This window comes from Canis aureus, chromosome 1, assembly GCF_053574225.1.
Source record: "Canis aureus isolate CA01 chromosome 1, VMU_Caureus_v.1.0, whole genome shotgun sequence".
In the NCBI taxonomy this organism is placed as follows: domain Eukaryota; kingdom Metazoa; phylum Chordata; class Mammalia; order Carnivora; family Canidae; genus Canis; species Canis aureus.
Genome location: NC_135611.1, coordinates 11,830,989 through 11,975,167, shown reverse-complemented (window position 1 = coordinate 11,975,167; position 144,179 = coordinate 11,830,989). Strand labels below are relative to the sequence as shown.

The window sequence follows — 144,179 nt, the reverse complement described above, 5'->3', positions numbered from 1 at the left end:
ACTAGATGAAAAAATAATTTAAAATAGTTTATGTAAATCATTAAAAATAAATGTATGTTGTGCATAAGTATACACATATTACACACAGAGACACACCTGCAGGGGGACCAGAAATACATCCTATTAATTATGTTTTCCTCTGCCTGGGAATTATGCATAATTTTTCCTCTTCATGCTCTTCTATATTTTCTAAAAATAATTCTATAAATTGAAGATTGCATGTTTGTTGCTTATCTAATAAGATGGCATATAATTTTAAAATTTATCTTACTTGTATCTCATAAATTCAGCAATAAATGTGTTAGTGTGATTATTCCTAGTTCTGATGTTTAAAAAAATAGTTAACTACTCCTTGCTTAGTGCTCCCAATGCACACAGACCTGTGTACTTTATTGTTACTTCAAAGATACATAGCACAGAAAAGTTTTAAATAATTTCCTATTCTTTCTGAGATTTCTAATCTTATTTTTGCATCTTTCACAATGTGTTCAGAAATGGATTTTAAGAAAAAGAATAACACTATCCATATTGTATTTCTCATATAAGAGGAAATGATGAGCAATCCATACATTGATTTTTGTATGGGAGGTCTTCAAAGACTGCTGTGCCTCATTATCCTTTGAGAGTTATAATTTTCCTTGGAGCTTTTATTCTGACAGAAAGATACATGAAAATTGAATTTTTATGTTAATGTTGCACTTCTGAAATGTAAATACCTTGATCTGCAAAAGTTTTGTGGATTCAAATTTTTTAAAAATCTCCTTTCGGTAAGAACTTTTGTGAATGAAAGGAAAAAACGCATTGATTAGCAAATAAAAATAATCAGCATCTAGAAATCAGAAGGGTCATTATTTGTTCATATTAGAATAATGACCTCGTTAGTATTCTGCATTTCACGTCGGGGGGATTGGCAGCTCTGGAAAACTGCAGAATGACAGGTGGTAATTCTGACTTTACAAGGAGTGGAAAACAGGTAAACATTCTACTTTTATTTTATTTTTAAAGATTTTATTTATTTATTCATGAGAGACACACAGAGAAAGGTAGAGACAAGCAGAGAGAGAAGCAGGCTCTCTGCAGGGAGCCCGATGCAGGACTTGATCCCTGGACCCCATGTTCATGACCCGAGCCAAAGGCAGACACTCAACCACTGAGCTACCCAGACATCACAACTTTCTACTTTTAAATCATAAGTCATGAGAATATAACTGCAGTATTAAATTTATTATAGAACCAATTTAGTTACATATGACCCTGGACTGAGTTTTGTTCAAAATATTTTCCTTGCTTGGCTTCTATGATCCTGTTTTCTCCTTATTTTTCTGGCATTTCCTTTATAAACTCCTCTTAGAAAGGGAGTCCATCATGGGGTAGGAGAAAGAGAGGAATTATCCCAAGCCATGTCAGGATAAAATTAAACTATGTCCTATAAACTATTCTAGGATAAGCCTTATCACAATTTAAATAGCACGACTAAGACTAGACTAGATTCCGATATTAGACTAGCTTCCAACAGTGCAATGGAATTAAACATCTAATACTGGAGTAATTCCCCTTGTTCACATTTCCCTAGATAGCTTTTTACATTTGATTATGATCACATGCAATATCTGTATTACACTTCTCTGTTGCTGTGATTGTCTCCCTGTAGACATGCATTCTTTGAAGCTGGGGTTGTGAAATATTCATTGTCACATTTGCATTGCTTAGCTATGTGCACATACAATGAATGGTGGCTTTAAACTGACTTCCTACTGTGTACCCATTTAGTGAACATTGAACTCTTACTATATAAGTATTATCTTCCCACTGGTCAGCAGTATTACTCTGTAATTTAGAAAAACTGCTTAAAAAGTATGTTTTTTTGTTTTTGTTTTTTTATTGTATTTACAATTCTTAAGTGAATGCTTAGGGGATATCATAACAAATAGAGGTGTAACCAGCTAGTCCACATGGCAACTTCCCATTTCAACAGGACCAAATTCGACTTTTATTGTAAATGTAATACGCTTCTAGGTTGACTTCTGGCTTTTACGCCAGTTCTAGGAAGCTGTAAAGAGTATCACTCTCATCCTTTCAACAACAAAAACAACAGCCAAACAATCTTAAAATTTACAGTTTTTCTTGAACCTATCAGACACCTGGAGTCAAAGAGTACCAACTAATCAAAAGTTTAAGGACAGATAAAGGCATGAGATTTTGCTTAACTGGCTATGCCAAATGCTGCCAGACATGTGTTAGGAGATTTATCTAACTTTTTCAATGGATTTGTACAGGATAAAGTGTTTGTTAACCAGAGAATAGAGAACCTTTAGTGACAGAAAATACTAGGGAAATTTATACTCATTCATAGGCTTTTTTCTACCAATGCCAGCAAGTACTCACAAAAGTCATTGATAAGAATCCTCAGGAAAGATTTTTCATGGTACAGGGCTGGGGGATGAAGTGCAGCCACAGTAAGAAATGCAACCTGTTCTCTACATCTTTCCTGCTAGTTCTCCTATGTAGAAAAAGGCTTACACTTTTGGAGAAATGGCAAAATATAGTGTCACACCTAAGCAACTAGTCAAAACCCATTTTAACTGGAAAAAAGAAAAACAGAAAAAGCCTCTTTTCACGAGGGAGAACAAGAATACAAGTGGGACACAAACATACACTTAAGGACTCACTCAGTTAAGCATCTGCCTTTGACTCAGGTCATGATCCCAGGGTCCTGGGATCGAGCCCCTGTGTTGAGCTCCCTGCTCAGTGGAGAGCCTGCTTCTCCCCTTTCCTCCCCACTCATGCTATCTCTTGCTATCTCTGTCCCTATCTCTCTCTCTCCCTCTCATCTATGTCAAATAAATAAATAAAATCTTAAAGGAAAAAAAATAAGGAGATAAAAGCATACACTTGAGTTTGGGCTAAAGCACTGAGAAGATCACACCCCAAAGATCCAAAAACACACTGATTATCTATGAATAAAGCTTAATCAGAATAACCTAGAAGTTGCCCTATCTTGTCCCTTATCATCAAGCTAAACTATACCAGGTTGTAAATTATAGCTTGTTCTTAAGGGAAGGCAGAGAACATGGAGACATACTCTCTCTGAGAGTCAGTATAAGAGAAGATCTAAAGATGGTGATAAACATTGAGAAAAACTCAGGCAAAATAGTTTTCAAACTAAGCATAAGATAACATTAAAGGTAAAGACAATATGAAACATATAGTGTACCAAAACTAACTATAACAATACCTATTCTTACACACAGAACACCTATTTTAACTCAATGATTCACCTTAACGTTCTGATAGAAGGAAAAGCATGACAATTTCTAGGCTATCATATGAAGGCCATGTCCACTATGTCCTAAGAAGATGTTTAGCATTCTGTAAAAGGTAAGCCATAGGGGGGAAAAAAAAAAAGCAAGAAACAACAACACATGGTAGAGGCAAAATAATCCAAAGAACCAGATTCAGATATGAGACACTTATTTTAAAAAATCAAACAGAGGGGCACCTGGATGGCTCATTCAGTCAAGCATCTGCTTTCAGCTCAGGTCATGATCCCAGGGTCCTGGGATTGAGCCCATGTGAGGCTCCATGCTCAGTTGGGAGTCTGTTTCTCTTCCCCCCTGCCCCTACATACTATTTCTCTTTCTCTCACTCTCAAATAAATAATTAAAATCTTAAAAAGCAAAAAAGGGAAAGAAGAACCAAGCAGAAAATGTAAAATAACTATGATTAATATGGTAAAAGCTCTGTCTTAAAAGGTAGACAATATACAAGGTCAAATGAATAATTCTAGATGAGAGATTGAAACTACAAGGGAAAAATGACCATGCCTGAAATGAAAATTAAAAAGAAAATATTTTAAAGGGCACCTGGGTGGGGGGCAGTGCTTAGTCAGTTAAGCATCTGCCTTTAGCTCAGGTCATGATCTCAGGGTCCTGATATCAAGCCCCACATTAGCTCCCTGCTCAGTGGGGGGTGGGAGAGCAGCTTCTCCCTCTCCCTCTGCTGCTCCCCCTTTTGTGCTATCAAATAAATAAAATATTAAAAATCATATCTTAAAAAAGCATTTAGCAAGATAATTAATGGACTGAGGAAAGAATAAGTGAATATGACAGGAGGGTAACAAAATTACTCCAAGCAAAGATTAAAGAGATCAATGAATTGAGAAAAAAAATTCAAGAGATTCCAGACATGATCAAATAGTCTAACAAATGTGTAATCAGACCCTAAAAAGAATAGGGAGACAAAGAATAGGGAAATAGTTTAAAAAAAAAAAGGCAGATATCAAGTTAATTCCCAAATTAATGACAGACATCAAACCACAGATCCCCAAAACTCAGAGTAAATGAAGAATAAACACAAAAACAAAGAAAACAAAACCCTACCCCACTACCCACACACTTAAGCAGAAGGTATTCAAAATGCTAAACATCAAAGACAAAGAAAAAACTTGAAGTCTCAGTTAAAGACAAACGGAGGAAGAAATGTAAGATCTACAGCTGACATCATCATAAACAATGCACAAAAAATAACAACAACAACAAAAACCAGAAAATTGTCCTCTTTAAAGTGATAAAAGAAAATCCTGTTAGCCCAGAATTTTATTCAAAGTATAAATATAATTTAAAAAGGAAATACAGGGGATCCTGGGTGGCTCAGTGGTTTAGCACCTGCCTTCGGTCCAGGGTGATCTTAGGTGGCTCAGTGGTTTAGCACCTGCCTTCGGGCCAGGGTGTGATTCTGGGGTCCCAGGATCGAGTCCTATGTTGACCTCCCTACATGGAGTCTGCTTCTCCCTCTGCCTGTGTCTCTGCCTCTCTCTCTCTGTGTCTTTCATGAATAAATTAATTAATTAAAAAAAAAGGAAAGACAAAGAATGACTTCTGTAATGAAAACAGAGAATTAATTACAAGCAGACTTGCATCACAAGAAATATTGAAGGAAGTTTTTCAAATAGTAGAAATGTGATAAGAGAAAAATGTAAATATATACAAATAAATCAAGATTTCTGGAAAAATCAATAAATGAAGATAAATACAAAATTCTGTATTTTGTATTTAATTATTTCTTTAGGTTAAATCTAAAAGATAAGTAACTTAATTATAAAGAGACATATACTGTGTGTTCATAGAATATATAAAATTAAAAAAATATGACACAAGAGTACAAAAAATAGGAGATTTCAAGTATATAATTTTAAAGTCCTTATACTATATGAGAAGTAAAATTATATCATTTGGAGATCATTTCTGATTAAAAATGCATAGTGTAGGCCCAAGGTCAAACATAAAAAAATAATCCCAAATTAGGCATAACAAAATGCAAAAAAAATTTTTAAAATACATGGAATAAAAAATGTCAAGATGATAGATTTTAACCACATATCATTATCTTAATTATAGATGTTCTAAATACATTGTTCATTGATAGAGATTATTAAATAGGGTCAAACAAGTAAGACCCAATTATACTTTGACTATGAAACCCTTTTTAAATATGAAGAAACAGGGATCCCTGGGTGCCGCAGTGGTTTAGCGCCTGCCTTTGGCCCAGGGCACGATCCTGGAGACCCGGAATCAAATCCCACGTCGGGCTCCCGGTGCATGGAGCCTGCTTCTCCCTCTGCCTGTGTCTCTGCCTCTCTCTCTCTCTGTGTGGCTATCATAAAAAAAAAAAAAAAAAAAAAAAAAAAAAAAAATTTAAATATGAAGAAACATAGAGTGTAAAAGCAAAAAGATGGGGAAAGGTATATCAGGCTAATATTTAACAAAAGAATGCTGATGTAGCAATATTTAAACTAGAAAAAGGGTATTTCAGAACAAAAAATATATACAAAAATATAAAAAGTATTATATAATGATTAAAGAGGTCAATTCTCCAAGCTAAAATACAACTAATAACAGCTTAAAAAACACGGTCAAGAAATACACAAATCCATAATTATTTTCGAGAACTTCAATATTCCTCTATCAGTAACAGAAAACATAGGCAGAAAAGAATATAAAGAATCTATAAACATTGTTCACCTGTGTGATTTAACTACATTTTTCAGTGACTTAGCCTGCCAACAGAAGAATATACATTTGTTTCCAACATACACATGGCATTCACAAAATTGATTACATTTTAACCCATAAAATTTTAAAATTTTTAAGAACTAAAATTGTATGTCAATGAGTATAATGAAATTGAAAATAAATAATAAAAATTATTTAAAAGTTCCCAATTAGTTAGAAATTAAACACTTCCAAATCACCCATGGTTCAAAGCAGCACCCCAAAAGGAAATTTAAAACAATTTGGAATAAATGAAAATAAAATACATTATATCAAGATTATGACTTACACTTATGAAACGGGGTGGGGGAGGCGGGGAGAAGACAAATAAAATCCAAAATAAGCAGAAGATACAAAGATGGCAATAAAGTAATTAAATTAAAAACAGAAAAAAAAGAAAATTAATGAAAGTAAATTTTTCTTGTTCTTTGAAAAATTTAAAATGTGAATTAAATTCTACCCAAATTAAAGAAGAAAAAAAGAGAAGAAATGAATTTCAATTTTGGGAAGTTAACATGAATATTTTTTTAAAGATTTATTTATTTATATATATATATATATATATATATATATATATATATAGAGAGAGAGAGAGAGAGAGAGAGAGAGAGAGAGAGGCAGAGACACAGGCAGAGGGAGAAGCAGGCTCCATGCCGGGAGCCCGACACGGGACTTGATCCCGGGTCTCCAGGATCACATCCCAGGCTGAAGTCAGGTGGTAAACCATTGAGCCACCCAGGGATCCCTAACATGAATATTTAAATGGTGGCAAGAGAATACTGTAGGTAAACAGTCCATAAATTGAAAAACTTAAATGATATGCACTGATTTTTTTGAAAGACACAACCGAAACTCAACTCAAAAAAGAAATGCAACATCTAGTTTTATAATCTATTAAGAAAATTGAATTTGTAGTTAAAAAAAAAGTGTCTTCAAGGAAAACTTCAGGCCCTAATAATTTCATAGATGAATTACATCAAATATTTAAAGAAAAAATAATCCTAATTTTTAAAATGTCTACCAGAAAACTTAAAAGAAGAAGCAATTCCCAACTCATTTTATGAGGCTAGCTTTGTCCTAACTAATCAGAAAATGTATTACCAAAAAAACGTCAACTCAACCAAAATCTCCCTCCTGGTAAATCAAGTCTTTACTGGATAGTTGATGCACAAATTTGAATGGAAAGTAAAAGTATCTAGAATAGCTAAAATCAGAAAAAGAAGAACAAGATTAGAGAACCTTTGACACTTAATTTTAAGATCTACTATAAACTAGAGTTATCAAGTCAGTGTGATGTTGATTTAAGTATAGACATATAAGCCAATGAAACAGAATAGAGATTCTAGATACAGATCAAAACAAATTTAGACAACTGCTATCCAAAACACATTCTTAATAGAACTAAAAGACAAGCAAATAATCTGTAGAAGATATTTGTAAATTGCACACCTAATAAAATATTTGGTTCCTAAATATATGAAGAGTTAATTAAAATCAATAATTAGAAAACAAGCAAGTCAATAAAAAATGGAGAAAACTTTTAGATGAATATTTTGCCAAAGAAAATATATGATAGCAAATAAGCCCATGAAAATCTGCCCATCATTATTCATTGAAGAAATACAAATTGATAGCAAAATGAGGTATCATTATACCTATTAGAACAGCTTAGAAGGAAAACTGAAAATTGAAAAACCAAGTGTTGACAAAGATTTGTAACAAATATAATTCCCATGATTTGTTGGTAGGAATAAGTAGCACAGCATCTATGGCATTCTTTAAAATTTCCTTCCCTACTTATTTCTATATTTATCAGCTTGTGCAGGTTACCTATGATATGAAAAGTAATATATTGTATTTCTTCAAATTATAGCTTTCTGAATAAATTCTGCTGAAACTTGAGTTCCTGGGTTAGTTTCAAGCCTTGGGAAGTTAATTTACAGCTACATAGAAAGTGAGAGAACTCAGATTTACCTAACTCTGGAATTGTGTGTTTTCATTTCAAGAGAAAATGAAGCCAGTGGATCTTAGAGACATTTCTAGGTCATAAAAGCCTAAACAATGACAAAGGGACTTATCTGGCCCTTGGTGAGATGTATTTACATTTTAAAAGGTCAAAGTTAGAATCCAAGGGATCCCTTCCATTCTGTTTCCAAAGAACAAAAGTTTCTATCACTCCTTTTAGAGAAGGAAGGAGAAGCAACCCCACACCCCTCCCCCAGCAATACAAGCAGAAAAAAAAAAAAAAAAAAAAAAAAACACATCTACTTCCTGGTCTAAGGCACTGTGTTCACATAAGATTTTTCTTTATTGAGATATAATTGACATAATACATTGTGTAACTTTAAAGTGCACAATGTGTTGATTTGACACACACACTGCAATATGATTACCACTGGAACATTAGCTAACACCTCTAACATGCCACATAAGTGTTTCTTTTTTGTGGTGAAAACAATTAAGATCTCGTCTCATAGCAACTCAGCAGTTTTGAATACAGTATTGTTGTCTTTAATCATTATTCTGTGCTTTAGATGTCTAGACTTTTGCATCTAGTGATTGCATGCATAGGAGAGCTGGCCTTACTTTTATCACATCACCCCAGGAGTAGCAATTGGGGAATTATTTGCTTTTGAAGTGAATAGTGACAGTCTCTCTGATCCAGAACACCTGTGTTTACATCCATGCTAAAATCAATAAAGACAAATACTAAAAACACAACTATACGTCATCCTAATCTGGCCCCAATACTTGGCTCACTCCAAAAAGAAAAGAGACTATTTGGAAGCATAGTAGAAGGCAACAGAGCTGCTGAAGGATGCCTAGGTGGCTCACCTCTGACTCTTGGTGTCGCCTCTGGTGACTATCTCAGGGTCCTGAGATCCAGCCCCCAGTAGGGCTCTGTGCTCAGCAAGGTGTCTACTTCAAGATTCCTTCTCTCCTTCTGCCCCTATGCCCTACCCCCCCCCCCATTAAAGATAAATAAATCTTAAAACAAAACAAAACAGAGCAGCTGAAACCTAGGAAACTATCCCAATCCAAGAGTGTGGTAGGAGAGGGATGGAGAGGAGCCCCTAGGAGTTGATAGAGTAGTGCAGTTGCCACTCCCAAAGCTAAGATGTCCATGGCTTCTCTGTGTGGCTCTTTAATTAATCAGTGTATATTATGTATAAATATCTGTAATATGACTGGATTATGGATACTTTCAGTGGCATACATATACATTTCTGCCTCTTAGCATGAGAGAAGAATGGAACTTAAAATTGTAACAATATATACGATACTTATTATGCTTCTCTCTTTCCCCTTTTCAGATTGGGGAGAATTTAATCAGCTGAATTTAGTGTGCTTGTAGTCTAATAGGTTAATCTCTGTAATGAAGGGCCATTGAGGTTCAACCAGACAAGACAGAGGAACTCTTCTAATAAAGAAAAATTGAGGTCTTTGACCTCAATTTTTGCATTTAGACCTTTTTAACATACTATCCAACATAATATTTTAACCTCTGGTTTTAAAACTGGAAGATTGAAATTATAATTCTGACCCTACTAAGTTAGGATAAAGGTTCTTGATCTGGCTGAGTGCTATCTTCCAAAATGAGCAAATTGACAGAAAAGGGTAAAGTTATTAACTGATTAAAATGAGGGCTATTTTAAATAATCTCATGAAAGATTGTCCTTACAATGGCAAATTTCTCAGTCTATTATAATTGCCAAATTATTAGAGCAGAATAGCATAAGAAGGATTATGTTAAATCAGTGTTTTAGGTTTGTATTCGTTGTGTTAGTTATCTTCTTTTTTTGTCTACTCTAGTAAATAAAAAAATAGCATCTAACTTCATCATTTTGCTATATTCAAAACCAGCTGAACATCAAAAACATAGTATATAGTTTATTACTATAGTATTCAAAGTAGGGGAAACCACCAAACACTACCCATCACTAACAACATGTGAGAGCTACTGTAGTCCCTGTTTTCTTTAAATGCTGTTCTGTGGCAAATTGAACTCCAATAAAAAGATATTAAGAAAAAAAAAAGATTAAATGAGATCTGAAAAAAAATGCTGTTCTGTGCGTTTTTTTTTTTTTTTTTTTAAGATTTTATTGATTTGAAAGAGAGAGAGAGAGAGAGAGATCATGAGCAGGAGGGCCAGAGGGAAAGAGAGAGAGAGAATCTCAAGCAGACTCCACACTGAATGTGGAGCTTGATTCAGGGCTCAGTCCCAGGACCCTGAGATCATGACCTGAACCCAAACCAAGAATTGGATGCTTAACTCACTGCACCACCCAGGTGCCCCAAATGCTGTTCTGTTTCATAATACATTTGAGAAAAACCTAATTTTCATCCTTAGGATATGCAAAGTGATAACAGTATGACATCTTAGCCAGTCTCTTATCTCTCTCTAAAATCTTAACGCTGTTACACACCCAGTCCCCTAGACCTCTAGGTGACATTTATAAAATAACTATAATTTTATATACCTATTTCATTCCTGACAATACATATATCACTTGATTGATTTCTATGTGAATATCGCTCAGAAGCCTTATTTAGACCATATAGTGTTAAGCTACATCTTTAATATTAATGGTAAGTAAAAGATAAGGAAAACTTATTATTCCAACTAAAGGACATTGTGGAAAGTGTAAAATTATGGAGACGGTAAAATGATCAGAGGTTGACAGCAGTTTGGAAGTAGGAGAATTAAACAGAGCACAGAGGATTTGGGGGCAGTGAAATTACTCTGTATCATATAATAATGATGGATACATGTTATTATGCATGTGTCCATACCATAGATAGTATAACACCAATGTAATCTGTGGACTTTGGAGATATGATGTGTCAATATAGGCTCATCAATTATCAAAAGTGTACCTCTCACTGGGAAATGTTGATTGTGGGGTAAGTCTGCATGCATGGGGGTAGGGCCTATGGAGAAATCTCTGTCTTTTGCTCTCAATTTTGACATGAACCTTAAACTGTTCTTACAAATAGTCTCAATAAAAATAAAAGATGAGGAAAATAAACCATAGTAAGGCAGCCACCTAGAAAGCAAAATAAAGAAAAGGAAATCAGGCTAATGAGAATAAGGGGACCAGTGCTTTGACTTGACCCATATCCTTTCTTTGTACTAGAGATTAAGTGTAGAATTTTTACCCAATAAAACTTTGTGAGCACTTATTTCTCATGATACCATTCTTACTCTCCCCTTGAAATACCTTAGATAAGGGGAAGAATTCATTCCTTCTCAACTACATACTTTTGATGGCCTCTAGGAGAAAGCATCCTATGAGTTGGGGCCCAATTATTCTTAAAAAAGTTACTCTGTGCCATAAGGTCTTGTTGGTTACAGCTTCGTGATAGAGCTTTAAGTCCAGAATTGTGTTGTCACCAGTTTTGGTTTTCTTTTTTGGCATTCCTTGGCTATTCAGGGTTTTTTCTTGTTCCATATAAATTTTAGGATTATTTGTTCCAACTCTGTGAAATAGCTGATGGAATTGTGATGGGATTGCATTGAATGTCTAGATTGCTCTGAGTACCATAGGCATTTTAACAATATTGGTTCTTCCAATCCATGAGAATGGAATGTTTTTCCATTTCTTTATGTCTTTCTAATTTCTTACATGAGTGCCCTATGGTTTTCTGAGTACAGATTTTTGCCTCTTTGATTAGGTTTAGCATAACCAAAGGTATCTTTTGGTTTTTGGTGTAATTACAATTGGGATTGACTGCTTAATTTCACTTTCTTCCATTGTTAGTGTATAGAAACGCAACTGATTTCTGTGCATTGTTTTTTATATCCTGCCACTTTGTTGAAGTCCTGTATAAGTTCTAGCAATTTTGGGATGGGATTTTTTGCGTTTTCCATATAGAATATCATGTTATCTGCAAAAAGTAAGAGCTTGAAATCTTTTTTGCCTACTCAGATGTGTTTTATTTCTTTTTGTTGTCTGATTGCTAAGGCTAGGACTTCTAGAACTATGTTGAACATCAGTGGTGAGAGTGGAAATCTCTCCTATGTTCCTGATCTTAGGGGAAAAGCTTTCATTTTTTCCCCATTGAGAATGATATTTGTTGTGCCCTTTCATTTTTGGCTTTTATGATATTGAGGTATATTCCCTCTATCTCTACTGTGAAGAGTTTTAATCAAGAAAGGATGCTTGTACTTTGTCAAATGCTTTTTCTGCAGCTATTGAGAGGATCATATGGTTCTTGTCCTTTCCTTTTTTAATGTATCATATTGCATTGATTGATTAGCAGATGTTGAACCACCCTTACAGCCCAGGAATAAATTCTACTCGGTCATGGTTAGTAATCCTTTTAATGTACTATTTGATCCTATTGGCTAGTATTACAGTGAGAATTTTTGCATTCATGTTCATCAAGGATGAACATATAATTCTTCTTTTTGGTTGGTCTTTATCTGGTTTTGGGATCAAGTAATGCTGGCCTCATAGAAAGAGTTTGGAAGTTTTCCTTCCGTTTCTATTTTTTGTAACAGCTTCAGAAGAATAAGTATTAATTCTTCTTTAAATGTTTGGTAGAATTCCCCTGAGACATCCGGCCCTGGACTCCTGTTTGTTGGGAGATTTTTTTTTTTAATTTTTATTTATTTATGATAGTCACAGAGAGAGAGAGAGAGAGAGAGAGGCAGAGACATAGGCAGAGGGAGAATCAGGCTCCAGGTACCGGGAGCCCGACGTGGGATTCGATCCCGGGTCTCCAGGATCGCGCCCTGGGCCAAAGGCAGGCGCCAAACTGCTGCGCCACCCAGGGATCCCTGTTGGGAGATTTTTGATTACTGATTAAATTTCCTTGCTGGTTATGTGTATGTTCAGGTTTTCTATTTCTTCCTGCTTCAGCTTTGGTAGTTTATACATCCCTAGGAATGCATCTATTTCTTCTATATTGCCTAATACGTTGGCATATAGTTGCTCCTAATATGTTCATAAAATAATTTGTATTTTCTTGATGTTAGTTGTAATCTCTCTTCTTTCATGATTTTATTTATTTGGGTCCTTTCCTTGTTCTTTTTGGCAAGTCTGGCCAGGGGTTTATCAATTTTATTAATTTTTTCAAAGAACCAGCTCTTAGTTTCATTGATCTGTTCTACTGTTCTTTTGGTTTCTATTTCATTGATTTCTGTTGTAATCATTATTATTTCTCTTCTCCTGCTAGATTTAGGCATTATTTGTTGTTATTTCTCCAACTTCTTTAGGTGTAAGGTTAGGTTGTATATTTGAGAACTTTCTTATTTCTTGGGAAAGGTTTGTATTGCTATAAACTTCCCTCCTATGACCACCTTTGTTGCATCCCAAACATTTTGAACAGTATTGAGAGAGAGAGAGAGAGAGAGAAAGAGAGAGGGGGAAAGAGAGAGAGGCAGAGACATAGATATAGAGAGAAGCAGGCTGCATGTAGGAAGCCTGATGTGGGACTCGATCCCGGGACCCCAGGATCATATCCTGGGCTGAAGGCAGGCACTGAACTGCTGAGCCACCCAGGAGTCCCAGTGGACAGTTGTGTTTTCATTTTCATTTGTTTCCATGAATTTTTAAAAATTCTTCTTTAATATTCTGGTTGACTAATTCATTCTATTTATTGTAGGATGCTGTTTACTCTCCATGCTTTTGAATTCTTTCCAAATTTCCTCTTGTGATTGAGTTCTAGTTTCAAAGCATTGTGGTCCAAAAATATGTAGGGAATGATCCCAATCTTTTGGTACCAGTCAAGGCCTGATTTGTGACCCAGTATGTGATCTATTCTGGCATGAAACAGACACAGAGATCAATGGAGAAGAATAGAGAACTCAGAAATGGAACCTCAGCTTTGTGCTTAATGAATCTTTGACATAGCAAGAAAGAATATCTAATGGAAAAAAGTGTCTTCAACAAATGGTGTTGGGAAAATTAGACATCCACTGAAACTGGACCATTTCCTCACACCATACACAAAAATAGACTCAAAATGGATGAAAGACTTAAATGTGAGACTGGAATCCATCAAAATCCTAGAGGAGAACAGAAGCAGCAACCTCTTCAACTTTGGCTGCAGCAACATCTTACTAGACACATCTCTGAAGGCAAGGGAAACAAAGGCAAAAATGTAGTGGGACTTTATCAAGATAAGAAGCTTTTGCAAAGCTAAGGAAATAGTTGGCAAAACCAAAAGACAACCGACAGAATGGGAGAAGGTATTTGCAAATGTCTTATCAGAAAAGGGCTAGTGATCTATAAAGAACTTAACAAACTCAACACCCAAAGAACAAATAATCCTATCAAGAAATGGGCAGAAGACATGCACAGACTTTTCTTCAAGGACACATAAATGACAAATCATGAAAAAATGCTCTACATCACTTGTCGTCGGGGAAATGCAGATCAAAACCGCAATGAGATACCATTTCACACTAGTCAGAATGATTAAAATGAACAAGTCAGGAAACAACAGACGTGGTGAGAATAAAAAGAAAGGGGGCCCCTTGTCCAATGTTGGTGGGATTATAAACTGGTATGGCCACCCTAGAAAACAGTATGGAGGTTCCTCAAAAAGTCGAAAATAGAGCTACCCTATGACCTAGCAATTGCACTACTAGATAATTACCCTCAAAATATAAATGTAGTGGTCTGAAGGGGCACTTGCACTCCATGATTGTAGCAGCAATGTCCACAACAGCCAGACTATAGAAAGAGCCCAGACGTCCATCAATAGATGGATGGATAAAGAGGATGTGGTGTGTTTGTGCATATGTGTAATGTATAATACATATATAATATCATCCTACTTAGCCATCAAAAGAAATATAATCTTGCCCCTTGCAATAATGTGGACAGAACCAGAGGATACTATGCTAAGCAAAATAAGTCAATTAGAGAAAGACAATTATATGATCTTACTCATATGTGGAATTTAAGAAACAATGATAGCAAATTTACCATCTATTATTTCATTCTGTTCTATATTAATCTAGAGAAGTTTCTGAACCTATCATAGTAGAGAAATCTAGAATTCTAACTGCTCAGAGTTGACAGCAAAGTATTGACCTACCAAGGAAACTTCGTGTCTCTTATTTTAAATATAGTGTGGTATAAATTATTATTTGCTTTTATTTATTAACATTAGAATATGAAAATAATAAAAGTAAACCTTAAATAATTATATACCATGCCATTCTATAAGCTGGTAATGAAAAAGGAAGTTATAGTTTGGAGCTTGGCTTTGGATTTAAAGTGCAAAGAGGAACTAGAAATCATTGTAATGCCCAAAGGTCTATGTCACTATCAGTTATACAGTTTACATGATTTCATGTTACTATTATCTGAAATCTCTCCTGAATCTTCACCATTATTATATAACATGTTGGTTATATACTGTTTCATAAACAATGAATCCAAATAATTTGGCTAAAAATAATATACTTCAAAATTCTGAGGGTTTACTGGGTTAAATTAGGTAATTCTTGTCTGATAATTTCCCTGATGCTGCAGACAGATGGCAGATGGAACTGGAGTTATCTTAAGATTCAAAGTGACTTTTTCCCCTCACATGACTTGCACCTCAGCCAAAATGGTTGAAATATCTTGGAGCTGGCTAAATATTCCTTTCTCTTTATGTGGTTTCCATTTGTACCTAGTGTACACAGACTTCTTATCTGATAATTGGCTTTCTAGCATGTGTTTCAAAATATTCAGATGGAAGCTACAAAGCATCTTATTATGGATGAAACTTAGTACACTGCCTTCATTGTATCATACTGATCAAAATCTAGTTGAAGAGATAGTATAAATGTAAGGGGAGGAGCTATGAATGAATGTAGATACCGGGAAGTAAGATTCATCAGGGTCCATCGATGGAGATTAGCAAACACATGTGCTTCAACTATTATGCTGATATATGGAAAGTTTAAAAAGATAGGTACCATTTTAGAACGTGAAGATTTATCCATGAATAACCCTATTCCACCATCCTTCTTAATTCCACATGTCAAGGTGAAAAAAAAAAAAAAAAAAAGTACCTTGGTCACAAAGGCAAATTTTGGAAGGAATTTACTAATAACTAATTCTTAGCATAAAAAATAAATTAATGAAACAAAATAAGAACCTATATCTTGTGCGTTATCCTGGATAGATTACCATAAATTATTTTTTGAAAATTCATATGCAAGACTAAATGAAAATGTCTTATTGAAATGGTGAAGTTTTATATGTATTACTCATGAACCATAAATGATACTTTAGGTAGTCTATTTCATCCTAGCAAAATGCAAAGAACGTAGTAAATATTAAATCTTTCTTCATAAAATATTAATAATGAATGAGCATAAATGAATGTATATCAATTTTGAATTCTATCTATATCATCCAATGTGATGTTGAGGTACCAATTAATTTGTGTTTTATGTCACCAATAGTTTTATCTGGGAAATATGATTGCATTTATAAGTGAAAGAAAAGGCAAATAACTTCGGGACTTGTTTATAACTTTTTTTTCTGATTTAGCAAATAACACATACTATCTATGAATGTTTTTGTCCTCCCTTGGTAAAAATTCTCTATCCTGATGCTTATATTGCGGTGATATTGCATCACATTATTGTTTAGTATCTATTGAAATCTAATTGTAGTTTCAAATCCATGGTGAATACAGAATATAACTTTTTATCCTGGTGTGTTTATAATCTAAAAGATTTTTCTGATCTGCTTAGGTATTCAATATTGTAGAAGTGGAGCAAAATTCTGCAAGCATTCAAAATAATTGTTGCAAAATATAAACAACAGCTAGCACTTATCCCAACAACAAGATAGCCTCTTTGCTAAGTCTACAAACTCAAAAGGATAGGGAAAAATCCTATAGAACCAATGATCAGTTGAAAGATTGAAGTCAATATTCATTGGGCACTTGTCTGGCTCCTTTGGGAGAGCTTGTAACTCTTAAAAGCCAATATTTCTTAAGTGTGTTTCTGTTTGTGAGAGAGAGGGAGTGTTTGTGTATGTGTGTGTGCTTTCATTTTGGAATGCAAATTGCAAGGGTATGTACAGACAAGAAATGAATTTTCATGGTTTATCCTTTGCACTTAGGCACGTCAGTTTGATTGCAGAAGTAGTAAACACAGCTCAGTTTTGTGAAAGAACTTTAGTATAGATACGTAATGAGTAATGCATTTGAAAGTGTTCAATAAAAATAACTAGTAAGAAGCTCCTAATAGGGGCACCTGGGTGGCTCAGTTAAGCATCTGCCTTCATCTCGGTTCATGATCTCAGGGTTCTGGGACTGAGCTCTGCATTGAGGTCTCTGCTTGGTGGAGAGTCTAGTTTTCCCTCTCCCTCATGCTTGCTTCTTTGCTCTCTCTCTCAAATAAATAAAATCTCTTTTTTTAAAAAAGAGAGGCTCCTAATATAGCTATATGATCTCTTATATTTTCTGAAGATGTGCAAAACTGATAGTACTTTATTTTAGTCAAATGGACTTGTAGATTTCTTTGGATAAATGATGTCTCTTATGAATTATTTTTAAAGATAGGACTATTCAGATTTTGTATTTCTTCTTGAATTCATATTTATAAGATTTCTCAACTTCTCCACTTTCCTAAGTCATTAAGTTTTCTTACATAGTTGATCAAATATTTTATTTTTAATGCGTCTAGGATATATATTAATATGTCTTTCACATAATATGTTAAAAGTTTGTGTTTTCCTTTTACTTAATTTGTTCTAGTTTTTTTAAGTCATCTTTATTAATCCTTTTTAAAGGATAGACTTTTTGGCTTTAACTCTCTTTATTGTTTGTTTTCTATTTCAGTAACGTAGTCTTATCTTTTAATGTTGCTTTTCTACTCCCCTAGGGTTAATTTTCTCTTATATCTTAAGGGGAAAATTTCATATGTATTTATTTTTAACTGTGTTATTTTTCTAATATGATAATTCAAAATTAAATGTCATAATAACTATAGTTCTTAAACTCTATTATGTACCAGAAAATTGCTAAGAGAGTGTTCTCACCACACACATATAACTATATCAGATAATGATGTTAATTTGGACATGATACTCATTTCACAAAGTACATGTATATTAAATCATCACATTGCACACCTTAAATATATAAATTTTTGTTAACTATACCTCAATATAGCGGGGGGGGGGGATTCTCAATAAATCCTATTTGATCCAAAAATCAAAAACACAAAAAATTAAATATTTTCCTATAAACTCCACCTTAGCTCTATTTTGAAATACTTTCTAATTTCTTTTTTAACTCATTGGTTACGTGGAATGCATTAATTATTAAACATTTGGAGGCTTTAAATATTTATTTATTTATTTTTATTGGAGTTCAATTTGCCAAAATATAGCATAACACCCAGTGCTAATCCTGCCAAGTGCTCCCCTCAGTGCCTGTCACCCAGTCACCCCAACCCCCTGACCACCTCCCCCTCCACTACCCCTTGTTTCTTTCCCAGAGTTAGGAATCTCTCATGTTCTATCTCCCTCACAGATATTTCCCACTCATTTTCTCTCCTTTCCCCTTATTTCACTTTCACTATCTTTATATTCCCCAAATGAATGAGACCATGTAATGTTTGTCCTTCTTTGATTGACTTTGCTCAACATAATACCCTCCAGTTCCATCCATGTCAGAGCAAATGGTGGGTATTTGTGGGTATTTATCGTTTCTAATGGCTGAGTAATATCCATTGTATACATAAACCACATCTTCTTTATCATCTATCGATCACCGAGGCTCCTTCAACAGTTTGGCTATTGTGGACATTACTGCTATAAACATTGAGGTGCAGCTGTCCTGCTGTTTCACTGCATCTGTATCTTTGGGGTAAATCCCCAGCAGTGCAATTGCTGTGTGTGGGGCAGTTCTATTTTTACTCTTTGAGGAACCTCCACACAGTTTTCCAGAGTGGCTGTACCAGTTTACATTCCCACCAACAGTTCAAGAGGGTTCCCCTTTCTCCACATCCTCTCCAACATTTTTTGTTTCCCGTCTTGTTAATTTTCACCATTTTCATTGGTGTGAGGTGGGATCTCATGGTGGTTTTGATTTGTATTTCCCTGATGGCACGTGATGAGGAGCATTTTCTCATGTGCTTGTTGGCCATGTGTATGTCTTCTTTGGTGAAATTTCTGTTCGTATCTTTTGCTCATTTAATGATTGGATTGTTTGTTTCTTTGCTGTTGAGTTTAGTAAGTTCTTTATAGATCTTGGATACTAGCCCTTTATCTGACAGGTCATTTGCAAATATCTTCTCCCATTCTGCAGGTTGTCTTTTGGTTTTGTTGACTGTTTCTTTTGCTGTGCAGAAGCTTCTTATCTGGATTAAGTCCCAATAATTCATTTTTGCTTTTCTTTCCCTTGCCTTCATGGATATATCTTGGAAGAAGTTGCTGTGGCCAAGTTCAAAAAGGGTGTTGTCTGTGTTCTCCTCTAGGATTTGGATGGATTCTTGTCTCACATTTAGATCTTTCATCCATTTTGAGTTTATCTTTGTGTATGGTGTAAGAGAGTGGTCTAGTTTCATTCTTCTGCACGTGGCTCTCCAGTTTTCCCAGCACCATTTATTGAAGAGAGTGTCATTTTTTCCAGTGGATAATCTTTCCTTTTTTGTGAAATATTAGTTGACCATAGAGTTGAGGGCCCATTTCTGGGTTCTCTATTCTGTTCCATTGATCTATGTGTCTGTTTTTGTGCCAGTACCACACTGTCTTGATGACCACGCTTTGTAGTATAACCTGATATCTGGCATTGTGATGCCCCCCAGCTCTGGTTTTCTTTTTTAATATTCCCCTGGCTATTCAGGGTCTTTTCTGATTCTACACAAATCTTAAAATAATTTTTTCCAACTCTCTGAAGAAAGTTCATGGGATTTTGATAGAGATTGCATTAAATGTGTAAATTGCCCTGGGTAGCATTGACATTTTCACAATATTAATTATTCTAATCCATGAGCATGGAATATTTTTCCATTTCTTACTGTTTTCCTCAATTTCTTTCAGAAGCATTCTGTAGTGTTTAGGGTATAGATCCTTTACCTCTTTGGTTAGGATTATTCCGAGGTATCTTACGCTTCTGGGTGCAATTGTAAATGGGATTGACTCCTTAATTTCTCTTTCTTCAGTCTCCTTGTTGGTGTATAGAAATGTCACTGATTTCTGGGCATTGATTTTGTATCCTGCCACACTGCCAAATTGCTGTATGAGTTCTAGCGATCTTGGGGTGGAGTCTTTTGGGTTTTCCAGGTACAGTATCATGTCATCAGTGAAGAGGGAGAGTTTGACTTCTTTGCAAATTTGAATGCATTTTATTTCTTTTTGTTGCCTGATTGCTGAGGCTAGGACTTCTAGTACTATGTTGAATAGCCGTGGTGAGAGTGGACATCCCTGTCATATTCTTGATCTTAGTAGAAAGGCTCCCAGTGTTTTCCCATTGAGAATGATATTGGCTGTGGGCTTTTCGTAGATGGCTTTTAAGATGTTGAGGAATGTTCCTTCTATCCCTACACTCTGAAGAGTTTTGATCAGGAATGGATGCTGTATTTTGTCAAATGCTTTCTCTGCATCTATTGAGAGGATCATATGGTTCTTGTTTTTTCTCTTGTTGATATGATCTATCACATTGATTGCTTTATGAGTATTGAATCAGCCTTGTGTCCCGGGGATAAATCCCATTGCTCATGGTGAATAATCTTCTTAATTTACTATTGGATCCTATTGACTAGTATCTTGTTGAGAATTTTTGCATCTTGTTCATCAGGGATATTGGTCTATAATTCTCCTTTTTGGTGGGGTCTTTGTCTGGTTTTGGAATTAAGGTGATGCTGGCCTCATAGAACAAGTTTGGAAGTATTCCATCCCTCTCTATCTTTCAGAACAGCTTTAGTAGAATAGGTATTGTTTCTTCTTCAAACATTTGATAGAATTCCCCTGGGAAGCCACCTGGCCCTGGACTTTTGTGTCTTGGGAGGTTTTTGATGACTGATTCAATTTCCTCCCTGGTTATCAGCCTGTTCAGGTTTTCTATTTCTTCCTGTTCCAGTTTTGGTAGTTTTTGGTTTTCCAGAAATGCATCCATTTCTTCTAGATTGCCTAATTTACTGGCATATAGCTGCTCATAATATGTTTTTATAATTGTTTGTATTTCCTTGGTATTGGTCATGATCTCTCCCTTTTCATTTGTGATTTTATTAATTTGAGTCTTTTTTGTTTTGTTTTGCTTTATTTGTTTAAGATTTTATTTATTTATTCACAAAAGAGAGAGAGATAGAGGCAGAGACACAGGCAGAGGGAGAAGCAGGCTCCATGCAGGGAGCCGGATGTAGGACTCGATCCTGGGACTCCAGGATCACACCCTGGCTGAAGGTGGCACTAAACTGCTGAGCCACCTGGGCTGCCCTTCTCTTTTGTTTTTAGTAAGGATGGCTAATGATTTATCTACCTTATTAATTCTTTCAAAGAACCAACTCCTGGTTTTGTTGATCTGTCCCATAGTTCTTTTCTCTATTTCATTGAGTTCTGCTAGAATCTTTAATAACTCTCTTCTTCTGCTGGGTGTAGGGTTTATTTGCTGTTCTTTCTCTGGTTCCCTTAGTTGCAAGGTTAGCTTTTGTTTGAGTTTTTTCCAGTTTCTGAGGGATGCTTGTATTTCCCTCTCAGGACTGCTTTTGCTGTATCCCAAAGATTTTGAAAGGCTCTATCTTCATTCTCTTTAGTTTCTATGAATCTTTTTAATTCTTCTCTAATTTCCTGGTTGACCCATTCATCTTTTAGTAGGATACTCTTTAACCACCACGTGTTTGAGTTTTTTCAAATTTCTTCTTGTGATTGAGTTCTAGTTTCAAAATATTATGGTCTGAAAATATGCAGGGGACAATCCCAATCTTTTGATATTCGTTAAAACCTGATTTCCTGATTTGTGACTCAGTATGTGGTCTATTCTGGAGAAAGTTCCATGTGCACTTGAGAAGAATGTGTATTCAATTGCATTTGGATGTAAAGTTCTGTAAATATCTGTGAAATCCATCTGATCCAGTGTATCATTTAAAGCTCTTGTTTCTTTGGAGATGTTGTGCTTAGGATGTCTGTCATTTACAGAAAGCACCATGTTGAAGTCTCCCAGTATAAGTGTATTATCTAAGTATGTCTTTACTTTGGTTATTAATTGATTGATATACTTGGAAGCTCCCATATTCGGGGCATAAATATTCATGATTGTTAGGTCCTCTTGTTGGATAGATCCTTTAAGTATGATAGAGCATCCCTCTTCATCTCCTACTACAGTCTTTGGGATAAACTTTAACTTATCTGATATGAGGATTGCTACCTCTGTTTTCTTTTGAGGACGATTTGAATGGTAAATGGTCCTCCAACGTTTTATTTTCAGGCTGTAGATGTCCTTAGGTCTAAAATGAGTCTTTTGTATACAGAAAATAGATGGGTCTTGCTTTTTTATCCAGTCTGAAACCTTGCACCTTTTGGTGGGATCATTAAGCCCATTCATGTTCAGAGTTACTATTGAAAGATATGAATTTAGTGTCATCATGATACCTATTCAGTCCCTGTTTTTGTGGATTGTTTCTTTGGACTTCCTCTTTCCTTTACAGAGTCTGCCTTAATATTTTTGCAGAGCTGGTTTGGTGGTCACATGTTCTTTCAGTTTCTGCTTATCTTGGAAGCTCTTTATCTCTCCTTCTATTCTGAATGAGAGGGTTACTGGATAGAGTATTCTTGGCTGCAGGTTTTTCTCATTTAGGACCCTGAATATATCCTGCCAGCCCTTTCTGGCCTGCCAGGTCTCTGTGAGGAGGTCTGCTGTTAACCTAATACTTCTCCCCATAAAGTTTAGGGATATCTTGTCTTTTGGTGCTTTAAGTATCTTCTGTTTATCTTTGGAATTTGGAAGTTTCACTATTAATTTCGGGGTGTTGAACAGTTTTTATTGATTTTAGGAGGCGGATATCTCCATCTCCTGGATCTGAATGCTTGTTTCCCTCCCCAAGTTAGGGATGTTCTCAGCTATGATTTGTTCAAATATACTTTCTGGTCCTCTGTCCCTTTTGGCGCCCTCTGGAACCCCAATTAAACATAGATTTTTCCTTCTGAGGCTGTCATTTATTTCCCTTAGCCTTTCCTCAAGATCTTTTAATTGTTTTTCTTTTTTCCTCAGCTTCCTTCCTTGCCATCAACTTGTCTTCTATGTCACTCACTCTTTCTTCTATTTTATTAACGCTTGTCATTAGGACCTCCAGTTTGGATTGCATCTATTTCAATTGATTTTTAATTTTGGCCTGATTAGATCTACATTCTGCAGTTATGAAGTCTCTTGAATCCTTCATGCTTTTTTCCAGAGCCACCAGCAGCTTTATAATTGTGCTTCTGAATTGGCTTTCTGACATTGAATTGTAATCCAAATTCTGTAACTCTGTGGGAGAGAGGACTATTTCTGATTCTTTCCTTTGTGGTGTGTTCTTTCTAGTCATTTTGCCCAGTGCAGAATGGGTAAAAAGTAGTTGTACTGGAAAAAGGAAGAAAAAAAAAGAAAGAAAAAGGGGAAAACAAAGTACAAAAAACAAACAAACAAAAAAACAAGTAGGGGTCCCCTCTGGTTCTATATACTGTAAGTCCCTTGACTTCCTCTGGAGCTTTCCAGCACTGCTCAGTCAAGAACTTGGTCTTCCCCTGTCCTTCCAGCTGGTCTTCTGTGGGAGGGACCTGCTGTGCTGATTCTCACTTCCCCTGCCGAGTGCATGGCTCAGTGGGAGCTGTTTGTCCTGTGTGGTCCCCGTTCCCTAGTGCCCCCGTCCATCCCAGGTACAAGGTGACACAAGGAGGGACAACCAGATGGTGGCATCCAGCTCTCCAGCCCTGGCCTGAACTCCGGCAGTAACTACCGCAGCTCCCTGTCCGCACCGGCCTGGATGCTCGGGGTCGGGGGGAGCTGATCTGCGCAGTTGTGGTGCCCGGCGGCAGGAGCATCCTTGCTGTCTTGGGTCCTCCCGGCATCTGCCTGGGGGCTCGGATTCTGGGCTGTGTCCCAGGAACAAAAAAACTCCTGAGACGAAGTCCCAGGTGCCTTGGGCTCTGGGGCCTGCGCTGCTGGAGTTGTGCTCCCAGGCGGTGCAGCCCCCTCCACGCGGAGCCGCTGCCCAAGCTGCTCCCGGGCTGCTGGGCAGGCGCCCCAGCCCTTTACCTTGCTCCACGCGGGTGTGTGGCGGCTCTCCCCCGGGGTGCACCTCCTCTGTTAGTGACCCCGGGAACCTGGGGGTCCCACTGCCCCTCCTGGGATCCTGCCCCAGCTCCTTGCCAGCTCCTTTCCATCCCGGAAGATTGGTAAAGTTCCTGCTTCTCCGGGCCTGGGCTTTCCAGTCCTGGAGGCTCCTGCCACCCCGCTTAGCCCAGCTAGTCCCAGGGGGGCCCTCCCCCACTGGATGATTGATTGATTGATTGATTGATTTTTTTCCGTCTTCCTACCTTGTTAGAAGCACAAACTCCTCTCTCTGTAGCATTCCAGCTGTTCTCTGTTTAAATCTCAGGCCAGGGGATCCCGGGGTGGCTCAGCGGTTTAGCGCCTGCCTTTGGCCCAGGGTGCGATCCTGGAGACCCGGGATCGAGTGCCACATCAGGCCCCCATGTGGAGCCTGCTTCTCCCTCTGCTTGTGTCTCTGCCTATGCCTCTGCCTGCTCTCTGTCTTTCATAAATGATTAAAGAAAAAAATCTTTGAAAAAAAAATAAATCTCAGGCCAAATTCGTAGGTTTTCAGGATACTTTCAAAGTTATCTAGGTGAGTTGGTGGGGACAGGTGACTTGGGGACCCTACTTTCTGCCATATTGCCCTGCCCCCATCTTATAATTTTTTATTTATAATTTAATAATGTTGCAGTGACTGAACATATCCTGTAAGATGTAATCTTTTGACTTTATTAAGTATCTTTTTTTAAAAATGCTATTTATCTATTTACGAGAGACCCAGAGAAAGAGGCAGAGACACAGGCAGAGGGAGAAGCAGACTCTCTGTGGGGAGCCTGATGCAGGACTTGATCCCAGGACCCCAGGATCAGGACCTGAGCTGAAGGCAGACGCTCAACCACTGAGCTACCCAGGTGCCCCCGAGTGTGATTTTTTTTTTTAAAGTTTAATGTGCACTTTAAATAGGTTTCTTTCCATTAAAATAATTTTTAATTTTATAAATAATAAACTGAAGTATTTTTTATTTTGATCAAATTGTTCAGTAGTGTTAATAAATTTTTAAATAACTTGTTTACTAAAAAAATAAATTTTGTTCAACCCTTTTAATATCAGCCTAAAGTTCATCTTTAAAAATACACATAATGTAATTAAATCTTCCTCTTTTAATAAAGTCTAATAACCTCTGACATGTAATTGGAGATTTTTTTATTATATGTGAATTTGGTTTGATTTGTACCTTCTCTATTTTGTTCTCCTATAGGATTAAATGCATGTCTTTGTATATGACCAAATTAGGATTAGGTCATTAGGGTGGGCTGTGATCTGACTTATCTACATTATAAAAAGCAAATTTGGACAGAGACAGACATGTGTACAGAGAAGAGATGATATTAAAATGTAGAGAAAATGTCATCTACAAGCCAAGGAATGTCTGAGTCTACCAGAAATTAGGACAGAGGCATGAAATAAATTCCTCTTTCTCCCTCCTTTCTCAAACAAACTAACCCTGTTGACACATTGATTTTGAATGTTAACCTCTGGAACTGTGAGACTATATATTTCTCTTGTTTTGCCCACCCAGTTGAGGTCCTTTATTATAGTAATCCCAGGAAACGAATGTGTCATGTTAAATTGTAAGAAAAACAGCCTTAGCAGATAAAGCAGACATCGGCATTATATTCAGAAGTAGAACAGATTTTGGAATAATCACACAGGAAATCTAAAGTAACTATGATTAATATGTTAAGGCTGCTCATAGAAAAAGTAGACAGCATTCACGAACAGATGGATAATGTAAACATAAATGAGAACTGTAAGAAAGCAATTGGAAATGATGGGGAACAAAAAAACTGAGATGAAGATTGCCTTTGATGGGGTCCTCAACACATTGGACACCCTGAGGGAAAAAACAGGGACTCTCAAGATATGTCAATCAAAACTTCCTAAAATCTGAAACACAAAGAAAAAAAAGAACAAGAAAGAAGTGTTGGAGAATTCACAAAATGTAGCCCATGTGTAACTGGACTATCAAAAGGAGAAAGAGACAACAGGACAGAAAAATAATAGAAGTAATAATGCATGAGGATTTTCTGAAATTAATGACAGACACCAAACCACAGATCCAAGAAGTTCAGAGAATACCAAGTTGGACAAATATTAAAAAGTCTACACACAATCATATTGTATTAGAGTGCAAGGAAACAGAAAACCCTGAAAGAAGCAAAATAAATAAACATATATATCACAAAAATATATATATCACAAATATATATAATAAAACCCAAAACAAAAACAAAACAGAATACTTATCTATATGGGAAAGAATAATAATAAGATTAGAAGGGGCAACAAAATATTAAACAAGAATAAAATCAAAGTACTGGCACTACCCAACTTCAAGACTTATTATAAAGGTTTTATAATCAAGACAGCATGATAATGACAAAAAATAAATAAATGGAATAATGTAACATAAAAGACCAGAAATAGGTCTACACCATTATGTACTGTTCAAAATTTTAAGGCCAACAAAAATAAGCTAAGTCTGAGAAACTGCCACCACCAACAGGAGTCTGAGAAGATGTGGTAATTAAATGTAATGTGGTATCTTGGGTGGAATCCTGGAACAGAAAAACAAAAAGTGAAAACTAAGGAAAAACAAGGTACAGATTTCAATTCATAATAAGGTATTAATGTTGCTTATTACTATAATAAATGTCCCATATTCATATAAGATGTCAATAATAGGGATACTGAGGATGGGGTATATGGGAACTCTGTCATACTACCTCAATTTTTCCATAAATCAAACTGTAGTAAAAAATTGAAGTTTTAAAATAAAACCTGGAGCACACCATAATGGCCCCATTTTAGAGGTCACCACTCAACATGGCTTAAAAACTAGACATATGGAAAATCACCTTTCAAACATGTATGTCAATATAAAATATGAACAGAAATAAAATTATGTTCAGCAAAGTGTTCTGGAAGGAAAAAGAGCAAGCTCTTTTTACATTAGCCAAGTTAATGAGGTAACAGAGTTCCACAACATATGACCAGGTAGGTACTGTGTAGGCCATGCAGGTTAGATATTGCAAAAAGCTATAGAAAGCTACTGAAGGGATCAGACTTGCATTTTTAGATAAACTATACAAGTCACTGATGTAGTCAACTTTCATTTTAAAATAACACTGGTTGCGACTATAGAGAGGATTGGGGAGAAGCCCAAACACATGGAAATTTATTAGTGCTTTTGCTTTAGCCCTAGGAAAGACAATAGTAAATTGTTCCAGAGAGGTAAAAAGTGGGATAAAGAGAGGTAGAAGGATTGCAGTGATATAAAGTAAAATAAATAAGACTTGTTGATACATTAATTATCAAATATTGATATAAAAGGGTAAGAGATATTACTAAGAAAACCAAGATTTCTGGCTCATTAATGAAATTGTCATTTACTAAAAAAAGGAAATATTGGAAACTGAATATGATTATTCTAACTCATGTTTCAGATCTTAATATAAATTCTGCTAAGCCCTGCTACTGAAATAAAACTTTGGTTTTGCTTATTATATCATTTATTATAATGTCTCTTCAGGAGGTACCACTATGGGATAAAAGCATGTAGACCTTTTCCTCAATATTGTTTTCCCCTTTCCTCGTGTGATATCTGACACACAGTAGGAGCTTAAGAAACAATTCATAAATAATGAATATACGTTTTAAGTAAAAAAGCAAACTTGGGCAAGGCTTCTGAGTTTCAAATGGATGTTTGTTTTTGAAGTTTGGAGTATGCTACTACTCTTCATACTCCTCTTTTTGCCTTTCCTTCCCAAAACACCCACACAATTTCAAAAGTGTTGTCTGTCTTTATTTTGCTCCAGTATTTTTTAAAAGTAATTTATCTTCACTGAATTATCAAGCACCTTCTATTTATATTTAGAAAGCTCCTACCATGATTTTACTTTTATGATATATTTCTATTTTTGTTTGTTTCTTCCACCCTTTTTATATAACCTGTTAAAATTGTTTTGTTTTGATATTAATGATGCAAACAGATGAGTGTCCATTACAAAAGTAGACTATAGGGCATAATTTAAAGACTTGTCTATTTGAGAGTGAGAGAGAAAGCAAGGGAAGGAGAAGAGGGCTCAAGCCAGCTCCCCACTGAGAAGGAGCCAGAGGCAAGGCTTGATCTCTTAAGACCTTGAGATCATCACCTGAATTGAAATCAAGAATTTGAGCCACCCAGGTGCCCCTACAATATATAATTTAGTACAAATACATAGACTAACAAGATATATACTAATAATTAATAGAATTAATATATATTAATATTGCATCTTACTATATATACTTACTACTTATATTTTGAATCCTTATTTTGATTTTTGTTTATTTGGATGAAACATTTTAATAAATATAGGAAAATTCTGTGTTTGGAAATTTATCTTAGTATCTAATAGAGTAAAAGTATGCTTCGTACTTTTTCACCTACTTTCATTAAGATGCTTTTTTCTCACAGAAATATTTATAACCCTACTTCATTGTAGATAATTTTAAATAGGCATCATATATATTAAAATACCCAATTTTAACATTATTTCATACATATCAGTACCCTTGTGATCTTATTTAAATATTATATTTGCTTATAAGTGACAATTTTTTAGAAGATATTATTTATTTGTCAGAGAGAAACTGTGTGCACAAGCAGGAGCAGCAGGCAGAGGGAAAAGCACGTTCCCTGCTGAGCAGAGAGCCTGATGTGGGACTTGATCCCAGGACCCTGTGATCATGACCTGAGCTGAAGGCAGATACTTAATGGACTGGGCCACTGAGGTGTCCCTAAATGACAATTTTATAATTTGAGTTGTCTGTGTTTGTATTGTGTACACATATATGCTTATCTAAAACTGACATTTAAATGCAGGCAAAGCCATGATAAATTTGGGGAAAAAAAGAAAGGCTAATAAGACATGACCTATGATTTTCTGATTTTTTTAAAAAATGTTTATTTATTTATAGATTTTATTTATTTATTTGAGCAGGAGAGTGAGAGAGATCACAGAGGGAGAGGGAGGAGTAGACTTGATACTGAGTGGAGAGCCCGATGTGGGGCTCAATCCTATCACCCTGAGATCATGACCTGAGCCAAAGGCAGATGCTTAACTGACTGAGCCACCCAGTTGCCCCTGCTTTTCTGATTCTTATATAGTGGTTCTCAAAGTATAACATGGGCACAGAAAAAAGCACTACTTGGGAAATTGCTAGAAATGAAAATTTCATGATATCACACTAGATTATTTAGTCAGCATGTTTCAGGGATGGAACCTAGCCATGTGTTTTTAACAAGCCTTTAGGAGCTCTGATAGAGGCTAAGGTTTTCAAAACAAATCGAAAAGTTGAGATAAAAAATAAAGATCACAAATTACTAAGTAGAAAACGAAAAGTCTAGTTTTAATATATATACTCCTATAGAACATTACAGCCTATTTACAATAGCCAAGATGTAGAAGCAACCTGAGTGCCCATTGATAGATGAGTGAATAAAGAAGTTGTGGTGTAAATGTACAATGGAATATTACTCAGCCATTAAAAACAAAATCTTGTCATTTGCTTCATGGATAGATCTAGAAGACATCTGTTAAATGAACAAAATCAGACAAAGACAAATTATGATTTCACTTATATATAGAATCTAAAAGAGCAAAACAAATCAACAAAACAGAAACAGACTCAAATACAGAGAGAATAGGGTAGCCCAGGTAGCTCAGTGGTTTAGCGCTGCCTTCCGCCCAGGGCATGATCCTGGAGACCCGGGATCAAGTCCCATGTTGGGCTCCCTGCATGGACTCCCTCCCTGCTCCTCTGCCTGTGTCTCTGCCTCTCTGTGTCTCTTACGAATAAATCAATAAAAATCTTTAAAAAAAAATACAGAGAGAATAAATTGGTGGTTGGCAGAGGGAAGAGGGTGGGGAGATGGATGAAATTGGTAAAAGGGATTAAAGTATAGATTTCTAGTTATAAAATAAGTCATGGGGATATAAAGTACAGTATGTGAAATACAGTCAGTATAAAAAATATAGTCAACATTATCATAACTTTGTATGGTGACAGATGGTAAGTAGACTTATTGTGATCATTTCATAATGTACATAAATGTCATATCACTATGTTTTATACATGAAACTAATGTAATATTGTATGTCAACTGTACTTCAGCAACAACAACAAAATACTACAAAAAAGCAAGACAGTGTCAGGTGGGGATTAAGACCAATTGCATTTCTGTTAGGAAGAATCATAAAATGTTTTTTGGAAGATATAATACTGAAATTCATATGCAAAGTGTTTGCCAAAGGAAAATTGAGAAAGACTATAAGACATTGTAAGCCGAATGATGTATATAATTGACCATGGTATATTTATGGGCCAGTGACCTTTTTTTTTTTTTTTTTTTTAGCTCTGAGTATGTGTGTGGTAGGGAGGGCAGGCCATGAATTAGGCAGATAAGACAAATTAGGACCCCTGCAGTGATGAGTCCTAAATGGTAAAAAAAAAAAAAAAAAAGTCTCGATATTGGATAAAATTGCAATCAATTTTATATTTTTCAGATTGGATTTACATAATCAAGATAGTATTTTAGAAAATTTAATCTAGCATTCTTGCATAGAATGAAAAAAACCAAGGAGAGACAACAGTTTTGAAAAGAAAAAAATGAGAGTTTGTTCCCACACATTTTACATGGAAATAGAATGAGCAGATATGATAGAAAAATGAAAAAAAAAATCTATTAAGTGGGAGTGAAAGAATTATGATTTCACCTGAAATGGAAAAGTCAAAAAATAGAGCAGACTTTTAGACTAACATGGGATATATGTGTGCGTGTGTATATACAGCTTTAAATTGAAAACATTTTAATGGAGTTAGAAAAGGAATTAGAATTACAGTTTCATTGATAAACTTCCACCTAAGGAGCTAGGACAATCCTTTAATATCACAGATTAATTTTGCCTATTTTTGAATGTTATACAAATAGGATCATACATAAGTTTGAGTCTAGCCTCTTTATATCAATATTGTGTTTGCAGAATTCATTAACATTTTACAAGCCATTATAGATTGAGCATGCTCACTGGCCTTCTCATTATTTTAATGTATGAGTAAACCATGACTTTAATTTTGAGAAATTATAAACTATTCTGCTATAAACCCTCTTGTAATTTATTTTGGTGAATATGTATGCACTACAAGTACATGTGGAATATATTTCTTTTTCCAATTTTCTTTTTTTTTAATTTTTATTTTTTTATTTTTTTATTTATGAGAGTCACACAGAGAGAGAGAGAGAGAGGCAGGGACATAGGCAGAGGGAGAAGCAGGCTCCATGCACCGGGAGCCCGACGTGGGATTCGATCCCAGGTCTTCAGGATCACGCCCTGGGCCAAAGGCAGGAGCTAAACCGCTGTGCCACCCAGGGATCCCTCTTTTTCCAATTTTCAATTACTTTATTTATTTATTTATTTATTTATTTATTTATTTATTACTGGAGTTCAATTTGCCAACATATAGCATAACACCCAGTGCTCATCCCATCAAGTGCCCCCCTCAGTGCTGGTCACCCAGTCCACCTCCCTTTCTACCACCCCTTGTTCGTAATATTTTTATTGCATATATATCTAAATGTGGAATACCTGGGTCACAAATTATGTGCAGTTTTTACTTTAGTAAATGTTGCCAAACTGGTAGTATAAATGTATATTCTTATCAATAATATATGTGATTTTCAGTTGTTCCATCTCTCTATTAACACTTGGATAATAATCTGTCTCTTTCATTTTAGTCATTCATTATCACAGAAGTGTAGTGGTTCTGTATTTTGATTTAAGTTGTGTTTCCTCTTAATGATTCCCAAAGTTGAACAGATTCTCATGTTTGGCTCTCTGGATATGCCTTATTATAAAGTACATTTTCAAGTATTTGGACCATTTTTAAAATCAATTTTTCTTTTTCTTACTGATTTATAGGAGGGTTTTTTTTTTCCTGATCTATGTAATGTGACTATATTCTTCCATTCTATGCCTTGAATAATATGATGTCCCTTACTTTATTAATCTATCAAGAATTAGCTATGACAGAGATTCTGGTCATAAAAGCACCATCAAATTAATCAACAAGAGCAGATAGTATTTATTTTTGTAAACATACAGATAAAATAATGAGTTTTAAAGTTGAGAAAACATTTTGGTATTGAAGAAGTAGCAGGATATACAAAGAGAGTAGCAAACAGAAATCATAAAAGCCAAGAAAATATTCTCAGACGAAATAACCTGAAATGAAAAGGTAAAGAGACTTTCATGATTTGAGTATGGTTACTTGTAACACCTGTTGCAAGAAGTCAATGACTATAAATATTTAGAGACTACTAAATTTGTCTTGCAATTGGTCACTGTAATGAAAAAGATTAAATAGTTGGCTGGAACAATAAACCAAAGTTCAGTGAGTGAAAAATGATGAAATTTAGGCAGAGGATATATGCTTCTTTTTCAAGAAGTTTGTAGGAAAGGAAAGGAATAGCACGAGAAGAAAATGATATTGTTATTTTGATTTCCCTTGCAAAGAAGAGCTATTCATAATGGAATATTGTTTTCTATTGTTAAGCTGTGTATTTGTTGTTGATAGTTTTAAGATCTACTTTTTGTAGCATAAAGGACAGACTTGTTATTGCTTCTATTCTTTATCTACATTACGATATGTCTGAATGAATTCTTCAAATACCCTTTAAATGTCATTTTAAGAGGTACCAGTCTTTCCATCAGGCCAGCTCTCCTAGCCTTTTTTCTTGAGCAAACCTTGCTGTCTCCATAGTTATGTGACAGTTGCCTGGAATATTCATCCTCCCAGATTTCAATTTTGATTAACTCTTAGAAACTTAGTTTCCCTTCATAATTATGTACTTAGCTTTTAGGATCACTCTTGAAATCTCTCTTCAATGTGTGGAACATGTGGACAGTAGAACCAAAATAAAACACATGCATGTATAATGTAATACATTAAAATAAAAACTAGTAAAGAGCTCTAAAGGAATTCAAATAAAAATGTGGAGGTCTATAATTTATATGTTAAAAATACAATATAAGCATTCAAAGAGAAATATATCATATATATGAGGTAAATATAATCTAAGCAAAAGCTTGAAAGTAAAAGTCAAAGTTATATTAAGAAATAACAGAAGTGAGGGAGACCTCAGTATGGAGAGTGTGTTTGGGAGAAAGTGATGAGTTAATATAAACAAATAAATACATTTTGGGACAAATTGAACTACAAGTAAATTTTAAAAGTTCTATATGCTTTTCCCTGCTTAATTTTTCCTCCCAATGGCTAACTTCCCTTTGGCAAGGATTTAAAGAACTGTGTTCTCTTCCGTTCATATCATATATCCCATCTATTCTTTATTTTAGCCATTGCTTTTCCTTACCTATTATTTCTGCTTATTTCTCTTTGTGATTTCTTATTTTGGTTTTATATTGCTAACATGTTTCCTTATCTCTTTGAATGTGCACATTGTTCCTGTTTTAAAATCTAGTCTCTTCTGTGCTACCGGATTTACCACTGAATGGTATCTGTAATCTACTTGTTACTTCACATTTGAAGTGTTTTTCTGCTTTAGTTTATATTCCCTGTGTATGGCAGCAATGGAAGGACCAAAGGCTAGAGGCTCGTCTGTGTTCCCTGAGATAGTTCAAGGAGAGATTACTAAATGAGTTTAAGGGTGGAAAGCCACAGGCACTACTTATCAAAGGAAATCACTACCATTTCATTCCTATCAACTCATCAATGCATTATAATGCTCAACACAGAATCTTTAGATATTCAGTATTCTTAATTGTCATGCACCAGGGGAAGACAGTTCGGAGGTGGAGTTGGAAGAAAATCCAAAACCTGATCAGTTCTTGTTTTCTGTGCACTCCTGGCCTAAACAGGAGTTTTGATCTGTCCTCATTGATACCCTCTCCCCCGTATCTATTCAAGTGATCTTGACCTTGCCAAAATATTTGCAATAAAGTAATAAATAATGTTTTTTTTCCCAAAATTAATGAAGGTGGAGAACAAGATAATTTAAACCATATTTTAAGCAGAACTTTCCTTGCAGTCTTGCCTGATACTTTTTTGGATTTCATGTTTCCCTTCAGAAGTTTCTCTTTGGTTGATCTTTGGGAAAGGACTGTGCACTATGAGTAATTTCATTACCATAGCAGCAGGTATAACTGGATATCTCCAAGATATTTCTCAAAAATCTCTTTCACACACTCTTATTTTGAGGCATATATATTTCTTGGCAACAATTAAGGACTAGCTTAATCAATCAAGTATTAGCAATTTTCAAAAACAAAATAGAGCAGGTCAGACTTGTGCCACGAAGAGACAATGCCCAGACTTTTCTTCAAAGAGCTTTGTTATTGTTTTTTCTTAAGATAATAGAGCAGAGGAAAAAAGTCCCTTAAAGCCTAACTCATGGTATAAAATTTTATCATCAGTGTAGAAGTAGCATTGGTGAAGCCATGATATATTATATAATTAGTAATCTTTGTGTACATGTTGCCCTTTTTGGCTTCCAAGATGTAGAGTGATTTGTGTAAGCTTTCAAAATATTGTTTGCAATTACTTTAACAAGAGAATACAAACAAAAATGTCACTTGGAGTTTGGGGAATTTTTTATAGAACAGTATTATGAGTTATCTTCGTAAAATAAAATTGAAGTCATATTGAATATCTTCAAGTTGTGTATTTGAGTCTATTTTTGTTTAGAAAGAACTGAAATGAGGTGCTTGGCTGGCTCAGTTGGTAGGGTATGTGATTCTGGATCTCAGAACCATAGGTTCAAGTCCCATCTTAGGTGTAGAGATTATTAAAAAAAAAAAAAAAAAAAGAACTCGAGATGCCTGGATGGCTTAGTGTTGAGTGTCTGTCTTTGGCTCAGGGTGTGATCCTGGAATTCCATGATGGAGTCCCACATCAGGCTCCCTGCATGGAGCCTACTTCTCCCTCTGCCTGTGTCTCTGTTTCTCTCTCTGTGTCTCTCATGAATAAAATCTTTTTTAAAAAAAGAACGGAAACAGAGCTATCTGAGGTATACTGTTCAATAATCTAATCACAGAGCAAATTAGTAGGTATGGCCTATTTATATTTTCCTAAAATTTCTCAAGTTTTGTTTTTTATAAAGTAAAAAAGTTTAGTCAGCATTTCAGCAACTTTTCCACACTGAATTTCAGAAGAAGAGAAGCCAAAAAATAGGCTCTTCTTTTTGATGTAACGACCACATAAGTCATTAGGGACATCATTTACTCTAAGAGATATTCTCAAAATTTAAAGTGCACCAGAATCACCTGGAAGGCTTATTAGGCACTATCCTTTTTATTTTCTAATTCAGTAGTAAGTTAGTTAGGTACTCAAGAATTTGTATTTCTAACAATTGCTCAGGTGATGCTAACCTGCTGGTCTAGGGACCAGAATTTTGAGAACCCCTGTTGTATAGAAAAGTAAAAGTGGAACAATCTTTACAAAACATTTGATCTGTGGCCAAAATGTCATTCTTTTATCTCACTAATTCACTAATTCAAGTTTGATAACTCATTCTTTATAACAATAATTTTCTTTCATGCTTTGTCTATATGATGTTTCTAAATGTTGTAAAGCTACAGTTTTTATATTATTGTAACTGTATATTACAGAACCAAGTAATCATTTTTTTTTGGTATGTGCCTTCTGCTATAGCTTTCCTTCCTCTGGAATTTTTAATCACATTTTTAAAAAATTCCAGCACTTTTCCTCAGTCTTCCAAATTTTTCCTCCAAACGCTACTTCTAGGTGTATATTGCTCCTACAACCTCAACCTTCTGGGCAGCAATGCTCTGGTAGACCAGATCTCTGGGACAGCATGGGCCAGTGGTGATTTATAGTCTCTTCTAGTTTCAGTGGTCTATATATTCCCACCATAGCTGATACCATGCTATCAAACCTCAGCTTGCAGAGTATCTGAATATTTCACTGTCACCTCTTGGGAGCTGGAGCTGTCTCCCATACACCAATACCCCTTCACCTATGATTTTGCCTGGGCTAGATAGTCTTTGAGGCCTGAACAGATGCCCTCTAGAACTTGACTTACTATGGATTCAATTTCTATTTCCCATATTCCACTAGTTCTTCATTCTCAGTTTTATTCTTTGGTTTACAATAGCACAAACTGAAGTAATTTCTAAAATACAAATAAAAGAGTCCTTGAATATCTGAATATGCATCTATTTCCATGTCAACATATCAGTAGTTTTTTTTACCACATTTAAAATTTATTTTTTTCTCCTTCATAAGTCGTTACACTCAAATAATTTTGTAGAGTTTCTTTCCTGGATACATTTAGTATTTTTTTTTTTTTATACTTAGGTTCTAAAACCTGATGAAGTGCCTACTTACAAAATAGAGCTAGGAGACTATTGCAATAATTTAGGCAAGAAATACTAGAAACAGGGTGTACTGTTTATGTGTTGTATATGGTGAGCAGTCTGATTTTTAGGCATATTTTAAACATATGGTTGGCAAGATTTGCTTACCATGTGGTTGTGGGTCGTAATCAAGAGTAAGAGTGTGAGACAAAGACAATGATTAGCTCCAAAGTTTTTATTTTGGAACAGAGCAACACGGTATTATTCACAGAGCTACAGAACCAAAAAGCCACAAGTTTTGTTTTTTTTTTTATTAGAATATTCTTTTTTTTTTTTTTTTTGATTTTTATTTATTTATGATAGTCACAGAGAGAGAAAGAGAGAGAGGCAGAGACATAGGCAGAGGGAGAAGCAGGCTCCATGCACCGGGAGCCCGATGTGGGATTCGATCCCGGGTCTCCAGGATCGTGCCCTGGGCCAAAGGCAGGCGCCAAACCACTGCGCCACCCAGGGATCCCAAGCCACAAGTTTTAGAGAGAAATCATAAGTTCATATTTTGACATGGCATATTTAAGTGTCTTCAGCATATACATATTTTCAAGTCCAAGAGACTCAATGAAATCACATAGGTTGAGAGTGTGCATAAAGGAAAGAAGGGATGCAAAAACTGAGTTCTGATACCTAATATTTAACACCCAAGCATTTGCAATTTAGAAAGTGAAGAAAAGCTAGCAGAAGGTTACGAGATAGAGTAAGTAGTACAATACAAATGCCTACAGGGAATGATTTTATGCAAGGTAAGAGAAGAAAGTGTTTCAAGACACAAACAGTAATCATAAGAGCCAAATGCCCTTCAACTGTCAAGTAACATGAGGACAAAGAATTAATTATACTTAAGGGATTAGAATATAGGCCACTCTTTGATAGAATTTTTAATTAATGATAAATGGAAATATTTGCTCAAGATAGTTGAAGGTAGGTGACATTATAACATCTTATACTGAAGGAAAGAAACAGTAAATAAGAAATTACTCATAAAAAAAAAGAGAGAGATGGCTTAATCGTAGGAAGAAAATCCAGTGCACTGGAATAGAACGCATTTTTGATGAGTGAATTAGTTGATAGCAAGCATTTAAAACAGTTTGACAAAAAGCACATTGGACGAAGTATGTGCTATTGTGATATTACTGATATATTCAATCTCGGACTAGATACTATTTTCCTTTAGAAGTCTTCCTAATTTACTACTCTTTCTTTACTCAACCATATACTTGCTGAATCTAATTTTGGTAGCCTTCTTCTTGTTCTTTTTATCATTACAGATTTATATTTAATCTGTTAATTTAATCAGCATTATATTGAGTACCATGAAAGGTTAAAAACATGCGGCCCATGTACCTACTATATCTGGAGCCTTCATTAATAAGATGCACATGCATTGATTTAGTTTTGGTTCTTTTCCTAATGTACACCTATAAAACTGGCAGCTGCTCTCATTCCATTTTGTAAATTCTTAGAAACACTTCAAACATTTTAAAATATATTTTGCATCAATGCATAAATCAGATTAGGAAGAAAAGTAGAAACATTAGATCTGTCTCATCTACTAAATCATAGTGAGCAGTCACTGGTTAGAGGACCACCAAGAGTAAGTATTGTGGTTGCCCTTTAAAAGCAAATAACACAGTGTCAAAAAATATTAATGTCCTAGCATTATAATTCAGGAACTCTTTAGTTTCAAGACCTCATTCTTTCTGGTATATAATTAAGCACCTTAATGGTAAATTATTCCAGAATGTATCATTAATCCTAGGCCATTATAGCAAAACTGTTGGCTGCTAGGGAACTGTTATAAATACATTCTCTGTTCTAGGTTCTTTCATACTGAAACCATACCCCATAGGGTTAATGAGGTTGCAACTAAAATAAAGTACTTTTTTTTCCCCAAGTATTCATTTAAATTCCAGTTAGTTCATATACAATGTAATATTAGCTTCAGGTATAGAATTTAGTGATTCATCACTGACATACATCACCCGGTGCTCATCACAATTAAGTGTCCTCCTTAATACTCATCACCTATTATACCGACCTTGCCACCCATCTCCCCTCTGATAACCATTAGTTGATTCTCTACAGTTGAATTTGTTGGCTTGCTTTTATTATTATTATTATTATTATTATTATTATTATTATTATATTTATTTATTTTTATTCCCTATGATCATTTGTTTGTGTTCTAAAATTCCACATATGAGTTATATCAAATGGTATTTGGCTTTCTCTAGCTGACTTATTTTGTTTAGCATAATATACTGTAGCCCCATCCATGTCATCCCACTGACAAGATGCCATCCCTTTTTATGCCTGAGTAATATTCCAGTGTGTGTAGAAACAAGTGGTTCAATTTCATTCTTTTGTGTATTGCTGTCCAATTTTCCCAAAACCATTTGTTGAAGAGACTTTTTCTCATTGGACATTCTTTCTAGCTCCATTGAAGATTAATTTGCCATATAGTTGTGGGTTCATTTCTGGATTTTCTATTCTGTTCCATTGATCTTGAGTCTCTTTTTGTGCCAGTACCATACTATCTTGATGACTACAGCTTTGTAATATAACTCAAAGTCTGAAATTGTGATGCTTCCAGGTTTACTTTTCTTTTTCAAGGTCATTTTGGCTATTTGGGGTCTTTTGTGGTTTCACAAAAATCTTAGGATTATTTGTTCTAGCTCTGTGAAAAATGCTGGTGGTATTTTGATACGGATTGAATTAAATGTGTAGATTGGGTATGATAGACATTTTTTTTTTAAGATTTAAAAAAAATTATTCATGAGATACAGAGAGAGAGAGGCAGAGACTTAGGCAGAGGGAGAAGCAGGCTCCTTGCAGGAAGCCTGATGTGGGACTCGATCCAGACCTGGGATCATGCTCTGAGTCAAAGGCAGACACTCAACTGCTGAGCCACCCAGGCATCCCACAACAGACATTTTAACAATATTTGTTTTTCAATCCATGACCATGGAATGTCTTTCCATTTCTTTGTGTCATCTTCAATGTCTTTCATTAATGTTTTATGGTTTTCTGAATACAAATCTTTTACCTCTTTGGTTTGATTTATTCCTAGGTATCTATTGTTTTGGTGCAATTATAAATGGGATCGACTCCTTGAATTCTCTTTCTGCTGCTTTATTATCGGTGCATAGAAATGCAACAGATTTACATATGTTGATTTGGTATACTGGGATTTTACTGAATTTATGTATCAGTTCTAGCAATTTTGGGGGGGACTCTTAAATTTTTTATATAGAATAGCATGTCATCTGCAAATAGTTAAAGTTTGATTTCTTCCTTGCCAATTTGGATGCCTTTTGCTTCTTTTTGTTGTCTGATTGCTGAGGGCAGGACTTCCAGTACTATGTTAAATAACAGTGATGAGAGTGGATACCCTGTCTTGCTCGTCAATGCAGAGGAAAAGCTCCCAGGGTTTGTTTTTTTGTTTTTTGTTTTTTTGTTTTTGTTTTTGTTTTTTCTCCATTGAGAATGGTATTAGCTGTAGGTCTTTTGTATATGATCTTTATTATGGTGAGGTATGCTTCCTCTAACCCTATTTTCTTAAAGGTTTTTATTATGAATGGATGTCGTATCTTATTAAATGCTTTTCTACATCTATTGAAAGATCATGTTTCTTATCCTTTATTAATGTGGTGTATCACATTGATTAATTTGTGAATATTGAACCACTCTTGCCACCAGGAATAAAAAATCCCACTTGATTTTGGTGAATGAGTCTTCCCCCACCCCCAAGATTTTAATTATTTTTTTGAGAGAGAAAGAGAGACTGAGAGAGAGAGAGAGAGAGAATGGATGGGAGGTAGGGACAGAGGGAGAGGGAGAGGGAAAGGCAGGGTCCCCACTGATAAGGGAGCCAGAGCAAGGCTTGATCCCAGGACCTTGGGGATCATGACTTGACCCAAAGACAGATGCTTAACCAAATAAACCACCCAGGTGCCCTTTGGTGAATGATTATTTTAAAGTATTGTTGTATTTGAAATGTTATAATTATATTGAGAATTTTGCATCATTTTCATCAAGGACATTGGCTTGTAGGTTTCTTTTTTAGTGGGACCTTTGTCTGGTTTTGGTATCAGGATAATGCTTGGCTCATAGAATAAATTTGGAAGTTTTTTTCTGTTTCTATTTTTTTGGAATAATTTGAAAAGAGTAGGTATTTATTCTTTAAATATTTGGTAGAATCACTTGTGAAGCCATCTGGCCTAGGACTTTGTTTGTTGGGAGATTTTTTTTTATTACTGATTCAATTTCTTTGCTGGTTATTGGTCCATTCAGGTTTTCTATTTCTTCCTGTTTCAGTTTTGTTAGTTTTTATGTTTCTTGGAATTTATCCACTTCTTCCATGTTCTCCAGTTTGTTGGCATGTAGTTTTTCACAATATTATAATTGTTTGTATCTCTATAGTGTTGGTTGCTATTTCTCCTTTTTCATGTGTGATTTATTTGGATCCTTTATCTTTTCTTTTTGATAAATCCGGGGATTTGTAAATTTTATTAATTTTTTTCAAAGAACCAGTTCTCAGCTTCATTGATCTTTTTAGTTTCTATGTCATTTATTTCTGCTGTAATCTTTATTATTTCCCCTCTTCTGCTGGTATTAGGCTTCATTTGTTGTTCCTTTCCTAGCTTCTTTTGGTGTAAGGTTGTTTACTTGAGATTTTTCTTGTATCTTGAGGTAGAAAGTTAAAGCTTGGTTTTCAGAGAACTATTTCCTTGTAATCAGCTATTGTGTCCTTTCAGACTCAACTAACAAGTCCACTAGCTGTCTCTGCAAAACCTGAACTCAAGGTCAACTGATACGTTCCATCCCAGGAACAAACAAGACCCTGCATTCCTTACTGGAGATAAATAACCCGAGACCTCACCCAGTGTATGCCAGCTCTCAGAACATTCCCTGAGCCCCTTCTACTTGTTCTAAGATAACCTCCTAATGTCAGGGCCTGAATTTTGCCTAATTCTATTATTAAATCTCCACCTCAGAGTGAACATAGGATGTGTGTTAAATATATGGTTACTTAATGCACATGCTCCATATTCCTCATGAATAGTCATACATTTCCCTGCCCTTTTCATCAATATGTATGTAATCTTAACCCCTATGATTATAAAAAAATTCTTGTTCAATTCCTGTTTGAAGAGGCATATTTGAGGCTTACTTTCCTGTCTCCTCATCTGGGTGCTTCTCAAAATAGACTCTTTCCTTGCTGCAGACTTGATGTCTCAGTGATTGACTTTGCTGTGCATAGGGCAGAGGGACTTGGGTTCAATTACAATATTAATGGGTAGTGTCCACACACAGCACTATTTTCCAAAGCTGTAAAGTGAGCCATTGAAATTGGTCCTGCTATACACTTAGCATTGTACATAGTTGTCATTTCAGCAAATGGGTGCAAAAATACAGAAGCTGCTCAATGATTTCGAGAGCACGACTTTTGGTGCTTCTGCCATCAGAACAGTTTCTAAATTCTTTCCAATTTATTGCATATTGATGGAATACTGTTCTACTAAAAGGCAACTCCAAAATTAAGTCAGTACGTATCCAGGCAAAACAGCTGAATTGGTGGGTGAGGTAATGCCTCCAACTTAAATGTACATTTTTGTAATAATTGTTTGCAACCTGTTTTAAACATAAGGACATTTGGCCAAACTATTTAAAAGCTTAGTGATATGTATAGGAGATGGAACACAGTCTTGCTTCAAAGACTATGGAATCAGATAAAAATTATAGCAAATTTTATAAGTTTCTCATAGGTCGATAATGACTGGGAAGTTGTAAGAAAAGAGGCAAAACTATAGGGAAAATAACCAGAATTTATAATGACCTTTTAAGTCAATAAAATGAAAGTTATAAAGTGCTTACTTTTTTACCTCTCCATATGGGTAACATTTTGAAAAGTTTCAAACAATACAGAGTGAGAAATCTCACTGGGGCCAGGTCCACAGAACTAGTATTAGAATATTAACAATTTATGCAGAAAAAATATTGTCAGAAAAAGAAAAATATGCACAGGCAACCTGGGTAATGAAAAGACAACCACTGATTCTACGGGCAGAGAGGGCAGGCTTTTAATCCCAGCTTGACCACTATATGTGTATGAAACAGATAAATTTATTTAAGTTCTTGGGGTCTTAGTGTCCTTATCACTAGAATGCTTGTGAGGGTTGAATGAAAGATATGTGTAAAAGCCTTTACCACAGTATCTGGAATAAATGATATTTTCATCAATCCAATAAGAATTTTATGGTTTACACACGCACACACTCTCTCACACACACACACACACACACACACACACACAGAGCCATAGAGGTAATACTTGTCCTTGACCTTTCTAGATTCACCAGTGCTTCTAAAAGTAAGTAAATTTTGAATCTTACTATTTATTATAAGAATTCAAAGGTCACAGTCCCCAGGCAACCTTGATCATTGTTTGTTGCATTTAAAACAGGTATAGTGGAAATAGAAACTTTAGTTCCAAATATCACAAAACTCAAATTCAGTCGGGAAACACCTAATTCAATCAAGAATATACTTTTAAATGCATTTGATATGTTTAAATTAACCTTTGGCTTTTTAAAGCAGACATAAAAATAGAGCAGCTGAGTATGTTTTGGTATCTTTTCATATGAAATAAAGGCCATAAACCAAAATTATGTGCACTAAAATATTCAGGCCCAAAGAAAATTGTTTCTATTACTCATATGTTGACAGTTCCTTCCTAAATTTGAAGGTCACTTTTTAATTCTGTAAGAAATGGTATCATTGTCACTTGGTATCTGGTTTATGGAGCTTACTAAGCTTGTATTTTTGGTAGAATTTGTTTGTATCTGCTATAAAACTAAAATAAGTTTGTCACCATAAAATGTGGTTGAGTCAGAGTTACTCATTCTCATTTTTAATTCTCATTTTAATGGTAGGACAATGGCAAAACCAGACAGGACATATTGTTTAGAACCAACAAGCATAATCACATTTGCTTTGAGCTAGCTACCTGCCTCCTTGCCAGGTGCCCATGCTAAAGAATGCTTCCCTGGGACAGGGCCACTAGGTGCTATTTTGACACACAAAACCCATACCTAGAAAGAAACTACTTATATAAAATTAAAGGTTCTGAAATCTTGCTTTGATTCATTTGTATTGGATATAATGAAAATGTATATGTATGCATATATAACCTTATCTATACTATACTGATCACGTACTATTCTCTCATCAATATAGTGTTAGCATGAAATTAGTATTTTTAAAACAACTAGGTTTTATAATCTACTAATAATCTCACAGAGGGTAAGACAGATAGAATAACTTGGTTTTTAAAATTCTTGTTGAGAAAATAAGAGTTTGAAGCTACAGCTGTTTCAATTGCACTGTGTTTGTACATGACATTTCACTGGAAGATGTCTGAATTAATACAAAGATTATTAATGGTGCTTTTATGAATAGTCAACACAAGTTCAATTTTTATCAATGTTTTTAATCAAATAAATACCAAAACATTTCACCCAATATATGAAACAGATTTGTTATTATAGCAAAAATTCACTGATCATACTCAATTCATCTTTCTGCTATTTTCCATCTGTGATTTTTACTTAAATTTTACATTACTATGAAATCTGAGCTGTTCATTGAAACTGTACTTTATCAGATATCTGTCTTTTTAAATGAAAAAGGCAGATTTGTAATCTAAGGATTTTTTTTTTCCAGTTTAGCTATTTATTTTTGCCCTAGTTAAAATTTCCTATTGAAGCATTTCTAGCTTAGTTAGATGTCCTTTGCAGGTTCCTTGTCTTTCTGATTAAGTTCACTGAAATAATTATTACAGTCTAAAATGATGAACACTAACTCCAACACGTTAGCTTCTAGAAGATAGAGACATAACTCCCACACCTAGCACTTTGCCAGGAATATAGGAGAAGCTATTTTTGAATGTTTTCATTTTTTGTATGGTAAGAGCCTTTAACATGAGATCTACCCTCTTAAATTCTTAGCATTCAATAGAGTATTGGTAATAATGTGAACGTTGTACAGAAGTCTAGAATTTATTCACCTTGCATAACAAGACTTCATGCCCATTGACTAAAGACTCCCTATAATCCCCTCCATTAGCTCAAGAATGGCAACCACCATTCTACACTCTGCTTCTATGAATTTGAATTATTTATATACCTCATATAAGTGGAATAATGCATTCTTTATTCTTCTGTGACTGACTTATTCAATATCGTGTCCGAGCGGTATATCCATATGGCAGGATTCATTTTTTTTTAAGATTTTATTTATTTATTCATGAGAGACACAGAGAGAGAGGCAGAGACACAGGCAGAGGGAGAAGCAGGCTCCATGCAGGGAGCCTGACGTGGGACTCGATCCCGGGTCTCCAGAATCAGGCCCTGGGCCGAAGGCAACGCTAAACCGCTGAGCCACCCAGGTTGCCCAGGATTCATTCATTCTTTCTTTTTTTTCTTTTTCTTTCTTTTTTTAAAGCCTATGTAATATTCACAAATACAATATTTATTTGCTATATATATGTAAGGGCTTTAGTGTTGTGTACATAAGTATTTACAATTTTTATATCCTCTTGATGAATTGACCTTTTATTATGTCATGATCTTTCTCCTGTTATAGGTTTTAGCCTAAAGTCCGTTTTGCTCATAAGTACCCCTTGTATTCTTTCACTAGTTTTTTGAAATATGTTTTTTTTTTTTTTTAGTTTTTTGAAATATGTTTACCCATCCCTTCACTTTCAGACTCTGTGTCTTCTTAAAGCTAAAGTAAGTTTCTGTATGCAACATATTATTGCATCTTTTCTATTCAGCTACTCTGTTTTGATGGGAGAATTTAGCACATTTACATTTAAAATAAGTATTGATAGCTATGAACTTACTATTTAAAATTTTGTTTTGTTTTGTTTTCTTTTTTTAATAACCATGTTCTACTGGCTTGTTTTGTTACAGAAGGGCATGTGGAGTTAACAATGTGAAGACAGTTGGAACCTGAGGTTGGAGAAGAACAGCGTGTCCTCCTCATACATGCCTACTGCCCCAAATAAAAAATCACCAACAATGGAAAAGTAGCTGAGACAGCAACTGAGGTTAGGGAAGGGAACAGGGAACCTAAGCACAGTGGAAGAGCCAATGCTTGTGCTGCTGGGAGGGCCGATAGGCAGCTGCAGTGCAAGTAACGTGAGTATGAGTCTCTGTATCTTCCACATAGGTCTATACAAATATATAGAGAGAAGTTGTTCACTTTCCCCTGCTTTCTCCTCTGCTTGACACTGCTTGCTGTCATCCCAGCCTTTCTTATCATATGAGGGTGAAGGGAAAGGAATGATGAATAAATCATCACTGAATTGCGATCAGACTAACATCCATCAGCTTCTGGATGTGTGTTATTACATGGTTCTTTAAGTGTTTGCTGAACATCTGAGGGTCCTTCTGCATCTGCTCCAGGATCAGCTGCATGGCTGGGTCACTTATCTGCTGCACCCCAGGGTCAACCATGGCCTGTCACTTCATGTCTTCAGGGCTGTGGTGGCGTTTGTACTGGGCCATCATACAGTTTTGGTAAACATCTGCAGCCTCCTTACAGTTGGAGTCCAGATCTAACATCTTGTGGTAGCCGTCCATAGCTTTTCCTCCATCACTTCCAGGGCAGCTGCTTTCCATGTGTACCCACTGATGAAGACAGGCTCTAGCTGGATACATTCCTCACAGTTCTTGAATGCCAGCTGAAACCCCAGGAGTCTGGGGTAGCAGGCAGCTCAATTGCCGCACAATTTGGCCTCTTCTGGATTCCATTTGATGACTTCTGTATAATGCTTCATGGCCTGGGGATAGTCCCATTCTGAAAACATTCATTGCCTTTGTTCTTCACCTGCAAGGCCAGGTCCGGGTTTATATAAGCCAGCCACTCTTGCTCGTTCAGAATTTCTCTGCCTATTGGCATTTCTTGAGCATAGCTGGGGTTCAGTGCTCTGTCAAAGACTTGTTATGGAAATGGATGGCATCCTTGTACTTTTCTTCTTTGAAGTAAGAGTTGCCAATTTGAGCATAAGGTTTGGCAATCTGTTTATAGTCTTCCTGGTTTTTTGCCCCACTTCGATGGTCTTCTCACAAAGCTCCCAGCATTTACTGTAGTCGCCCCTCTAGAAGTACACAGCTTTTTTTTTTAAAGGATTTATTTATTTATGAAAGACACAGAGAGAGAGAAAGAGAGGCAGAGACACAGGCAGACAGAGAAGCAGGCTCCATGCCGGGAACCCGATGCAGGACTCGATCCCAAGACTCCAGGATCATGCCCTGGGCCAAAGGCAGGCACCAAACCGCTGAGCCACCCAGGGATCCCAAGTACACAGCTTCTTGATTGGTCATGTAAGTCATGTTGATCTGGTCCAGGTCCTCGGCTCTGTCATAGTGCTTTAGACTGTGTCAAAGTCTTTCTTCTTGTAGGCCTCATTCCCCAACCTTTTCTCTTTCAGCATATGCTTCTTATTCTCTAGAATATCTTGTTCCATTGGCTCTGGCTTGGTGTCCTTTATGGGAGGAGGAGTTGGGGGGGGGGTGTTCCAACTTCCTTCTCCTCATTCATATTATTGAGATTGACTCCTAGCAGGACTCTGAGAGTAGTCATGATCTGGAGATCCTGATGCTTCATCCCTAAGTTGGATGGTTTGTTTCATAGCTGCTCTATCAGCTCCTGGTAGGTACAAACAGCATCCTTGTCCTGGATGACTCTCCAATTTCTGGTACAGATTAGGCATGTCGAAAAGGTTCATGAATTTCTGCTCTGCCAACCGGGCCTCCATATTCTGTAGGCTCTTTTTGAGCTGAGGATTATTTACTTCATGTTTTTAACCCTCTTCCTAGGTTTGCTTGGCTTCTTCAAATCACTTTAAGAACTTAACGGCTGCGGCCTTCTGCCAATAGCCCCAATAGCCCTTGCCTCAGTGAGGTTTTAAGTCAACAGTTTTGCAGCCATCCTTGTAAGCCTTCTGGTAGTCCCCTTTCTTGGCATAGGCTGCTGAGTGATTGCTATAGAGCACGTGGTCTGGGGATCTAACTTAATGGCTTCAGAGTAGCACTGCAGTGCATCATGGATGTTGCCTGCCCTCAGGGTCTTATTGCCTTTCTCTTTTAGCTCATTTACCTGCTCCATAGCTTGGCTGGAACTCTGTTGAATTGATTCAGTCAGCTCCACATTCCCAACCCCAAAAATTTGTTTTCTGTTTTGCAGTACTTTTTTTCCTTCTCTTTCTTGCTCTCTTCCTTTATGATGTGATGATTTTCTACAGTACTGTGCTTTGATTCCTTCATCTTTTGTGTATCTACTATAGGTTTTTCCATTGTGGTTTTGAGGCTTACATAAAACATAGTTTATAACAGTCTATTTAAATTAATAAGTTGATCTTCAAGGCAAAAAACAACAACAACAACAACAACAAACAGAAAACCCTGGTTCTTCAATTTCATTGACTTTCTGTTGCTTTCTGCACATTAGAAAAAATAGACATATTTCTGAATCTTAACAGACTGGTCTGTCATAGGAGATGAACCTTACTGGCCAGCTCGAGTTCCTGGTTGTCTCTCAAATGTTTATGATTGTCCAAGCCTCTCTACTTGTTTTTAGTCGTTCCAGTAGTTGAGGGTGCACCAGGACCCATTAGGGTCCCAAAACATAGCCATTCAGTACCTAGGTGTAGACTCACCAGAAGCTAGACCCTTAAGCAGCAGCTGGGAAAGCACCATCCAGAGACAAACAGAGATGATGTTTTTGTCTGCCACATGATTTCGGTGACTGTCTTTTAAGTGGCAATTATAAAAGTTAGGCCACAGGGGTGTGTAATAGCTCCTTTCAGGAAGATATTGGCAATTTGGTTTATTATTAGAGCAAGCAAGAAAGAGAAGCCCAGGGAGGTGCCAACCAGCTCCCCCGAGTTCCAATAGGATGATGGGGGGCCTCATGGCCAGTCCTTAAATGCATGCTAATTAGAAACCAGGCCGTCAGGTAGTTTATAAAGTGTACAGTCAATATCCTTTCAATTTTGCCTGCTTCCCTTGCCCTGAGCCTAGGGGATAGCCAAGGTTAATCCTTACATACTCTGAAGAACCTGCTTCTTTGGTTGCTATAGTCCTATAGGTCCCCTGGATGCAAACCCAATTGGTTTTCAGGCTAGGTGGGATATTTGAGGGGAGAAAGGCAGTCTTAAAACTTGAGGTGCTAGAAGTACAGTTCAAACTCTTTAATTCCTTAGGGAGAAGCTGGAATTTGAGCATTCAATCCTGATTGTATGGCTCTACGCCATGGTTGGTGTTTATGGCACAAGTATGAGTCCGTTTTTCCTATCCTTTTAGGTGTGGCTATTTTCTCATTTACCTGATGTGAAGGAGTCACTCAGCTAGTCTCTAGATTTCTCCCAGTGAATTGCTCTGTGTGTAGGTGTGCATTTGGGGCATCTGTGGGAGGAGGTTAGCTCAGGAATGTCTTAGGTAGCCATCTTGGTGTCTCTCCTAAGGTGTGGGCCTCACTGAGATTTGATTTGCATTACCACTGATGGTTACTGACATTGAGCATAACTGACATACCTGTTGACCATTTGCATCCTTTTTTCTTTTTGCAAAATGTCTACTCAAATCTGTAACCCATTTTCTAAACAGATTATTAGCTCTTTTGCTATTGAGTTCCTTTTATATTTTGGAAACTATTCCTTTTCATAATATATGGTTTGCACAATTTGCCTCCTATTCCATAAATTGCATTTTCACCATACAAGAATGAGTGGGTAGTCAATTAAGTGAATAAATGTCTCAGGATATAAAATTCTATACTTCTTTTGAACCTCGTTCTTTGTTAACCCTGCTTCTCTCCAATTTTTTCCCAAATCCTGGAAAAAGAGACCAAAGATTATTCATTTTATAAAAGTAAAATATAAGAAAAAAATGAAGTATATATTTTCTGTAGAATTCTTGTGTTAATTTCATCCAATCTCAACTGACCCTTTGACCAAGATTTTATTAAGCCACTTTGCTGATTGTGTGCATGTGGTGTGTGCAAGCTTAGGAAAAGATTTTCATCACAGAGTAATAGAGCAACAAAATAATGGACTCTTCCCTAAGGCAGATGGTAGCACATTGCCTTAGGGATTGTTTGCACATATTACACTGACTTTATATTTTAAGCATCTGACATGGTAATTAGTTTTATAAAAATGCCCTTCTTGCGATTCCTTTTCTGATCAATTTGAAATACACTGCTTGCATTTTAAATGACTCTTCAAGTATGGATTAATTTTTTTTTTCCAGTTCAAGGTTTTTGTTTGGTTCTAAACAATGTCCAGCGTTAGTACATAAAGATCTTTCAAATCAATTAGGTCTCTAAAGGAAGCATAATCTTTTTTTCTGTGATAGAATGAGAGGAATCATATTTTATCACTCAATGTTTTCTAATGAAAGACACACAGTATAGTGTTCAGGCATTTATGCCAGGATGATTGGCTTTCAGTTCATTAATCTGAGAGCTGGGATATTCTCACACAATCCTAAAGTCTCAGCCCATCTCCTAGCAAATATTTGATAGCAGAAAACTAGCTCTAAAGATTTAGAATAAGAATTCATTACTGGCATTAAATACAGTAAACCCACTTAACAATGTATCTTCAAGTGTTAAAATAATGGAAACAAATGGCACTTGTCAAAATAGTTTTCTAAAAGGATATTTTCTGAACTGCTTGCTTCAGGTTTTTTTGTCATCTTTATAACAAAAAGTAATTCAACAGATCTGGTCAAATTAGTTTTCCACATCATTAATGTGAACTTTGAAACTTTTACTAAGTTGAATGATGGATTTATAAGTTCTAAAAGTTTTTCAAGACAAAGATTTTTAAAAGTAATTTGATGAATGGCAAGAAAACTTGAATATCCATTTTTTTTCCAACTCCTCTTAACCAAAATGACCTTAAGGTTCCCTTCAGTTTGACTAAACTTCAGATAGTCTTCTTCCTCACTCTAGGACTCTGACCTCCCTTTTCTTAGAGCATTTACTTTAGAAAACTTGCTATTGTATATTCTTCCTTTGTCCTTTGAAATGTAAATCTTTTCCCAGCCTCTTGCCAGTTTTACAACTCGGGAATGTCTTTCTCAAGGACCTGGGAGTGAACCTCTTGAAACGTAATCATCAAGAAAGATAAGCCCCTGTCTCCCAGTCTCTGTGGGAGGGTGAGAACCTACCTTCCATGAGGGATGATTAGAAAGCAGAGATAGCCCTTGTCATACTGACCAACCTCCCTCCTCCCTTCCTTCAGTGCTTTTCTACTAATTTACTCCAGCATTTAAAAATCCTCCTGCCTTTTGTTTCAGAGAAATTGAGTTTAGTCTCTCCCATAGTGCAACAGTCTTGACTCCTATTGCAATAATCTTAAATTATATCTTCCTTGACTGTTTATGTCTCATGCAATTTTTCTTCAACACTTTAAAATTTTATTTATTGTATGTATTTCTGTTAGCTTTTCTATATTTTATCATTTCTGTCTTTTATCTCCTGCTTATCCTTCCTTTTTCCAAGAAAGAAAAAATATGGAGTAAGTTAGAGAAATTATCAATATGAGGACTTCTAAAGAAGTAACTACATTGTACACTCATTCATCATGAACAATCAGTTAAATATGTTTACTTCTCAGGTCAACAAAAACTTTATGATACACAGATTTGTATACCCCATAGAACATTCAAAAAGAATAAATGTGTATACCTGGGGTTATAAAAGCTAATTTTAGGTGGTATTTGGATGAGTGTATCTTAATAATAAAATATATATTTTAATGTTACTTTATATTTAATATTACATTATGGTTTTTATTTTGTCTTCATTATTATGTGATCTAGTATTTCTACTCCTGGGTATTTAACAGAAGAAAATGAAAAAAAAAAAAAAACTAACTTGAAAGATATATGCATCTCTATGTTCATTGCAATACTTATGGATAGCTAAGATATGAAAACAACCTGCATGGGTCCTAGTAAATAAAGAAATGTGGTGTATACACACACACACACAATGAAATATTGCTCAGCCTTAAAAAATAATTAAATCTTGCCATTTGAAACAACAGAAATGGAACTTAAAGGCATTATACCAAGTGAAATAAATCATAAAATTAATATGCACTTAAAACATATACTTGAGGGGGTACCTGGGTGGCTCCCTCAGTTAAGCATTGGACTCTTGATCTTGGCTGAGGTCATGATCTCAGGGTGGTGATACTGAGCCCCACCTGGGGCTCTATCCTGACGTGGAGCCTGTTTAAGATTCTCTCCTTCTCCCTCTCCCTGTCTCATCTTCTCACAAGTATGGGTATACTCTCCCTCTCTCTTTCTTTCTCTCTCTCTCTCTCTCTCTCTCTCAAAACAATAAATAAAATGAAATAAAATAAATAAGATAAAATATATACTTGAATAACAAACGAGGTGAAGATGTGGCAAGAAGAACTAGTATCTGGGAAACATTGTTCTATCTATGACAAAAGGGCTCTGTGATAGGATTCCTGTCTCACATGTTCATAGATTCCACTAAAGAGTAAGTAGCAATTATTAGGAAGATTTTTTTTTTTGAAAAATAGGAACATTCTTGCAACTTGTTTTTGATACTAAAAATTTGTTTACTCTTAGGTAAATTTAACTGAGATTTAAATGTTACTGAATTAATATTTCACTTCATACATTTATTAAGACCAACTATAGGTGAATAGTACTCAGTTTTGGAGAAGCAAAAATATAGTTCCCCTTACCTGAAGGTGTCATAATAAAAGGCATTGAAAAACATAACCAGAAATCAAAAAAACATACAAAAATTGCTACCAGAAGTACTGAAAGTTTTAATGGAATTCCTTGGGAAAATGATGTACTATGGAAGTTGGGAGATAGTTCATCCTTTTATTGCTGGATAGTATTCCACTGTATGCATGTCCTACAATCTTTCCATCCATTCACTTTTTGACAGGCAGGTGGAAACCACTGTTACAACTATTTCTATACAGACATATGCTTACATTTCTCTTAGTAAATATGTAAAAGTGGAAAGACTGGGTTACAAAGTGGGTAAATATTTGTAATATTGATGAACTTAAATTTATTTATTTTTTTTTTAAATTTCATCCCACCACTTTGATTTAATAAACTTTAATTACAAATACATTGGGACCTCCAAAATTATCCTTCAGCTTACTGATGTTCTACTCTATTTGTATTCATTTTTCCCCTCTGTGTGTTTCATTTTGGATGGTTATAATTGCTGGATCTTCGTTTTTTCCCATCTGTTTTGCTGCAAAGTTAGCCTTCTGTTAATTTCATCCAGTGAATTTTTCCACTTACTGTAAATTTCATCTTTGGAATTATAATTCAGGTTTTTCTTATATCTTCATGTTTCTACTTCTGAATATAGGAAACACAGTTGTAATTATTTTTATGTATTTGTCTTCTAATTCTAACATCTGTGCCAGTTCTGGATTGGTTTCAATGCTTGATTTTTCTCCTCATCATGGATTGTATTTTTCTTCATCTTTGCAAGCCTTACAATTTTATATTAAATGGCAAACATTATAAACTTCACCTTGTTGGGTATTGTTTACTTTTTTATCCTATAAACACTAATGAACTTTGTTTTGGAATGCAATTAAGTTACTTATTATAAGTTTGAATCTCTAGGATCTTGTTTTAAACATTATTAGGTAGGACGAGAGTAGTTCTCACTGTAGAGCTAATTGTCCCCCACTACTGAAGCAAGAACCTTCTGTGTATTCTTTGTGATACCTCATGAATTATGAGGTCCAGTCTAAATGGTGGAAATATGTACTAATTCCATCCTGTATGAGCATAGACACTGCTCCTTGTAATTCTTTGGAGTAGTTCTTTCCCTAGCTCTGGGTGGTTTTTTGACATGTACACACTGACCAGACCTCTGTTGCACACTTGGTGGGGGAGGGGGGGGTCTGCTGTGCTCTGGGGACAGTTCTCTGCCCTCCAATACTCTAGGCTGTTCCCTTGCACTATTAACCTCATGTCCCACCTCCATGAATGAGCCATTTTCTGCCTGATTTTTTTTTTTTTTTAATCTCTGAATTGAGAATCTAATCAATTACAAAGAGCAAAATGAGGAGAAACAGAAACAAGGCAATAAATTAGTAACCTTGAGGGGGAAAAATGAAGAAACAACAGAAAATGAATTGAAGAGGACACCTTAACTGTAAGACCATCCTTTCCTGAGTCTTGTAAACTATGGTCTGGGCAAGGCTAGAGGACATGTTCTTTAAGCACATGGGATATTTTGAAACACACAAATTGTTCAATTCTTGCATTCTTTGCTTTTTGCCTGAGATCTTTTGCCTCCTCCCTTTAGTTCTTCATTAATTTTTCTGCCTCATTTTATTTGTTTATTCAATTCCTGCTTGCTCTTAATCCATATTATTCTATTGTACTCCCTATCACTCAGTGTAAATCTGAATCAGCTCATCTAAATTACAATTGAGGACAATTATAATCTAACCATCATTTAGAATAAGCATATCTAAATGTTAAATGGCATATATATATTATAAAATACATGTATGTTGCAGTAATTAATTTTAGTAATAACAGCTTTGCTAATTATGTGAAAAAGCCACTTATGTATAAATGCCTTATAATTAAAATTTTTTTAAACAAACTATGTACCAAAAAAAGTTCATCTTACAAATTTTCATTAGTGTTTTATCAAAAAGGAAAAAATGTAAATTAATACAAATCTATTCTCAGGGCTACTTTTATTTTTGTCTTCTGTGTAACTATGACTTTGCATAATCTCAAAATTATTGAACCTAGAATCCTCTGATCACTGGCAAGTCTTATAAAACTTGACAAAACCATATCATATAGGTAACAGTTTTCTCAAAAACTATACAAAAGAATAAGTTTAACTGATCATTTGTAGAAATAATTTAACAAAATACCACTAATGAATTTAATAACTGCCTTCAATGATATTTAATTATTGAATTTCTCACATATGCTTAGATATTGCTAAAAAGAAAGAGTATTTGCATCTCCATTATGAGGAGTATGACAAAGACAATTTACAAGTAGAGAATTACAGGACTCAAAAGGCATAGGAATGTCTTCTTTAGCAAGCTGGATTATAGTTTCTATCCTTCTAATCCTAGATGAGATTATACGGCAAATCCTATTCAATGAAATGGAAGTCCTTGCTGTGTGATACCTGGATTCCTGAGTTTGTTCTCTGGGAACTAGAAGGTCAACCTTTCTTTTACTCTTTTACATGCACTTCCAAGGAGCATCAGGCACTAACACCTTTAATTTTGTTGCCAGCTAGATTTTGACCTATTAGAATTTTTTTCCCAACTCCCTATCTAGTTCATCTTTTTTTTTTTTTTTTAATTATTTGAGAGAGAGAGAAAGCATGAACAGTGGGAGGAGGAGAGGGAGAGAGAGAGAATCTTCAAAAGACTCTGCATTGATCATGGGGCTCGACTTTGCAATGACCTGAGCCAAAATCAAGAATTGGACACTTCACCAACTAAGCCACCTGAGGACCCCTGATTCATCTATAAGACTTTATATCCTCAGTGGATTTTTAGTCAATTTATGACTAACAAATCATTGCAGATGATTTACCTTTAAAAGGAAAGTAATTAATAATAAGGATCTTTGTTGTGTAATTTATTTAACTATATAAAATTCAGAAGAAGTGTTCTAAATTTTCTTGAATCCATAAAAAATGCTCAACATATGCTGATATTTACATAGGATTGGTTGAAGAAATAGTATTTGTGAGCGACCGTGTGAGACATTATGTTTATACTTTACATATATCTCTAGAAATGTTCAATGCATTTTTCAAGGTATGTGAACCAAATGGAAAGTAAGTACAGTAGAAAATACAATTGAAATTCATGGATAAAAACTTCAATTTTGAAAAGAGAGTTACATATGTTAGAATTCCCTTAGGCTACTTCTACTAAGTCAGCCAGCTTTTATGCAGCAGATGGATCATATAGACACTGACATCAGTGGAATTTTGCCATTGAATTTTTGACAAAGACAAACTATTCATCAAGGAAGACTTCATCATTAGACATTTGTGCCTTCAATTTTGGAGAAGAAAACACATTACATCACGGTTATTGTGCAGTACCATTAAAATGATTGAATAAATCTCATTAACTTCTTAATCTTTTCATTTTGTGGGCACTCTGGGGTATGTACACATGGAAAATGCCAAGCAATACCAATTGCTATGTGATCATTTTTGCTGAGTGTGAAAAGAATGTATTTCAACTTTATCTTTCCTTTTTATTCTTGAACCAAAGGGTTTACTTTTCTCTAAAATTACATTTTCTCTAAATTTAAATTCTCTAAAAATTTGCAATTATGTTTTAAAAATCTTAATTGTGATGAATCTATAAACTGAAAAGAGACAAATCTTTGCAGTTTTAAAATATGACTTTTTAGTAATTGTTATTAACTTGAGGGAAAAGAACAATCAAGAAATAATAAGAGATGAAAAATTTTGTTTGTTTAACCTCAACTACCTTCCCATATCGACAATAGTGTTTTAGTCAGTCCAGCCTCCAGAATGTCAATATCATATTTAACAACCCCATCAAGTTCTATTCCTCCTAGGCAGAACTGACATCTTTGTATTTACATACAAATTCTTTTTTTATGGTTTTTAGGCTTTCTGCTAAACCTCATAAACTAATTTATGTTAAGATAATTAGTAGCTAAAAAGGACTAAGATCTCTTACCTAGGTGAAATAATTTTACTTCTGCATATTATACTAAAGCATATTATACTAAACTATAGATTATTATACTAAAAATGGAGAATTTATGTACTAAATACTGTATAAAAAGCAATTAGAAAAGACAAAAATTACTTAGTATTGATGCTTCAACAATGAGTTTGTTATTTAATATTAAAAAACAAATTCTCTAACACGAATTCTCTAGATGTCAGTTTTCTAAATGTAAGATACAGCAAGATAGTCACCTGGGAGTCAAGAGACTAGCATTTCTGCAAACCAACTGCAAGTCTTAACTAAAAATTATTCAAATCAATTTGGCAGTGAAGCATGAAAAAATAACTATGAATTTAATTTCTTCCTCTATCAAATAAAAATCTTACAAATCTATGTGGAATTGAAATGATATATTAAAATACCTATATTCAAAATTATTGAGATTTTGGAGGGTATTTTTGCTCATGTGTTAAGCTTTTTATCGATACTATAGCAACTAACCCCTATACCAATAAAGTATTGTAATTCATTTGGGCAACAGGATGCTACTAATGTATAAAACAGGTGTTCCAAATGCCAATATTATTTGTTTTGTCTTGGTTTTTTGGAAGATTTACTTATTTTAGAGAGCAGGGAGGGGCAGAGTGGCAGAGAGAATCTCAGACTCCCTGATGCAGGGCTCAATCTCAAACCCTGAGATCATGATCTGAGCCAAAATCAAGAGTTGGACATTTAACCAACTGAGCCACCCAGGCACCCCTCCCCTCCAAATGCCAATATTCTACCTAAGAGCTGTTCAAGATCTCAAATTTCTGAAATTGTCTTTTCCTCATCAAGTTATGACCTATTTTCTTGATTTTGTCTCTCTGAACCCATAATTTTGAACATTGTCTATGGCTGGGAATCAATTTGCTCTTCATTCTCACTGTTCCCTATGATTTGGAGCCTGCTTCCCTCTTTTTTATTTTTTTTCTTTGTATTCACTTGCTTCTCTGAACTTGGCATCTTCAATTATTCCAAATAACAACTTCTACCTTATAGTTAAGTTCCGTTAAACTCCATCCCTAAAGAGCTTCAGATGATATATTTCTGGACCAAGAATAGATCTGTCTACCCAGAGATTGGAATTAAAAAATTCTTGGGCTTTGAACTTTCATGATCGTCATGAATTATATACCCTGATGAAAAGTGATTTAGGTATTACCTTTTAGAGACGCATGCTCTGAACTCACCCTACATCCCTACACACCTATTAACCCTGTCAAGTTATGTTAGTAAGCTCCTATAAGAAAAATAAATCAAGTCTTTGTATTTCCTGTTCACTGATCTTCCCAGAAACATAGTTTCTCATTAGTTTAAGTTATTCATTCTAAAAAAAGAAAAAAAATGTATCAGAATGAGAGTACATCCTGACATAGATCTCAGGAGAATCAAAGTTTCTGTTAAAAGCTGATTTTGGCTATACTGAAATATGAAAGGATAGAAGACCGGAAAGGGTAAATGCAATATTTGTTATGCTTAATTAGATAATATAAAATTTTATTTTGATCAAATTGCATGTTATTATTTTTCATGAAAAAAAAAAAAACCCTAGATCTACTAGCAGAGGCAGGTCATTGTCATAATAAAAATAAAGTGCATATGGACATATTCTAAGTAAATATACCAAAGAAAAAGTATCATTATTTGATTTGATTCACAAGATCATTTCCTGGTTATCTTACATATAGAAATTAATAAATATATCTAAGATTATATTTTGACAGGAAATTTTTAAGACCACCTTTTATGTAATCATCAATAGCAAAATTATTATATATTCTTCATGATTATATTTTAATCTATTCAAAAACTTTGCATTGTTTTCTCCTCACATGAACCCATTAACTTTTCCCTCATAATTACATCATAGAAACAAGAGGGAAACAGGCAAAAGTAGGTGACTAAGAATCAGCTGGGAGAAAGGAATAATATATCTTTTTTCAGTTCATTGAAGTTCTCTAATTCTAGAATTGATTTCACATTTTAAAGTTCACCTGAAATCAAGCAGAACCAAAACAATTTACAATTATAGAAGCCTAAATACTTGAAAACAAGATCTATTTGCTTTGCACATGTAGGCATTCATCCAATTATTCTAATATATCAACAGTGCTTATATATAATACCTGACAAATGCTCTTGTTTTCATATAAAATGATTTTATTTTGCCCCAAAACATGTTAGATTATTATGCTTTACATTTCATGCAAATAAGTTAAGAGAAATAAAGATAATCATTGTTATGACAGATAAATGCAGTATTTATACAGTATCTTCTACTGGTTTTGCTCTATATAATAACTTACCATTTCAGTGTCTAGAAGAATAGCCAGTATCCTTAATGAAAGTTCCATCTGCTGCTACAATTTTTTTTTAATGTTCTCAGGTTATCAAAACATAGCTGAATTCTTTAATCTCAAATTCAGTTTAAAGTCTCTCTTTCCCTTTGGTACAGATTACACCTGGTTGTCTAGTGAGTTGGGGGCAGAGGGTTGCTCTTTTAGTTCCTTTCTCATTTCTGGGCTTACTGTGCTGAAGCGATGGCTGGGAAAGAAGAGAAAGGTGTTTTCTCAGTTGACTACCATTGGTGAGCTCCCTATCCTCTCCCACAGTGGTCATGATTGCTCCTCATCTTGCTATCTCCTTTCCAAAACATAGGTCTTATTTGAGCCAATATAACTTAATTCCCAACCAATTTTGAGCAGGACCCACTTAAAAAGGAAAATCATATTATTCTTGCAATGTGAAATGGGGTTATTTTCTCTCAGCTCTTTCATATTCTTTTTGCTCCATCCCTATGTCACAGCAGTAGCAGATACCCTGCTAGTCCTGTGGCTCACTAGAATTTATCCAAAGATATATATAAGTTTTGATTTAATTAAGGAGATTGAGTATAGTCAAATCCTCTTGGAAAAAGTAAGAAGGGACTGATGGTATCCAGTCATAAATTGTTTATCCAAAAACACTACTTCATCTACTTTCTTTTCTACCCCTCCCTTTTGTTGAGTGAAATGGCACATTTAATCAAGCCCTTCCAAGTCACAGTGGGATTCTCAGCTTTGAACACTGATTGTGGACCTACTTAACATATTGCCAATTTTCAACTAAAGTAGATGCTAGGTATTATGGTGATATCACTTCCCAGGTCAACCAATAGCAAAGTGAAATTAGTAGTGGTCCAATTGGACTATAAGATTTTTGAAAGAACTGATCCCATTGTAATACTTTTCATACCTATAGCTGCATGTGAAATTTGGAAAAAACTTTATATTGAAAAATGTGTTTTTAAACATACACACATACATAATAATACATAAACATACTTCATAAATTATTAAGACAGTATGGTAATGGCATACGGCTAAACATACAGATCAAAATAGTTGAGCATCTCCAAATATGCCCTTATATTTATTGTCAATTAATATTTTTTAAAGATTTCATTTATTCATGAGAGACACACAGAGGCAGAGAGATAGGAGAAGCAGATGCTCTGCGGGGAGTCTAATATCCCAAGACCCTGGGATCACTACCTGAGCCAAAGGCAGACACCCAGCTACTGAGCCATACAGGTATCCCTTTTATCAATTAATTTTGAACAAGGATTTTCAGAATGTGTAATGATGGAAAGAATGGTCTTTTCAACAAATGGTTCTGGGACAACTATCTACCTACATGGAAAATAATGAAGTAGCAACCATACTTCAAGCCACATATATATACACATACTCAAAGTTATAAATGTAAGAAATAAAACTATATAAATCTCAGAAGAGGGGCAGCCCACGTGGCTCCGTGGTTTAGCGCCACCTTCAGCCCAGGACCTGATCCTGGGAACCTGGGATCGAGTCCAACGTTGGGCTCCCTGCATGGAGCTTGCTTCTCCCTCTGCCTGTGTCTCTGCCTCTCTCTCTCTCTGCGTGTCTCTCATGAATAAATAAATAAAATATTTAAAAAAAAGAAAATAAAATATTGGAATGAATCCCTGTAACTTTGGGGTAAGCAAAGCTTTCTTAGATATGATATCAAAGGCATAAGCAATGAAAGAATAAATATATTGGAATCGTTCAAAATTAAAAACATATGCTTCAAAGAACATCATCAAAAATATAAAAAGGAAATGCATAAAATATGGAAATTGTTTGCAAATAATATATATGTTAAACTTTTATTTAGAATAAAGAATTTGTAATTCAATAATAAAAACAATGCAGTTAAGAAATATTATTTGTGGACAAGTGAGGGGAAAGATCTAAGAAGACATTTGTCCCTCGAAGATATATAATTGACAACATGAAAAAAGATCTTAATATCTTTACTGTGAGGGGCATACAGATTAAAACCATGATAAGATACACTTCAGACACATTAGAATGGCTATAATTAAAACCATATTAACAAGTCCTACAGAGGATGCCGAGATGCTGGAACCCTCATACACTGCTGGTGGGAATATAAAATGATGTAGTCACTTTGAAAAACAATCTAATAGTTTCCTAAAATTCTAACATGGAGTGTTCCTATGACCTACTAACTACTAGGTATTACTTCAGTGGTATGAAAACATATGTTCACATTAAAGCTTGTACATGGATGTTTATAAGGGCATTATCCATAAGAGCCCCAAAGAACAAACAATCTAAAAGCCATCAGTTGATGAATGGGTTAAAAGGTAGTATGTATCCAGACAAAGGAATATTATTTGGCAATAAAAAAAAATGGAATACTGATACATGCTACAACATACATAAACTTTGAAAACATAATATTAAGAAGCCAATATAATTAACATACTGTATGGTTTCATGTATGTAAATGTTCAGAATAGGAAAATCTATAGATGCCCAAAGTAGAGTAGTATTGTCTGGGAAGGATGGGAGTAAGCAGTTGTTAAGTAGGAAGGGAAAAAGGGGAATAGGGATGATGCAGATAATAATGTTCTAAAATGAGACTCTAGTGAGATTTGAGCAATTCAATGAATATACAAAAAATATACAATTAAATAAGGTGAACTGAAAGTTATATGTATTATTCTCAGTAAAATGTTAAAATATTTAAAAGAATATAATAATAATTAATAACAATAATGAAACTGCCAGCATTTCCAGTAAGGCATTGAGAACATATCAGTCAATCAATGCTTAGGGGTGAGAACAAATTACTCGTGACCATACTCCCACTACTTAAAATGTCTTGCTAAATTTACTATAATTAGCCTGCCTTGTAAAATTTTAATCAAAACATGATTATCATGAATCAGAACAGAAAATATTGTAAGATAGCTGGGTTGAGTTTCCAGTTATCCATGTGAGGAGCTTGAAAGTCACTACTCCTACCTAATAACACATAAAAAGCTAAACAGACTTAAAAAATCAACCACTCTCCTTTCCATAATAGAGGAGAGGATAAGGGCAGACTGCTGTCCACAAGACCGGAGACAGAAAAGATAGTTTAGAGTCATGGCTTACTGGATCTTTTAGAGGCTCACAATCAGGAACTTCCACAGGAACCAGCACCAGGGCAAGAAAACCCCAACTATCACTGACAAATTTCTGGAGGCTCAGTATGGACGAGCCTGAGAGTTAAATACTCCAGAAGAACCAAGTCCAAGGGGTCCCCCACAATACTGTGTTTACCTCTAGGAGCTCAACCAGGTTCTCATACTAAGCATCATTTAAAAAATCCTCTCCTGCTTCCAGCATAGAGAGGGGGAAAAAAGGAACTATTATCGAATATCCAGAATACTCTTTTTCTTAAAAAAGACCTGTCCTTAGGGTAAACAAGTTAACCAGAGCCTAACCTGCTAAGGTGCTGTCAGAGCCTAATTCACCTGGGGGAAGGTAAAAATCAACTCAGCTGGCTCTAGCCTTCAAAGTAGGAAAAAAAAAAAAAATTGCTCCCTCTGGTGGTGGGCCCACTCTAGCCATTTTGTTCCATATAAGTGGAGGAGAGGGTGACTGGGAAACAAAAGATCACAATCCAGAGGTACAGCCTTACTAAAAGATTAAGATCTATCATAGAACTGTAAAACATTTCCTCTCCCCCAAACCTAACCACCATAGAGCTAAAGGCCTATTTACAGCAATACCTTTTACTGAGTACATCATGTCTGATTGTCAAGAAAAAATTATAAGGCATATCAAAAAGGAAAAGAAAATAATTGAGAGAGACAGAGCAAGCCTCAGAAACAGACATGACAGTGGTATTAGAATTATAAGGCCAAGAATATAAAACAACTATGATTACTATACTAAGAGCTCTGATGGATAAAGTAGACAATATGCAAGGACAGATGGGCAATATAAGAAGAGAGATGGAAATTCTAAGAAATAACAAAAAAAGAAATGCCAGAGATTTAAAAACAAACACTACAGCAGAAATAAAGAATACTTCTGATTTGTCCGATAGACCAGACAAAGCTGAGAAAAGAAATTCTGAGCTAAAGGATATATCAATAGAAATCTAGGAAATTCAAAGCAAAGAGAACAAAGATTGAAAAAAACAGAAGTAGAATATCCAGAGACCATGGGGGCAGCTACAAAAGGTATTACTTATGCCATCACATATATAATAGGAATACCAAGAGAAGAACAACAACAACAAAATATTTGAAACAATAAAGACTGAGAATTTTCCCAGATTAATGTCAGACACCAAATCAGGTCCGGGAAGCTCAGAGAAAATCAAAATAATAAAGAAAAAGAAAACCTAAATAAACATTAAAAAATAACACTGATACCTATGCATATCATTTTTGAATAACAGAATATCAAAGATCAAGAAAAATTGTGAAAAAAATCAGTTAGATATCTTACATAGAGAGAAACAAAGAACTGCATCTGATTTCTCCTCAAACCGTGCAAGCGAGAAGAGCATGGAGTGAAATATTTAAAATGATGAGAGTAAAAAACAATCCTAGAATTCTGTAACCTGTGAAATTATCCTCCAAAAGTGAGAGAGCTACAGACACCTTCTGAAACTAACAATTATTGAAGGAATTTGTTGCCAGCAGACCTTCCCTGAAAGAAATGTTAAAAATTTCTTTAGAGAGCAAGAAAATAATATAAAACAGAAATTCAGATTATGTGTAAAGGTGGAACATTGAAGAAGTAACAAATGTAGGTAAAATCAAAATTGATTTTTCTTATTCTTAATTGATCTAACAGACAAGTTTGTTCAAAATAATGCCAAAAATATATTTTCTGTTTTCTACACACATATGTGATGATACAAGGGATGATGCAAGAGATGAGAGAGATGAATTAGAACTATTTTATATCATGCTAACTGTAAAGTGATACAGTATTATTTGAAACAGGATATGGATTAAACATAAATGGATATTGCAAATTCTAGGACCACCACTAAAAAAATTACAAAATATAATTAGTATGCTGAGAAAATAGAATCATAAAAAGCATGATTAAAAGCACAAAATGCTGGGGTGGGGAGAATGGAAGGCAAAAAAAGAACAAAAGCAACAATAACAAAGAGAAAACAGTAACAAAAATAGTAGAAATTAATACAATGATACCAATAATCACTTTAAATGTCAGTGGTCTAAATGCATCAGTCAGAAGACAGATTATTGAAATGGACCATAAATCATAACTCAACTATATGTTGTCTATAAGAAACCCACATTAAACATAAAGATACATGTAGATTAAAAGTAAATGGATGGAAAAATATATCATACTAAAACTAAACACAAGAAAACAGAAGTAGCTATATTAATTAAAAAAATGATTTTAAAACAAGGCAAATTATTAGGGATTAAAAAGGACATTTATAATGATAAAGGTGTCAATTCTCCAGGAAGACATAATAATCCTTAATGTATACACATCTAAAAACATAGTGCCAAGCTATGTGAGTCAAAAACTAATAAAATTTCAAAGTGAAATAAATGAATCCACTGTCATAGTTGGGGAATTCAATAGTCCTCTATTAGAAATGGACAGATCCAGGAGGCAGAAAATTAGTAAGGACATAGTTGAACTCCATAACGCCATCACTCAACTGGATACAGTGAACATCAGAAGACTTTATCCAACAAAAATGCACCTTCTTCTCAAACTCACATGAAACTTTCACCAAGATAGACTATATCTAGACCATAAAACATAAACCTTAAAAAATTTGAAAAAATTGAAAGCATACATATTATGTGCTCTTAGACCACAATGGAATTAAACTAAAAATTAATAACGGATAACTAGGAAATCTCCAAATATATGGAAATTAGATACATTTCTAAATAACACATAAAGAAATCTCAAGTGAAATTTAAAAATACTTTGAATAAAAAAAATAACACAACTTATCAAAATTTGTGGGATGCAGTGAGAGCAGGGACATTTAGAGCATTGCAATTTTACATTAGAAAAGAAGATCTAAAATCAATCAACTAAGTTTACACCTTAGGAACCTAGAAAAAAACCCAAGTTAAGAAGAAAATAAATAGAATAGAAATCAATGAATTTGAAACAAAATCATGGATAAATTGATGGATAAAAATGAATGGAAACAAAAGCTAATTCTTTAAAAAGACCAGTAAGATTAATAAACCTCTATCTAAGTTAGCTAAGGAAAAAAAAGGTAAGACAGAAATTATCCTATGGACATTAGAGCAATAAAATATCATTACAAACAACTTAATGACCACAAACTTGACAACCTAGATGAAACAGAATTCCTGGAAAGTCACAAGCTGCGAAAATTCACACAAGAATAAGCAATCTGAAGAGGACTATAACTATTGAAAAAATTGAATCAATAATTAATAATCTTCTAAACAGCCCAGATGGGTTTACTGTGAACTCCACCAAATATTTAATAAAGAAATATCACTTCTCTACAATCTTTTTCAGAGGATAGAAGCAGAGTGAATATTTCCTAATTAATTCTGTGAGGCCAGTGTTACCCTAATACCAAAATCAGACACAAACATTACAAGGAAAGTACAAGGTAAAATCTTTCATGAGCATAGATCTAAAAATCTTCAGCAAAATAGTTAATCAAATGTAGTAATATATAAAAATACACACTGCAACCAAGTGGAATTTACCCCAAATATGCATTATCCCAGGTATCCCTGGTTTAACATTTAAAAATCAATTGGCTAGAAAAGAAAAATCACATATTCATAGATGGAGAAAAAGCATTTGACAAAATCAGTCAAGCCAGAGATAGAGGAACACTTAATCAGCTTGAGAAAGAATATCTACAAGAATTCTACAGCTAATATTATACTTATTAGTGAGAAATTCAAACCTTTCCCACTAAGTTCAGAAACAAGGCAAAGATGTCTGCTTTTGTCAGTTTTTTGTGGGTTTTTTTTTTTTTTTTTTTTTGAAAGTCATACTGGGAAGTTCTTGTTAAAGCAATAAGAAAAATAAATACAAGAGACAAAATTTCCTTGTTTGCAGGTGACATGTTCACCTACATAGAAAATCTGAAGAAATGTCTGGTAATAATAAGCAAATATAGCAAGTTTACAAGATACAAAGTTAATATGCAAAAGTCAATCATTTTCCTATGTATCAGCAATGAACAAGCGAGATCTGAAATATAATACCATTTACATTAGCATCCAAAATATTTGAAATACATAGGAATACATCTAGTGAAATATATATAAGAACTCTATCAGGAAACTATATTTCTCTGATGAATGAAATAAAAAAAAGTAAATAAAGAGATATTCTATGTTCAAGGACAAGAAAACTCAATTTTATCAAAATGTCATTTATTTTCAACTTGTTCTATATACATTCAGTGCAATCCCATTCAAAATCCTAGAGAATAATTTTTGTTGATATGGACAAGTTGATTATAAAAGTTATATTCAGAGGTGAACGATCAAGAATAGCCAAAACAATATTGAACAAAAACAACCAAATCAGAGGACCAACACTCTCTGACCTCAAGACTTAACTATAAAGCCAACTATAATCAAGACAGTAATGGTTATCAGTGAAAGGATAGACAAAAACATCATTATAACAGAATAGGAAGCCCACAAATGGACCAAATAAATCTTAACTGATCTTTAAGAAAAGGAACAAAAGTAATATAATGGAGCAAATAGTCTTTTCAACAAATGGTGCTGCGACAACTAGACATCTTTCAAAAGGATCCATCTAGACACAGACCTTACACTTTTCACAAAAATTAACCCAATATGGATCATAGGCCTAAATGTAGAAGGCAAAACTGTAAAAGTTCCAGAAGAGAACATAGAAGAAAACCTAAATGACCTTGGGTACAGTGATAAAATTTTAGATAAAACACCAAAGGCATAATCCATAAAATAAATAATTGATAAGTTGGACTTTGTTAAAACTAAAAATTGCTGCTATTCAAAAGGCAATGCAAAGAGAAGGAGAAATAAATCCACAGAGTGGGAGAATGTTTGTTAAAAGATACATCTAAAGACTGTTATCTAAAATAAGGATATCTAAGGACAAAGAACTCTTAAAATCCAACAATAAGAAGACAAACAACTGAACTAAAAAAATAGGCCTCACCAAAGAAGATATTCAGACGATAAACATATTAAAAGATGCCTCATATGAATTGTCATCCAGAAAATGGAAATTAAAACTATAAGATACCATTCTACTCCCACCAGAATGACCCATATCTGGACCACAACACTACAAATTGCTATTAGGGTGTGTAGTGAAAGCAGTTTTCCTTCCTTGCTGGTGGGCATCCAAAACTATATAGCCATTTTGGAAGACAGTTAACACTTTCTTATAAAACTAGACATACTTTTACAGTGTGACCCTGCAATCAAATTCTTTGATATTGACCTAAAAGATCTGAAAACATGTCCAAACAAAATACTGCATATGGATATTTATAGCAGCTTTGTTCATAATTGCCAAAACTTGGAAGCAACCAAGATCTCCTTCAGTAGGTGGATGGATAAACAGTGGTACATTATATAACCGAGTACTTAGCACTAAAAATAAATGAACCATCAAACTATAAGAAGATAGGGAACAATTTCAAAAGTGAAAAAAGTCAATTTGACAATGTTGCATAGTGTAGGATTCCCACTATAAGACATTCTGGAAAAGGCAAAACTATAGACAGGAAAATGACCAGAGATTGCCAGGGGACGATGAGATGGGGGAATAAGCAGGTGGAACACAGAAGCTTTGGCAAGCAGTGAAACTGATATGTATAATACTATACTGGTGGATACATGTCATTATACATTTTTCTAAACCCATAGATTGTACAACACCAAAAGTGAACCCTAATGTAAACTATAAACTTTGAATGATAAGTCAATTTAGATTTATTAATTGTAGCAAAAGCACCACTCTCATGAGTGATGTTGATGGAGAAGGTTATACATGCATTGGGATAGAGGTTGTGTATAAACTCTCTGTACCTTACCCTCCTTTTTTTTTTTTTTTTTGAACCTTTAGCTGCTCTAAAAAAAATAAAATTATAAAAAAAGAAATAAAAATAGAATGCTGAATGTGCTTTTCCATTTAAAGTCGTAAGATTCTGAGAAATAAATTCTCTCTCACTGACCCTGTCACCAAGCAATACTCTTAGACACTAGTGGGCTGCTCAGGCTTTCAGAAAACCACATTGCTTATTGAGGAATTTTGTTGATTCTTATTCCCAAGGTCCAAAAAGATGCCTGAAAGTCAATGGAGGCTGAACTGAAAAAAAGTATTTTAAGCTCTGAAAAGCATGGTGGCTCAGGAAGTTCAGCTAGGTTCCAGTGAATTGACTGTTCACAAAGTATTAGTAGTATATGCCAAATGAATGTATACATCCTGGTGTTTTACACAGAACTCAAATAAGGCTACTAGCAGGAAGCTCTTGGGAATTGCACTCAAAGACTGCCTAATGTGGCTCCTCAATCTAGCTCAAGTGAGAAACAACTGCCAGCTTCTTCTTGGGAGTTGTTGATACTCCTGACACTACCTGTGTGGGCAGGTTATGTCATGGCTGGCATGGACAGTGATGCAATCCTCCAAAGACCACACTTCTCTTATTGCCCTGTGGTCTAAAAGTCATGCATGGTTTTTCCATGTTGGATTCTGAATTGAGAATACACCACCAGGGACACCTGGGTGGCTCAGCAATTGAGTGTCTGCCTTCGGCTCAGGGCATGACCCTGGGGTCCTGGGATTGAGTCCTGCATCAGGCTGCCTGTGGGGAGTCCACTTCTCCCTCTGCCTGTGTCTCTGCCTCTCTGTGTCACTTATGAATAAATAAATAAAATCTTAAAAAAAAGAGAGAGAATATAACGCCACATGTAAATCACCAATATGTCATGTAGAAGGTAAAACTGATTAGAGGAGAGGCAAGTTAGCACAGTGTAGAGTAGTAGATAGGAATCTGCCTCAAGTCTTTGTGGGGGAGTGTTTGGATATCTATAGAACCTTAGGCCATAATCAGTGGTCTCTCTGTAAGGTCAAGCCAATGAGTCTGACCTTGCACACAATTAAACAACTCTTTTGGTACACTCAGTTATGGACATTTCTATGGGAATTTGGAGTATTAAAGTAAGTCATGAGTTTAGTCACCTTAAAACCAAGTTTCCAATTCAGAAAAGGAACTAGAATAGGAGAGCCTTAATTATGTAGACCCAGATATGAAATACATGGGCACAAGTGGTCAGCCAAGAACCAGTGGTTTGAGAGACAATACATCTCCTCTCACAACTACTGTAACCACTAACGTCATAAAAAACCTCTCTCAATGTCAATAGGAAAAGGAAGCATTTGCAAATTACTGTAGATAAAATTCCCCAAGGACATCAACCAATGGAGAGCTGACAAATGGATTATATTTTAGCTCTACCAGAAGCCCCCAGGAGGCTGGCAGCTATCAGGTATAACTGGGATAAAGATTTATTCTATCTTGGGTTTAGCTTAGTCTGTTTTAAAAGCAAACTTAAGTAATGCGATTAAAAGATTTAAGAAGTGATTTCTTAAATTTGAACCACTTGTTATATATCTTATGACTAAATTACTTATGTTAATGCTAATGATTTATGAAAATGAGCAAAAAAACTTACATACTATTATGTGTAAATAAATATTCCTTATTACCATCAGAACAGTGTTCTCAGTGAAATTTCTCAGTGAGTCCACTGATAAATTCTCTGGGATTAGGAAGTAGAGATGGGGTGGTAGGAAAATGATGAGATTAGATATGTTTATAGTTTTGATTTATCATCACGTTTTTATGTCACAATTTCCCGCTTGATGGTCTAAGGCCCAGGTTTAAATTTGTGTGAGCCCAAAGAAAGAAATGTAAGTACACAGGACATATATTTAACATTAAATTTAACAGCATGTATTTCTAATGGTACTTTAGGGCACACGTTAAATTAGGAATAACTATGACAAGAGCAACCATACACACATTCACACACACAAGTTCAACATGACCATTAGCAATATATGCTTAGAACTGAAAACAAAACAAAACAAAACAAAACAAAACGCATTAAATGTAAAAGGTTTAATAATTAGGAACACAGATTTGGCAGTCAGTCCTGGATTCAAATCAATCTTAATTTCTCTTCCCATTTGTGTCTTTCTAAGCCCCAATTTATTTACAACCTCTTCCCATCTCACAGGAATAGAAGCAAAGTGTTCATGGACAGGCCAACACCACAAACTCAATGAGTGACAGTAGGGGATAGGCCCTGGGCTCTGACCCTGAAGCTTTAGAAGGTGACAGTTCCTCCTTGCACATATGTTCCTATGGGGCCACTTCTGTGAAGGTGGTCCATACTGCCATGTGTCTCACATGCTTTTCTCAGATCTAAATGGTCATCTAGTAGTGAAATGATGTGACTGTATCTCTCCATAGACCCCTCTTGCCAAGTAGCCTCTGCCTCCTTCCCATCCTAACTCTACCCTACAACTGAGATGAGGCCCAGTTTCTGTCAGAAGAGACAGGGCCTATAGGCTTTAGAACTTGTCTCCTGCTCATGCTTGTTGAGGTGATGAAGTTGGCATGGTGCCCAAAACCCACCCTCGTGGTCAGGCCGTGTGCCCTCAGAGTGGGGAATCTCTGTCCACTGTTTGCAGATGCACAGGTAGACACCTGTTTTCTCAAGAACCACTTAGGTAGCACAAAATTCAGGTAGTCAAAATTCAGTGACTTAAGTTGTTAGCTAGCCACATTGTCTTAATGTTCTTAAGCTGACAGAGATTCCGGAGTTTGGTAGGGAGTTGTCAGGCTCCTATAGTCAGGAAATAGCTATTCTCAGAAGGGAATGGTGGTGTTGCATCTTGGAGCAGCCAGGAAAGTTGGCTACTTTGTGTGTTCATTCAAGTCCCAAATCTTGATCTTGGAGTCTGTAAGAAAGGAGTGTGCACAAGAAAGAGAACAGCCAGTGGTCTCATCTGTCACCTTGGTGAGAAGGTGCCCTATTGGGGGGTCACAGACAGCTAAGGGCTGGTGGTTGGAGGAGCTCCAGAGATAGTTACTTTTGGCACAGACTCTGAGACCTGTTACAGTGCTCTTCTGGGCCAAACACAAGAGGCATTTAGGGCAAACCGAATTCTGACACTGGCATTTTGGGAGGCAGAAGACAACCAGGAAGTCTAAAGGATCACAATGGTGCCTTTTTTGGTACAGGCTTTGAGGTTGGTCAGGACATGCTCAAAATTCTCATCAAAGGTAGTGATAATTTTATCTACTCCTCCACTGAGGGTCTTGGTGAAGGGACCAAAGTCCAGGGTGGGAATCCCTGGAATGTTGGTACTATACCTCCCCCAGGAGGGATGCCATCTGTCAGAAATTGCTGAGCATTCCCCGCCTTACCAGAGTCTCATGCAGTCTTTACCACCATCTTTAACTCTGTGGCTAGCCCAGTGCACTGGGAGTAAAGCTTCTGGATAATCTAAGGGTTGTTTCTATTAGTTTACCCAAATCCATTGGCTTACCTCCAGTCTTAAGACAGTGTGAAAGGAAATTTAACAATTTTAATGCATCTAGAACGCTTCTTTGAGTATAGAAAGTATTTTCTCTATTCATTAGTGAAGACAAAGATAAGGATTCATGGATTTTCTTTTTTTTTTTTTTTTTTTAAGATTTTATTTATTCATTCATGAGAGACACAGAGAATGAGAGAGGCAGAGACACAGGCAGAAGGAGAAGCAGGCTCCATGAGGGGAGCCCGATATGGGACTCGATCCTGGGGCCCGAGGATCACCCTCTGAGCCAAAGGCAGACGCTCAACCGCTGAGCCACCCAGGCATCCCGGATTCATGGATTTTCATCAGCGTATGCACAAAATGTTTAATGTATGTTTGTATTGATTTGTGTGAACACATATGCACCGAAGCCAACAAGTGTGAAGTAATCCTTCCATAGATCCAACAAAGTGATTGAGATTTGTAATTATGTCATTATTTTGCAGATAAAATAACTGAGGTTTAGTTTACCCAAGGCCATGATGTCAGTGAGGGCAGATTATATTCAAATACACATTTGTATGAAACAATATCTGCTTTCATTTACATTTTCCCATTATTCCAGCTGAAGAAATACAAAATGCATTTACACACTCCTGTTCATTCCAGCCTTTTAAAAGGCTTCTGGTTAAATATGGTGAAAGACGATGAAAGATGAAGCGAATAGAAGAGGATTTGGCAGAGAGCAGCTGAAATAAGAGAATTTGCATTACAGATTATCAGATGCACAAGATGAAAACAATTTAGCATGATTTAGGAAGAGGGCTCAACTCAGAACACCTTGTTCTTAACTAAATCCTGCTACTTCTATTCATCCAGATGGCAACAAGATCTTGAGTAAGTAGTAGTCTCCTCTAAGCTCTACATCCTCTCAAGCCAAAGAAAGGATGCATCAGCAGATAGAAATAACAAAACCTTGAAGTTAGATTCACTGCTTCAAACTTTTTTTTTTTTTCCTGGAAGCACTGCTTCAGAAAAACTACATTCTGTGTGTAGCTCTAGCATTGGCTGCATTTGCACACACAATGGGCTATACAGTTTGTTCCACTCTCCCCTCTTCTCTCTGAATGACATGGGATTCTGAATCTCTTTTTTCTCTCTACCCCTGCCTCATGCTCTTTTTTCACATATTCTTGTGTATTTGTTGATCAGTTCTATCATACGTCAGCAATACCCTTCAGTTTGCTGGACTGGGAGTTTTCAGCAAGAGCTCAATTTTCTCTTCACTAGAATAAAACCTTCAGTATGTTCACTTGCCATTCATTTTTCACTCTAGGATTTCTTACTATCTCAATGATATTGCTCCTCAAATTGACTATTATTTTTGTTTCTTTGAGTTTCTATATTGGCTCTTGATATGGCCTTTGTATGACACTTTGCTTGTGAATAAGACTATGTTATCCTTTGGCAACACATACAGAAAGTCTTCTGAAATGTTTCCTAACCTACAGGGCTATACCATTTCACTCTTGCTTTTCCTTAAAGCCATCTATTCAAACATTTTCTTTTTCACAGTATTGTTGGTTAACCAATTGAATGATTATTTAAAAAAAAAAAAAGGTGATATCTCATCCCTTCTCAATATTTCAGGTATAGAGGCAGGAGACCGGAAATAGCATTTCTGCTAGCTTATGCTGATGCATTTGAGAATCACTGACGATGTGTTTTATCTCTAATTTCCAATAATTCCAAGTAAGATTTTGGTATACATCTCCGATAAATCTCTTCTTCAAAAGGTGAGAGAGAGAGGGGAGGGTAAAGAGATTTCAGAAAAACTAAACATTTATTGAACACCTAATAGGTGTAGATCCTTGGACTCATCGCTTTTAAATATGTTCTAGAATTTAGAGCCTTTTAAAGTTCTCATCCCTATTTCTCAGTCTCACTGTCTTGCTTTTTTGGTAACATTTGGAAAGTTTAATCATCTCAGAGAAGGAATACTGTGTGGTGTTTACTATTATGGACTGTGGAGCTAGAGCGTGTGACTTTTAATCTTAACTTCATCTTTGCCAGCTAAGTGGCTTTGGACAGGTTACTTGAAATCTTTATGCCTTAGTTTCTACATTTATAAAATAATTATGACAATATCACCTATCTAATAGGGATGTCTGGAGCCTTCAATGAGTTAGTCAATGGAGAGAATTTAGAACAATGCCTGACTCCATTGCCAGGATTTAGTGTATGTTAGCCTTTATTTTCCTTAAACTGACTTCATGTGGATTCTGAGAATTAAAAAAAAAAAATTCTGAGCTTACAGTGTTGGAAATTTTTATATTTCAAAATTTAGAGTATGCAAAACAGATTAGCATCATTTTGTGATTTTATAGAACCATAGGAGTTTGTGCTACATCACTAGGGATGCTTAAGAGTCTATTAATATCCATCTTTGTCATAGTAATAAATTATGTTTTCATAAGTTGTCTTTTGGGTTTGGCTTGTGAGTCATTGTTTTTATTATGGGTCAGTCACCTGTGGTCATGAAGCTTTAATGGCTGAAGGAAGTGAGACTGTCTTAACTATGACTACAATGATTGCGGTTGTAAGATTCACATTTGTGTAGGACATTGTAGTTAAAAAGTCCTATCACACATATCACCTTCTTTGATACTTATAATAGCCTTAAAAAGGACAGGTGGGAAAATCCACCCCCCTCCCAACCATTTTTCCAGATAAAAGATGTCAATTCAGGGAGGCTGATTTTTGAGAAGTCATACAAAAGAAATGGGGAGGAGCACATTTCTTTGTGTGTGGCTCAGAAATATTCTGAACTCTTGAGGCTGATACCATGCTTCTCCTGCGGATTTCCTTTTAATGTTTCCTTCAGTGAAGATGATTTGCAATAGCCAAGTGCCAGTAGCACAGAATTCAAAGCTAGTTGAACTACAGTAGGTGACCACTTTCTAACTATATAGACAGATATACATAATTTTTACAAATAAAGTGGACTGTTCTACAGATTCATATCAACAGCGGACAGAAATAAAGTCTGGTATGAGGTTAGTAAAGGAAAGTTCATCTAAGCTGACTTAGTCTAAAACTCAAGAGGCAGTGCTCCCATAGGCAGGAGGGGCACCAAGGAGACCTATTAATTTTGTTTTGTTCAAACTCCTTTTCATGATCACACAGCTTTCTTGAACACGGCTATTGTTTCTTACAAAGTGAAATTGAATATGAAAGTTAAAGAAAAAAAAATCCCCTGGTGAAGCGATTCAAAGCACAAACCATGCTGATAACAATTCAGTGGTCTCATCTCAGTATATGAAGAAGGACATTTGCATATATATAGCATGTTTTCTGGTAGAGCTCGACTTAGATTTTTTTTTTGAAATTTGAGCCTAAATTGCAAACACATTTTATGTTTGCTCATTTGGTGAGGAAAGGAAGTTATTTGTCATTTCCAGTGTTTTTTTCCCCCATCATGTTATTGTTTATATTGTTTCATATGATCCCTGCAGAATTCTGAAGTTCCCGTGTGGTGGAATATCATTTTGAGATAGATTATTTCTTGGTGCGGGGGAAGTAGATTGATGAGTAAAATATGATCATTTTCTTCTTTGGCCATGGGGTGTGTGTGTGTGCATGTGTGGTTTTCGACACACAACAAATACATTAAATTTAAGATAATGAGGCTTTTAAAAATGAAGAATACCCTTTTCAAAAGCAAATGTTATTAATATAATACTAGAAAGCCAAAATCCCTTCATGGTATTATTTTCCATGTTGATCTGTAAGCATTATGAGTTATATCTTATGAACACTGACTGTTTTGGGTTAGAAATCAATTGTTTTGATGCATGTAAGGGTAAACAAACATTTCCATACTGAACTTGGTTTCTCTTTCACCAATTAGCTATTTTCTCTGCTTGCTGACAATAATGTAACTTCACTTCCCTTTACTTCCATACCATGTTGAATTAAGCATACAAAGATTCTTTCGTTATTTATTTTCCACTTTCCAACTTTGTAAACATTCTACATCTCACTTTTTAATTTTTAAAATGGTTTATTATTTTGTTACATCTCCCACAACCTGTCTTCCTTAGTTTCTTTCTTCTTTCTCTTTTCTTATCCCTCTTTCTCCTCCCAAAAGTAAAAATGTTAAAAAGTTTCAAGCAACATACCAGCATCTAAGGTAAAAGTGAACCTCACTTCGCTGACAAAACCTTCAAGAAATCCTATCTTTAAAAGATTGTTTTTTGTTCACCTGCCCAGATTCTCCCTATTGAGCACTGCATGCATTCATTGAGTAATATCTAGTGTTTAGTGGATGTGTGAGGGGAGATACCTCTTTTTGATACCATAATTGATCAATTTACAAAATCACAATTTATAACTATAAATATAATCCAGAGACAGCATAAGACAACGTACTGAAATCTTTCTCTCCAATATTTATCTCCACCCTTTTATCTGGGTCACGAGGACATTCACAAAATTGTATGTATGAGATAAGCTCACATACTGTAGAAAGTTGACCCTCTGTTCCCAGGCACAGAAAACTCAACAATTCTCCTTATTATCAGCAATAACTTGATGCAAAGTATTATCAATCTCTGAGTCCAATGGAGTTCCTGATTAGCATGTCAATAGCTGTGTTTTCCCTTCATTGAAGGATTACATCATCCACTGCAGCCAATCTAAGTACCTTTAAGTACAGGTCTAAACCGATTTAAATCTCTGTTGACCTATCTTTTCCCATAAATTGATTTTTTCCCCCTTTAATAAGTTCAAAATATAGATATCTTAAAATTTTGTGAATCAGAAGTGGAGTCTGTCATGAGGATTCTGATCAAAGAGTTCCCTTTTGCAATGGCAACAATTGTGTTAGATTATAATATCTAGATGCAATTTGTATGTTTGTGTATGTTGGCAGATTGAACTAATGTTAAAATGTTATTTAAATCATAATATTTGCTATTGAAAAAACAGATTTAAGCTAGGAGTCTTGTCCAAATTTATTTTTGTTTTCCACTCATTGAAATGGCAGTTCTCAAAAATAATAGTCAACACAAAAATAAAATGTATCATGTAGTTGGCTGATGTCTGGCAGCTAGATGATAAAACTCAGTGATTACACTGGGACCTTAATTTTTACAATTTTGTTGTGTCTTCTATAATTATTGAGACGCAAACACTATTTTACTCAGCATGTAATGAAATAGAAGAGCTTAATTTATTAGATATTAATAAAGTCTCTGGAAACATTCAAGAGTCACTAAACTCTTAAATCTAGTTTATAGGTCAGGGCATGATACTATTTATTCTTTAAGGAAGAAATAAATAAAATATCCATCCTAATAAATTACTACAACACTGAAATGGTAAAAGCTTAAGGTTTAAGAATACATTTCTAGAAGTTCCAATGACTTTCAATTTAATTTGGAACTAGTATTACAGATATTTTTTAATAATCAAATTATCCCAGAATATCAGACTGGAATCATCTGAAGCATTGATTTTATATGCAGTATTATTTATAAAGGTTACTAAAAAGGAAAACAAGCTAAAACCACCCATTTTGGCATCTTCATAGGACCCTATGGATGTATGTATGAGTAAGTACTTTTGTGTTTTTTTTTTTTTTTGTCTTTGTGTCTTCAGTGAAGTACACTGTGAAATGGTCTTTGTTAAAGTATCCACAGCTTCTGTTCCATAAGTCAAGAAGTTTTAACTGAAAATAAATGTTGTTTGTTATAATTTACTTTTTCTCTACTCGATAAAAATTAAGTCGGCCGTATATAATATCATTCAATTTATAGGTTATTTTACTTTTCTGAGTTCCAAATTTCCTGCCCCCCTGCCAAATATTCTCATCCCTTTATTTTTTTTCTCCATTGGATATCTAAATTTACCATCTCTCTCCATGATAATTGAAGGAATTATGCACAGACATGGATTATCTCACCTTGCAAAATGTCCTAATCTTGACCACTGTACCTCCAACCAGCCAAAATAGCTGGCTTACTAAAATTCCTGCAGTATCCTAAGAATTGATGTCTAGTCTGGGATTTTCCCATTATTATAATTACAATCAGTGGAACTCCTAATAGGCAGGCCTGGGATTGATTTTAAAACTGTATGAAGGCAGGCAGTATTGTCTGTGGAGCAGCAATGACAGTCAGTCCATCATAGATATGAGGGATATTTATAACTAAGCAAACTATGACAGAATTGAGCATTAGAGAGCAGAGCACAGAGATCCAGCCACTACCAAGCCAGAGTGGGGCTGTACAATCAGTGGGGAGTTGGATTAGATGAAATTTAATGTCCTTTTCAATACTAAGATATTATTCTAAATAATGCAGTATGGTGACTGGTATCTGCAAGCTCAAGGACCAGAACTGGCATAGGACTGAAACCATGTCGGCACATGGTTACTTTGCTCAGCACACAAAGTAAAACGTGGTGGTTAGGTATATATGTCAGGATGAGACACCCTGTTAGTTTGGGTCAAGGTCTTTGGAGAAGTGAAGAAGAGATAATAAGGAGCAATGGGGGGAGGAGTGAGGGAGAGGGAGAGAGAGAGAGACACTAATATTGGCTATGATATAGGTAAATATGATGGAAACAGATGGTGTTTGTTCTTATCATTTTTCAGTTTCTTTGAAACAAGCCAATTACATTTTGTTTCCACAGTCCACAAGGTTTTAGTTAAAATATCATTTGTGAGAGAAAATTATCTAAGTTATTGACATACATTTTTAAAGGGCAGCCATGCAATAAACAACTTTCTTTTAACTTTATTTTTCAAAAGAGGCCACTAAAACAATCTAAGAATATCATTAGCACTTTTCAACTACAAAAGCATATCACCCTAAATCAAATTGCACTGATTTTTTGTTAAATCAGGACTGTTCTCTATATAAAAATTTATAGGCACATAAAAAGTCATCCTTCTCTGTGCTTCCCTCCATTATATTATCTACTGTCATGAGTGAATATAATGTAATCAGGGTTGTAACTGAGAGCCTACATCCTGTGTTACCTTGGAAATGGCCATACTGCCATGTGCAGAGCCCCCTCTACAAAATCAAGCTGCATTGCTCATCAGAATTATCTCACAACAACATAAATTATGAATGAAGATGGAAGGACTGCCTTTAAGTATTCTGCGGTTAAACCTGCTCACAGGGAGCCTTTCAGACTCCTTTCAGTGTCTGGGGATGTCCATATTAATATATATTTTTTTCCTCTCACATATCATGGTGTTTATTCAAATAATTGTGAAATATACACTAAATTTCCCATGATGTCCCAAACCTACAACAACAATAATGAAAACCCTAGTCCTTCATTTTGATGAGGCTGGTTTCACAGAAGCTATTCCAGATTTTCTCCCTGCTGCTCCATGCTAAGGGCATTGCTTGGTAATGGAGGGAATGCATTAAATAGGAGAGAAGCATCAAGGAAAATTTCAGCCTGTCACACTGAGCTCATTTTGACCCACTACACTTCCCCTCTGCATGAGAAGGGTACTTCTCAACCAAGGAACCCCAAAAGCCCATTTAATAATTATTTTGATGTATATACATTCCACCATTTACCTCTGCATGTGCCCACTACCTTAAAATCATAAAGAGCTATTTTGGATTGAAAGACATATGGGACTATTCCATTAAGAAGAATATGGCAAATTTTCTCCCTGTAAAAAACTAGAGGTATTACCCAAGGCCTACTTTTAGCAGCTGTGGTTGCAGACATTACTTTTAAAGAGTACTTGGCTTCAGCTGGATATGACCAAAGGAAAATGCTTTTAAATCAGGTAACAACAGGGTATAGTAATGTTGCTGATAGATCTTGAGGCACTGAAATTTTAAAATGTGGTAACGTTTTCAGGGCCATTGTAAAGTCTCTTATAACTCGGTGGCAGAAAGAATTTCATATCACAGATTGAAATTTTTAAGAGGTCAAATATAAGGTCAGATATGAAAGGGATACAAAATTTGACCAAATTGGGAAATGTAATCAATCTAGTTTGCTTCTTAAGTATAAATTATTTTTGGGCTGCCTGGGTAGCTCAGCCAAAGCACCAACTCTTATTTTGGCTCTGGTCATGATCATGGGTCCTAGGATCAAGCCTCATGTCAGCACGGAGGCTGGATGGGATTCCCTCTCTCTCTCTCTCTCTCTCTCTCTCTCTCCCCCCTCCACCCCCTCTCTCAAATAAATAAATGAAATATTTAAAAGGAAAAAATATATTTTTTTCAAATATTCATGGAGTATCAGGATCATAAATAAGACTATTTTTCTTCCATCCTGCTGCTTGCCCTACCATATACTCAAAAATAAGATTAAAGCAAATGATGAAACATATAGGCATCTTAATTTTCTGTGTTAGCTATACTGGTCAATATGAATTTTGATTAATTTTTGTGTCAATGAAAGTTATGTTGAGCACTACAATGTGTAAAATTTTTGTTAGGCCTATTTAATAGTACATATCATCTTGGGGCACTGGTTAAAACCAAATTCCTTTAGGGATTTGTCTGTTGCATGGTACTTATCCATGCAAGATCTAATCTCCAATCCCACTGCAGTTCAGATTTATCTATTATTCACTTCACAACTATGTATAAAATGACACTTGTTAGTGATACAGTCTAATTACTCTATCAATATTTGTGAACAAGTTCTTTCATAAAAAAAAAAAAAATCAGTCCTAAATAGAATGAGATTGCCTGCTCCATAAGCCTAGAAGACCTGATCATTGCAACCTCCCATAGCTGATTGGGAGGAGTGTGCACTAAGTTGTACCAGAAATGGAGTCCACATCAGTATGTCCTGTGACATACTGTTTAACACTGCATAGTAATGCTTCCCAAAATTACGTCAGATACAGGAGCATTTTTGCTGGATGAGCTTTATCACTATAGCTATGCAGTAACCAAGGTGACAAAAGGGATTGGTAAAAAATGAACAGGAGTGTAAGAGTTTCAGTTTGGCAAAGACGGAAGAGTGGTAGTGACCTGTTGCACAACCATGTAAAAAGTTATCACTACTGTACTATACACTTAAAAAAGTTGAGGCAGTAAATATTATGTGCTTTTTACTACAATAAAACAATGAATACCAAAAGAACACAGGCTTGGACAAATCTAAAGGCTGATAAATATCCAACTACTCATTCATAGGTGGTATTATAATGTGTTTCCTCAAAACCCACACATTGAAGCCTTACACCCCAGAACCTCAGAATGTGTCTATTGGAAGGTCTTTAAAGACGTGATTAAATAACAAGTGCCATTATAAGGAGAGGAAATTTGGGCACACAGTAGGGATATATGTATGTGTACATGAGGACACAGTGAGAAGGTGGCCATCTGCAAGCCAAGGAAAGAGAACTCAAAAAAATCAAGGCAACTTATGATACCCTGATCTTGGATTTTTAGCCTTTAGAACTGTGAGCAAATAAATTCCTGTTTAACCCATAAAGACACAAAAACAAATCATCAAATTAAGACTATGTTCTCAGATATTATTAACTTCTATTTAGTAAATAATTTGCTATTGGTCAAGCAATCCACATCACAGTGCTAAGAAGTAGGTACTACATTTTCTTATACAATAGCAGAATATAGAAGTGGGGAGGGTTTACGTGTATTCCACTATAAGATTTGCTATAAACTTTTATAAAAGTTTTATAAAGGTTTTTAAACTTTTAAGGAATTGGGGATCCCTGGGTGGCGCAGTGGTTTGGCGCCTGCCTTTGGCCCAGGGCGCGATCCTGGATATCCGGGATCGAATCCCACGTCGGGCTCCCGGTGCATGGAGCCTGCTTCTCCCTCTGCCTCTCTCTCTCTCTCTCTGTGTGACTATCATAAATAAATAAAAATTAAAAAAAAAACTTTTAAGAAATTGTATAAAAACATGGAAAACTTTATAGATTATAACATAGGATACATATCACATGTTAACATAATATTGCATATTTAAATGGAAAATATAAAAAATATATTTTTCTTTAATTAGTCCCATCAGCTGAAGTTCTCTGATTATTTATAGTACATTTGAATGAGACAGCAGTATAAGCAACTGCAATATGCTACATTTCTAGCTATTTCTGTAATTAGTAATTTCCAATGAATTAGGAAATGGGGTGATTCATCTGACCTTTCAAGCTCTAATTGCAGGCAGTTTTTACAGACTATTGAACTTGTATGAACCCCTTTCTGGGACCTGCCTTCTGACTTTTGTTTTTGTTTTGTTTTAATGACTTAGACTGTCACTTAGAACTAGTGAGCTGTGATAATAGGTATAATAGAAAATGTACTACAGAACTTTGGTATATTCTGAGGTATTTCATGTATTTTTCAAACAAAAACTTATTCTTAAGAATTGAAATTGTCTAAATTGTTTTTAAAAGCATGAGGAATGAGTAATAAGATAGATGAAATGCAATATCACAAGGAAAACTGGTGGCTATACATTTTTCAGTTGCCTTTTTTTTTTCTTTCTTTTTCACTCATCTTCTGAAAAAATTCCACTGTTCCTCAGTACTTTTGCCGTGTACATCCTCTTTCATTAAGTATTCTTTTCATCCTAATATATCTTGTAGTGCACTGGGTTAGTGAGAGACCATTTGGTTACGAGGGATGGATACCCTGTTAAGATAGTTCAATCACAGGAGGGGTGGTGAAGATTATGGGAATATCTCTTAGAAATCTAGGAAAAGTTGGATTTTTCTGTAGAGAATTGGCCAAGGTAGACCAATTGCTTAACATACCCATGTATCCATCTCTATAGACAATTTTGGATTTTGAGAAGCCTCTATCCTCTGCACCCACCCAGTGTGTCCATTTAAATATCCATTCCAGCCTCACTTAGACATCTCTGACTGGAAGTCCAAAATATCTTTCTCTGTGTGTGCATGCTATATATAATAGGTCAAAGCTATTTAAGGCATAAAAGTATTTTATTCAGGAAATAATTATGTTTTCTCACTCAGTGCCAAAGGGAAAATACAAGATTTGCAGGAAGTAAACTTTTAGTAAAGACTAAGTGTAAATAAGAAGTTATAAGAAACATCATATGGTTCAGAAAGAAAAGTATAGTATTTGTACCTCACTTCTTTTTACAGAGATTGTGAAAAGAAAATCATAAATTGGTACACATACATGAAAAATTAAAGGAAAAAAATATAATTTCAGAGTTTTTTTTATATCACTTTATGTCTCTAAGCATAGAAACTTGGTGTAGAAGCCTATTTTTAGGGGAGACTATATGAGTAGCCATCTTGCTTTGAAATAGAAAGAAAGAAAGTTTTGGACTATTCTCGATGGAAAGGTTGAAGGCAATTGGTGTTCATTGCTCCAAATAGTAGAAATGGATTATTTTCCTTGTAGAATTGGAAGAAAAAATGGTTTTTCTATCTTTTTGTTATAAAAATGTCTTTCTTCATTTATTTCTTTATTTATTTCTAGGAAAAGCCATAGACTTGGGAAAATGGTCTCTAAAAAGAATCAAGCGAAAGGCCATAGCCACTTGGTGGCAGACAGACATCACTAGAGTGGTTCTCAAATACTCAGAAAGATCCCTTAGACACAATAGCCTTGCATGAGTAGTACTCTGAAGAAAGAGATAAGTCTACACTTAGGAGGAAGCAGAAGAGGTCAGAAGTTATAAAAGGCCCCAGGGTTTAAAATGATATTGTACAGTAATTAAAATGAAGCCACATATAACAGTTCGGAACTGGAGAAAAATTAAAGATGAGGAGAATATATATGAAATTCCTCCACTATTATGATTCCATGGAAAAATGAGATCACAAAATTTTCCACAGCAACATAGATCTTAAATTAGAAGTATGAAACTTAACAACAACAAAGCAAAAAAACAAATACCTTGAGGTATTGGGAAGACTAGTATTACACCAGTAATCTGAAAATATTCATTTTATTTTCTGGGTTACATTTTATCTATTTCATTCCTCTTGTTTTTGTAAAGCCGCTGTACTTCTTACCTTGAGATTTTGATTTTTTTAAAAAGAGGTTCATAGATATAATAGTCCAGTGGGCTGCTTGGTGGCAAGTTAGTTACAATGAACCTCCCCCTTCTGGAAGGTCCATTAGTACCTTCTCAGGTATATTTATTCTGAATATGAGTGCCTTATAACTGCAAAACCTCAGCCAGCATCATTATTTGAGAACTTATGGATGCTTGATCTACAATAACACAGCCAACTAGAAGATTCTCTTTACAGCAAAGGACGGGGCCCTGACCATGAAATCTACTCATTCTATCATCATATACCAAAACATCTTGATGTAGTTAACCTCATAGAGTGTTAGAGTAGCCTAATAAAGACTCAAGTGAAGTACCGGTGTGGAGGAAGTTCTCTGAACACATGGGGTACCATTTTTCAGGATGCAGTATATGTGTTAAACTAGAGACCACTGCATTTTATCTCCAATAGAAAATGTTCACAGGTGTAAGAACCAAAGTATGAAAGCAATACTTGTCTTCAGCGGCTCCCGGTGACCCATCAGATACTTGTCCATCTCCACTACTCTGGTTCTGCATGGTTGGGATTCCATTAGAGAACTTTGTACTCCTCATGTCTACAGACCAGTAGGTGAGAAGAGGAGTCAACATCTTCCAAGGAAAATGACCCTTTTCAACAAAGGAAGGTGTCACTCTCTTAATCCAGTGGGTTAGAGAATACAGGAGATCCAGTTGGATTGACACGCAGCAATCCTACCTTTGGAAGAGTATGAGTACTTGGGGCTCAGACCTCCCAGGAATAAGAGATTGGGTTAAATTAACACTTAAGCCATCCAGATTGGCTGAATAGCTGAGAAACATTTAGCATTAGTAGTGGAGAAGGGAGAAAACTATATTTTGGTCTTGACACAAATTGCAGCAAGAATGAATACAGATGAGTTTGTCAACATTGTTTTTACTATAAATTTCCTTCAGAATAAAAAGGGCCAGAAGAGCCTTAGAGTAGATACCTCTTAAATGTGCATGGAAATGGACTCTGTTGGCACAATGAGTAGACTGTGACATCTCTGGAACCAAATCTTTCAGATATCCTTTAAGAGCACTGGCTGCAGGGAGCATAGCCCCAGAGCATTAACCAGAGATTTTCTCACTCCCCTATGTGCTCCCAACCAATAATAGAGTGTTACTGCACAGGTACTAGTGCTGGCCCATTCCTGTAGGATGCAGGATCCTCTAGGGGAATCTTGGTTTTGAGCACTCTGCATCAGCCTGAAGAAATTTTCTGAGAGTAATCTTAAGCCCAAGATTTTTCTGGCCCCTTCCTCCCTGCTCCCTTTCATTTCACAGATGTCAGAACTGCATTACTGCCAAAGGCTCTCTATGCCTACTTCTGATTCTTCCCCTTTATCCTCTGTAGACATTTTTCTTTTTTCAGTATATCTCTTACATGTTTAATTCCATCATAATGTTTGCTTCTTAGAAGACCATAGCTAACAAATTTATTTTTCCCTGGAATCTTTTAATACTTGAGTTTTAGTAGTTTTTCTGATCTCTTTCTGGGCATAGACCTCCCTTTCTGCTCTTAGGGTTTTCAAATTTCTGGAGTTCCTGTCACAAGGATTCTTGGTCAAGATATAGTAAGGGGTATGCTATAGGAACTTTTCTCAAGAACCAAACCTTTACATAGGCTTTTTCTCCACCTTGCCCTCAGTCCTAACAATCTTTCAGAAGATATATGAATTGGAATAGGTTAGGTAAAACTCCAACTGCAGGGGTTTAAAACTAAAAATGATTTGTCTGTTGTATTCTAAACTTCCACTATAGTAGTTAGGGGACAAGCTCCTGTAGTCACTCAAGGAGCCTGTAAAACATTCCAAGATTCTCTTAAACTGTGTAATCTGAAAACATTCCTCAGTTGCCAAGGCAGGAAGAGAGAGCTAGAAGGCCACAATTTTTTAATGTTAGTTGATTAGTGATACATTTCAGCTGATTAGTGACACATGCCACTTCATTTCAGAGAATATTGGATGGAATGAGGCCCTTGGTCATGCCTAACCGCACTAACTAGAACAGGTAGCTAGCAGCTGCAATGTTTGTTGAACACTGCTGTCTTTTCTGGAGAACTTAATAGTGCTGAGCAGATGCTTTTGAAAAACAAAGCCTGTAGCTATGTTTTTATGCTGTTAAAAATACTTTTCTGATGGAAAATACACTTAGCTACTTGAATCATAGGAAGGGCAAAGGATACTAAAGAAATTATAAAATATATATTTGGTTAAATCCCAAAATCATAAACCAATGTATACATAACAGGATGTTATATTGGAATATGTAACTACGATACCAAGGGATAATAGATATCCGGTAGCAGTATGTGTGTGAAATGAGTTAGACCACCTAGAGATCTTGAAAAAATATGAAAACAAACCGTTTACATGACTTCACACACTTTCCTTCTGTTAAGGGTAAAATGTTTTATAGGATGTAACTTTAGAGATAGCTGGGTTATGATTCCCATTATATCCAAAGTGGAGTGAAGTTTGGGGTGAATAGTGGGTTTCACTTTACCTCAAGTGAGTGGAAAGAGTCTTCAACTTGGAGAATTTCATATTTCCTTTATTTAGGATATTGGAAGGATGGCTCCCTAACTTATGCCCACAGAATGATAAGGGTGAGAACTAAGTTTCTTCCTTTTTAAAAATTTATTTATTTACAAGAGAGAGAGAGCAGTGAAAGAGAGAGAGAGCAAGAGAGAAAATACAAGCAGGGGGAGCAGCAGGGAGAAAGAGAGGGAGAGGGAGAAGCAGGATCCCCACTGAGCAGACAGCCTGAGGTAGAGCTCGATCCCAGGACCCTGGGATTGTGACCTGAGCCAAAGGCAGATGCTTAACCACCGTCTGAGCTACCCAGGCAACCCAAGAACCAGGTTTCTAAGTGCTTGGCAATGTGGTGAAGTAGAGCTAGATGCATTAAGTGGATGGGACATTACAGTCAACTCCTCCGAAGTGTTGTATTTTTCTCTCTTCTGTAATATTAGAACTTCCATCTAGGCATATACCCATCCAAAATAAAAAGACTATACATTTCGGGCAGCCCAGATGGCTCAGCAGTTTAGCTCTTGCCTTCAGCCTGGGGCATGATCCTGGAAGCCCCGGGATTGAGTCCCCTGCAGGGACCTGCTTCTCCTTCTGCCTGTGTCTTTGCTTCTCTCTCTTTCTCTCTGTGTCTTTCATGAATCGATGAATAAAATCTTAAAAAAAAAAAAAGACTACATTTCCAAGCCCTCCTATAGCTGGATGCAATCATATGTTTAAGTTCTAGTTAACATAAAGGATGCAAGCGGAGAGGTGGTGTGACAGCCTTAGGATAACTTCCTTGAGAATTGGTGCACACAAGACATTTCCTTGCCTTTCACCAACATGTTGCTGGATTAATAGGGGCTGTAATTTTAAGGCAATAATGTGTCTTTATTCCTCATGCCATATTTGTATGGAGTCATTATTTAGATATTTGCATGATATCCTAAGGAGAGAGAGCTGAAGCAGCCCTAATATTTTAGAGTCTCAGTCTCAGAGTACTAAACATTTTTTCAGTGTCTCACAGGGGTGCTGAAGGCAGGTACACAAATCCACAGAAGACCATCAACATGAGAGGGTAGGCTTTAGGAAAAAAGAACATGGGAATAGGTAGGATAGAGAAACTTCAGAGAAGTGGAGCAGTAATGTAAGCATGGTCTGAATATGTTCCCAGAATTTATATGTTGAAACCTACCCCCCAAGGTGTTGGTATTAGGAGCCAGATCCTGCTGGGGAGTGATTAGGTCAGGAGTAGGATTAGTGTCCTTATAAAAGAGGCCTGATCGAGCTCCCTTGGTCCCTTCTGCAATTTAAAGAAACAAGGAAGAGTCTGCCATTTGGAAGAGGGCCCTCACCCCATCATGCTGATGCTCTGATCTCAGACTTCCAGTCTCCAGGGCTGTGAGGAAACAAATTTCTGTTGTATATAAGCTACTCAGTCAATGGTATTTGTTATCACAGCCCAAATAGACCTAGTCACATGCCAAAGACTAAAGAGAAGGTGAAGTAATATATCTCACAGCTCACGCTACTAACTACTGGATATAGCTCCTGCCCCAATTATAAGGATAAAGTAATGAAATATGTTCTAAACAAAGGGAAATTCTGAAATGATTAAATTTAACTAGGAATTGAAGACCAAATTGAGTTCAGTATACAAACCTTTCTATTTTAAACCTGATTTTTTTTGTCCCATGATTTTTGTTGGTTTCATTGTTCTAAGAAAACTGAATTGTCTATGTACAGAAAAATCAAATTGAACCTCCTATTCAGAATGACCTCAGAAGGGAAATCATCTCTTAAAATGGCAAACATTAAATTGAAACATGACCTTGATTGGATTGTGGATCACTTGGTGAGTCAGTCAGGTTACCTGAACTTTTAATTCAAATAGAAAGCAGGAACCAAATTCTCAGACAGTGAAAAATGATATATCAAGTTGGCTGTGATCTTCTAATATGTAAGGATGAGAAAAGTGATGGATTTTTCTGAAATTCAATCAATGAAATATTATGAATATATCAAATGAAAGCATTTTTAATGTACTCTACCTTCAAAATCCTTTTTTTGGGAGGGAGGGGCAAGAGCTGCTCTACAAAAGCAACTTATGGAAATTAAAATATTTTTATCTTTCCAATTACCTGAATTGATTTTCCTTCCTGAACTGTAGTTACCAAGTAAGTTTATTTTTCTCCTACAATGATTTAGCTAACATGACTCCACGTATTGAATACATGGATCTGATTACCATGTTGAATCTTTTTGTCTTGACTTCTGCCTTCTTGAGATTGAATTCAATTTTATATTTGATTTTTAGAAGTCTTTATGACTCTAGGATCACTGTAGTTTTGCCTCCAAAGACAAAGTTTGTTCTAAGTTCTCTAGCAAACTAAATATAGCCCACTGCATTCAAAATACTTTTATTAAAACTATGTATTGTGTTACTATTTCATTTTAAGGCAGATTATTAGAACACCCTCTTGAAAGAGACAAAAAACAACTCTAAAGAGTGATCTTGAAGTTGATAAAAATATAAACCTGATCATTAATTTTAGCAAAATATTACCTGGTTACATAAATTTTCTTAACTATGTGTAGTTTCACATTAGGTATGAACTATTCAATCATGCTGTTAATTTATGGAAGCTCATATTAATTTATGTAATCAAATGTATTCATGAAATAAACACAAAAGCCATTTCATTGCAACTGTAATGCATCTAATTAATAAATGATTAAAGACTATTTCCATCTTGATGACAAATAGAAGAAAACTATAAAATGTGCATTAATGGATTTTACAAAATGTCTTTCCTGTATTAATATGCTAGCATATTTAATATACTTAATAGATGACTCATATATTAATATATTAAAATAAAATATGCTATATACATGTTTTATTAACTGACTTTGAATCTTGTGTCACTAGAAATATTTAAAGTACCTTTTTTGAACTATCACATTACTGCTTCAATATTCTGTGTTCACTTCTAACAAAGTAAAGAGATTTGGGACACTGAAGTGTGCCTTAAACTATATGGTTTTTAAAAAGAACTATAATTGCAGCTGACTAATAGATGATAGAAATAGATGTGTACATCTGTGTTCTATAAAAGTCATAACTCTACATATATTTTCAAAACAAAAAATGTGTTATACAATGTCTTTTACGGAGATTTAAAAAGATCTTTTGAAGGCCTTTTAAAAAATGTTTTAGAATGTCACTTTTTTGGCAAGGGGGAAGGTGACATACATCTGAGGAAAGTGAATGAAAATGATTTGCCAGCTTTCCTATCCACCTTATTGAAAAATTTTGCTATTTTCCCTGTTGTATCTATGAATACTTATTAAACATCTCAAATTTTGACTGCATTTTTATTGCATGTTTAAAGAAACTACTCAGAGTGCAAAATCCATGAAATAATTCCCGCAATGATTATGATAAAATTAAGCATTAGCAGTAAAGCTTAAAAACAATTTGATCACACGGGTTAGATAAATCTATCGTCAGTACCATCTAAAGTCAGTACCATCTAAGTCCACCCAGAAATGGGGTGGATTTCTCTGTTCCCACTACCAACATGCATTGAACACTTGCTTGGATCTCAAAGGAAACAAAGCAGAAGTTTGCAGTGAAGACAAGTGTCAATGGGACCAACAGGTAAGACAAAATAGAGTAAGGCTGCCTTAGCAGCTGGGGAAACAAAACTTCACCAAGGAGGAGCAGGAATTGGGAGTGGGAACATATCACTGCATCTCATTGACCATAATTGGTAAACCTTCTCTTTAACAAAGAGCACTGAGGTGTAAATATCCAAATTCACCAGTTTTTCCTTTCTTCTTATACACTGGAAGATCAGCACCAATCCAATGCCATTTTTCATTGTCAGAATGATTCTTTCAGGCTTTGTTTTGAATTCTAACTTTAAGTGAACCAGCTGACTCACTATTTGATCTGCGGCCCAAGTGAGATTATTTTTATATTCCATAATTTTATCAATTATAGTTGCAATGCTCTATGCTATTCCCAAGAAAGCACAAGTGCAAATATAGTGTTTTGTTTTAATCAGAGGTAATCAAGGAAACTTAGACAAGACACATTATTGTATCATCAAAAAAGGTTAAAGTGCCTAATTTTGCCTTCTGAAAGTATATATGTCTATGATGTTGCAATTAACATTTACTGTTTCCCTCTATGTGGATAGAAATTAATAAAGTCTATGATCTATTTTTTTTCATTAAGAATCTTATTTCAAGTTCTAGATTATCTATTGCTGTTTACTAAACAATTGTAGTTTACCAAACTTTTAACATTGATGAAATGCACTACTTGACCTCTTTGTTAAATAATGTAATAGTTTTAATGACTGTGCATATTCATAAATATGCATTTAAATGTGGTCTATACATTTTAAATTTTTTATAAACATGCTTTCATCTGCATTAAAAAGAGCTTGTGGGGTGCCTGGGTGGCTTAGTGGTTGAGCCTCTGCTTTTGGCTCAGGTAGTGATCCCGCGGTGCTGGGAACCAGTCCCACATCAGGTTCCCTGCAGGGAACCTGCTTCTCCCTCTGCCTGTGTCTGCCTCTCTTTTTGGGTCTCTCATGAATGAAAAAAAAAAAAAAAAAAAACTTTAAAAAGAAAAAAAAAGGAGCTTGATAGTTTTGACAATAAATTACTTAACAGGAAAACAATTTTGAAAATTAGTTGTTTTGTCCAACTAATTCTAGCAGCAATATTTTATGTGTTGATGTTTCTCACTGTATGAAACTTATTGTTAAATCACCATTTCCTGGTTTTAAAATACTAATAGATATTTATAAAATAGATATCTATTTGTAAAAATTGTCTTGGCTACTTAAAATAATGTTTTATCATTGAGTGTTAGTGATGGTAATTTATTTTACCTAATATGTTTTTTCCCTAATATATTTTAAATGTCTTTCCTGTATCATCTCATGCAGTTTCAGAGAGCATCTGTTTGTACTCTTCCACAGACTTGCTGTGTATGGAGTATTTCTCTCTAGAGAAACACGTGATTAATTGATTTCACCTTCTCAACTAACAACTATGACTCACAGTATCATCTCCTGATGTGGCTCACTCTCACTTGACAGTCATACTGATCCAAAATTCTTTTAAACATCTTTTGCATAGATATTGAATGAAGGCAGCTTAGTTTTCAAAATTCATGGCAGCTGCTTGCTTCAAAGAGTTGTACAATCTAAGAAAAAGTGTAAAAGATAAAACATACTAGTTTTGTTCTTTTAAATAGGAATAATTTGCATAGTTTAAAAAGATCTTATTACTTACAATAGATTTTTCAAATTCTAAACCTAAAACATATTCAGGGTTTGTCCTACGACTCAAAAAATTTCTTTCAAATAACTTTCTTACTCTTTTTCTAAGAACTTCTATAACTTTATGATCTTTCTTGGAATTTTTTTATAGATAATCAGTTTCATTGTTTTATTAATGTAAAATGTATTAATCATTTATTGAAAATCCTTTATAGAGAAGTGAACAAGTTCATCGTATCTTTTCCCAGACACTTGTGTTTTAAGTTCTTTTCTTATATATTTAGTTTTCTTATGTATCTATACCTATCTTTGTCTATATAGCTATGTATCTATGTATTTGGTTTATTTTCACTTTCTAGATCGGATGAAGCCAGATATATTGTTCATAACATACTTGTTGCAATTATTATTTTTTCTCTGTCAAAACACATACACATACCACATTTTTAATGGTTTCAAAGTATTTTCACATACCACATTTTTAATGGTTTCAAAGTATTTTCAGTAGGGACAAAGAAAAAATGTTAATAAATGTTAATAATTTTATTAATGAATAATAAATCTGTTTTCCAGTTTTTGCTATTATAAACAATGACTACTTACACTTGCACAAAATCTTTCCATTCATATACAGACTTTTCTGTAGAATATTTTCATAAAAATAAAATCACTAGTCAAATAGTGCTCCACTTTCCCCCAAGAATCCAAGATGGCTAAAACTGTTTCTAAACCTAATAGTATAAATGTGCCTTTTCTCTCAAACATCTAACAACTAATTGTTAGGTTTTATTGTGTTGTTATTAGGTTTTATTCCTCCCAATTTATTTTTATAAAAATTGTGAGTGTTTTGTATTTTGATTTATACTTCTTTTAGTAGAATTTAACATTTAAAAATGTTCTCATTGGCTGTGTGTATTTCTTGTGTGAATTTCCTGGTTATATAATCTGACCATTGTAAAAATTGGGTTGTCTTCTATTAATTTGTATATATTCCTCAAAGATTCTGTACGTTAATGTCACTCATACCATAAAGATCTTCAATAGTCTACAATGTATCATGTTGCTTTGTGTATTTTATTAAATACATATTTTAAAATATTTTTTGATATTTAAATCTGTTAGTTCTATGCTTTGTAGTGTCCATTTTATGTCATATTTATTTGTTATTGTTGTTTTTTTTTTGAAGACTTTATTTATTTTTAGAGAGAGAATGAGCAGGGGAGGAGCAAAGGCAGAGGCAGAAAGACTCCCCACTGAGCCAACAGTCCTATGAGAGGCTCAATCCCAGGATTCTGAGATCATGACCTGAGCCAAAGACAGAGGCTTAACCAACTGATCCACCCAGAAATCCCCATTTTATCCCATAATAAGAAAGTATTTCAGAAAACAATTTTTCCACAATGACTTAAAATTCCACTTCATTACATGCTAAATTTTTTCTATATACATTCCTCTTAACTATTTTGCTCTGTCATTTTATTTGCTGATTCTTGTCCTAATGAAATAGAATCTAAATTACCTTACTTGTCAATGTTTTGCCTTAAAGAATAAAAATATTAGTTTATAAATACATTAAAAAGATTAAAGAGGTTCTACCTTTACATGAAGCAAAAGATCAAATAAAACTTTGTAGTGAACAAATATTTATTAAAACTAGACTCCTACATTTTCAAAGTCAAGTTTGGTGGAATATAGTTAAGACTTTTACACTATATCCACCATATTTTATGGTGTTAAAAGTATTATGTGAGGGAATTAATAAAGGTGGTAAGAGAGTATGGTTTTTAATTCTATATTTATAGATGTGATTTCCTCTGGTTAGCAAGTCATGTTTTACAAGTAGTTGATTGTTTGAGAGACATTTCAGTATAAGCAAGATTCTAAACATCCAAATAGCTGTTAGTAGTTTGCTTTTGCTTATTTTGTTTTTCAATATTTTGAAAAATAAATCTTATTTAAATAGGCTTGGTAGTGATTTACACTATGGTTTGATTAATATATTTGTTACATCTTTTTGTAACTATTTGCTTTTAAAACAAGAGAAAAAGTTGATATACTGGAAGAAATATCAGGAAACTATTAATAATTTCTCTTGTAAAATATTCTTCCTGTAAAATTTTGAACTCATGGTGAAATAAACTTTAACTGAAAAAGGGGACAGATATAGAGAAGAAAAATGGGTCAATAAAACAGAAATAGGAATGAAAATGCAGGCTTTGCACTTTATATTCTATTTATTCAAATCAGGAGTGAGATATAATGCTGCCAATAGAAATCGATTAAATATTAAATTTGTGTCTTTGGTGTTATAGTGGACAGAGATGAACTCACAATATAATGGCAAGGAGTGGGATATACATAAATACAATGAGTACTAATACCTCACTGGGAAGTGGGTACTAAAATAATAGAACAGGTAAAAGGAAATATGACTTTTCACCAAAAATTAAATAATTTGGCTTTATCACATAATTTGATATTTAATCTGAAAGGCATGATACCCCTTGCCCCCCATAAAGAAAACTACAATATTTCTTATAGTGAAAAGTGAAAAACAGCCATATCTTTATTTTAATGCTTCTCTGATAATTGAGATCAAAGGCTGGTGGTGGATGGGACAGATTGTTTTTGAAAATTAGAGGCTTAAACCTGATTCCACCATAAGTGCCATGTGTACTTGTACATTCTAAACAAATCACTAATATTTAGTTTGCTCATTTTAAAATCTAACCATCGGAACAATTTTGAATATGAAAGAAAATATGCAGTGTGTCTAGAAAGGCTTTCCACTCAACACGGTTGCCTTTCCAGTAGGGCTTTCATGGGTGACAGGCATATCTTTCTTCTCTCCCCCTCTGGTGTCTTGAGTTCTGGTGTAGGGTTTCAGATCTAGAAATTAAAGGTCATATTTTGCTGGTTAGCTATATTTTCTTATTGCTTACTCTCCTTCCTTTAATCATTTGTGGCCCTTTCACAATTTAACTCATTTAAATTTTCCTGTATTTACCTGACAGGTAGTTAACAACTGCTCTGATGTTCAAGTAGGAATGTCATGAGAAGGTTTTCTTTTTTCCCTATTATGCAGTTCATAGGTTAGCTGGACAAATGGTTGAGGTCCATCTATCCATATATCTATATCTATCTATCTATCTATCTATCTATCTATCTATCTATCTATACATGTGTGTATACATATGTAGCCTTTCTACTTCCTTTCCCAGAAGGCCTTAGAAAGATAAAAGAGGTTGGTCATTGGAGGACATAGGAGTAACTAAATATTATATTCAATACAGGAGAGCAAGAGAAAAGCAACTACTTAATAAGAACTACTTGTGCTACAGGAAATTATTTATGTTATGGCCCTACAGGGCAATAAAGTCTCCATATTTACATTGTATCTTACCTTGATTGAGCTCAGGGCAGTAAATATTTTAACGCTGACATCCATGGGGATATACACACAAAGAATTAAGATTGCTCTCTGTATATAATAATTTGTTGAATGTGTCATTTATGATGATCCAAATAAAAAGTAGGCAAAAATTAATACAGTAAGGCACTCAAGTAGTAACTTAGTTTTCTCACTATCTTGAAAAGCAAAAATCATAGAACTTTGGTTTCTGTCCCTTTAGTTTATCTTACATCTCACGAATACTTCACAATTCACGCTATTCCTACTTTTATGAGACTATAGATTCTGATGTATTCCTAGAAATTAAAAACTTAAAAAAAAACTTAAGAGCTTTAGAAGTTAATGTATATTATTCAAGTCTTTAAAGTTCTTTGAAAAGTATGCGTCAATGCTAAAATAAATTAATGTTTTAGATTTACGTAGTTTTGCCTTGTAATATATTGTAACATTCTCAAAGTTCTAGGTAGATCAAATATCTTAAAAGATTAAACCGGGAAAGTATAAAAATAAATGAATGTTTTATATATTTCTAATTACTGAATTGTCCTGCTTATAGACAGACTTATAGTGGCACACTCAAGTATTTTTTTAATATATATATTTTAAAGATTGTATTTATTTATTCATGAGAGACACACACAGAGAGAGAGAGAGAGAGAGAGAGAGAGAGGCAAGAGGCAGAGACAGGAGCCCAAAGTGGGACTCAATCCCCGGTCTCCAGGATTGGGCCCTTGGCTCAAAGCGGCGATAAACCACTGAACCACCAGGGCTGCCCCACACTCAAGTATTGAAATACCAAATTTAAATTCCAAGTGTGGTTTAAAAATTTCCTTCTTTTTTGCAGTCGCTCCCTTTCTCCTCTGTATCTGCTCTCAAGATTTGCTCACCTGTAGGGACTGCTCAATTAAACACCCTTTTGTATCTCCCTTTGGAACTGATTGCACTGTATTGTAGCTATGCTTTTGCTTTCTAAACTCATTAAAGGCAAAAAAAACAGAGATCCCTGGGTGACTCAGCGGTTTAGCGCCTGCCTTCAGCCCAGGGCATGATCCTGGAGACTTGAAATTGAGTCCCAGTCAGGCTCCCTGCATGGAGCCTGCTTCTCCCTCTGCCTGTGTCTCTGCCTCTCTCTCTGTGTCTCTCATGAATTAAAAAAAACAAAAAACAAAAAAACAAAACAAAACAAAAAAACCCACAAAAAACAAACAAAAAAAAACTTTAAAGGCAAAAAACTTTTTTTTTTTCCCTTCCCAGAAATACCTAGTACATATTAAATGGTTAAATCAATGTTTGAAAATAAATTTTCAAAAAAATGTCTTGGACAACTTTGGTTTTCTAAAACTCCAGCTTTGTTGCTATAACTGGTTTAAACAAAATATATACTGGCGAATCTATAGAAATATATTGAACATGATTTCTGCTGTTGGGTTGGAGGATAGAATGCAAAATTGAAGGTAAAAAGTTATCAAGTGCCTCATATTCTAAAGTGAGCAGAAAGCAAGTCTACCCAAGGGTCAAGAATTATAAAAGAAGGTTAAAGGTTCATTGTCATATTCAGTTATTGGTTGAGTGCAAAGTGAGAAATGCTATGGCTTTCTCTTCCTCATCATGGATGAGGACACTGCCTCCATATCCTAATCAAATAGAGGGACATTTATAGGACACTTGTTAAGTTGGAGGCCTTTTACAAAAAGGAAGAAGGGGCCATACTATATTAAGTGGACATTATCGTTAGAGAATGCTAAACTGCTCAACTTTTAATCCCTCCCCTTGTTATTTCTATAGAGGAGCTTGACACATATTCTCCAGCCTACTTGCTTCTTCCCTGGCTATTTCTGAAGTCATTAGGCTTGCTGGAGCACACTGCATTCATAGGACAAAGAAAACTTGTGCAGTGTGCTTGGGAAGAGAATGCCCCTTCCTTCCATACCACTTCTGTGCCCTTGAATGGCATGGATAAAGACCTTGTGGTTCTACATGGAGATTTGAGGACAAAGGAAAATGGGTGAGTTTGCATAGTCATCTGCATGTCCTACAAGGTAACCTTCTTGGAGAGCAAAGCAGCAGGCAGGAAAGGTTTAGGGGATAAAAAGAATACATAAGTGGCCCTCTAGAAGGAGGTCATCTTTGGAAATGTGTGCTGGGTTGAAAAGATCCTCAAGATAATCACACACAGAGGCCACCACATAAGCAGAAGCCAGTAACAGGGAAAGCCACTAGCTGTCCCAGGGGAGGGTAGGGTGTCTCTGCAACACCAACCAGTAATTGGTTAAATAAGATAACCTCAGCTCTCTCTCTTTTCCAACATGTTAAAAAAAATACGAACCTATAATTGTCTTGTCACTCCAAAGATAAGGGACATGGAAAAGGATTTCAGTGTGTATTGTGTTCACCTCGTCTCCTCTAGGTCATCAGGACAAACCATAGACAAAAATATTTGGGCATAGGAGTAGGATGATAGATTGGATAAGATCAAATAGAAGAGGCCACATCTTTTAAAAATTTGGTTAAAAGTGATTGGAGATTCATAGACTTAACCAGAGAACTTATTAAAAGATGGAAAAGATTCAGCAAAATATTGTTGAAGGAATGATTGGAAATAATGAAACTCTTGTATTTGTAGCCCTGATTTCAGAAATCGGCTAAACAGCTTACATGTAGTTCATGATAATATCGATTTCTACATGAGGTTTCATTGCTATTGAACTCAAGTTGTGATTTTTAAACCATACATTTTTTGGCCATAAATTTGGGCATGAAATAATAAAGCTGTGAATTCATATGAATATGCCTTCAAATGAAAAACTAAAAATTGTTCTGTTTAATCAAACTCATGCTCTGTGGATCTCAACCTATTGTGCTCTCATATTTGCATGCATCTGCTGTTAATACATTTAACCTGCATTTATCATTTTTCTAATCAGGCTAGAGATATTGATTGTGTGTGATTAATTAATGACAAATCAGGTAGTTACAGAGTATTTACTTCTTCCTACTATATAAATTATAATAAAACTTACCCAGTAAGCCTTTCTTTCTCTATGACACTTCAAAAAAATGTATATAATTCAGATAAAAGGGTTCTTATAGGAGACAGGGGAGTGACACAGAAGACCTAAATATTCAGCTTCCTTCATCCTCATACCAGCATCTTCACTAGGGGAAAATATAGAGTATTAGACATGTGTTTTCTGTGGATTTTCCTAAAACTCCTCAAAAAATGATGCAAAAGGGGAAGTTAAAAACATCAAAAAGAGAGAAGCAGAAAATAGTTTTGGATATCTGAGAGCAGATAACTTAGACATCATGGCAGTCACATGGAGACAGGCAAGCACTTTGAAACAAACAGAAGCAAAATTTGGAAAACTTTCAATTAAGCACTACTCTTTTGGTAATTATCAATTTCCTAAACATCAAACAAGCCAATTCTCTCCAGCTTTTCCCCTCAGTAATAACTGGAATACTGGCTGAAGTGTGCCTCATTGCTTTATGACAAGACATTTTCTAGATTCATGTGTACACCTTCATTCTTTCTTTCACCTGGAGGTCTAACTTCTTTAAGGGTCTGACAGTCAAACTCAAAGCTTATGTATATGACTTCATCACTTCTTCAGACCCATTCTGAGGACTGATGATCTAATTAGTATTTTCTGGCTTGTTGAGTCCACCTTGGGGACAAAAATTAACTTTTAGACATTTATGTGATTTTGTGGCTGTATCTTGGACAAGTATGAAGTTCTTATTAACTATGTATTGAATCCTGAAAGATATTCACTTTGCATATCTAAGCAACATGACTTTATTATCCTCCTCAAAATAAAATTAAAATCCTCTGCATACTTTTTCATTTACTAGCTATTCTTTTCCTGATATCTCTTTAAAGTCAGCTAATTACTAATAGAACTTTAATAAACCCTCTCTCTGTACATAAGACCTTGCCCTCAATCCTATTTCATAAACTATTTGAGGTGACCAGACAAGTGAAAATCATAGTAAGAAGTCTATATATATAATCAAATATTGACAATAAAAGGTCAAATTCTTTCACAGCAAAAATTAGAACTAGGAAAGTAAGTATTCATGTGACAACACAAAACACATGAACTAAATAAAATTAAGAAGGGAAAGATAGGGGTTAGGAATCACCGGGGAAGACATTTTCATGCAAGTATAATCTGATTTGACTATTAAAGACAAAAATATTTTAGTTTAGGAAGAATCAATTATAAAAGAGAAGCAGATATATGACAATAGAAACAAATTTTTAGGATGCACTTAATGTATATTTTATTAGTTCACAAACTGGAAATGTTTATAACAATTATTTTGAAATATTATTTTGTAGCCATTTTAAAATGAAAGGAAATTCAATCCATTAGGAATGCACGCTACTCTTTGAAATGTATATGAGATAAATTCAAGGTAGCTGATGTAGCTGCATGTTCTCAGGTAAGGTTTCTTTTTCTTTTTTTCTTTTCTTAGTCTCATTTATATTTTCTGAAAAATGAGTCAATTATAAGCCATGATTGTTTTAATGATTAAATAAAATGATATCTTTTTTTAAAAACACTTATTCGCGAGAGACACAGAGACAGAGAGAGAGAGAGAGAGAGAGAGAGAGAGAGAAGACGCAGAGACACAGGCAGAGGGAGAAGCAGGCTCCCTGTGGAGAGCCCAATGCAGGACTCAATGCCAGGACCCCGGGGTCATGACTTGAGCTGAAGGCACTCAACCACTGAGCCACCCAGGTACCCCAGATAAAATGCTATCTTATAGTTTATGCTTCATTGCAGGCAGAAAATAAACATCCTTTACAATTTTTCTTCAAAATTAATCATGATGTAATTCAATAAGGATGTATTACTACAGAGTAGCATCTTGTGAGGTATTAAAAGTAACCGGAAAAACTCAGAAGGCTGACTACCCAAATCTGACTCAGAAATAGGACATTAAGAATCTTGATGATGTGAGTTGAAATTGGCCAGGATAAGATTATGTTGTTGATCAACATGATGATGCTATCACTTCAGCATTTCCTCATGTTGGAAAACACACATGCAAACTCTGTAGGCTGAACTATTTCTTTTAGAACGTGATGACTATACAGAGCAGGTTGCCAAAGCACAGTCATTAAAACAAATAGCATGATATAGTTTCTGAGATGGAATCAATGTTAAAGAGTAATACAGAGAATTAAAGGATGCAAAGATAAAATAGGAGGCTTGGAGCACTTTAAATTTAATTTTCTGGCTTTGGTAACTTTTCCTTAAAGCACATTTTAACAAATCAAGGAGATTTTCAGATATTGTGAGTGAGGTAAGCGATTTCCTAATGTGCTTTTTTGTATATCACCTGGGAAATGTATAGACTATTTCAAATCACTTTGGCATCAAAGACAACAGGCCTACACCAGACCAAAACACTATTTCAAGTCCTAGTAATTCCCCTGTAGTATGTCTCAGCAAGCCAGCATATTACCCTCTAATGGGCAGGCATTAAACACAGGACACTTAAGATCTACTGCCAAGAAAGCCCGTGATAAGCCATTCTGAGTGAGTTTGCCATTTACATTCAGGTTATTCAACTGTATATAGACCTTACACATCAAAGCCTTAATGTAACAGAGCAATAGCTATCAACTTTCACCAATGACTTGATAAAAACAGCATAATGGTTCTAGATGTAGAAGAAAGAAAGAGAACCTTTCTCTGTGAAATAAGTACATTGTGTGCATCAACAGCATTGCTATACTGATTTTTTTTTTAAGTTCTTTGCTCTGTTGGATTTGATATAATTCCATAAATTCAAATTGGGCTGTATGAATGCAGCCCAATGCCTGAACATTTTGCCATCATAGAATGAATCATTATGAACTATACAGGATATAAAATGCTTTTACTCTTATTGGTTTAATTCCCATGCTTGCATAATAAGGTTGGAATCAATACATTCCATAAATAATATAGTAAAGTGAACACATTATCCAATCATTGGCCACCAATAGAGAGTTGGCCTGCCAGGTGTTGCTGAGCAGGGCTGCTACCGCTCCCTTTGGGATGCAGTGCTCCTGACTTCCTCTCTAGCCCCTTCAGCCCTGAGCTCATCTTTTCCTCTCACTCTCAGGCACTCACTAAAATACCTAGAGAGCTTTGCAACTTATTTAAAATTGCAAACCCAGGGGAAAGACATTGGCAGAGAACACAGTAGTGATATTATGTTAGGAGTACCAGGGTTTCCCAAACCCTCTCCTTAAAATTAAAAAGCTAGGAAATTTAAATATAACTGGTTTCAGATGCCAGAGTAAAGGCAATTTTATCTACTAGCTTCTCTGAACCAAAGTAGAATTAAAAAAAGAGAAGTTAAATGGAGAAATAAAACTTAACTTAAAAAAATTATACTAACAGTCCAAACATGAAAGTGCAAGTATAAAGAATATTGGGAAAAATTTGGGCCAAAATGTAGTGATAACATGAGAACCTACTCCTACTGGTATTCCTAGAAGTGGATGGCACAGTTCTGAAAGAGGCACCAGATGATGCTTGGATTGCAGTAATTAGATTTAGCATTCCTTATCAAGAGAGAAGGGTGAATACTGCAGATCATGAGTCAAAGTGGAGCTTAAGAAGAGGAGAATTGTCACATATTTCCAGACTGTACAACCTGGCACTAAATCCCTAGCACCCAAGGAGACTGCTGTAAATGGTTTTGGCCACAGGAGGAAAGTAGAAGCCACCATTGTCAGATCACAGTGCTGGTGAGGGTTTTTTTTTTTTTTTTTTTTTAAAGACACTTTGTGGTGAGCCACAGTGACTTCCTAAAGAGTAGACACAAAGTAAATTGACTTCTAGAGCAGAAACACTTGCTCCTAAGGTTTCAAAGGCAATATTGAAATCAAAATGCAAATACTACATTATTCAGCCAATAGCACACCTTCCTCAGAGATAAAAATGAATTAACAAGCCTTGGGAAAGATATTGAAAAAAATGAAATCGTAGATATTATACCCCCATTAAAGCAGTCAAATTAAATATAAATAAAAGAATCAATAGGTATACAGTACACAGGTTTTTGAAAAACCCTTAAAAAGCAAACAAAAGCAATGACTATGACTTACCAGGTTTTATCACCATATTGATTTCCAAAAAGTAAAAATGACATTACAAAATAATGCATTTAGTTTCATTGTAGAAAACTCATCACATTTTTCAAATTTTTTCTCTTGGAGACCACACTAGTTCTTGAGCACAGAAATGAGAAAATCTAGATTCCCAGGTCAAACGAAAATTATAATGAAGTCTTTGAACAAAAAACCCTGAATAGAAGCTATTGTATTTATGATCCTCACTGGCGTCCTGCTTCTTCCTTCTTCAAAAATTTAACTTGCCCCATCCTGAAAAATTTACCTGAAGTCCTTTAATAGTTATACTCACAAGAATTATACTGTCAAACGTTTAGAGAGAGCCTATCTCTCCACCAGGGAAAACGCCACCACTGCTAACTGCCATGAGTTTATTAGAACAAATCCCATAACACCCACTACTCGAGTATAATCCCATTCTCCACATGAAAAGCCAGAGCTCCAAGACGTACTTCTCTCTGTTACCTTATGCTCTGCACATCCTCTGTTCTGCCCCTTAATTTCTAAAGCATTTCACTGGTACCCTCAGGTATTAAGTGTTCATCATTGGCAACATTTTTCTTATGTTAAATATTTTCTCATTATTACAGAAAATTGGCTTTTAAGTATCTTCTGTTTTGCCAACAGCCCTTGATGCCCTCACACTGTTTGTACCTTTGGAGAAAGAAGGGAAGAGGCACTGCTTACTCTCTTGTTGCTTCTAGACTGTGATCCTACCCTCCCTAAAACCCCCACCTTTGTACCTCATGTCATCAGACTATGTCACCCATTATTCATCACTGTTGTTATCCTCTTCAAACTCTTAAATTAGCTCCTCACATTGTGATCCTTAGCTCATAACTTATTCCTATTTTTCTCTAACACCATTCCATCTTTCTTCCAATGAACTTATTCCTCACATACTTAGTCATTTTCATTCTGCTACCCTTTACCTCATCAGGCCTCATTCCCTTATAATCTTAATTGTCATGCAAGACTCTTTGGGGTCACCACCCCATCTTTTCAGCTTACTTTCACAGTGCCATGGCTTCAATAATCCTTTGACCTAAAAGAGTTCCAACTCATTCTATCTACTAACTCTTTTAATCTGTTATCTTTCCTCCTTATAAATTTTAAAACCCATGGTAAATTATTATTTTATTGCATAGATCTTCAGCAATCTTTCTTCTCTCATTTCCTTATTCCTTCCTCTCTTTCCTTCATTTGGGAAAAAACAAAACAAAACAAAACAATTGTTATATTTGAAGACAGCTGGAGAAAATTACAGTGCAGAATAGACTGATCTAGTTTGAAAATCATAACCATAAAGCAAAATAAAGTACTTAGTACTGACCTGCAATCACTTTCTCAAATATATTTACCTTACCTTCTCCAGAAAATTATTGCATGTGTTTTCTTTAAGGCTCAACATCTTCTATGAACTCTCAGCTAATAATTTTATGCTTGTGAAAAAAATGAATTAGTGAGAAAATAACTTCACCAGGTTCCCACTTTCCCATATCTTTATACCTCTACTACATTGCTTCCTCCTGTAAATGACAGTCTTTGTGCTTTTCCAATGTTAAAGCCCTTGCTCAGGATCTACATCTCCTCCCCTTTTACTTTTTTGAGAATACATCAAATATTTTTTCCCTCTTCTAGTAAATTTTTCCTTCACTATTGGATTGTTCCCCTCAAGAGCTAATATGTGCTTTTATTCTTTCTTAAAACTTATAAACAAATTCTATCTTGATCTTATTTGCCTTTTAAAGAGCATCAAATTCTTTCACCCTTTTTAGCTAATCTCTTAGAAATAGTTAAATTCATTGTCTCCTGTCTTCCCTCTCTTTCACACTCTTAAGTCTACCAAGTCTTACACACATACACAAACCATCATTTCACAGAAATTATGTCAAGACCACCAGTGAGCTTCTTCCTGCTAAATCCAAAAGTCATTCTCAGTTCTTATCTTACTTGACCTCATTTTGACATTAGCCACCATTCTTTCCTTCAGGAACACTTTTTTTTTTTTTTTTTTTTAATGTATTTCAATAATGTAACACATGCACCTCCCTGCCTCCCTCCTTCTAGCTGTTTGTTCTCAGCTTACTTTGGTGATTCTTTTAATAGTTAACCTTAATTTTGGATTCAGTCAAAATCCTCGTATATAGTCTCTACTTTATTTGCATTCACTCTTGTGGTAATGCAATTCATTCACATCTTACCACTCACATCCTGCTAACCCACAAACTGGGTCTCCAGAAAAATAATCTGGTGAACTTCAAACTTGTGTTTGATGCCTTCACTTAGTACTGTTCAATTAATTTCATTTACTTAATATTCTCAAAACTAAAATTCTAAAAAGATTCTCCCAAAATCTGGCCTACTAACAATTTCCTCTTATCGCTTAATAGCTATACCATACTTCTTATTGCACAGGCCTGAATCTTTCAAGTTTTTTCTTTTCACCTCAAGTTTATAACTATTTCCTCAGAAATTCTATTGTTTTTTCTTCTAAATATATCAATGACTCCATCTGTTTTCCAAGTCACTCATATTTTGCCTGAATTATTGATAATGCCTCCTAAATTTTTACTTTGTTTTCATCTAATCTTCCCTTAGTTCTCAAAATAGAAACAAATATTAATAGTATAATCTCTTCATGTCTCTGATTAAGCCCTACAAATCTCCCTATTTTTGTCAGAATAAAACCAACTTTTTTCTTTTCTTTTTTTTTTTTTTAAGATTCTATTTATTTATTTATGAAAGATGCAGAGAGAGGCAGGGACATAGGCAGAGGGAGAAGCAGGTTCCTCACAGGGAGCCCGATGTGGTACTCAATCTCGGGACTCCAGGATCACATCCTGGGCTGAAGGCAGATGCTCAACTGCTGAGCCACCCAGGTGTCCCTAAAACCATTTTTTTTTAATAAAAAGTCTTATAAAAACCCCCCAAAAATCTTATAAGCTGGCCTCTATCACTTCTTAGACATAATTTATGTTATGTTTTCCTTGCTCACTCTGTGTACGCTAATGTCTCAATAAATGCTATAAATGCATCTGACAAAATCCAAAACTATTAACAAAGGAGGAACAGAATGGAACTTTCTCAAACTGATATACCATCTGAAAATCATACTTAATTGGTAAGTAATGCTTTCTTCTGTGTTCAGCAATGAGACATGTCTGCTATCACCTCTTTTAATAATGAATCTAGTGAAATTATTTAAGAAAAAGAAATATGAAGTATAAAGATTGAAAGGAACAAAAAAATTTATTATTTTGCAAAGAATATAATTGTGTCTATATAAATCAAGAATTTATGAACAGAGTTAATTTGCAAAATTAGCAAAGTTGCTCAAGTTCAAGAAAGTAAAAAAACATATATATAATATAAAAACATATATTATATATTAAAAACATCTATTTATTAGCAACATGCAATTAGTAAATAAAAATAAATGACAAAAAATATAATAACACTAGCAACAATGTAATATCTCAGAAAAGCTGTAATGATGTTCAGGTCACTTCTCTAAAAGCTATAACACCTTCCTAATAACAATAAAATATCTTAACAAATGAAGAAAGGTATTATGTTAGTGATTTGGAATACTGTACATATTCGATGTAATTCCAATACAAATTGCACAGAAAAAAGTTTTTGGTAGAAATTTGACATGGTTTCTAGAATGTAAATGGAGAAACAAAGAGTCTGGAGTAGTTATTTGATTTGAAAGAAAATGTTCAAGTATGGACAACTAACATTATCAGCTATTGAGATTTTTTTACTTTTACTGTAACTAACATAGGACATTATTGGTACCAAGTTCAACAAATAAATTGACAGAATAAAATAGAAACAACAGAGACAGACGTAGGTATGTATCATCATATGATGCTGATAAAACCAGTAAAGTTCAATGAAAAAGATAACCATTTTAAAAAACGTTTGGTAAGTGAACTAGAAGTCATAGAAAAAAATCTTTAAACTTAAGAGAAAAAAAACACATAAAATTAATTTTCAGTGGGATCTAAACATAAAATTGAATGGTAAGAAAATAAAAATTCTAGAATAAAACATAAAGCAAACCTTTAATTTTAGATCTCAAAAGTTAATTAGGAAGTTTCCCATAAAGGTGAGATTAATTGAAATTTGTTAAAATCACCGTCATATTCATCGAAAGATAATATTAAGATGAAATTGCCAGCCATGGACTAGGAGAAGATATTTGTGTGAGTGTATATAGTTAGATATGTCTACATATATACGTATATATGTGTGTGTGTGTATATATATATATATATGATATATAGATATATATGCACAGACATATACATACACAGAAATATATATGCATATATATATATGCACACACAGATATATATATCTGCCAGTGGTCTCATATACAGAATATATGAATAACTACAAAGAAATAAGGCAGACAGAGGTAAACCAAATACAAAATAGCAAAAGGCTGAAAAATACAGAACACTAACATATACTTTATGAAAAGTAATGGAGTATAAAGTATGTGTACCTTGTTGGTTATACTCAATAAAAAAATAAAACTGTAAAAATATCTTAAACCCTTTAAGTTTGATTGAAACATCCTCATGAAATCTCCAGTATATATATATTTTAATTGTGCTATTTTGTCCACAGGTCGTTGTGTATTCTGAATATACAATCTTGATATGGTTTCACTCATATGGGGAATATAAGAAATTGTGAAAGATATTATAAGGGAAAGGAGGGAAACTGAGTGGGAAAAATTAGAGAGAGTGACAAACCATGAGAGACTTCTAACCATGGGAAATGAACAAAGGGTAGTGGAAGGGGAGGTGGGGGGGGGGATGGGGTGACTGGGTGACAGGCCCTGAGGGGGGCACTTGACGGGATAGGCACTAGGTGTTATACTATATGCTGGCAAATTGAACTTGAATAAAATAAAAAATTAAAAATAAGTAAAACAAAACAAAAATCTTTATTTAGCATCCCTTTTTAGATTACATAAACATATATGAGTTTAATACTTTGTTCTTGATATATTTTTAATACTTCCTTTCACTTGAGAACATCTACCCCATCACTCACTCAACACATTTTTGTATTTATCATTTATATAAAAGTAATCTTAGTCTAATTATCCTGATGTGGAAATAATTTATAAAAGTTCTAGTGAATTTATACTAGACCAAATAAGATGGTGATTTATATAACCTCTTATCAAAACAAGGAAGCATTTTTTTTTTTTTGGAAAGGAAATGAGAAATTGATTTAAATTATATTGACTTCTAAAATGAGGATATTTTTGGATACCTGGGTGGCTCAGCAATTGAGCATCTGCCTTTGGGTCAGGTCGTGATCCCAGGGTCCTGGGATGGAGTCCCACATCGGGCTCCCTGCTGGGAGCCTACTTCTCCTTCTGCCTATGTCTCTCCTTTCTCTGTGTGCTTCTTACAAATAAATAAATAAAATATTTAAAAAATAATAAAGTGAGAATGTTGTTTCACTTCTGTTAATTTCTAATATGGGTTATTTCTACTTCTGTTTAAATACCACCCCATCTACATTTTTAATTTCATTTATGCAGACAATGCCTATTTTCACAAAAATGACCTATTAAAAGAAAAAAGTGACTTCATTTAATATGCACTTCATTTAATATACCTTAAAATATAAAAGTTTTGACATTTTATTTCTTTAGAATGAAAGGTTCTTGAGTATGCACACTGAATGCTCACAATGAATTGTAGTTAGTGTCATACAGAGGAAATTCCTCAACTATAACAAAAGTATTTGACAAAGTGAATATTCCTTCTTAAATTTCTACTGGTGACTACTCACTATGGTCTTTTGTATAAAATGTTTTTCAGAGTAATAATAATCAAAACTAAAGCACTTGGTTTCATGTGACAGTGTAGGAGATCAAAATGCAGAGTGGTTAAAATCTAAAAATAGTGGCAAATGATCATAAATAGTCAATTAAAAAGAGGAAGACTTTAATACCTTTGGAAGTTGAGATTTCAAGGCTAGGTGATTCTAAAATTACAAGTGCTTAGTCCTTAAAATTATCAATGTTGTGTACATTTATGAATGGATGGGTAAATGGATGAATACGTGATTGGAGAACCAGTTTAATTCACACACAAAGAAGTCTGAACCGTGAAACATATTGAACAAAGATAAAAAGTTCAAAGATGAAAATGTAATTGGTCAATATGTCATTGATGACCTTTCTAAAATAGCAGCTTCAGTACAGTGACAAGTAAAAACCTGATGGGAAGCAATTAAATTTGATCAATTTACAGGCAAATCTACTTCTTTCCTTTTTTCTAAAATTTAATCAGAATGAAAATGGGAGAAACAATGAGCATATATAATCATTTATTGTAGCGAATGAGACTTTACCCTCTGTCTTTAAAAAGTTCCTGCCCCCTTTCATCATTTTCTGACTTCTGTAAACCTTTTCTTTTGATTTCAAAATTATACAAGATACTTGTAATTTTTCCTTTTCTTTATGTTCTAATGGAGACAGTGGTTCAGTTCTCTTGTAATTTGGGATCAAGATTTTCCCTGATGTGAACCTGAGCTTGTCTGTACCAGTAACTATATAGAAGGTCAAGATGAAGTGAATATATCTTTTGATTGAACAAGTTAAATAATTTTTGAGCACCTAATAGATGCTGTGAATGAGAGAAGTTACAGAATACAGCGTATTCTGAAATAACTTTAAACATGTTCTGCTTACAACACACTGTCCCATCTACCCCTTACAGGTACTTCCTTACTTCATGGTAACAGATCATTGATGGACTAAACCTAATCTTACCATTTCTTGAATTATCTTCCTTTCTATATAATGACAATATATATATACATATACATATAAATTATAAACTATACACACACACATATATATAAATACATGGATAAATTATCCAGGAAATATATAGGTATATATGAAATAGGAATTCGGAAACAATTATTTCACAATTTATTATTGGTCTGTTAATTCATTGCATATTTATGTTTAGAAATATATGTATGTATATATGTGTATTACATGTGCTTGCATGTATGTATGTATATATGTATAATTACATATATATGTAATTATCAAGATCTTTCCCACATTTGAGGTCACTAGGTCACTGCCCACTTTTTTTTAATTTTTAATTTTTTTTAATTTAATTTTTTTCTGCTCACTTTAATAATGTCATCCTATCTCACTTCTTTCAGCTTATTTTAATCCTTTCAGATCAAGTAGTTGTCTTTTGTTTATGACATTTTTCTTTGCAATTATAAACCAGATTAAACATTTTTACTTATGAATTCATGGACTTTTTATAATAAAGAACAGTTTAGGACTGGAATTCTTTATATGATAATTGGGGAACCTAAATTTCTTTCCCCCTGGATTGATTAGATACTTCTTTAGAATAGTGTTTCTCTTAGTTGAAGTCATCAGGGAAGCTAAAATAGAGTGGACACTTAATTAATATTTACAGCATGATTGATTCATTGGCATTACTCACCAATTATATTCTTGAAATTTATTTAATAAAATTATTGAAACATCTTATCAAATTATGAAGTACATAAAATATAATATATAATTAGTATATCACCTTTATAGTATTTGTATTTTCTTTTTATTTTTTACATTACAAAAGAAGAGATTCCAAAGAAGAGCAGACTTTAAAATAATTTAATATAGCTATTTCTAGGACTTAAAAGTTACCATGTGTTGAATGAGAAACTAGTGGTTCAAAAAGTCTTCTAGCCAAGGTTTTGTCCTGAGTAAAACCATTTATGTTCTATGGAACAACCAGTCCACTTGTATTTTGTTAAAATACACTGTTGTGGTTGGTGGTTATAGTGAATCGATCTGCTGTTTGTTATCTTACTGCTTTAATTTACTGTTTCTTTGTATGTAAATCAAATATTTTGCTGAGGTGTAAGCAATCATCATTTTCAATAGATGTCAAATGGATGTATATACATGTAGATACACATACATATACACATATACATATATACACATATATACATATATATTCAGAGATTGAAAAGTAAAAAGTTCTAGGGCTTTTTCCCTCACTCCAGATTTTCCTTTTCCTATTTCAGGATTTCTCATTTTCTGCAGATTAGATATTTATTTGTGACTTCCACTGTAACTCATGGCTTTAACACTATTAATGGAGATGCATTAGAGCTGAGAAAATTTTAAAGGCTTGTTTTAGTTCAGAGAAATAACCTGATTGGGGTTGCTTATCACAATTCCATCTCACCTACTCAAACCTTTTGAGTTTATGAAATTGAGCTGAGAATTCTAGGAGAAAATGCAAGCTTTACAGCAAGATTTAATCTTTCTGTAAGCAGCTAGTCCAGAAATACCATAACAACAGCTGCTCTCATGGAATATTAGCATTTTTGCTTCTGGTCTCAGCTGCTTCTCAGAAGTGCAAAGAAATGCAAACATGGAAAATGTTCATTTTTAACATTAGCTTGAGTTTGAAAATCAGGGGGCATTCATTGGTCCCCAAAAGTAATGATGCACATTTCTGCTAATGATTTTATTCCTGAAGTAGTGTATGGCATATACATAGCTCACAGAACATCCTTTATTAACTATAGAAGAGGGAGAAAAGCATACTCATCATTCGGCAGCATGATTTTCAACTATTGTCCATAATGTGGGTGTGGTCTTTGATTCCATGTGAGACAAAAATGCAATATAATTCTCATCGTTTTTATATTACTATTGTAATTTCATCTCCTTATGCTCTACCATTCATGACTAAAAAATGGAAACTTTGAAACTGTAACAACTGTGGTACTATTGCAAGTGAATTAACTCTCTCCAGTCCTGAATAACACAGACAATTTATCATAGGTCAGCTCCAAGGTAGAGGGATGGGGGATGAGATTTGCCTCACAAGTAAAACTTCATTTTGTCTTTTAATTCCTTTTACTGAACACTTGTAGCCTATTTAGTCATTAAGTTCCAAAATAACACAGTTCTCCATTACACATCAAAATAGCTATTCATTTAAGGCAGCACAGCCTATTTTACTAAGTGTAAAAAGTTCTTCAGAGTGTCTTGATAAAAAATTGATATACGATGTAGCCTAAGATTTCTTAGTAGAGTGCTTAATCTTCTCAAAAATAAAAAAAATTGTTATTAGGAGAAATAAGAATTGTTTCTATCCCTGTGACTTTGTCAAATAATTATTTGCCTTGTTTAGATTCCTTTCTATTAATATGCTTACTGAGTTCATTCACAATGGATTCAAGTTTCTTAAAGCCTTTGGGTTGTTTTCTTCCTTTTTAAACAGAAAATCTACTTAAAATACTATTTGGAGAAAATATTTTATCATGGAACTTTATTTAAAGGGCAAAATCTAAGTCAATTCATGTATGGAATTAATGATATACAACTAGTTAAGCAGTCACCTTTGGTATGCTTACCCCCACTAATGCCAAGAATGTCTACTCTATGGTGGAATTCTGAAACCATGATTAAATGTAACTCCAGAAATTGGTCCTTTTGTTATTACTTAACTCAAATCTTAACGTGCCCTTCATTTTGCTTCCTTTAATACAAATTGATATTTTCATTGTAAAACAATTTCAAATTTTGTACAATATTTATAGCAGCTCATAATGAACAACAGTGGTTTTGTCACCAAAATGTCTGTATCCTTCATTATGATGCTCTTGATATATCTTGTATACAACTATGTGAACATTCCAGAAGGTTGGAGTATTCACCTTTACTTTAAAATAGTCTTTCTCAATTTCTTTGTAATATCTATTTTTCTATCAGAATGACAGCAAGGGTTTATGAATTATCGTGATTTTTGTAGGAGAAAGAAAATAATCTCTGAAGAGCACTATTTCATAAAAATGTCCACATGCCTAAAATAATAGAATCTTTGTTTCCGGATTTACACTTTCAAATATGAACCTAAAATTGGAGATTCTAGTTTATTTATGTCATGACCATTTATATACATGGTACACACTGCCTTAAAATTTATTATTATTTTTTTAATAGTACAATGCAGACAATTGAACTGACAGATTCTGGTAGTTACTTTACAGAAAGTTCATGAGGTCCCACCACTTAGATATGCCAATTTATGGTTTATTTGCATATGTGAAAATTAAACGGAAATCTCATTTAAAAAGGAGTTTAGAGGCTGGCCAGGAGGCTTCTCAGTCTTACCAGTCAATTGCAATAGCAAGAAATGGACTTTGCAAGTGAATACTTTCAGCTTTCAGATTATTCCAGTGAACTTTTAGTTTATAACAGCCCCTCCCAACTCCTTTCTTGCTGTATAAAAGAACATTGCTTTCTTTTGCTCATCAAACTTGCCTTTGGTTTTATTTTAGCTTGCTTGTCCTGGGTTGCAGTTCTCTGCTATTCCTTAGTAAATCCTTACCAGCAAACTCTTTTGATGGTAAAATAATTGACAGTTTTATTTTTAAGGTTAACACATAATTAAGTATCAACTACATTTAACTAATACAGATATCATAGAAAACCAAGGTGAAGTAAGAATTAAAAAAAAGAGTGTTTTTGATAGCTTAAAAGATTATATCTATTACAAAGTATCAAGAAAGTTTGAAGGAGATGGTATTGGAAATAGATATTCAATGATGTGATTTGTATAAAGAGTGAGCATTTGAGGAAAATATTTTAAATAAGGAGAATAAAGTAAAAGTTTAGGTAAATTCAGAATTATTAGAGGAAATTCAGAATTATTAAAAGTAAATTCAGAATTATTAAAGGTTTAGCTGACTTGATGATTGTTTTAAAGGAGAGTAGTATGATATAATGTAGAAATATCTATGAGCCAGATGTTGAAAGATCAAGAATGCCAGTGTGAGAATTTAGCTTTTGGTTTTGAAGACACAGGTCAGCTATTGCTTGCCTTTGAAGAGGAATCTAACTCTAAACAGTAGGAAAATTGTTCCTCCAGGCAGAGAACAACAAAGCCCATGGGCTAGAAGTGAAGCAATGATTTGGCTAATATTTTTTTAATTCTGACCTTTTTGTTTATAAATATTTTATTAAAATAGTTAGTAGTGGTCACAGGTAGCACTTGCTTTTCTAATGAACACACTGGGCTTAGGAGCAGAAAATTGAAAATTGTTATAAACTGTAAACATCCTTTGCCTACGTGCTCTCCACATCCAATAATACAGCTCTCTGTGCATTCTCTTTTTTTAGTGCTCTATCAGGAAGAAAACAAAAACATGAAACTCAGAGTCCTCCTAAGAAAAAAAGCATCAAAAGATGGTTATTTCAGTAAATTATAGTAACCACATAGCAATTTGGTAGTACCCAATTAGTGCTCCTTACTATATTTGCATAGTTTTATTCTTGTGGTGGATCACAATTCTTAAGGTTTCACAAATGTATCATACATTTTTCCAATACCCCCACAAATCCCTCAGGAGGAAGGAATCAGCTTGATAATTTACAAAGTTTCTTTTAAATACAACTTGACACAGCTAGGAACAACATTCCTAACTCTACATCTTTATGTCATCCTAGATAAACTCTTAGATAAGGCAACAGATTGTTGTGATTTGAAGTAGGAGGTCAAGAAAATACCATCTGTGAGCAATAATCAATTGCAAAAAAAAAAAAAAAAGCCATAAGACACAGCATGATGTAACACATAGCAAATCTCTCTTACTGGGAATTATATGGAAATATTTGACACTATATGATGAATATGTAATTGTAGTTTGTTTTGAAAACCCCAGGTGATTTCCTAAAATATAAGATTTTTTTATTCACATCTGTGATAACAGGGAACACATTTAAAAGGTGATGTGATGTGGACCTAGTTGACACATCTCTTTGAAGGGAGATAAGTATCTAACCACATACCCATATATATTTAAGTTAACAACAATTTATGGGGGATTATTAAGTTATGTTTTTATAATATGCTAACATAAAATATTATATATTTTCTCTAATTCAATGGTCTGTCACCAAACTAAGGAAGGGAACAATATGGGCTTCTTGTTATACTTTAGAAAGTCTATAAAAATCAAACAATATTTATATCGTGGGGTGGCTTTATGGATTAACCTACCCTGACACAGTGCTTCCTCTAAAACTGTCACCTGTGGGATTACAAAATGCCTTATTTACCACAATGGCAATCCACTCAGATTACCTCTGACAACGAATTCATTTTAGATCAGATAGAGTGTGGCAATGGGCTCATTCTCTTGAAATCACTGTTTTTATGTTATCCATAATTCTGAAGCAGTTGGCCTGATAGAACACTGAAACAGACTTTTAAAGATTTAGTTCTTATGTGTCCACCTCTTGAAGGGTAGTACAATGAGCTCTAAGATGCAGTCTATGTTCTGAATCTGTGATTAAAATATGTTGTTTGTTCCGCAGCCAGGATTAAAAGGTCTAGGGAACCAGTGAGGTGAAAATGAAAATGGATTCTTTCACTACTGCTTCTAGTGACCCACTAATGAGGTGTTTGTTTCCTATTCTCATGACTTTTGCTTTTACTGGTGTGGTAATCTTAATTTTCAAGTGGAAAATGCTTCTATCAAAGGGCCAGACAATGATTCCATTAAACTGTAAGTTGAGACTTCCACCTGGCCACTTGGGTTTCTCATGACAGTGAATTAACAGGTAAACAAAGTATTAGTGTCCTGGCTAGGGTGATCAATTCTGATTTCAGAGGGAAATTGAATTGCCACTATATAACATCAGTTAGAAGAATGTCTGGAATAAAGAAGATGTGTTAATAGTAAACCTTCTACCTCTGTATTTATATTACAGTATATTAAAGGACAAGTGTGATTTGGCTAGGAAAGGAATACATATCACCCAAAAATGGATGAAGGAACTGTACATCCTCTTTGAAGGAACAGGTAATTTTTGCTCTCAGCTCCATCAGGGATGGTTGGATGCCATTAGGTACAAGCATAATTGTGTTATTCTCTCTCTTTGGAAGTTCATAAGGATTGAAGGAAGTGCTAAGTTGATAAGAAGCAGACCGGGATGATATTATATGTGATATTATATATATGATATGTATGTGATATTATAGGTCAATATAGTTAAACTGGAAATATTTTACCATGTATTTGATTTCCTTTATGGTTCATGAAAGAAATTTATATAAGATTTGAAAGAAAAGAAGAGAAAGCTGTTCTATATGAAGTTTGGAGCTAAGCACCAAGTGACGTGACACCTACAAGTTGCCATGGGATGACTTGGTCACCTTGCTGGTATAAGGTACATATAGGGACACTAGACCTCTTTTGGCTTCTCTGAGAACTGATCCAAGTATTTAAGCAGTTCTGTGTTGAAAAGTACTATTTTACTGCATGTCAGATGAAATGACAGGAAACATGGTTTCCAGTTTGTTCTCATAGGTCCTAGTTTATTCTCACGGGTTCTAGTTTGCCCTTATCTCTCCAGATCACATTCTATTCTCCTTCCCTACCATCAGCCTGGCTGACCTATCACATTTCCCCAGCTCCCTAAATTAAGTCTAATTTTTATAATAAACTCCTTATTCTGTATCACTCATGTATCACTCTAAACGTACCCTGACTTACTCACAATTTATAATTTATTTATTTGAGAGAGACAGCGCATGTGCACATGCATGCATACTCAAATAGGATTGAAGGAAGGGGGGGAGGGGCAGAGGGAGAGAATCTTCCAGTAGACTCCCTCACTGAGCCAGAGCCCAAGATGGGGCTTCATCTTGCAACCCATGAGATCATGACCTGAGCCAAAACCAAGAGTTGGATGCTCAGTCAACAGAGCAACCCAGGCACCTCTAACATTCTTGTGAAAAAGATTTATATAAATACATCTACAAGGTCTTTAATACATATAAATCAAAAAGACAAAAAAGAAAAGAAGAGTGAAAGTCAGCATTTAAGACCAAGAGAATCAAACAAAACTTGAAATTGTAGCATCTGTATACCACATACATTTTCTCAGCCCATAATTTTACTTACAATATTGCTGCCCAAACCAACCAATCACAGTTGTAAAGTGGCAGCATCCTACTTCAGTGTACACAGATGTCACTCAGAACATCTCTGCAGGTACTCTCTCAGCTATCATGACCTTGCACAACATGGAAGTATAAGTGAATTAACCTTTTTGGGGCAACTCTTACTGAAAGGGGTTATCTAGTTATCTGATTAATAAATGCTCTTTTAATCTATCTTTATGATGGAGAGCTCTGAGGTGCATTCTATAAGACTCTTTAGAAAGTTGTCAGCAAGATATAATCCATTTGTGCACAGTGGTGATCAGGTCAATATTTCATCTTTGTATTAACTGTCCTACATTCCCTGTTTTGCTCTTTATAATTGTCTTTTGATTGGGATTAATTCCAGACTTCAAATCCTCTGTTCAAGATATTTTCTTAGGCTAAGCTTTTGGCGGAACCCAGATTAAGAGAATGGTTATCATTTTGGTGCTAAAAAGGACCCCTTCTGGAAGAGACTTTAGAACTAGGTCCTCTGATTTGTATAAGGATCAATAATGACCCTATTACTAGGGATAGATGTGAAGATGTAACACCTGATGTATAATTGTTTCACAATTATCATTTAACTGGTAGTGAACTTGATAAGATATAGGTGGAAAGTGAAGCATTGGTTTAGTTGTCAGTGGTACTACTTGAAGGAAACAGGGAAATAATTACAAATACGAGACATCAGCTATCTGACAATAGCTTCCAAGCTACAAAAAATTTGAATGTTCAGCCTCAGCAGATGCCCTTTGTCAAAGTCAAGACTTTGACCCAAAGAATGAGATGCTGAGTCTTGGAATTCAGCATTCAGGTGAATAAACCTGAACCCTTGGATTATCTTGAACCCTCCCCCTGTATGAAATGGGTGTTTTCCAAGGGCTCCTAAAATCTGTCCTAAATTTTTGTTTTATTATTATCATTTCCTGGTGAATAACTTGGGCTTACCTCAACAAAGCCCAAGGTTGTAAGTTCTTTCTCCACTATGAGAAGACACAACTTATTTATCAAAGAGTTTTCAGATCTGGAAACAGGTGATTATATGTTAACAGTAATCTTGAATGTGTTGGACCAGAAAGGGAGATTTTAGGGAAGATAAGGGAGAATTTATTGATATGAGTGTATACCCTTGTGATCTGAGTTTGAAGATTTGGTCGATAATACCTGAAACTATTCCTTATATGCTGCTGGGTTAGTTTTGTGATGGACACAGTGGGAGCCACAATGAACAGTAGAGAATGTAAAAGATAAAAGAAGCCTCACAGATGTCAATGTGGGGATGTTAGAATAGATTTACTATGTGAGACCAGGGTACCATAATCTATGTTCTCCAGGAGTGACACAAGGCCACTTCATATTGTTAAAGCTGTAAATAAAGAAGGTTATTGGGTAAATTATACAGTAATACCTTTGAGAAGTAATAACTGTCTTCTCTATGCTGGAGTTGATGGTAGGGAAGGCTGTTGTGTAGTTAGGCTCTCTATTATTATTTATAATAGGGCTTTAGATCAGCAGAGGCCCAGTGGTGGTAATTAACTGACCAAGGCAAGGTAGACAGCAGGTTTGGAGAGAAAACCATGACGATTTGACCTGCAGGGATTTTTTTGGCAATGGCTAATAGATTAATGATCTTAAAGATTAGATAGGTGGCAAACCAGCTTGGATATCACTTAACAAAATCACAAAAGAGAAACAACAGAGAGCAAAATGTCTCTGCAGGAAGTCAGATGCAGCAAGTGTAAATAATGATCCATTAATCATTTCCAGATTTATGTTAATTATCAGACCCAAAGTGCTGTAATTCAAGGAACCAAAAGCTGTTGAGTATCAGGTCTGAATGGATTTGGATATAAGCAGAACCAAAATATAGTAATGGTTATAGTGAAAGTACATGGCAGCCAGGTGATGAATGGCATTCTAGCATACAACTCTCTCAGTTGTTCCAAAATGTCCAGGTACTCATTGTGTAATTATTTTTTTTATTATATAATTGGAATGTATAGATTGTACTGAAAGAATTCCAATAACTTCGTCTTACTTGTGAATTAAGAGCTATTGAGATGGGGAAGGCCGAGTTGAATTTCTTGAAACTCTTCTTCCCCTCCATCACATAAGCAAACCCATACTAGGATAAATTAAACAGGTTAATGCCACCATCAAAAAGGATGTACGGTAGTATGCTCTAAAAATCCACATTTAGTTCCCAGTCTGGGCACTAAAAAACTAGAATTGTGCCAGATAGTTGTGGAATATCATAAACTTAAACAGACGGTACTTCAATTGCCACTGGTATGTCACATATGGTATTGATATGCAAATAACACAGCCTCTGGCACTGGGTATTTGGCTATTGATCAAAGTTAGAATTGCCATGAAAAGACATCAATGAGAGAGTTAAAAAGTCAGGCCCCATAGAAAGGATAGTTACAATAAGTATAGCCAACAAATTATTCATATTCAAATACAAAAAGGACGGTATTAATAAAAATGCAGCCAACCCAATTGAAAAATGAGCAACACTCATTGGGCAAGTCCTTTACAAAATAGGTATAAAATTGGTAATAAATATAAAAATGTGTTTTAAGTTGAAAATTCATTAGTTAATAAGGAAATACAAATTAAAATCACACAATGTGATACCTCAAAATACCCCCCAATATTTCCAAAAGTGAAGAGAGATGTAGTGTTGGAGGGACGTATATCAAAAGGAATGATTTATGTATATTAGGTATAAACTGGGACATCACAACTAAGAACGGCTTAGCAATATAAACTAAAGCTATACCTTTGCAAATCTTATCACTTAATGATCTCCTAGGTGTATACAAGAGGAAAAAATATCAAATATTTAACAAAATCCATGTACAAGTTTCTTTTTAAAGCACTATAGCCTCAAATTGAAGATTCAATTGTGCATAAACAATTGGATGAATATTCATAAATGGAATCATTTAAAGCAGTGAGAAAAAGAAATTACAACTACATACAATAATATGGATGATCTGACAAAAATGTTAAAAGGAGATGGATACAAAGAAGTACTGAAAAAAAGCAAAATCAGTCTATGGTATTAAAATACCAGGACAGTGGAGCAGGTAATCACAGGAAAACCACTGATGTTTAATTTTGCCATAGTGCTGGTTATAAGCATGTGTCCACTCTGAAAATTTACCAATGTGAAAACTTCTGATTTGTTTACTTTTCTCTATTTATACTTTAATAAAGTTTCCTAATGTGAAAAAGGCAGCAGTACACATTTTCTGTCTTCCCCTAGGGTTGTGCTTACTTTTCTGTACTCTGTTATAGTATAGTCTGCAACGGGGTTTACCATCCTTTTTTTCCCCCCTCAGATCATCATCACACTGGTCACCATATTAATGCAGTCATGCTCATTGCAATCACACTAATCAGGAAGTAGAATTCTGGGTACTTTAGTAAGACACATGCATTCCAGAGAGTGGCAAATAAGAGCCACAAAGACTAAGGGATCTGCCCTGCCAAGAACAATTTGTGGGCTCTGATAGTGTAAGTCATGTCCACATATGTCCTCTATGGTATAGGGCCATTTCTTGCACATTTGTGACACCTTACTTTAAGCTTCCTGGGCCTCTTTGGATTCTGGAGATGACATATGTTATATATAGAATATTATTCTAATGAATTTATCAGGTGACTCAGAAGTCCGTGGGCAAAAAAAAAGTGACCTCCAGGATTTCTAAGTCACAGTATAAGCTGCCTTTCCACTCATGCTACATGACTCCATAGATTTGACAATGCTGGAGCTATTTGAGCAGATAAAGTACTTTGTGGTAGCTCTAGGAAGCCCAGAGAGTGTCACAGAGCAAACTCCTCAGGAACTGAAGTCCAGTCTTAAATTGTCTAGCAGAAAAATACTTATTTAAAAATAGCTGTTGTTATGGCATTGGTCCTATTAGGGTTAAACATCTGACCATGAAACAAGTAACTATGTGTGTGGGGAGGTCATTAAGAAGATGTGACCACTAGTTGACCTACTAGCAGGACTGGGGCAACTGAAGTTCCCCCCCCCCCCTTATCCCTTCCCTCATTCTTGGAATGTATGCTCTTCTTACCTTCCCCATTCCCAGAAGCTGTGTGATGAATAAAGGTCTGAGATAGAGATGTGGTATCAAGACTATCTAGAGAATATACAGAATTAAATCCAGTTAAGATCTCTAAATTCAAGATTCCAGTGGGTATGGAGATCTACTGGTCTTATAGCAGCCACCCAAGACAAGCTCTTACATAAGTTCCCTTGCTCATTAAATCTGCCACCTACCAATCTGGAGTAGTCAGCCTCTTTGGTCTCTCCCTTTCCTCATGTACGGGGACCAATCTCAGATTATACTTAAGAAGCTCCTGAGGAATTACTAACAATCAGCAACTAATTACTATGCAATCAGAACAGCCCATTCTGACCCAAATATTCCAAGATCCATCAGGCACGTTTAGGCAGTCATGGTAACAATCCACTGTGCATAGAAAATAATGCATTGTAGATCTGGCCTTGGAAGGTCGAGAAGGCAAAGATATGTTGAATGAATAGATGACTTAGACTCCTTTGTCACCTCCCTTAGTTTTGTCAATGCTTTATTCTTAATTTATATATATGGCCTTTAGGGGCTTCTTTGCAATAATCTCATAAGGGAGAATGGCTTTGTTCACAAGTGCAAGTACAAGTGATTGTGTATTATATTTATTCTGCTACCCAACAGACCTACCAAGGATGGCTTTGAGGGCAATGGTCAACAAAAATCTTTGCACTGAGCAGAGCAGTTAGCTGTGTTATTGGTTATTGCCTTATATGGAAGGATACCTGATGTGCAGATATACATGGATTCTTGAACAAGAGGTTTGGATATTCAGTTAGGGGCCTAGAAGAAGCAAGATTAGAAGACTGAAGCCAATGATGTTTAGGAAATGTGCAAATACATAGATCTATGGGAGTGGGCACAAAGAATGCTGATCTTTAGGTCTCATTTTCTTAACAGCCAGACAGTATTTGCCACTAAGGAGAAAGTGTTGAAACAGGAGTCTTCTAATGGACCTCAGCTACTCTCTCCTGTCAGCCAGAACAGTTTTTGCATAACAGACCTGTAAATACCACTATCCATATGCTAATAGGGTATCTAATTTACCATAAGAGATTCTTCATAATAGTGCCTAAAACCAAGGAGCTTACTAAAAATTATGACAGGTAAAATGTTCAGTTCAAGACCATGGTATTAGTGGTCTTACAAGAACACATCTCTGAGATAGCCAATTGAGTATTACCTGATTAGGATGACACTCCTGGAAAACACCCTATATAATGCAGTATATACACTATTCCACAACGGATGTATGGATATGTATCCCTACTAACTAGAATGTGGGGATCTGATCCAGGGATGAAAGTAATATTGCTCCCTCCACCAAAGATGCACTTGCAGAATGTTTTTCCCCATGCTGATAATTATACACTCTGCTGGCCTAGGCACAGCAACTGGCCAACTTTTTTACTGTAATGGGTTAGACTCTTTATAGGATATTAATTTCTCTTAATGGTGCTGGGAATGGAGGGGTTATGACCTTTCTGATATTCTCTTAGCCTAACTTTGAATTCTGAACTCTAGTCATTAGTCCACCTCTGGGCAAAAGTGTAAAGTGAGAGCAGCTCATTGCAGTTACATTGAATCTCTCTCACTTTCTGCCCCAAGCTTCTGTGACATCACCATTTGGCACACTTGTTGGAAACTCAACAGATACATCGATATAAGAACAAACCTGGATGTGAAAGGACATTAACACTTGGACCAGTGAGTATGAGCCAGAGCATAAGTACTTTCTCAGGTGGCTTCAGGGGACACTACACAGAGGTAGTCAGCTCCATCATGTATCCCTTGACTGACCTTCCCTTTACTTCCTTTCTACTCCCAGCCTCAAATCCTGTGTCCTGGGATCAATTTCCTAAATAAGCTACCTGCACTCCATAGTTTGCTCAGGCTTTGTTTTGAGGAAGAACCAAGAACAAAGATACTGGCATTAAAACAAATACACCATGGTAATCCTGAGGGGCTTTGGACATGGAGAGATAGGGGCTTGAAGTGTCTTTATGTCAAGAAGTTTCTTGGGTTGGAGCCAGTTTATTTAGCTGCAGTATAAGCAGCTAGCTTCATTTCAAACATTCTTCCACTTTTCATTCCACAAGTAATTACTCAAATATTTCTTACATTCGAGTGAAAATCAGTTCAGATACGATGGTGTTGAGTTACCTCATTATATCTAGAATTGCTGAGTATGAATGTGTGAGATACTTGATAGAGATGTGCTTTTTCACAGCTCAAACTACGTGATGGCATTTGCTCTCATTGTTGAGAAGTGGAGCTCAGTCTTTGCCCAATATTGTATGCTTATCTGCAAACATACGAGGCATTAGCCTGCTGGAAAATCTTCAGTAATAATTTCATATAGTCTCTTTCTTGTGCTGTATATGGCACAGCATAACATTCAGAGAGCAGGCTGGACCTTAGGTTCCTCAAAAGCTGAAACTCAGCTCAGGACAATGGCTCAGCATCAGCAGGGAAAGTTATGAGGGTGTTTGTCCTTGGTGACTTAGGTAGCTATCTGACCAGAATTAGACAAGCAGAGATGACATCCGCAGAATTCAGCTCTTTCTGAGCTCAGGCTTGCCTTCATTCTATGTTTGCACAGTCCTTACATCATAGTATACATGTCTACAATTGCAGTTGTCAAAGTTTATGCATGAAGCAGAAAAGGAAAAAGGAGATTGTACAAAGTACTTTCAATTTACGTGGGCATATATTCATGCCTTTTTCTTTTACAATATTCATCTACAAGCTGAGAGATATTTAGTTTAACTAATTTAATTTTAGGTGTTGATCTTCATAAATACTCATTTAGAAACAAAAAAAAAATGTCATCTAGTGGTTTTGTTTGCAGCAAGAATGAAAAGATGAAGTGAGGTAGACAATATGATAGCTGAATGGGAAAGAGAAGCTAATTATTGCCCGCTGCTGTACTTCATGGTGTGTGATGAGCCCTGAGTGTCCCCTAAATAGAAGGAATTTCTTTCTGTTACAGGAGAAGACTGACTCATGGTCAAGCCAGAGCCGATCTTTTCTTCTTATACAAAGGAGACAATGCAATTTGGAAGTCAGCGTGAAGGATTCTGTGGCCATAGAGGCACAAATCATCATATAGCCTTGATGATAATGACATTCTTCATCCACCCCTTCCATTTATTATTGACTAGAATACTATTATCTTTGGCTTCTTTTGTGTTATTTAATATGTTGTGATACTGTACTCATTTTAATGGACTCACTTTAATCACTCCATTTCCAATAGTAACAAAAACATTTCATACAGGTACTTCTTGCTTCCACTAGGTGACATATATCAGAAAACAGGCAAAAGAAGAAATCATTGAATCACAGATTATGTTTCAGATGTCTGCATGGCGATTGTTTAGAATGCAATGCATGGTGTCAGAGAAACGTTGTAGATAAGAGTGGTAAGGTCCAAAGTGAATCAATCAAAAAGAAAACAAACAACTACTAAATTCATAATGTTACTGAACTATTAGTAGTATTTCACAATTATAGAGAGAAAGGAAGAAAATAATTTGATGGAGAGAAAAACTAACATTAGTTATAAACCTGTATGCCAGACACTTCAAAGTATCCCATCAAATCACAAGAAGTGCTATTATTTCCCTATTTTATAAGTGTGGATGCTGAAACTAAGAGTTTGTGATATCATGTCCAAGGTCATTTAAAGCTTGTGAATAGCTAAGCTGGTATAATAAACCCAGTTCAGTATGATTCAGACAGTTTCATCTACTGGATCTTCTCAGGATGGCCAAGAATTGGATGTTGCCTTAGTTCTTTTTTTTTTTTTTTAATTTTTATTTATTTATGATAGTCGCAGAGAGAGAGAGAGAGAGAGAGAGAGAGAGGCAGAGACACAGGGAGAGGGAGAAGCAGGCTCCATGCACCGGGAGCCCGATGTGGGATTCGATCCCGGGTCTCCAGGATCGCGCCCTGGGCCAAAGGCAGGCGCCAAACCGCTGCACCACCCAGGGATCCCTTTTTTTTTTTTTTTCTTTTTTTTTCTTTTCTTTTTTGCCTTAGTTCTAATACAGAATTAAAACATCATTTCATAGAAGGAGAGACCCAAAAGGTGTATGAGCTCCCCCACCTGAGCTCCGCGACATATCTCTTTTAAACTTCATAAAGCACCTTAAACCAGACATTGGGACTCAGACTTGTTCTTAGGGATTTGGAAGGTACAGGAAAAAGGGCAGATAAGAGGCAGAGAACAATTTTCAGTTTTCCTCAGTGCTTATAACAGAGGGCTGATAGGTTTTTTCATGTAAAATAAAGTCATAGAGCCATATTCTTATGTTACTAAAACCAAATAAATGATTTGTGTCAGTTTAGTTACAATCTATATAGATGAAATTTCAATACTTTAATGAGATCCAATAAAATCTTTTTCTTTGGGTCACTCTTTTATCAAAAGATACCAACTATTTAACAATCTTCATGTGAGAGAGGACCTGGGTTTTTTTCATTTGTATCTGTCTTCCTGGTTGAGACTTGCCCTCCCAAAAAAGAGCAATTCATAAGATATATTTTAAACAGGAAAAAGGCAGAGTAAATGTCTCATCCCCCCTCCCCATTACCACTTCTTCCAGCTGTATAGCTCTGATTATCCATTGGGTGATTAGGGATTTAGCTACCTCATTCAGTTTTCCCACAAATGTAAACCAAAAGGAAAAGGTTACTCAGTCACCATACAGAAAATCTCACAGTGTGTGTGACTCACATCAATAACACTGGGGATGCTACTCTTATATTTTGGCTTATGGAAGAGTGATGGGAATATATAACTCACTTTCATGAACTGGCAGATACTTTAAAAAAAAAAAAAAAGCTAGGTGTCAGTGCCTTCTCTGAAGAGAAAGACAGATCAATACTCCTGTAATTTACTAAGTAATTTTTGCTATGTTTGCTGAGGCCACAGGTTCTGGTAAATGAAGGAAACTACCCATTTTTAAAAGCATTATGGGATTATACATTTTCACAGTTATTTCTTGAAAAATAAAAGTTTCTTTTAGACAAAATTGAATACTAAAAGTATCATAAGAAAATTCATTCTTTTCTCCAAAGTGAATTGTAAGTACATTGTCAACTTACCTGGATATACTAAATTTTTTTTTTTAAAGTAAATATTCTCAGCTATCTCCCTTTCAGCAAAATTCTTTCTTTATATTAGTAGGGTAGCTAATCATCCCACTGACAAAAATGGCAAAGTATTTTATAGGTCTCAATTTTGAAGTGGTCTTAAGCATAGAGGAGGAAATTGCTGTTTATTACAGATGAGAAAATTCAGGCCATTATATTAATGTGATACATATGCATATACTCCCCATATCACCAATATTTCTTATTCTGGATAAATATATATACTTTGGAATAGCTTATCTACATACATTCATAATTTGTGTAGTTTTAAATGAAAATTTCATAATTAAATTTATCTAAGCTGGTTATTTACAGGGAAAATTTAAATTCATTTGAGCTGTCATGAAAAAAGAAAATTATGAAGTAATCCAAAATTAAGAGAGGTGAAGAAAGACATGATTAATTTCTGTATGAGAACAGCGTTTTTAACAAAAAGCCTCATAATTTTCTAGGATAAATTGTCTTTACAATCTATATTGAGGCAGGTATGAAAAAAAAAGAATACACATTATTTAAAAAACTTCAATTATTTAATTTCCCATTTGCATTTTAATATAAATTTTGACTGCACCACCTGAGACTTGCCATAAGGCCAGAATTTAAATATTAAAGTAATTAAGGACTGAGCAAATTATGAAATTTCTCTCTCATTTATCTAATGATTGTGAACTGAGGTTATGTCATGGTGGAAAGAAGGAAGGTGTTCCTGTCTTAAATGTCCTCAATTTTGAGATGAGGTCTCAAATTTGGATGCAAGATAATAAACACTTTGTGTAATACTTCTCATACCAAGGCGGGGGGAAAAACAGGTCTGATTCAATGTTACATCCATTCTTTCTTTAGTAGACAGAAATTGGAAGTTAAAGATTTTTGTTAAGTAAATCAATTCTCAGAATGGTCCTTAATACATTTAAAAATTCCAACCTTGGATTTGTCTGATTCTAGGTTGATTATCTACATAGATTCTCTGGCCAAATTTATGTTTGAATATACTATATAGGCAGTATATATGTGTTTACTGGAATTAGGTTACAATCTTGCATCGTTCTAATAAAATAGCTGATAGTTTCTATTTATGCCAATTCAGTTTTGCAGTTTCATATCTCCTATAATAAATGAATGGTTTCCATGATAAATTTTGAAATTTCCTCCACTAGATGTACATTTATCTTAGGTTCAGTAAAAGCTAAGGGAAAATATTATAGAACATGTATAGTTGGTCCTTTAATATAATTGTAAAAAAAATATTTGCTTTATCCTCCAAGATAAAGCAAATATATTTCTTTGGGGGACCTTTTTTTCATTGTGTGAAAGTCACCTGATAAAATCACAGCTGCTTTTATCCCAAATAGCAGGGCAGCCACCCCATGAAAAGATGTACCAATTTTAGTGCTACCTAAGCTCCACATTTGCAAAACTAGGCAGCAAATATAGCTGATTCCTGATTCTACTTAATGGAAAGCCAATAAGGATTAAAAATATGTGTATTTCCTATAGCATAATCAAAATATTGGTATAAGGAAGAATCAACTTAGATCAACTAAATATAAGATAAATTGTGATTAGAAATTAGGTTCTAAATCTGTCCAAATCAACCAATTTGAAGCCAAAAATTTTTGAGGAAAAGCATTGTGTAGGGTTGTATATCTTAGAAACTGTTTCTCTACTAATGTGGGTTTTTGTCATGTGTTAGTTTTAGTATCATGAATTGTACTAACCTCCCTAAGATGGCAATCATGATCCAGGAATTGTATTAGGTACTAGGTAATCAAAGATGAGCAAGCCATAGCTCTTTATTAGGAAACCTAGAGAGTAAGCAAGACATCTATAGGTACATAATGTAATTTCAGGCCATGGGTTTCAGCCTCAACACTATTGACATTTGGGGCCAGAAACTGCTTTATGGTGAGATCTGTCCTGTGCATTGTAGGATGTTTAGCTGAAATAATAGCATCCATCCATTAAATTATCTTATTTATACCTCTCTCCCAATTGTGACATCCAAAAATTTCTCCAGAAACTGGCAAATGTCCCCTAGGGACAAAACCACCCCTACTTGAGAAGCATTGTTCAAGTTATTAAATGCCATAATAGAAGTCTAGAAAATAAAAAAAATTAACTATACTTCTAAGTAATTAACCCTGGTGTACGATGGGAAGGAGAAGAAGTGGGGGGAAAATAGTAGTCAGAGCAGTCTCCATAGAGCATGTTCATTGAACAGCTTCCTAAACTATATCTAGGATAGAATGCACCAGTCAGTCAGGATGAAGTGAGGCCATTGGAGGGAGATAATGGTATTAAATAGAGAGACTCGAATTAGAATGAAGATTGATTCGTTATCACACAATACAGAAAACCTAAAAAGATGGAATCAACCAGTTAAAATCCTAGTGATTTTGTATCAATAGGCTGCAAGGCAGACACTCCAGTCTTTCATATACTTTAGTCAGGACTTTATGGGAATGTGCTATCAAGTTCTAACTGATGAAGCTTCGAGTTTGAATATGAACTATAATACTCACCATGTGGTAAGCTCCCCCTGCTGAATCTTGGGGGGTATCAACATTGCCTAGAAGTATGATTTTCATGATAAGCCTCCTATTAAGTGTTCATCTAGTTGAATGATTGCATTTAATTAATCAATATACTCTTTTGAGACAAAGAAATACTTTTTTTCCCTAAACTAGAAGTGAACATTCAAATGGTCTTAGGAGACAAGCACACTGTACATTCTTAGTAACATGAGTCATTTTACAGCATTGCTTTCCTAAAAGTTCTTTGAGTGAAGTACTAAGGAATTGAATTGATATACGTGCCTTTTACTATTTCAGACTTTGCACAAACATGGAAGGGGCAGTCCGATGCTACAAACTTAATTCTCTGTATGAAGACAGCTTAGGGACTAAGCTAAGTCAAAAATACCAATTTTAAGTAGCTCAAATACTCCATGCCTTACCTTTTTGCCTTCTATTTTTTTTTTTTTTTTGAAATTTAACTTTGAATAGATTTTATTTCAGCATTTGAGATAGGGAGAAACAACATTGGGGCTTTATAGAAAACCGTAGAGTTTTTAATTCCATTATCACATATGAGGACTAGAAACAGTATCCTGTCTACTTCTTGAGGATGCAGTGAGGACAAAAAGTTCTTTAAGCAGTAAAAGGCCTCTTTAAGAGTGTGAGTATGTGTGTATGTGGTCTGTTAAGAAGTCTTAACACTAATAATATATATATCTTGACAGATTGCTGAGTAATTCATCTAAGAATATAAAGAGAAACCTGGAAGAAACTAGGAGTTACCAGCAGAAAATGCAAAGGGCAGCGATGAGGTGAAACAAACTTTTGAACAGTTCCATTCAAATGTTGTGGTGTCTACAGGTGTTCTGTTTTTAAAAAGTTGTAGCAAAAATGTGGAATGTGGATAACCACCAAACACTGAATTCCAGAACTTCCATTTCAGCTGACAAAAAATCATTAAGTTGCTAAAGACAAAGGAAATATCTTTGTTCCTGATGTTGTATCAGCCTACATGTCTTGCTGTCCTAATTTATTTAACCAAAAAAGAACAAAGAATCTAGTAGCAGCAGACTCAGGCTGTTGAGATAAATGTGTGGATCCTACTGACAGGACATACACAGCTCAGCCTTTGGTCATGCTGCCTGTTACATCACTAGAGCTGAATTCACTCTGTGAACTGGTATGTTGAGCGGTTGTTTTTGTAAATTTGTTCTTTTCAATTCTTGCCTTTGAAATTATTTGCCTTCTTATTTTGAAATTTTAGCATGTTTTAAAATTTACAAATAATAGAACATTATAAAACATGGGCGGCATACTTGTAACCTTGTATGCTATCAATATTTTCAAACACAAGTAATCCATTATTCAAAAGAGTAGCTCAGAAACAATGCAACTCAACCAAATTAGAGCATGCATTCAAATAATGGCAGTTTACATAAGATGGTTTATCTACTGGGTAGAAAGAAAATAGGTCTTTTTCAACAAACAAAACATAATTCTTTGAGAACTGACCTACAGGTCTCTCATGATGTAAGGGGACAGTATTCCCCCAACATTTACAAACTCATTTGTTGTGAAGGGGGTTGGAATTCTTGTTGGAATATCATATATAAAGATTAATGATCAAAAGGACATAAATTACACCATGTTGTGGACTATTTTTTAGTAATACTTTAGTATTACTATTTTTCAATACTTCTTTCACTGCCTTCATGTAGATTTCTCTCTCTATGTGCTTGACCTGAAGTTTCTCTTATTATAATCATTCCTTTGGTTGGAGTATATAAAGACAACACCATTTTTTTTCTGAAAGACTAAGATGATTGTGATTTACTGTGTCAGGTAGAAAGAGTGTTTTTTTTTTTTTTTTTTTTTAACTTTACTTTCTAGTTATCCCTACAATTCCTTTCTTTCTTACAGTGAATATTTCAAAAAAAATCTTATTTCCATCACTATCTCCAGTTAGTTTTGCCCCACCTCCTCACCAAACTACCTTTGTCAAGGTAATAAAGTCTTACCTGACTAGAAACATTTGGCCACTACTTCTTCCTCTTCAAAATACTTCCTTATATTTTATTACACCAGTTTCATCTGACTTTCTTCCTACCATTTTGCCTACTACTCATTCCCTTTTTCTATCCTCTTCAACGCCCCAAACTCTCAATGTGTCAGTACATTATGGATAAATCTTTGGACCACTTCTCTTTTTCTATTTGTTTTCACTTTTTAGATGTCCCCTCTAGATCTTTGACACAAAATACTTTCTATATTCTAGGATACACTCATATTTATAGGTCAGACTTAGAGCACTCTTATGAATCCCAGATCTTTATATCCATAGCTTCAGACTCTAATTATATGTATAATAAGCATCCACGTCCTGTAATAGACATAAAGAACTCTGCAACAATAGAAAATACATTCTTCTCAAGTGCATATAGGAATATTCTCCAAGATAAAACCACATGTTAGGCCACAAGACAAGTCTTAATAAATTAAAGAAACTCAAAATCAAAGCATTTTTTTGGTTCAAAGTGCAATGCAACTAGAAATAGGACAGAGTAAACTGGGAAATCTGCAAATATATTGAAATTAAATTCACTTTTAAATAACAAATGAGTTGGATAAATCACTAAACCAGTTAGAAAATACCTTGAGAAAAAAAAAATGAAAACACAATGTATCAAATCTTACAAGATGTAGTGAAAACATGTAAGATGAAAGGATATAGATACAGCTAAGATTAAAGTATATAGCTATAAATGTATACATTTAACATGAAAAAATATCAAACAACTTTCACCTCTAGAAACTAGAAAAGGAAGAAATTAAACCTAAAGCTAGCAGATGAAGGATAATAAAAATTAGAACTGAGATATACAAAATAGAAAATACAACAGTAGGGAAAAAAGCAACACTGAGGTGTTTCTTTGAAAAAATAAAATTGAGAGGCATCTGGGTGGCTCAGTGGTTTAGTGCTTTTGGAGTGCTTTTGGCTCAGGTCATGATAACAGGGTCTTGGGATTACGTTCTGCGTTGGGCTCTGCATAGGGAGCCTGCTTCTCTCTCTGCCTATGTCTCTGCCTCTCTCTGTGTCTCTCATGAATAATAAAATCTTTAAAAAATAAAATAAAATTGATAAACACTTAGCTAGATTAGGAAAAAGAGAAAGACTCAAATAGTTAAAATCAGAGATGAAAGGGGGACATTACTACTGATGCTAAAGAAAAAAAAGATCAGGGGAGCCTAGATGGCTCAATGGTTGAACATCTGCCTTTAGCTCACGGTGTGGTCCTGGAGTAGAGGGATGGACAAAACAGTATAGAAATACTAGCTAGAGCAATTAGGCAAGAAATAAAAGGCATCCAAGCTAGATAGATATAATATTTTTTTGAAGACCACATTTTATAAGTAGAAAACATTAAAAATTTCACACACACACACACACACACAGAACTAAAATGAATTCAACAAAGTCAATATAGAAAAATCACAAAAATCAGTGGTTTATATACACAGACTTTGAACAATTTGGAAAAGTAATTAAGAAAACAATTCCATTTATAATGGCTTCAAAAAAGAACAAAATACATAGGAATAAAACTAACCAAGAAGGTAAAAGACACATACCAAAAACTACAACTGTCAAAGGAAAGGCATGATTAAATAGAAAGGCATCTTATGTTCATGGATTGAAAGAATATTGTGAAGAAGTAAATAATAAAGCAATCTAGAGATTCAGTGCAAACTCTATTCAAATTCAATGGCATTTTTTTTTTGATAGAAGTAAAAAAGTTTATCCTGAATTTCATATGAAATTTCAAGGGACTTTGAACAGCCAAAATGGTTTTGAAAAAAAAAAAATTGGAAGATTCACACTTCCTGATGTCAAAAAATTGACTTCCAAAGAACTGACAGGGGGATCATGTAGAGGTATTTGTACACCCATGTTCACAGCAGCACTATTTACAATGGTCAAGAGGTGGAAGCAGCCCCAAAGTACATGGAAAGATGGATAAACAATACGTGATTCATACATACAATGGAATATTATCCAGCCTTAAAAATGAAGGAAATTCTGTGATAATATAACATGGTTAAATTTTAAGAACATAATGCTAATGCAATAAGTCAGACACAAAAGATAAATACTTTATAATTCCAATCATCAGAAATACAGGAAGTAGAGAAGTTCATAGAAACAAAGTAGAATGGTGGTTACTAGGAGCTAGAGTGAGGGTGAATAAATGGAGGTATTGCTTAATAGGTACAGAGCTTCAGGTTTTTAATATGAAAAAGTTTTGGAAAAAAATGAAAAAGTTCTGGAGACCTGTTTTTTCAATGATGGGAATATGTTTAACACTACTGAAATGTACACTTAAATATGGTTAAGGGAGTAAATCTTATGTGTATGCAATTAAAAAGTTTTAATAATTGAAAGCAGAGTCTATAATAAAGTAGAGCATTTTGTGTCATCTCTACCACCATTATTATCTTTCCTGCTTCTACCGTTATTATTCTCCAGTTAATTCTCAGTACAACAGTCAAAGTGCTCTATTAAACTTTAAATAAGATATCATTCTGTTCTTCAAAATCCTTTTATGGCTTCCTATATCCCTCAGAATAGAAATCAAAATTATTTCCAGGAACTGCAATCTCTCCCTCCACTCCCTACCCTCTGCAGGACCTCCTCTCCGATCTCCCTGTCCTCATAAAGCATGATATTTTACACTCCAATCTGTGTCAGTTCTTGTTAATTCCTTTAAACAGAATGACCCTCTCCAGTATATCTACTTGGCTAAATTACTCTAGGCCTTTTCTCAAAATTAATTTTCTTAGTGAGACTTACCTAATCATCATTTTATGAGAAATTATATCATCAACCACCCCAATTTTGTAAAATCGTACATTTTCTAAAATATTTTTGTCTTATTTTTTAAATTTTTCATGGTCTAATATACTATATAGTTTAGTGACATATTTTGCACAAGTGATTAAAATAAGATATACATCAATTCTGAAAGTACAACTGAATTAAAGATGCAAAAGCAGAGCAGAGATGAACTCAGCAGAAATGAACTGAGCAGAATTTGGAATGAGTGACATGGAGAAAAGTTCTAGAATATCATACAGACAGAAACACAGGGCAAGAAGGGAGACTGAGACAGAAGGAGGGAAGGAGGGAGAGAATGACACAGAAATTAGAAAAGAAAGATATAAATGACATATACTTTATATTGTGGTGTGTGTATATATATATGCTATATATTATATGTAATATATATAGTTGTTACAAATGGGTAAGAGTAGAGAATACATGTGCAAAAATAGTTTTTAAAGCCATACTAAAAAAAATTAAATTAAAAAAAAGAAAGCCATACTAGAAGGAATATATTTGAAATATTAGATTTAAAAATTGTAGATTTAGGGACGCCTGGGTGGCTCAGCAGTTGAGCACCTGCCTTTGGCTCAGGGTGTGATCTCACCGTCCCGGGATCGAGTCCCACGTCAGGCTCCCTGCATAGAGCCTGCTTCTCCTTCTGCTTACGTCACTGCCTATCTCTCTGTCTCTCATGAATAAATACATAAAATCTTTTAAAAAAAATAAAAATTGTAGATTTAAAGCTCTATCATAGCCCATTAAGTCTCAATGTACATTACAGAACACCAAGATAGGATATAGCAGAAATATTATACCTCAAAGGAAACAGTGTACCATATTTAGGCATTGCAGGCAAAATTTAAAGAAAAATAAATATATTTTCTATATACAGTCATATTCCAAGTTACTGGGGGCTAGGGCTTCAACATATGAATTGGGCATTGTGGGGAGGGGAGCACAATTTTGTGCATAGCAGACTGGGTAGCAATTTTTTAAACATCCAACAGCACAATACACTCAATAATAATCTATTTACAGATGCCTAATGTTGTATATGGAAAATTTCAGAATTGAATAGTATCACAAAAAATATATAATTTCGAATATACAATTCAATATTATTTTGATGATATTTTAATTGAGATCGCCTTTTACTAAAGTTTACGTAGCATTTTCTTTATGAAACATCTGTATATCGTCTCTCCAAAGTACATATTTTTGTTTCAATATTATGTTTATCTGAGAATCCTGTCTCTGCTTTGTTGATACCACAGTTATGCAAATGTGAGACTCACCACAAACATTTCTGTGCATTCGTTCATTTTATAAAACATCTAATGCATTTATATTTATCCATATAGCCAATATATAATATCCTATACAATATAGAATTATTTTATATATGTATATATCTGAAATCAGTTCATTACTTTTTCATTCAGTATACTACCCATATAATCAAATATCAACAAATGTGTTTTAAATGATTTCCAGGATTAGCTTGCTATTAGTGTTCCTTTGACCATTCTTTTAAGTCTTTTGGTGAACACATGCATACATTTCTTTTGGGTATATAATTGGTCATTATTAGCCATAGGTATTCATAAAGTCAAATTTAATAAATGTGATCAGTTTGCTCAAGTGCTTATTTCAGTTTATGTTCTTAACTGTAAGAATTTCAGTTTATGTTCTTAACTGTAAGAATCTGTAAGAATTTCATTGCTCCCTCTCTTTGCAACCACTGGGATTATCTTTTTTTATTCTATTACTTTTCTTTGCAATAAGCCATTTGGTGTTTAGTGTTATATGGTTAGGTTTTAGTTTGCATTTCCCTGATGGATAAGGAGACAGGATGTCTTAATATCTGTATTGTCAATTAGGATACTGTTTTGAGAAGTACCTATTCAAGACTCATGCCAAAAATAATCTAGTATTATGTCTTATTTTGTAGGTAAATTTTTAAAAATCTGGATATAATTCTGAAATGGGAATCATTTTCACAGTATATGAAGTAGGAGAAAAAATGACTCAAAAATAAATTTCTGACTTAAATGACAGAGTGAACAGTGGTGCCGTTAACAGTTTGAGAATTAAGGTGTCTGTAATCTGGGTGAAGCTCTGTAAAGGTGAGCTCTCAGAATTGCATAGTGGCTTTATAAAAGCCAAAATAAGGTGAAAGAAAATATCAAAATATGTAAATAAACTAGGAGAAATATTAAAGTACAAATACTTAACATGCTTAATGACCATATTAGGAAATTTCATGTGGGAACATAATGGGATATATTCTATGTTGTTCAAATTCTCCTTGGGCCATGTTTTTGGAACATATATCAGGATAGTAGAAAATAGTAGAAACATACTAGAATCTGTAGAATAGACACCAGGATAGTAGAAAAGACAAACATGGGCTGCACAATTTTCAACAGCTGTCAAGAAATTATTTATATAAAATTAAAAACCATTTTAAATTTACTTTAGATAAGGCATAAATACTATGAATAATTCCACTTAAAGACTTTAAATTTTTAGGAAGAATAAATTTTCAGGCTAAAGAAAATTATTTTTCATCAAAACTTGCAATGATATACACATATTAGATTTTTTTGTGTAAATTTATTTCCATATTGCAGTCTTTTTTGAAATAGCATAAACAATAGAATGCAATTTGTTAAAAATATATTTGAGAGAGGAAAAAATTTAATAATTTTTCTACATTATATGATCATCTAGAAATTCTGAGTGTGAATAGATTAAAATACATGTATATGCAGTGATTTACTTAATTGTGAAAAAATAAGATATTTTCTATGATTTTAATCTTCTTAAATTTACTAAATTTTGGTTTATGGTCTGGTGTGTGTCCTGTCCTGGAGAATGTTCTCTGTGCATTTTGGAAAACTGTATAGAAGGTAATTGCAGATTACTCTGTGGATGTATTTTTAGTTTATAGCATTGTTCAAGTCTTCCAATACTATGTTGACCTCTGCCAAGTTTGTCTATTTGTTATTTAAAGTGAGATATTAAAGTCTTCAGGTAGTACTATTTACTGAATTGTCTTTTTCTCCTACTATTTTTGTCAGTTTTTGCTGCATGTATTTGGGAACTTTGTTAGGTACACATTTTTTTTTAATTGTTATAAATTCTAGATATATTGACATTTGTATCATTATAACATACACCTTTAAAGAAAATGTGACTATATATGCACAATGAAATATTATTCAGCCATACACAATAAAGAAATATTGCCACTTGCAATAACATGAAAACTTGAGAGCATTATGCTAAGTGAAATAAGTCAGACAGAAAAAGACAAATATTATAAAATTGCACATATATATGTATATATAATCTAAATAAAATAAACAAAACACTCCAAATCCATTGGTACAGAGAACAGACTAGTAATGGCCAGAGGAGGGGCAATGAAGGATAAAATAGGTAAGGGCAGTCAAAGTACAAGCTTACAGTTATAAAATACATAAATCATAGAAATATAATGTATAGTATAGCAACTATAGTTAATACTACTGTATAGTATTTTCATTTTTTTTTTGCATAGTATTTTCAAAATTTGCTAAGAGTATATCTTAAAAGTCTCACAACAAGAAAAAAGTATAGCTGTGTGGATGGATGTGAATTACGCTTATTGAAATTATTTTGCTATCTATATATATATTTTTTAATTTATTTTTTATTGGTGTTCAATTTACTAACATACAGAATAACCCCCAGTGCCCGTCACCCATTCACTCCCACCCCCCTCCCTCCTCCCCTTCTACCACCCCTAGTTCGTTTCCCAGAGTTAGCAGTCTTTTCGTTCTGTCTCCCTTTCTGATATTTCCCACACATTTCTTCCCCCTTCCCTTATATTCCCTTTCACTATTATTTATATTCCCCTATATATATTTTTTGAATCATTATATCGTTTACCTGAAAAACTAAGATTATATATGTGTGTGTGTGTACACATGAAAATCTAGTAATTTTTTATGTCATAGTCTATTTTGTCTGACATTATTATAGCTATTCCATTTTCTTATAGTTGCTGTTTACATGATGTATCTTTTTACTTAGTTTTACTTTCAGGCTATTTGTATCTTTGAATATATAGCATGTCCCCTGTTAATAGTATATAGTTATTTTAATATTATTCAATCTCTGTCTTTTAATCAGTGTTTATGCCATTTATATTTAATGTCACTATTAATAAGGTAGGCCTTAATCTGCCATTTTGTTTTTTGTTTTCAATAGGTCTTATGTAGTTTTTTTTTTTCCTCTATTGCTGCCTTGTGGTCACTCAATTATATTAAATATTTCCTAGTGTATTATAATTTAATACTTTCATTTACTATATTCTTCTGAGTTATCTTAATAAAAATAATTTATAAAGTACTTATTCTTAGAATTTTCTTTTTTTTTCTTAGAATTTTCTAAGTTATCCTCTTAACCTCAATAATCTAGTTCAGATTAATATTAATATACCATCAGTAGTATGCAAAAAAATTGCTAGCTTTGTTTCCCCCTCTCCTTGTGTTCCCATTATCATTCAATTATAAGCCCATCAAAACCCTTTTATAATTATTGCTTTATACACCTGCTCAAATCAAAGAGGAAAAGTGTTACCAAAAACAGATATAAAGTTTCTTTTTGTTTTCTTATGTCATTTCCTTCACTGGTGCTTATTTTTACCTGTGTGGTATTGAGTTACTTTCTGGTGTCTTTTCAAAAATTCTAGCCAGAAGGATTCTAATATTTTTTTTTGTAGGGCAGGCCTGCTACTGACAAACTCTCTCAGTTTTTATCTGGAGTTGTCTGAATTTCTCTTTCACTTTCGAAACAAAGTGATGCCAGGTATAAAATAATGGGTAGGTGGCATTTTTCTTTTAGCATTTTAAATATAACATTCCTGGCCCTTCTGGCCTACATGTTTTCTGAAGAGAATTCAATAATCTTTTGGAGTTTGTTTCTTTGGTTTTGGGTTTGTTTTTTTTTTTTTTTTTTTTTCTTTTGGTTTGACTTTTTTGTTTTTTTGCATGAGGACTCATTTCTCACTTCTTTGAAGTTACTCCCTTTGTGACTTTAAAATTTGACTGCTATTTGGCTAGGCATGGAATTATTTGAGCTGCTTAGATATGTAAAGTTTTTCCATCAAAGTTGGGGAATTTTTAGCTATCTCATTTTTGGGGGGCTCTCAATGGATATGTTTAATTCTTGATGGTATCCCCCCATGAAGATAATATATTGATGTTATCTTGAGGTTCTAATTCATTTTTTCTTTTGTTTCTCAGACTGAATGACCTCAAGTCACATAACATCAGGTTTGCTGATTGTTTTTTTCTACTCACTCAAATCTGCTATTCAGATCCTCTAGTGAATTTCCTATTTCAGCTTATATTTTAAGTCTAGAATTTCTGTTTTAAAAAATACATTCTATTCCTTTATTGATGACATATCCCTAGCAAGCATGGTTCTCATACTTTCTGTTGATTAGACATAGTTTTCTTTAATTCTTTAAAAATATTTACAATAGCTGATATGATGTCTTTGTACAACATGTGGTCTATCACAGGAAGAATTTTTGTTGGCTTTTATTTCTTCTGCATTCAGGTTATACTTTCTTATTTCTGCATATGTCTAGTTTTTTAATGAAACTGGACTTTTTATATAACAATGTGGCAATCCTGGAAATCATATTTTCTCCCCCTATCTCAAGGCTTGTTTTTGTTGCTGTTTCTTCCTTGTTGTTCTACTACTTATTCAATGACTTATTTAGATTATATCAGTAAAAATTCTATTTCCTACAGGTTTAGATCACTGATTCTCTTCTCAGATTAGTGGTCATTTAATTATTGATCAATGATGACATTAAGTGCCATGAACTAATGTTCTTACACCTTTGCTGAGAGACTCTGCATGTGTTGAACTGTGCTTTCAAGAGTCAGCAGCTTATAACACTGCCTTATCTTTGTTTTTGAGTATGTTTTTCTTTTTGTGTCCTCCCAACTGTCTGCCTTAGATAGCCATGAAGTTATATCACTAGCTAGACCCCAAGACCTGAGCTTCATTGCCCACCTGCTTATACTTCTTGAGGTTTTCCCCATATTTCTCCTTAAGTTCTTTCCAGTTTATTTCTTAACTCAGGCAGTTACCTTACTTTGTTACACTAAAATCTCCACCGAAGGAGGAGCACAGGTCTCATTAACATAACTTATAATGTGTGTATACGCATGTTTTCTTAAGGCACTTGCTTAAGGCACATGCCTACACTGACATCCAATGACAAGGTTTCCCTATCTAAACATTCATCCTAACCCTCAACAAAAGGAACCCACCCATCCTTGCTGAGGAGTTAGAAGCCAGTCCCTGTGTTCTCCTTTTTTGCTGCAAATTAAGTTTTCTTTTTGTGAAAACTCAATCTGGTGCAGTTTCTGATTTACCAAGGAGTGAGCTCACTTTGATTTGTTACCATTACATAATCACTGCTGATTGTTTTCAAAAAATGTCTTGAGGACAGGGTTTTACCACAGTGAGCTCTAAGCCAGGTAAATAACAACCGCCATCAAGCTTTTGTAGGGAGTTACAAAACAGGTCAAATAGTTATAATCCATGGGTATGGACTTTTTGAGAGACCCAAAGGCAGGCCTACCCTCTTCCATGATGGCCAGAATGCTGTATTTGTAGCTCTCCTGGCCATAAGCTGATGGTTTTCAAGGCTCTTATGGAGGTCTGACAGTTAAGTGCAGTAGGGAAATATAACTTGTTAAAAGACCATATAAACGTCCTCTTTTTCCTGAGGTTCTGGTTTTTCTTGAATAAACACTCTTCAACTTGGTTAATTTCCAAATCTCTGAAAATGTTAATTTTGACCATTTTATCATTTTTTAAAATATATATTTTACGAGAGGGGGTGAGAACGCGGGCGCCTATGTGCACTAGTAGGCAGAGGAGAAGAGGGAGAGTCGACAAGCAGACTCCCTGTTGAGCACTGAGCCCAATATGGGGCTCAGTCCCAGGACCCTGAGATCATGATCTGAGCCAAAATCAAGAATTGGCTGTTTAACCAGATGAACCAACGAGGCACCCATGTTTTTTTTTTCTTTAATATATATATTTTAATTTTTATTTATTTATGATAGTCAGAGAGAGAGAGAGAGAGAGAGAGGGGCAGAGACACAGGCAGAGGGAGAAGCAGGCTCCATGCACCTGGAGCCCGACGTGGGATTCGATCCCGGGTCTCCAGGATCGCGCCCTGGGCCAAAGGCAGGCCCCAAACCGCTGCACCACCCAGGGATCCCCTTTTTTTTCTTTAAATGGAGAACAGCTTTATAGAGATTCTCACTCCATAGTCCCAGAGGCACCACCATAGGTATCTATGTTAGCCATTTGCAAAAGGCCATTGATTTTTCTGAAGATGCTAATCTCAATACTAAGTATTTTAAAATGACTTCTCACCATCATCTTTCCTAATTATGGTATGACTTTTGAACCACAGTAAAGAGGAGGATAATCCAATTATTTCCCTCCTCCCTGAAATTTATAAAAGAAAACTAAGATCATAATAAAGCAAACAGTGTATAAGACAGATATGTATACATGCCTAGCACAAAGTATTATATTACCCATTTATATTCAATCATCTAATATAAAAATCTAATAGTGTTACAAACTAAAGAGATCAAAGGACATTATTATTTCCTCCACGAGAAGGTTGATTCCCAGTTCATGAATTGAATATTTATAGAGAATAGAGTACTGAAATATCAAATGGATCATTTAAAGTAATTATGAAGCATAATTATTCAGGAAACAAGCTGCATGTTTAAAGTTACTCTGAAAAAATTCTACTGTCTGCATGATTAACGACAACAAATGTGTTGCTTTTGAAAACTGACAATCAGTACAGAGATCAGTAGAGAAAGTAAACATTTTGTTTTAGGACCAATTGAGTCTTAAAGACCATAGAAAATACTATATCAAGCCTTATTTGGTTTGCTCACTTGAAATTCATATACATATATATGAATATATGTATGAATATATATGTATATATGTAAATATATATAAAATATAGAAGTAAATATATACATAATTGAGTGTGTGTGTGTATATATATATACATATATATTTAGTTCGCAAGCTTAGTAATCTGCATGCAAAAAACACAGCAAATCTTGTCAATTTAGGAGTTGCATACTACTCTGTAAGAATAAGAATGATTTTGTTACCTAAAGTCTTTTTACCTGCAGTTCATATGTTTTTATATAAAAAAAAAAAGAAAAAGAAAAAGAAGAATTTAAAATCCCCAAGGAATGGAAATAAAAATCCCCAAAGAATGGAAACAAAAATAAGAGAAACAAGAAATTTTGTGTATCAGAGGGAATTGGAAAATGTCTCAAGATATGGACAAACTATGTTCTGTTATATAGCCAGCATTTATGTAGACGTAGGACAAAACTAAGTTTGTATGTTTGTACTATCAGTCATTTATCATAGAGTTGTTTCTCTGAATTTATGTGATGCCTCTTTCTCATCTTTCACAGTCATGACCTCACTAAAAGCTAGAGAAGAGTACCCAGATGGAATATTAAGCAAATCCAGATTCAATTACCACAGTGGAAGGGTTTGTTACTGCTGTAAATACCACCTGGTATTTTTTTAAATTGTACTGTATTTGGCTGTGTTGGTTTCGTTTCCTTTGTTTTTCTTGTGTTGATTTTGTACCTGATCTTAAAAACATGATTTTAGCTGCCTAGCTACATAAACCCAGAATATAGAACATGATTATAACAGTCTTCATAGGCAATAATTCTCAAATTGTTTTCTAAATTATGTCATTAAAATATCTTATGGATTATCACACCATGGATCAATATCACTGTTGGTAATGATCTGCCGCCCCACCTCTGCATTAATCAGAGCATCTAACATTCATCTCTTTGTATATTCAGTTCTAACTCAAATATCACTTGAAAAATGAAGAGAAAAAAAGGCAGAAAAAAGAAAGAAAAACAAGTTGGTTAATTTCATAGAAACAACTTTGAATAAAGCATATACACATATATATACAACACTAATTTATTTGTCTTAAAAATGCCTTATTTCTTTTCTGAAGGCTCTGAAACTTTCTATTTCTCTTAGATAAATATATAGTGCCCAAGGAAAAACCATTAGTGAAAACATCCTACAGAAAACAACAAACCCCTTTGTTTATAGTCTTTCCTATTTTCACATTTTAGATTTTCTTCTCAGCCCAAAAGCAAAAACATGGAAAAATATATGTGCTTTTAAATGTTTCCAGTTTAGATTCATACCAAAAGTCCTTAATGAGTTCTTGGCACTACATAAAAATTTTGGAATCAATTCATGATGGCCTTGTGTAATTTAATTTTTGTGCAACAAATTTGTCCAACAACGGTAATAAGAAAAAATTTTAATGCCATTTATTGCAATGTCAACTCATTTCTGTATGCCCTGTACCTCGTTCTTTCATCAGAGCTGGCTTGGCAATGCATCATACAAATAGTGCAGATAGATCTTACTATAGTCAGTATATAGTCTTATATATTCATCCAAAATTGCATTTCCATTTGCCTGTCATTCTCTGTTTCCATTTACTTGGGAGTTTTCCCAAGTTGACTTTGTTCTCTGGCTTTTTAATTGGCTTCTGCCCCTCCCTCTTGTTTAGTGACTTATTCAGATTTTATTACCTACATTCTGAAATTCGCTCACCCTCTTCAATTCATGCTTTTTGCACATATTTTGATCTTCATATCCAACAAAGTAGACACTGGCTCAACAAAATAAATACTGATCATATCTGCCTTATGAGATGCTCTGTAGCAGAATTAGTTTGTATCTCAACTAAGGAAATGGATGATGGAAGGGCCATGCTCTAAAAGCAACAATTGTAAATCCAAAGTACAGAACACCACATTTAGCTTCCAGTGCTGGAAATCACCTACTGTCCAGCAATTAATGACTTAACTTTAAGGTCTTCACCAGTTATTGTTACTATTTGTAGAGGAAATTAAACTCACTAGGATCTCACTAATTTGCACTTTTTACCTATTGCAAGATGCATATACACTCACAATTTGAATCATAGAAATTATTTAAGAGATGGCAAGTATTATTACAGAGGAAATATAGTGATGTGTTTCCCCCTTCTAACAACCAGAAAAATTATAGAATTTCTTTCTCGGTTCCTGGACTTCCTATAAAGTTGAGAGATCTGTCATTTAATTTTAGATCAAATTTGTAAAACACTGGCTGTCAAGAAACAGTGGCATTAGTAAAGTATGTATTTTCATTTTCATTTCCAGTGGAAAAAATAATAATGTTTAAAAGTAATCTTGATTTAGGGGGAAAGAAAAGAAATATTGAGTGATAAACTCCCTGAGATTTCCACTGCTCTTAAAGTTGCCAGGATTATCTCAACTCATTTTTTTTTTTTTTGCTAGAAGTATATTTGCATGAAAAAAAAAAAAGAAGTATACTTGTCTAAAACCCCTTCCATTGTACAAGCCTACCTTCCAAAACAGAGGTATGTAGAAAACCATGTGGGGAACAGATGATTAAAGTTACATATTTGCTCTTTGAAGACAGAATTAAATGTCAATATTTGTATGATAAACCGTCTGTATACCCTATAGGAGCCCATTTCAGAAAAAGGATTAAAAACTGTGTGTACAGGTATCATGGTTGATTTGGTAAGATCAATAGTCTACTCAGAAATGATTCAATCTGCTTTCCAAAATCATAATACAACTTTTTTCATGAGGCTGAAATTTGTTTCTAATTGGATGTAGTATATGAAAGACAACCTTTGATCTTTGGGTAATAGCATAAAATAAACAGAATGAGTGTCATGATTTTATATGAAGGTATTTAGTAGCAAAGATGCAAGTAAAGCTTGATGAATTGAATGTCAGAAAAACAAATGCTTAAGAGTTGACTAAAGAACCATAAAATTATCAATACCTGAAGGCAAGTACAAGTGGAATGAGGATTTGCAGGGTCAAGAAGAGAGTAACCAGGACTTCAAAGAATACTATGGATTGTTTAGAAGTTGGGTCTAGAAGAAATTAAAATACAAAAATACATGGTGTAGTCTAAAAATCCCACAACCATTATTTTTCTTCAACCTTGGAATTTCACAAAGAAGTCAGAATGGAGCAGGGTTAGTAAAGAGATCTTTAATCTCCCACTTTAGCATGGTTCTTGGTTTCCACATGAATAAACAAAGTGTAGTAGATTGATTCAATGGAACAGTCTTCAGCTACAAAAAAAGAATAGAGTACAAGCTACAACAGAGACAAACCTTAGACATATTATTCTGCATTAAAGAGGTCAGTCAAAAGATCATATACTAAGTTATTTGATTTATATGAATTTTTTTAAAAAGGAAATCTATAAGTGTAGAAACAGAGAATATGTAACTACTTGCTAAGGACTGGGTGTATGTGACATAGGGGAATGATACCAAAGAGATGGAGTTTCTTTTTCTGGTAATGGGAATCTATAAAATTGATTGTGGTGATGGTG

General features: G+C 34.7%; 1 long non-coding RNA gene and 1 pseudogene across 2 annotated transcripts; one reads left to right on the top strand and one right to left on the bottom strand.

Annotated features, from left to right (window-relative positions):
- Positions 1–46,101: 46,101 nt before the first annotated feature.
- LOC144324269 (stress-induced-phosphoprotein 1-like) lies at positions 46,102–47,914 on the bottom strand (annotated as a pseudogene).
- A 37,521-nt stretch (positions 47,915–85,435) lies between these two features.
- Positions 85,436–141,709, top strand: LOC144324221 (uncharacterized). 2 transcript variants are annotated; one of them, XR_013389757.1, is made up of 7 exons: positions 85,436–85,570; positions 99,134–99,237; positions 114,744–114,835; positions 115,078–115,202; positions 121,680–121,778; positions 128,473–128,559; positions 141,176–141,709. It is a non-coding gene; the product is annotated as an uncharacterized LOC144324221 (long non-coding RNA). The 2 variants fall into 2 exon arrangements; XR_013389777.1 differs by lacking the exons at positions 128,473–128,559; positions 141,176–141,709 and adding an exon at positions 123,064–123,776.
- Positions 141,710–144,179: the final 2,470 nt, after the last annotated feature.